Here is a 130,144-nt window from a genome sequence, read left to right on the forward strand (position 1 = left end):
ATTCAGAAAAAAAAACAGTTTTCAATCAACGTGGATTTTTTTAAAAAAATATTTTTCAATCGTCATGGATTTTTTAATATTTATTTTTCAATCAACGTGGATTTTTAAAAAATAATTTTCAATCGTCTTGGATTTAGAAAAAACAGTTTTCAATCAACTGGATTTTTTAAAAAAATATAGTTTTAATCAACGTGAATTTTTTAAATTTATTTTTCAATATTCGTGGATTTTTTAAAAAATATTTTTTTATATTCGGGATTTTAAAAATATATTTTTCAATATTCATGGATTTTTTAAAAATATATTTTTCAATATTCATCGATTTTTTAAAAAATATTTTTTAAATTCGGGATTTTAAAAATATATTTTTCAACTTTCGTGGCTTTTTAAAAAATATTTTTCAATGATCGTAGATTTTTAAAAAAATATTTTTCTATAATCGTAGATTTTTTAAAAAATATTTTTCAATTATCGTAGATTTTTTAAAAAACATTTTTCAATAATCGTGGATTTTTTAAAAAATATTTTTCAATATTTGGGATATTAAAAAATATTTTTCAATGTTCGTGGATTTTTTAAAAAATATTTTTCCATAATCGTGGATTAAAAAAAATATTTTTCAATAATCGTGGATTTTTTAAAAAATATTTTTCCATAATCGTGGTTTAAAAAAAATATTTTTCAATAATCGTGGATTTTTTAAAAAATATTTTTCCATAATCGTGGATTAAAAAAAATATTTTTCAATAATCGTGGATTTTTTAAAAAATATTCTTTCAAGCAACGTGGATATTTTAAAAAAATTTTATGCAACGTGAATTTTTTAAAAACTATTTTTAAGCAACATGGATTTTTTAATATATATTTTTGCCATCAACGTGGATTTTTAATATATATTTTTGCCATCAATGTGGATTTTTAATATATATTTTTGCCATCAATGTGGATTTTTAATATATATTTTTGCCATCAATGTGGATTTTTAATATATATGTATATATTTGCCATCTTGTATTTAGAAAAAACAGTTTTCAATCAACTAGATTTTTTAAAATAATATTGCTTTAATCAACGTGGATTTTTAAAACTTATTTTTCAATAATCGTGGATTTTTTTAAAAAATAGTTTTTTAATCAGATTTTCAAAAAATATTTTTCAATAATCTTGGAATTTTTAAAAAAAATATTTTTTTAATCAACGTGGATTTTCAACAAATATTTTTCAATAATCTTGGAATTTTAAAAAAAATATTTTTCAATAATCGTGAATTTTTTAAAAAAATATTTCTCAATATTCGTCGATTTTTTAAAAAATATTTTTCAATAATCGTGGATTTTTGCAAAATTTTTTCAATAATCGTGGATTGCTTTAAAAAAATATTTTTCAATAATCGTGGATTTTTTTAAAAATATTTTTCAATAATGGTGGATTTTTTAAGGAATATTTTTCAATAATCGTGAATTTTTTAACAAATAATTTTCAATATTAGTGGATTTTTTTAAAAAATATTTTTAAATAATCATTATTTTTTCAAGCAACGTGGATTTTTTAAAAAATACTTTTCATTGAACGTTGATTTTTAAAACAATATTTTTTTCAAAGTGAATTTTTTTAAAAATAGATTTATAAGCCACGTGGATTTTTTAATCAACGTGGATTTTTTAAAAAATTATTTTTTAATCAACGTGGATTTTTTAAAAAAATATTTTTCAATTTTCCATATACGTCATCTTAGAGAAGACCAGGCAAGTCTTCTTATATAGATGTCCTGTAATAGAATACCAGTAGGTCAACTCATAGAAAATAAGTGGTCCTTCATATAGAACACCAATAGGTTTTCTCATAGATTACCAGTAGGTTTTCTATTAGAAGTCCTACTGCTCCTCATAGAAGATAAGAAGGTCTTCTAAAAAACAGCGTTTCTCGTAGAAGAATAAAAGTCTTCTTTCTACCAGTCGGTAGACCAGAAGGTCTCCTAGACCAGGTATGTGTAGTTACGGAAGACAAGGTAGGTCTTCTTATAGACGATCAGGTAGTTCTTTTTTCAAGAACAGCAAGAACCCGCAAGTGTACTCTCTAAAGAGGATACGGGAGTAACGAACTCGCGGACCCTACTTTTGGGTTAAAAAAATTCAATAAAAATGATTTTTTAAAAATATGTTTTCAGTAATTGTAATTTTTCTTAAATATTGTTTATTTAATAAAAATGTTCTCAATAATCGTCGATTTTTTAAAAATATTTATTCAATAATCGTGGATTTTTTAAAAATATTTTTCAAGGATTCTTAGAAACCGTGGATTTTTTGTGTAAATATTTTTCAACGATCTTCAAAGAGCGTGGATTTTTTTAAATGTTTTTCAACGATCTTCAAATAAATTGGAATTTAAAGAATATTTTCAAGGATCATCAACAATCGTGGATTTAAAAAAATATTTTACAATTATTTTATTTCTATTGACCTCTGCATTCCATGTTTGGCTCACAAGAAATTTATTTTACCTTAGCTAATGTAGGTTGTCAGCATCGGCACAACCAAAAATAAAACGTCATTGTAACGTCTATGACCATAAAAACTTTGGTAAAGAAAGAAAACATTGTCGAAATAACCAAGAAACAACAATATTTACGTAGATATATAAACAAACTAGCAGACCCCGGTCCGCGTTGCTGGCCCGTCGTAATGAGTTTTAATGACACCTTTTTATCGACTTTATGCTTGAAAATTCAAAAATAGGTATTTTCTACCTCACTTCTTCGGTCTATTGTCTATTGTTACGGACTTTGTCGGATTTTTTCGCCAATTTATGCTTTTTAGGATTTTTTATCGTCCATGTCCCTGTCTTTATCCTAAATCGATCTAATTTTAAAGGTTAAAAAGTGGTTAAATCGAATTCTTCCGCTTATTGAGACTTTTCATGGCTGATGGACCTCACCATTCAAGTAAATTTGTAAATATATAGTTTTTCTTGATTGGGGGGCGCAAACACCGTTGTCTCGAAAACTAATTTGCAACCCGATGCACTCATAAGTTTAGCAAATATAGCGATTATAAAATAATAGGCCCCGAAATTCGTCTACAAATATATAACATTTTGGACCACGGGACATTCCTGAACATTTTCTGAAATTAGGTTCAGTAGTTTTGGAAAAATAATGTTTTGAAAAGAGTGGGCGTGTTCATCAGTTTTCAAGATATAACATATTAAAAAAAGTAGGCCTAGTCCGGTATCTTGGCTCCAAATATGTACCTAGGGTGCACACAACTTCATTGCCTACCAAAATGTATGCTGAAACCGATATAATCATACATTTATTTGGCTTATATATAGCGTTTAACAAAAAGGCATGGGGAAGGTACCCCACCTCTTCCGAAATTCATAATATATATATAACAACGGCAAACATTGAGCTTTTGTCGCAAATTTTATGGAAATCCCTTCAGTAGTATTGGAGTTATGACATATTAATAAAAACAGGCGTGGTCGGACCTGTAGGCCCTAAAGAAGTACCTAGATTGTAGATTAATCCGTAAATGTTTAATCCGATACATGCATAATTTTCGCAAATATAACGTTTTTTAAAAATATCGCATAGGGAGGTACCCCGCTCCCTCTGGAATTCAATAAAATATGTAACCTGTTTTCGGGGGGCGTGGTAAACTTTTCTTTCCAAAAAACCTAAGTTGGGTTATGACAGCATTTGATTTTTATTCATAAAGGTAAGGCGCTTTTTTTTCAAATATGCCCCCTTCAAAATTCAAGAAAATATGCCCGTACATTCCCTGACATTTTCAGGAAAATCGGTTCAGTAGTTTTGTAGATGTAACATATTTTAAAAAGTGGGTGTGGTCAAGTCATTGGATCCTAAAAAAGTGGGTAAGGTCTTCCGAAATAGATACATTCGTACTTATTGTAAATATAAAATTTTTAAAAAAGTAGGGTATATATTTTTATCGGGGACCAACCCTGTACATTCGCTGAAAGTTTCAGGAAAATCGATTCAGTAGTTTCGTAGATATAACATATTTAAAAAAGTGGGCGTTGTCCAGTCTTAATGCCCCAAATAAGCACGTAAGGTCGGAAACACAATCGCCATTGACTCGGAAATTAATTTTCAAAGCGATACATTTGTAATTGTTGCAAATATTGCATTTTTACAAAAATAGGGCATAGGGGAGGTACCCTGCCCGATGCGAAATTCAACCAAATGTGTAGCCTATTTCAACAGGGGGCCATCACTCTACGTTCCCTGAAAATTTCAGGAAAATCTGTTGAGTAGTTTCGTAGATATAACATATTTATAAAAGTGGGCGGAAAAGTGGGCGTGGCCAATTTTTCTTTGCATAAAAACCTAAACTGGACTATGACTAACATTTCCACAAAAAATTATCCAAATCGCTCCAGCCGTTTTCAACTGATTCAATTACCAACAAACGACAATTGAGTTTTATATATAAAGATAAACCAAAGACCCACACACATACTGACACACTTCAATGCAAAATGAAAAGAATAATAAGAATTACAATGAGAACACGAAGAACAACACCAACAACAATGGCTGACACTTATGGTCTATTAAAGATGAATGGCTAAGTGTATGTGTGGTGTAAATAAGCAGCAGCAACAACAACAAAGCAAACGGCAAGGCAACAACAGCAACCAGTACAAACAAAATATTATATGCATACGCACATACATACATATGTATTTGTATTTGCATATGAGTGTTAATAGAGTGATTTTTAAGAGTGTTACAGGACACTTTGCCTTAAGTTAATATTTGTAGGTCTGAGAACTGGAATAGCCAACAATATCCAAACAACAAGTAGTGGTCGAAAGTGCGAGTGAACAGGGGGCGAGGGTAGAAAAAGGACTCAAGTTGAGATTGAGCCTTGTTAATGTAAATTAGGTTACTGGAAACACGTGATGAGGCCTAGGAAGTATCTACTCTATAGTAGACATCCTCGAACTTAATCTTGTCTATGGTAGATGACTCAGAACGTCATCTACTCTTTAGAAGATGACACCGATTATCATCTACTCTATGGTAGATGACTCCAAACGTCATCTACTGTATAGTAGATGACTCCGAACGTCATCTACTCTATAGTAGATGACTCCGAACGTCATCTACTCTATAGTAGATGACTCCGAACGTCATCTACGCTATAGTAGATGACTCCGAACGTCATCTACTCTATAGCAGATGACACCGAACGTCATCTACTCTATAGCAGATGACTCCGAACGTCATCTACTCTATAGCAGATGACTCCGAACGTCATCTACTCTATAGCAGATGACTCCGAACGTCATCCACTCTATAGTAGATGACTCCGAACGTCATCCACTCTATAGTAGATGACTCCGAACGTCATCTACTCTTTAGTATATGACTCCAAAAGTCATCTACTCTATAGTAGATGACTCCGAACGTCATCTGTTCTATAGTAAATGACCCCGAACGTCATCTACTCTATAGTAGACCACTCCGAACGTCATCTTCTCTATGGTAGATGACTACGAACGTCATTTACTCTACAGTAGATGACTCCGAACGTCATCTACTCTACAGTAGATGACTCCGAACGTCATTTACTCTATAGTAGATGACTCCGAACGTCATCTACTCCATGGTAGATTCCTCCGAACGTCATATACCCGAAGGTAGATGACTCCGAACGTCATCTACTCTATGGTAGGCGGCTCCGAACGTCATCTACTACATGGTAGATGACTCCGAACGTCATATCGTCACCATAAATGCCGGAAGACGTAACCGACATGGAAATCAAAATTCGTTTTTTGATGGAATCTGATATATTAAGCTAAAATACATGCTCTGGCAAAATTTCAAGCTTCTACGTTTAAAACTAACGATCCTATTCAAGAAATGCCAATAGACGTAACAGCATACTATAATTTTCATAGAACACAAAAGGCGTAACCCACATTATTTCAAAACTAAACAGCAGTATAAACAATGTATTCATTGATTTTTGCAGCAATTTAATGCCAGAGGGAGGGCTTATTGAGTTAATGTATAATATCCACGGGGGCGGATCCGGTTAACCGGTTATTTGACCCGAAAGTCCAGGTTCAAAACCGGGTTAGACCCGGTTCTATTGAACCGGGTACTACAAAATGGGTAACGTATGAAAGCTTATGGAAATACCTATCACATGGAAATACCTCGGCTTATTTCTCCATATGAGTAATTTGACTCTTAGGTGACGATATCTCATGAATGGTAGCTTTTTTCAAAAATCACAAAGACCATTCTTTTAGTTAATTTTTTAAGCAATAACATTGACTTTAGACGGGTTTTGCTGGTCTTACAGAAAAAATCCATAATTGAAATAATTGAAGATGATGACAGAAGACCTATGCCCTGTTTTAAATAAACATCTAAAACGCACATATGGAAAACAGTATGTTAACCGGACAAAAGGAAGTATTTATTAGGAAGGCAATGCTCGTCTCGATATTGTTCATTTTTCCAAGAGAAAGAACGAACGGAGATATTCAAAATTTGAGGCATTGATACGAAAACGTGTAAATGCTCAAAATTCACGTCGTTCTAGTAAAAATATGTAATCTTTAAAGACGGATACAATTAGGCTGTAAGTTTGCAAAAGATGGTCTTGTCAACCAACCCATGGTTTAATAGAGATCAACTGATTGTAGTTATCAAATAGGTCCAGAGAAAAACGCAAATTTTCTGTATTGGTTTACTTATACAGAAAGACAGGAGATCCTACAGTCACTGCGAGCATTGGCTTTTGATCCTAGCAGTATAATCTTTTTTAAAACTGATATCAAATACGACTGCCAGATTCTACCATAGAGAAGTTCCTGAAATTTTGAGGCTGTGGATTCTCCTCAGATGTACACACACAGGCTAAAAGTTTCAAAAAAGAAATTTCAACACCTGCAAGACTTAAAATGCTTAATTCCAAGTGATTGTCATTACTTTTATGACAACATTCCTTATGACAATTAAAAGTTACATTTAAACTGTTACAGATCACTTAATTTATATGAACTATATTTTGTCCATAAATTGACTTAAATACAACAATAAATATAATATTCCAGATTTAATATCGTCTAATACAATTGAAATTATAAGTAATTATAGTGATGGTTGGAATAGACAGTTCACCTAATTGTGGTCCATTGAAATATTAACGTCAAGACTGGGAATTGAACCCAACACCGTCAGATTGCTAGTTTAAAGTTCGCTTAGCCGCGTAGGCCAATAAAATAATTCTAATTTAATAATAATTTTTCATTTATACTACTTTCTTCAAATGTATACTCAATAAATTGTGGGTTACGTCGTTTGGCATTTCAAAAAAATACAATACCAAAAGACCTAACCCACACAGCTTCTAACATTCTGGAAAAAAATTTAATTTTTTTCCAAAAATATATTTCTTTCCTGTGTTAAAACACGATACTAAAAATTTTCGATATTTTATAAACCCGTTTTCATTTTATAACGTTTTTTGCTTCTCCTGTAAAGTTTTATTTTTGTGGGTTACGTCTTCCGGCATTTATGGTGACGATATACTCTATGGTAGATGACTCCGAACGTCATATACTCTATGGTAGATGACTCCGAACGTCATATACTCTATGGTAGACGACTCCGAACGTCATATACTCTACAGTAGATGACTCCGAACGTCATCTATTCTATAGTAGATGATTCGAAACGTCATTAACTCTATAGTAGATGACTCCGAAAGTCATCTATTCTATAGTAGATGAGTCAAAACGTCATTTACTCTATGGTAGATAACTCCGGACGTCATATACTCTATGGTAGATGACACCGAACGTCATATACTCTATGGTAGATAACTCCGAACGTCATCTACTCTCCGAAAGTCATATACTCTATGGAAGATAACTCCGAACGTCATATACTCTACGGAAGATGGCTCCGAACGGCATCTATTCTATAGAATATGAGTCAAAACGTCATTTACTCTATGGTAGATGACTCCGAACGTCGTCTACTCTATAGTAGATGACACCGAACGTCGTCTACTCTATAGCAGATGACTCCGAACGTCATCTACCCTATAGTAGATGACACCGAACGTCGTCTACTCTGTAGCAGATGACTCCGAACGTCATATACTCTATGGTAGATAACTCCGAACGTCATCTACTCTGTAGCAGATGACTCCGAACGTCATATACTCTATGGTATATAACTCCGAACGTCATCTACTCTCCGAAAGTCATATACTCTATGGAAGATAACTCCTAAAGTCATATACTCTACGGAAGATGGCTCCGAACGGCATCTATTCTATAGTAATTGTAATTGTTCCACAAACATCCCAGGCGGGACAGGGGAGACTTCTCTCACATCAAAGAGTGCACCCCGATTCATATTAGCTCAATGATATGGGACCTACTGTTTATCGCCGAGTCCGAACGGCGTGTCTAAGACACCACTTGTAGAGAAGTTGTACAAAGCTGAAATACTCAGAAAATGTCGCCAACATTACTGAGGGGTATTTTGCCACCGTTGAAAAGTGTTCGATGTTGACTGGCCGGGGAATCGAACCCACGACCTTTAGCGTGCAAGGCGGGTGTGCATACCATTGCACCACGGTGGCACCCATCTATTCTATTCTATAGTAGATGAGTCAAAACGTCATTTACTCTATGGTAGATGACTCCGAACGTCATCTACTCTATGGTAGATTTCTCCGAACGTCATCTACTCTATAGTAGATGACTCCGAACGCCATCTGTTCTATAGTAGATGACTCTGAACATCATCTACTACATAGTGGATGACTCCGAACGTCATCTGTTCTATAGTAGATGACTCCCAACGTCGTCTACTCTATAGTAGATGACTCCGAACGTCGTCTACTCTATAGTAGATGACACCGAACGTCGTCTACTCTATAGCAGATGACTCCGAACGTCATCTACCCTACAGTAGATGACTCCGAACGTCATCTACTCTATAGTAGATGACTCCGAACGTCATCTACTCTATAGTAGATAACTCCGAACGTCATCTACTCTATAGTGAATGACCCCGAATGTCATCTATAATATAGAAGATGGCTCCGAATGCCAGCTACTCTGTTATATAGATTCCGAATGTCAACTGTTCTCTAGTAGATGATTCCGAATGTCATCTACTCTATTGTCTATGACTTCAAATGTCATCTACTCTATTGTAGATGAACCCGAATGTCATCTACTCTATGTTAGATGGCTCTGAACGTCATCTACTCTATAGTAGATGAATCCGAACGTCATCTACACTATAGTAGAGGACTTTGAACGTCATATAAGCTATAGTAGATGGCTCCGAACGTCATCTACTCTGTGGTAGATGACTCCGAACGTCATATACTCTAAGGTAGATAACTCCGGACGTCATATACTTTAGGTAGATGACTCCGAACGCCATCTACTCTATGGTAGATGACTCCGAACGTCATTTACTCTATGGTAGATGACTCCGAACGCCATCTACTCTATGGTAGATGACTCCGAACGTCATCTACTCTATGGTAGATGACTCCGAACGTCATCTACTCTATGGTAGATGACCCCGAACGTCATCTACTCTATGGTAGATGACTCCGAACGTCATCTACTCTATGGTAGATGACTCCGAACGTCATCTACTCTATGGTAGATGACTCCGAACGTCATCTACTCTATAGTAGATGACTACAACTTCATCTACGCTATAGCAGATGACTCCGAACGTCATATGTTATATAGTCGATGATTCTAAACATAATCTACGCCATAGTAGATGACTCCGAAAGTCATCTGTTCTAAAGCAGATGATTCTAAACATCATCTACTCCATAGTAGATGACTCCGAACGCCATCTGTTCTATAGTAGATGACGCTTAACGTCATCTACTAGATAGTGGATGACTCCGAACGTCATCTGTTCTATAGTATATAACTCCCAACGTCATCTACTTCATAGCAGATGACTAGTAGATGACGCTGAACGTCATCTACTATATGGTAGATGACTCCGAACGTCATCTACTCTATGGTAGATGACTCAGAACGTCACTTACTCTATGGTAGATGACTCCTAACGTCATCTACTTCATAGTAGATGACTCCGAACGTCATCAGTTCCATAGTAGATGACTCCGAACGTCATCAGTTCCATAGTAGATGACTCCGAACGTCATCAGTTCCATAGTAGATGACTCTTAACGTCATCTACTACATAGTAGATGACTCCAAAGGTCATCTGTTCTATAGTAGATGACTCCGAACATCATATGTCATATAGTAGATGATTTTAAACATCATCTACTCCATAGTAGATGACTCTGAACGCCATCTGTTCTATAGTAAATGACTCCGAATGTCATCTACTCGATAGTAGATGACTCCGAATATCATCTATTCGGTAGTAAATGAATCCAAATGCCATCTACTCTACTGTAAATGGCTCTAAATAACATCCACACTACGGTAGGTGACTCCGAAGGCCATCTACTCCATAGTAGATGAATCCGAGCGTCATCTACTCTGTAGTGGATGACTCCGAATATCAATGCATAGTAAATGGCACCGAATGCAGTAGATGACTCCGAATGTCATCAGAGCGTCACCTACACAACGGTAAATGACGCCGAACGACATCTATTCCACGGTAGGTGACTCCGAATATCATCTTTCTCTATAGTAGGTGATTGCAAATGTCATCTGCTCATTGGTAGATGACTTCGAATGTCATCTTCTCTATAGGCCTTGAGTTAGGTCACATAAAATTCGTTAAATTCGCCCTTTTACACTCCCATTCTTTTGTTTATTCTGGAAATTCGAAAAAAACTTTTTCTGTGCAAACTTTCATTCATGCTTATCTTATTTTCTTCACTTTTGTTTGATTCCCTTTCGTTTGCTCTCTCTCTGTTTTGGTTTCTTTTGTTCTATCAGAAATGATGAGATTTTGTTTTCTTTTGTTGCCATTCACTACACTTCACTTTTGTCCACAAGTCATTTGTCCATCCAACTTACGTACATTGGCTTTGAAGGACCATTTCGGTCCATTGTTATGACCTTTTATAGGGATTTTTATTGCTTGGAACAGTAGTAACAACAACAACCAACATACAATATCCTCAGTAAAGAAAAAGAAAATCTCAAGTGTCAGTAACATCGAAAATCAAAATGCGTTTATTTTATGAGCGTTAATGGTAATTGGTTTGTTGGCAACACCGAAATGTTATGAGCCGTGGTGATGGATATATTTTCAGACGCCATGAAATGTAAGGCAAATATTTTCTGCCGTTTTGAGATTTATATATACAAGGCAGAAAATAAAACATAAAGAGGGAAAGGGACGAAAAAATGATATTATGTCCGAACTATCCTTAGGTCAAGATTTGAAAAAGAAATAAATTAGTTTTTTCACTACACTTCATTTTCGATCTTAAGATAATTTAAAAGTGATGATATCTACCGTCACTATACCTTAGAACACCTTTGAAGAGACTGGTTAGTCCGATTATATATGTTTAGCTCATTGGTATGAGACCAGGCCCACACTTTGAAAGAGCATGACCTACAGTATTGCTACCTTCATCTCCACTCCACCACAAAATGCTTAGTAGTTTTACAGACAAACACTTACAACCATATTTTTTGTAAAAATTTCAAGGTTAATCTTAACACTTGCCCCGCAATCTAAACACTGGGCAAAAAAAGTTTCAAAAATAATAAAAACAAACTACTTGATTTTTTGATGGCATTTAAACATCCGATTCATCCGATGTGCTAATCATTATCGAAGTCATTTAACACTTAACAAGGTTTTCTTTTAACGAGGTTTGCCTTTTAAATTGGAACTAATAAAAAAACAAGCAGCAGCCAGAAAATAATCATCATAATTCTCGACAACAACAAAAGCAATGACACAAAACGCTAAGTTTTGTAATGGAACTAACTTTGCGCGTAGCAATTTGCCACTGCTGCTGCTACTGCTGCTGGAACAAGGTGTGAAAATTAGGTTAATTATAAACTTTAAGAGCTAATAATTTGTTTATAAAATGTTTACTATTGTTGTTGTTTCATTTTGAGCCATGAAATTAAAAAGACAAACAACAACAACTAAAACTAAAACATTCTACTAAGACAGGTAAACGTCGTAACTGTCAAACAACAAATCCCAAAGAAACTTTAAATGTTTATTAACACCGCCAGCGGAAAAAAGTTCCGAAAAAAACTGTCCAAAACAGTGGCAGAATGAATGAGTGAGTGGCTCACAGCAGTACTAAATGAATGCATAAATAGTTTTTGAAATATCTCTCAATGTCTTCTTAGCCAAGTTATTTAAGGTAAATGGTGGAGAAAAATTTTGTCTTATTTAATTGAAAGACGTTTTCTTCGTAACAACTGGTAATGGATAGCCAGCAGCCCTGTTGCATAGCCTCTCTCTCTCTTGGGCTTCCCTTGCCTCACTTACTGTTTGTTGGCCATCATACACCTGCCCATTCAGTGAATATTCATTGACTTTTGTTTTGGTTTTAAGTCGGTGAATGGCGGCTCGGTTGGTTGACTGTCTGTCTGTTTGTCTGGTAGGCATAAACTACAAACATTCTTTTTTTTCTGTCTGGGAATACTTCGTCTTCTTTGTGTGCCACAGTAGCAGCGACGTACATACTTGTTTACTGCAGCGCATTGCCTACCTACATTAATGGTTCTTGCTTTCAAAATCCATGAACGTGAACAGAAAATTTTCATTTTCATTTAAACGTCTTTTTTTGGGTATTTGTTGCTGTTGTTTTTGTACATTTTATGATGACCATTTACGTTTTAACTACCGTTAATTTGACTTTCATTTCATATATAAATTTTTTTAAAGGAATATGTTTTACGATTTTGTATTAAAGACCAAAGAGAAGAGCAGAACATACGTCATAGGTCATTAAAATACACTTACGATTTAATTTGTGGACTTCTCTTGCAGTACTAACCTGAAAATAAAAAAAAAAAAACTTGTAAGTAAATGGACTGAATGAGGTTCATTAATAAATAAATCAGATCCCACTCCCGTATGACTTCTAATAGAGTCCAGAGGGGTAATTTTCTTAAACAAATTTCAAAAATATGTTAAAATCCATGTATATTGAAAAATATTTTTTTCAATCCAAGTCGATTTTTTAAAGATTATTTTTTTAAACAATCTGGAATTTTTAAAGAATATTTTTTCCAACAAAGTGGATTTTTTAGAAATATTTTTTTAAAGAATATTTTTTCAAACAACATGGAATTAAAAAAAAACAAACAATGTAGATTTTTTTTAAAGAATATTTATTCAAACAAAGTGGATTTTTAAAGAATATTTCTTTAAAGAATGTTGACTTTTTAAGAAATGTATTTTCAATAGAGATTCATTTTTCTATAAGCGTGGATTTTTTAAAGAATATTTTTTCCATAAACGAGGATTTTAAAAGAATATTTTTTCCCTAAGCGTTGATTTTTTAAGAACATTTTAGTATATTTTTCCTTAAATCGAATTTTTAAATAATATTTTTTCCACAAACGTGGATTTTTTAAAGAATATATTTTTCCACAACGTGGATTTTTTAAAGAATATATTTTTACACTAACGTGGATTTTTTAACGAATATTATAGACACAAGCGTGGTTTTTTTAAAAAATAATTTTTCCACAAACGTTGATTTTTTTAAAAATAATTTTTCCATAAACGTTGATTTTTTAAAAATAATTTTTCCATAAACGTTGATTTTTTAAAAATACCATTTCCACAAACTGGGATTTTTTAAAAAATATTTTTTCAAAGAAAGTACTTTTTTAAAAAATATTTTTTCAAAGAAAGTACTTTTTTAAAAAATATTTTTTCTACAAATGTGGATTTTTTTGAAAATATTCTTTCAACAAACGTGGATTTTTATAAAAATATATTTTCCACAAACTTGGATTTTTTAAAAATAATTTTTCCACAAACGTTGATTTCTTAAAAATATTATTTCCACAAACCACAAACTTTTTTAAAAAATATTTTTTCTACAAATGTGGATTTTTTTGAAAATATTTTTTCAACAAACTTGGATTTTTTTAAAATATATTTTCCACAAAATTGGATTTAAAAAAATACTTTTTGCACAAGCGATCATTTAAAAAAATATTTTTTCCACAAACGTAAGTTTTTTATAGAATATTTCTTTCACAAACATGATTTTTTTAAAAAATTTTTATTTCCACAAACGTGTTTTTTTTTTAAATACTTTCAGAAACGCGTAGTTTTTTAAAAAATTTATTTTCACACACGTGGAGTTTTTTAAAATATATATTTTTAAAAATATTTTTTTCAGAAAAGCGGAGCTTTTTAAAAAATATTTTTTCCACAAACGTGGATTTTTTAAAATATATATTTTAAAAAAATATTTTTTCCACAAACGTGGATGTGTTAGAAATATTTTTTCCACAAACGTGAATTTAGTTTTAAAAAATATTTTTCCACAAACGAAGAGTTTTTTAAAATATATTTTTCCCACAAACATGAATTTAGTTTTAAAAAATATTTTTTTCCACAAACGAGGAGTTTTTTAAAATATATTTTTTCTGAAACACGGAGTTTTTTTAAAAATATTTTTTTCACAAACGTGGAGTTTTCTAAACAATTCATTAATTATGATTGAAAAAATTCACAAAATTCGATTTAAAAAAATCACAAACGTCGATTTTTTTAATAATATCGACGATTTAAAAAAAATATTTTTTCCACAAACGCAGTTTTTTTTTTAAATATCGTTTTCACAAACGTCGATTTAAAAAAAAAATATTTTTCAAGCAACCAAAGACCAATAAACGTGGATTTTTAAAGAATATTTTTCAAGCAACCGAAGACCAATAAACGTGGATTTTTTTAAAAATATTTTTCAAACAACAAAAAATCAATAAACGTGGATTTTGAAAGAATATTTTTCAAGCAACCAAAAACCAGTAAATGTGGATTTTTTAGGATTATTTGTCAAACAACCAAACACCAATAAACGTGGTTTTTTTAAGAATATTTTTCAAACAACCAAACAAAAATAAACGTGGATTTCTAAGAATATTTTTCAAACAACCAAACACGAATAAACTTGGATTTGTTAAAAATATTTTTCAAATAACCAAACACCATAAACCTGGATTTTTTAAGAATATTTTTCCAACAACCAAACCACAATATACGTGGATTTTTCAAGAATATTTTTCAAATAACCAAACAACAATAATCTTGAATTTTTGAAGAATATTTTTCAGACAACTAAACACCAATAAACGTGGAGTTTTTAAGAATATTTTTCAAACAACCAAACAACAATAAACGCGGATTTCGTAAGAATATTTTTCAAACAAACAACACACATATAAACTTGGATTTTTCAAGAATAATTTTCAAATAACCAAACAACAATAAAAGTGAATTTTTGAGGAATATTTTTCAAACAACCAAACACGAATAAACTTGGATTTTTTAAGAATATTTTTCAAACACCAAACACCAATAAACATGGATTTTTTAAGAATATTTTTCAAACAACCAACACCAATAAAAGTGGATTTTTTAAGAAACATTTTCAAACAACCAACACCAATAACGGTGGATTTTTTTTATCAGAGTCTCGCATTTTTTATTTAAATGTGAAATATTAGATCTGGTATAATCTTGGCCTAAAAGACCTTCGAATAATTTGTTTCTAAAATTCCCACTGATCCCAATCTCCCTCAATAGTTTATGCGTATATTATTATTGTTGTGATTTGCTAGTGTCACATATGTACATACATACATACATCTAACCAGCTAGGTCATTAGTTAGTTGGGTTGATAGGAAGAGAAGGGAACTAAAGCATTGGCATTTGTATAGATTTTATTTTGTTGTTGCTGTTTTTATAGCCAAGTTTACTTTTACTATTAGTTAACAATAGTTTAACAAATAAAAATTGATTATGTTTACCGTAGAAATTATACTTTGACCATTCAAATCTCTGGGCTGAACGTTGTACCCGCTTATAACACAAACATTACATCTGTGTGTGTGTGTGCGCTCGCTTAGCCGGATGATGTTGCTATCGGATTTATTTTCAGTATCCAAGATTTGATGATAAACCGCACAAGCATTTACATTACAATTTTGCAATAGCAGAAAGAAACGAAGAAAAAACAAAACGAACAAAATCCCAAGATAATCTTCTGTTTCTCTGCTTTAAGAGATTCATTCAATGCCGAATGGATAAGCGGCTGAATTAAGGTGGACTCTTTTATTTCGTACTATGTCAACAATAATGAATCTTTAATTGTTTTGAGTCGGTATAAAAATACTACTAAAAAAATGAGTTGTCATAAAATTGTGTGATATTTTTGTGCTTTAATGTCGGATAGATTGAAGGTTAACAATGTAGGCGTAAAATTAATTGTTCGTAGAGGCGAGAAAAAAAAAACAACAAATCATTTTTGCAATAGAAACAGTTTTATACCTTCAGCATTTAGGCTTACGATATACGCTTTAATACGATCAAAAATGTGCCTCGTTTGACGAAATCCATTTCAGTAAATTCGCAGTCAAATGAGTTCTGTTAGTCCGTCTGCCTGGCTGGTCTTTGGGTACCTCCTCCCAAAAGTCCAAAATTTCACTTAAGAAAAGTTGTTCGAGGATTGTTTAAATCCTCATTGAACGTGGGCCATGTGATTCTGATTACAACGCTTTCAATTTTTTTGTGGGCAAGTCCATGATTTTTTAAAAAATATTTTTTCAAAAAACAAGAATTTTTTGGAAAAGATTATTTTAAGAAACTTGGATTTTTTAGAAAATATTTTTGCAATAAAGTGGATTTTTTTAGAAAAAGAAAAATTCAAAAAACGTTTATTTTTTAGAAAATATTTTTTCAATAAACGCAGATTTTTTAGAAAATATTATTTCAATAAACGTGGATCTTTTAGCAAATATTTTTTTCAATAAACGAGGATTTTGTAGAAAATACGTTTTCAATAAACGTTGATTTTTTAGAGAATATTTTTCAATAAACGTGGATTTTTAGCAAATATTTTTTCAATAAACGTGGATTTGTTAGCAAATATTTTTTTTTTTAAAAAGTGTTTTTTTTATATAATATTTTTTCAATAAACGTGGATTTTTTTAGATAATATATTTATCAATAAACGTGGATTTTTTAGAAAATATTTTTTCAATAAACGTGGATTTTTTAGATAATATTTTTATCAATAAACGTGGATTTTTTAGAAAATATTTTTTCAATAAACGTGGACTTTTTAGAAAAATTTTTTTCAATAAACGTGGTTTTTTATCAAAAAAATAACAACAACAATATGAGATTATGCTTACATACAGATAGTAAGTAAAACACACATCTCAACAAAACTGCCAAAGTGAATATAAAAATAGACACAAAGCACCGTGGACGATTGGTTGTTGATATTTTTCGACAACTATCAAAATAGTTATGTGCATTCTCTGCCATGTGCGGCAACGAGAGTTTTTAGCTGTTTCGGTTGAATTCGCATTTAAACGAATTCATCAGTCACACTTATTCTTGAGCTCGAGTCGTCATAAAATTGGGAGGGGTTCTTTGTTTCAATACAAACAACTAAGAGAACTGATGAGTCCAAGTGGCGTTGGACGAAACTAGTCTTCTCTGTCATCCACAAAAGTAATCAATTTTAACTACATCCCACTTAAAACTTGTTGTTTTTAAAATTGAAAGCAACAAATATGAGATTAAGCTTGACTTACATACAAATAGTAAGAAATATTTTTTCAATAAACTTGGATTTTTAGAAAAAAATTATTTCAATAAACGTTAATTTTTTTGGAGACAATTTTTCAATCAACGTGGATTTTTTTGAAAATATTTTTTCAATATGCGTGGATTTTTTAGGAAATATTTTTTCAATAAACGTGGATTTTTTGGAAAATATTTTTTCAATAAACGTTAATGTTTTTGGAAACAACTTTTCAATCAACGTAGATTTTTTTTTAAATATTTATTCAATGTACGTGGATTTTTTAGAATATATTTTTTCAATAAAAGTGGATTTTTTAGGAAATATTTTTTCAATAAACGTGGATTTTTTAGAAAATATTTTTTCAATAAACGTGGATTTTTCGGAAAATATTTTTTCAATTAACTTGGATATTTTAGAAAATAGTTCTTCAATAAACGTGGATTTTTAAAAAATATTTCTTCAATAAACGAGGATTTTTTTAGAAAATATTTTTTATTTTTTCTTTAAAAAATCCACGTTTGTGGAAAAAATATTCTTTAAAAAATCCACGTTTGTGGAAAAAATATTCTTTAAAAAATCCACGTTTGTGGAAAAAATATTCTTTAAAAAATCCACGTTTGTGGAAAAAATATTCTTTAAAAAATCCACGTTTGTGGAAAAAATATTCTTTAAAAAATCCACGTTTGTGGAAAAAATATTCTTTAAAAAATCCACGTTTGTGGAAAAAATATTCTTTAAAAAACAAATATTCTTTAAAAATATTCTATAAAAATCAGGTTTGTGTGAAAAAATATTGTTTAAAAAATTTACCGTTATGTGAATTTGTAAAAAATATTTTTTAAAAAATCCACGTCTGTGGGAAAAATATTTTAAAAAAATCCAAGCTTGTGGAAAAAATATTTTGAAAAAAACCACGTTTGTAAAGGGTTGGTGAAAATGACATGTCAAAGCATTGGTGTAAATGACATGCTTTGGATCCAAAAATGAATAGCATCTATTGGGGTCCACGCTCATATAAAATTCATCGATGAAGATGCTAAAAAGATGACATGCCAGATCACTTTCACCCATGATTGAATGACATCTTTGGCATCGAACATTTTGCTGGGTTATTCAATCCACGTGTTTGGAAAATATATTTTTATTAAAAAAACTCCGCGTTTTAAAAAAACTCCGCGTTTGTGAAAAAAATGTTTAAAAAATCCAAGTTTGTGAAAAAAATGTTAAAAAATCCACGTTGGTGGAAAAATATTTTTTAAAAAAATCTACGTTTGTGGAAAAATTATTTTTTTTTAAATTCATCGTTCGTGGAAACAATATTTGTTTACAATATCCACGTTTGTGGAAACAATATTTGTTTACAATATCCACGTTTGTGGAAAAAATATTTTTTTAGAAGTCCACGTTTGTGAAATAAATATTTTTAAAAAATCCACGTTTGTGGAAGAAAATTTTCTAAAAACTCCAAGTTTGTGAAGAATATTCTTTAAAAACTCCCCGTTTGTGTGGAAAATATTCTATAACAAATTCACGTTTGCGTGAAAAATATTCCTTAAAAAATCCACGTTTGTGTTAAAAATATTAATTAAAAAATTCACGTTTTAGCGAAAAATATTCTTTCAAAAATCCACGTTTGTATGAAAAATATTCTTTAAAAAATCCACGTTCGTGTTAAAAAATATTCTGTGAAAAACAAATTTGTTTAAAAAATAAAAGTTTGTGGAAAAATATTTGCGTTTAAATCCACGTTTGTAAAATAATATTCTTTAAAAATTCCCATTTGTGCATTTTTTACTTCTTTACAGCCCTCATATGTATTAAATTAAGCGGAAATAAACTGCAAAAAAACTAATTTGCATTTGTTAGACAAATTTCAAAATAACAACAATTACAATTAGGAAGCAATTTCCTTAATTATGCATGCAATTATGTTCTAGAATTTATTTCGATTTCCGACAACGTTATAAAAAACTTGTCAGCTTATAAACACCTATGACACCACTTAACATTTGCTTGTGTAAACTTTAGAATAAAAAACCTCATACTTTCTAGCCTTCTTGAGAACAGATTTACAAAATCGAAATCGAATCAAAATGTATGTAAAAAAACTATATAAAAAACCTCAAAAACTACATTAAAAGGTTATTCGTCTGTCCTACCCCTCCGCCCGCAAACCACCATGAATAAGTCTACTGGAAGCTAGAGTTCCAATGTCAGCCTGACTGACTTTTTGTATTTCATTGTCATATCGGCATGCAAAAAGTTTTGAATTGCATCTGTAAAACTGGAGCAGAAGCAGCATCTGCTGATGTTGTTGGGTTTGTTGCAAAACAAAACTGGTTTTGTCACCACCAGCCACTAAATATTCTAGAGGTAATGGCCATTGTTGTTGTGCCTGCAAAGAATTCCACTGCTGACAAAAGTGGTTAGCAATGATGGAAAATTACCAAATTGAAAGTGAAACAGGCAGCAGTAAGATAGGCGGACAGACAGATAAGTGATAAGGTAGGCTGGATGATTATTAATCAAAGTGCTGCATTTAATGGAGTGCACGCACACATAAACACAAATTAAAAACTCTGTAAAAAGTTTATTCAACTTCCCCAATCTCTCAAAAGTGATCTGTAATTAAAGTAAACTCCTTAATTAGGGAACTTGTTGAGTGGAAGTTGTTGCAATTTGCAACAGCATAAAGGATGTGGATGTGAGTCAAAAGTAAACCAAACAAAACAAGATGTATTGAGCTGAATTTTATATTCTTTATCCAAGTCAAAACTCGTACTCAATAGCTAAAAGTTTAAATTTGTAAAGTAGCGGAACCCCATTGATTTATATTTGTTCTCGGACATCTTTCTCAATTCCTATCAATTTCATAAGTTCGTGAATTTTACACACTCATATTTCCTCTCTACCAATATTGGTTTCACTTCCCCTTTAATTTCGTTGGCCATCTTCATTCATTCATTTATGGATATGTTTGCGGGAGAATAATAAATCTTCTTTTTGTCGTTATGTGTTACGCCGTTCCCACTAAAAGAGCTTTGGGTATTGGAGACATTACTTTTGTGGTCACAAATTTTCACATGAAATCTAGCCAACTATCCAATCCAAGCGGCAAAGCCAAATGGCCGGCAAGCGAGAGCAACTAACCGACCAACAAAGCAATGACTTCAACTGGCAATTATCACGTGTCGTGTTAAATGTGTCGTAATCGCTGTGTGTGTGTCTGTTTTTTGTTTCTGTTTATTTACGGCAACATTTTTCACACCCGCATTACGGGAATACATTGCATATGGAGGAGGAAAATAAATGTCGCTGAGAAAGTGTTGGCATGGCCATTGCATGCAATGTTGAAGTGTTCAAGTTGTAAATTGTGGGTACGCAAAGAGAAGAACCGGGTTATTAACACATCATAAAAAGTTGTGACACACATTTCCATATTTAAGGGGTTTTTATGGGGTGAAGGGTTGCTGTTCACTTAAAAAAATATTGCTTAAAAAAATCCTCGATTATTAGACAAATAAATATGACTTAAAAATTCACGATTATAAGACAAATAAATATTACTTAAAAAATCCACGACTTTAACATGGTAAAGCCCAGGATTTATCTTGGTTCCGCTTTCATCTCAAGTGGACACTGACCTCCCCGTGGTGTCACCTGGGGAGCTGCCTTTAACACCCGTTAAAGGTAGTGAGATAATATGTGCCGCGCGTTCACCCATATATAATATAATTGTTCCACAAACATCCAATAAGGGACAAGGGAGACTTCTCTCATATCTCATATCACCCCGATTCATATTAGCTCAATGATATGGGACCTACAGTTTATCGCCGAGTCCGAACTGTGTGTCTAAGACACCACTTTTGTAGAGAAGTTTTAAATGACTGAAATACTCAGGAAATGTCGCCAACATTACTGAGGGGTATTTTTCCATCATTGAAAAGTGTTTTGATGTTGCCTGGCCAAGAATCGAACCCACGTCCTTATGAGTGCAAGGCGGGTGTGCATACCATTGCACCACGGTGGCACCCGTTCACCCATAAGAACGTTAAAAACTTTGGTTTGGGCGTCGGGTTATTAACCCTCCCCTAGAAAAAGCAGCCTACTATGAAAAAACGAAAGAAAAGAAAAATAAACCCCCCTAAAGTTGACGAACCCCGCAAACGTTTTAATGACCATGATCTGCGAACCTGCACCTGGAATGTTCGCACACTTTATAGAGAAGGTGCAGTTTACGCATTGGCAGATGTACATGAAAAGTACAAGGCCGACATTACTGCCATACAGGAAATACGATGGATTGGAAAGGCGTCGCAACAACACCTAAAGGTGACGCACTGTATTATAGCTGCCATGACACAAAGCATGAGTTTGGTTGCGGATTTGTAGTTGGTCGGAGGTTAAAACATCTGGTCTCCAGCTTCACCCCAGTGAATGAAAAACTTGCTACAATTCGATTAAAAGCTAAATTCTTCAACATCAGCTTTATTTGCGCTCATGCTCCCACTGAAGACAAGGACGAACAGACCAAAGATATATTTTACGAGCGCTTAGAAGAAACTTATGACCGTTGCCCTGCGCATGACATTAAAATGATTCTAGGCGATTTTAATGCCAAAATTGGAAAGGAGAATATCTTTGGCCCAACAGTCGGAAAATGCAGTCTCCACAGTGAAATATCTGACAATGGTATGAGGCTGATAGACCTGGCAGCTGCAAAAAACATTGTAGTTAGCAGTACCACATTTAAGCATCTCGATATTCATAAGGGCATCTGGCTGTCTCCAGATCAAAGAACAAATAATCCAATTGATCATGTTGTAATAGACGGAAGACATTCTTCGAGCGTGTTGGATGCACGATCGTTCCGAGGAGCAAGCATAGATTCGGACCACTACCTTGTTGCAGCAAAGGTACGTATCCGTCTAAACGTTGCAAATAAAGCACGAACAGATACAACGCGGAATTTGGACATCGGTAAGCAGCAAACACAACATATAGCCACAGCATATTCCACTCAATTAGCCCAATTGGTTAATGAAAGCACTACTCGTCCCGGCAAAATATTGCCCACTCCATGCAAACAGCCGCAAAATCCATATTTGGATACCAGAGACCTCCACCAAGGAATCCATGGTATGACCAGGAGTGTCGTGCTGCTACCAAAGAGAAAAATGCGGCATATAGGGCTACTTTACAATCCGTAGCAACGCGTAGCACGCGAGAGAGATACAGGGAGAAAAGGAGAGAGGAGAAACGTCTTTTCCGCAGGAAAAAGAGAGAAATGGAAAGACAGAATGAAGTCCGAAAGTTCTACCAAAGAGTGAAACATCAAACTGAAGGCTTTGGTACAGGCACTTCCTCCTGTAGAGACCAGCAAGGTGATTTGGTAACTGATACAGATAGTGTGCTCAGGATATGGAAAGAACATTTCTCCAAACTGTTGGTATCCGATAGCAGCGAAGATGGTGAAGCTACCACAGATCCAATCCCAGAAGATAGTATTGAATGTATACCGCCCGGCCAAGATGAGGTAAAAACAGCAATCAACCGGCTGAAGAATAATAAAGCAGCAGGAGCCGATGGCTTACCAGCCGAGCTGTATAAAACCGGAGGCGACACGCTGTTAAGGTGTATTCATCAGCTAGTTAGCACCATTTGGCTGGAAGAACGAGTACCCGACGATTGGAACCTGAGTATCCTGTGCCCAGTCCATAAGAAGGGAGATAAGACCGTATGCTCTACCTATAGGGGCATAAGTCTACTCCCTATTGCCTACAAGATCGTGTCAGGGATATTGTGCGAACGACTAAAGTCTATGGTCAACGAGATAACTGGACCATACCAATGCGGCTTTAGACCTGGCAAGTCCATCATTGACCAGATATTTACCCTGCGGCAAATCCTGGAGAAGGCCCAAGAGATGCAGATCGACACCTACCACCTTTTTGTCGATTATAAAGCAGCCTTCGACAGCCCGCTGCGTTCAAAGGTATTCCAAGCCATGTCTGAATTTGGTATCCCCACAAAGCTCATCCGGCTTTGTAAAATGACTTTAACTGACACCAAGTCCTCAGTTAAAATAGAAGAGTTAAATACCAAAAGTGGTTTCAGAGAAGTAGACAGCCTTTCGTGTGATCTCTTCAAAATCCTGCTGGAAAAGGTTATACGAGAGGCAAACGTCAAAAGAAGTGGCACAATCTACACCAATTGTCACATGTTACTTGCTTATGCTGATGATATAGACATCATGGGAAGATCAGTAAACGAAGTAACTGATACCTTTATAAAGGTCGAAGGAGAATCTGCTAAAGTGGGTCTGGCGATAAACGGTAAGAAGACAAAGTTAATGGTGTCGACGCGCAATGCGTCCATTGAGCTCGGACCAACTGTGGAAGTTGTAAAAGACTTTGAGGTAGTAAAAGACTTCGTCTACCTCGGCACCGCCGCAAACACAACCAACAACATCAGTTGTGAAATACGTAGAAGAATAGTGTTGGCCAACAGATGCTACTTCTGGCAGAGTAAGCAGTTTAGGAATAAGGCCACATCACGTCAAACAAAAACAACCCTTTAGAAAACACTGATGCTACCCATGCTGATGTATGGTTCAGAAGCATGGGTATTTGCGAAAGCAGACAAAGCGGTGCTTGGTGTGTTTGAGAGAAAAATTCTTCGGAAGATCTATGGCCCAATCTGCGTTGACGGTGAATATCGACGTCGTATAGATAAACGTATTGAGATGCTACGATTGCGTTGGCTAGGCCATATCATAAGAATGAGCGATGATGAACCCGCTAAAAATGCGTATAAATCCGGGCCGCATGGCGGTGCACGCAGAATGGGAGGCCTAAGAATAGATGACGCAAACAAGTGGATGAAGAGATGACAAGGCGCGGTATTCCAGAAAGCGAAGCACTAAACTGAGAGAGTTGGAGATATTTTCTTAGTTCGGCTTATGGAACAAATGTTCTGTAATGGGCCAGCTAAGTAAATAAGTATTAGACAAATATTGCTTAAAAAATCCACGATTATTGGACAAATATTACTTAAAAAATCCACGACAATTAAAAAAAATATTACTTAAAAATCTACGATTATTGAAAAAATATTCCTCAAAAATCCACGATTATTAGAAAAATATTCCTTAAGAAATCCACGATTATTAGAACAATATTGCTTAAAAAATCCACGATTATTAGAAATAATAAAACATATTTAGCCCACGATTAGAAAAATATTGCTTAAAAGATAAATGATTATTAAACAAGTAAAAACGTATCAGTCAGCTTTGCTGACAGATATATACCCTCAGCCTGTGTATATTAAAACAAATTTTTCCCCAAAAACGTATGTATTTAGGGGGTTTTAACAATTTTGGATGTATGAACCGACAAAAATGTTGATTAGGATTAAAGATCAAAAGTTTTGCGGAGGAGATACTGAAAGGAATGGATCGACATTGACCATTATGGAAGTGGATCTCCAGCCATTACATATGGTGCCATGGGGGATTTTACACCCTTCGGGCTGTTTGCTCAAGAAGTATTGACTTGCCCCTGAGAAAAATTTTACCATCGTAACTGAGGCAGCGAATGCAAGTTGCTTCAACAAAAATCAAAGTGATTCGATTGCAGGTCTTCAAGTGAACTTATCCGAAATTTTGTGTGGGAGGTACCGGATGGAGTGGACAAATATAGTCCATATTTGAACCTGATCTATATCTGGTAGATATATTAAGATGTGTAAAGTATGGACCAATTCGGCCACTCCCTTCAAAAGTTTCCGTACGAACAATTTTTCCGAACATTTTTGAACTTTTGTGGGGGAGGTACCTGAAGGAATGGACCGATATGGCTTATCATCGAACTTAAACTATGTTTGGACAAAATATTACTAAGGCCAAATTTTGGACCGAATCGGCAGATCCGTTCGAGAGTTATCTTGCGCTCCAACCACCAAGTGTGTGCCCCTGATGAAACTTGAACCGTCGTATGGGGGGCAGTGAATACAAGTTTCTAAAACAAAAATCAAAGCGATTCGAGAGCAGGTCCTAAACTGAACTTATCCCAAATTTTGTGTGGGAGGTACACGAAAGAGTGCACCGATTGAGTCCATATTGGAACCTCATCTAAGTCTGGTAGAAATTTCACGATGTGCCAAGTATGAACCCAATCGGTTACTGCCTTCAAGAATTATCGTACGTACAAATTTTCCGAACATTTTCGAACTTTTGTGGGGAGGTACCGGAAGGAGTGGACCGATATAACCCATCTTCGAACTTAAACTAAGTTTGGACAAAATATTACGAAAGCCAAATTTTGAATCGATCGATTGATCCGTTCGAGAGTTATCGTGCGCTTCAGCCAGACAGACAGACAGACGGACGGACATTGCTCAATCGACTCCAAATTGTCTGAAACACATTTCGTCCAAACATACTTGGGGTCTAAAACCATTATTTTGATGAGGCACATTTTGCCCGTATGAAAGTGTAAATACCCTCGTTAGCATAAATGCTGAGGGTATAACAAATATTTCTTAAGAGTCCACGATTATTAGAAAAATGTTTCTTAAAAAATCCACGATTATTGAAAACAGGTTCGCTAAAAACTTCACGATTATTAGAAAAATATTCTTAGTACAACTAAGAATACTCTTATAAGACAAATTGGTCTTTTCATGGAAGACCCCTTGATCCTCTCACAGAAGACCCCTTGATCATTTCATAGAAAACACCTTGGTCTTCTCACGAGATACCCCCCATTCTGCTTTTTGAAGAACACTTTGTCTGCTTCTCATCTAACACTCTTCATTTTTATCACAAATGAAAAATCCATATCACGGTGTATTAGCACCAATCAAAAAGCAACAACATCAACAACAATAGATTTAACTAATAGAGGGCGTTTCAATTATTCGGAATTATTTCCATACCATGAAACAAAACAACAACAACAACAACAACAAAAACCTATGGCCAAAACTGTAACCAACCATGAAACCAATAAAGCCATAGTTACAAATTGGCCTACCGTACCGAAAACCATTTCAATTGGCCACATTGTATTGAGGGTCAATAAATGAAAATGGTGCTGATGGCTAGCGTGGGTGCCCCTAACATGCTTAAATGCAGACATATTGCAAAAGAGTTGCATTGACTTGCTGAAAGTGGGGCCATAGCATTGCACCCACCGACTGACACCGACTGACTGACTGAGTGCAGCAGGTAAGAAAAACAATGGCCAGCCAATAAGCCATTTCTCAATGGGGGACTAAATGCTGGTGGTGTATTGTAAGGCTTATGGCTAATATTGGCTGGTGGTTGTTACAAAAAACAAACAAACAACAACAAAATTTACAATAACAAAAATATTGGCAACAAATATTGAATTAAGGTAAACAAGAAATAAACACTTAGACCCATCACCTGTATGGGGGAGATGACAACAATTTGATTAGCTAACTGGTTGAATGGCTAGCTGGTTAGTCAGTTAATCAAACTGACTGACTGACCGACCACATCAACCTCAACCAGTAAACGAAAATGTCAACAACGCCAACCAAAACGTCTGTCACAACAAATGCAAAATGCATAATTTTGAAATAAATATTGGCTTTATGGTGATTTTTGCTAATTACGTGGCAACGGAATGCCTTTACAATCATTTTCACTGTCTGCCAGACTGGCTAAACCAACATCTCTTGTTTGTTGTTGTTGTTGCCCGTTTGGTTATAAGGAAATTAACAAAATTGTTATATAATAGGCATATTTACGCAGAAGCACCTTCATTTTCGGCGCTCACCCAATTGGCAAATGCGTTCAAACACCACCTGCACCTGGACGAAAAAAAGAGCTCAAGAGCAATTTTGAAAACATGTTTCAGGGTTAAGTGCCCATGAAATCATTGCAAATCATCATTTTGAGCCAAGTTGTGGTTGTTTTGTGTAAATGAAAGAAAAAAACAAGTAACGCAATTAATTGACCATTTAAAAGTCAATTACAGCTATTTCAAGTGCAACGAATTAAATGAAGTCATGGTTTGGCTAGAGATTTTCACAAAATCTGCGGTGGGATTTTTAAATAAAAAAGTGTAGTACGAAAAACTTTTATTAGAAAATCAATAGCTTTCACACGAGAAGAACTGGTCTTCCAAGACTAAGTGGTAACCTATATACCCACATATAACTTCAGCTTCGTGGGACCTAGAATAAAATTGAAATGTAACTTATTTTCGAAATAAATAAATAAAAAATATGATGTCCAGTTGGCCTTCTGCGAGAAGACCTACTGTGGATAGACTGACCAGAAAACTAATCTTGTTCGAGAAGTGGTCGTCTATGAGAAGATGACCAATTGATAATCTGTAGGATGAAGACAAAGTACAAGTGTTGGGTATGTTGGGTTGGGTTTGTATCAGAAGGTCTTCTATAATAAGACAGACTGGTCTACTATGAGAAGACTGACTTCTATGAGAAGAAGGCCAAGTAGTCGTCCATGGGAAGAAAAAGTCTTCTACAAGATGACAACCAAGTAGTATTCTGTAAGAACACCGAGCGATCTTCTTAAGGAAGTCGCAGCTGTCCACTATAAGAACACCAAGCGGTCTTCTAAAAGAAGTCCAAGCGGTCTACTACAAGATGACCAAGTGGTCTTCCACAAAATGGCCAACAGGTCTTCTATGAGAAAACTAACTGGAGATCAATTTGTATCCTACGAGCAGCCCAAATAATTTTCTATGAGAAGAACAACTTCTCTTCTATGAGAAGTCCAACTGAACTATTTTGGAAAGACTGACTGGTCTTCCATTATTCTTAGTTGGGTTTGTATGAGAAGGTCTTCTATGATAAGACAGACTGGTGTACTATGAGAAGACTGACTTCTATGAGAAGAAGACCAAGTAGTCGTCCATGGGAAGAAAAAGTCTTTTACAAGATTACAACCAAGTAGTATTCTATAAGAACACCGAGCGATCTTCTTAAGGAAGTCCCAGCTGTCTACTATAAGAAGAGCAAGTGGTCTCCTTTAAGATAGCCAATTGCACATGGTGAGAACGAGAAGACTAACATGCCACTAATGAAAAGACCAAATGCTATTCAATGAGAAGTCTAACTGGTCTCTTATAAGAAGACCAAATTTACTGGTCTTATATGAGAAGTTCAACTCGTCTTTTATGAGAGGACAAAAAGGTCCTCAATGTAGCGACCAAATGGTCTTCAATGACCCTTGGGTTTGTATGAAAAAGTCTTCTATAATAAGACAGACTTGTATACTATGAAAAGACTGACTTCTATGAGAAGAAGGCCAAGTTGTCGTCCATGGGAAAAAAAGTCCTCTACAAGATGACAACCAAGTAGTATTCTGTAAGAACACCGAGCGATCTTCTTAAGGAAGTCCCAGCTGTCTACTATAAGAACACCAAGCGGTCTCCTACAAGATAGCCAATTGTCCATCGTGAGTACGAGAAGACTAAGATGCCTCTAATGAAAAGACCAAATGGTATTCGATGAGAGGACTAACTGGTCTTCTATGAGAAGACCAACTGATCTTCTATAAGAATATCAAATTGTCTTCAATGAGAAGACCAGCAGGTCTTCTATTAGCTTAGACTAACTGGCCTTTTATAAGAAGACCAAATTTACTGGTCTTATATGAGAAGTTCAACTCGTCTCCTATGAGAAGACCAAAAGGTCCTCAATGTAACAACCTAATGGTTTTCTATGAGAAGGCCAAATGGTCTTCTATGAGAAGACCAACTGGTCCTCTATGAGAAGACCAACTGGTCTTCTATGAGAAGACCAATTTTAGCTTATGAGAAAACCATACACTCTTCTTTGAGAAGACCAACTGCTCTTCTGTTAGAATACCAACTGCCTTTCTCTGAGAAGACCAACTGTTCATCTTTAGGAAAACCAACTGCTCTTCGTTGGGAAGATCAGGTGGTCTTTCCTGAAAAGACCAAGGGTACTTCTCTGAGAAGACCAACTCCTCTTCTCTGGGAAGACCAACTGCTCTTCTCTGAGAAGACCAACTGCTCTTCTCTGAGAAGACCAACTGCTCTTCTCTGAGAAGACCAACTGCTATTCTCTGAGAAGACAAACTGCTCTACTCTGAGAGGACCAACTGCTCTTCTCTGAGAATACCAACTGCTCTTCTCTGAGAAGACCAATTGCTCTTATCTGAGAAGACCAACTGGTCTTCTATGAGAAGACCAACTGGTCTTCTATGAGAAGACCATCTGCTCTTCTTTGAGAAGGCCATCTTCTCTTCTTTGAGGAGACCAACTCTTCTTCTTTGAGAAGACCAACTGCTCTTATTGAGAAGACCAACTGTTACCTTATGAGAAAACCATCCATTCTTCTTTGAGAGGACCAACTCCTCTTCTGTTAGAATACCAACTGCTTTTCTGTGAGAAGACCAACTGCTTTTCTCTGAGAAGGCCAACTGTTCATCTTTAGGAAAACCAACTGCTCTTCGTTGGGAAGATCAGGTGGTCTTTCCTGAAAAGACCAAATGTACTTTTCTGAGAAGACCGACTCCTCTTCTCTGAGAACATTGTTCCACAACATCCCATACGGGACAAGGGAGACTTCTCTCATATCAATGAGTGCACCCCGATTCATATTTAGCTCAATGATATGGGACCTACTGTTTATCGCCGAGTCCAAACGGCGTGTCTTAAGACACCACTTGTGGAGAAGTTTTTTAAGGCTGAAATACTCAGGAAATATCGCCAACATTACTGAGGGGTATTTTCTCTGAGAAGACCATCTAATTTTCTTTGAGAAAACCAACTCCTCTTTTCTGGAAAGACCAACTCCTCTTCACTGAGAAGACCAACTGCTCTTCTCTGAGTAGACCAATGCTCTTCTCTGAGAAGACCAACTGCTCTTCTCTGAGACCAACAGCTCTTCTCTGAGAAGACCAACTGCTCTTCTCTGAGAAGACCAACAGCTCTTTTCTTATAAGACCAACTGGTCTTCTCTGAGAAGGCCAACTGCTCTTTTCTGAGAAGACCAACTGCTCCTTTCTGAGAAGACCAATTGCTGTTCTTCTTCGAGAAGTGTAATTGATCTTCTCTGAGAAGGTCAACTGCTCTTCTATAAGAAAATTTCCTTATTTTCTTCCCTGAGAAGACCGACTCCTCTTCTCTGAGAAGACCATCTAATTTTCTTTGAGAAAACCAACTCCTTTTTTCTGGAAAGACCAACTCCTCTTCACTGAGAAGACCAACTGCTCTTCTCTGAGAAGACCAACAGCTCTTTTCTTATAAGACCAACTGGTCTTCTCTGAGAAGACCAACTGCTCTTTTCTGAGAAGACCAATTGCTGTTCTTCTTCGAGAAGTGCAACTGATCTTCTCTGAGAAGGCCAACTGCTCTTCTATAAGAAAATCGCCTTATTTTCTTCCCTGAGAAGACCAAAGGATCTTCTCTGAGAAGACCAAAGGCTCTTCTCTGAGAAGACCAAAGGCTCTTCTCTGAGAAGACCAACAGCTCTTCTCTGAGAAGACCAACAGCTCTTCTCTGAGAAGACAAACTACTCTTCTACGAGAAGAACAACAACTCTTCTCTGAGAAGACCATCTCCTCTTCTTCTTTGAGAATACCAGCTGTTCTTCCCTGAGAAGCCCGACTGCTCTCCTAAGAGAAGGCCATATACTCATCTGTGAGGAGACCACACACTCCGCTCTGAGAATACCAACTGTGCTTCTATTATAAACCCAACTGTTCTTTGGGAATAACAACTGTTCTTTTCTGATCTCTGAGAAAACTCACTGCTCTTCATTGATTTGTTTACTTTGATTACTTTTCAAAATTATCTACACATTTTTTTCCAATAAACAGTTTTCCCATTTAAAAGTAATAAAAACATAAATCCCATACACCCTCACTCCGTCGTCTTTAACATGACATTAACCCTCCTCCCACCACCACAATTTAATAATATTTGAATTTGAAAAATGTGTCTACAATGTCACATTGATAGCCAATGATTGATTGATTGATAGTCAGATAGAGAGTTCAGAGATAGATGGATTGATTGAATGACTGAGTGAATGAATGAAATGATTTCTATAAAACGGCAAAAACATGGGAAATGGGGTGAGGAGAAAACTGGAGATTCATTAAAAAACGATAAAATTCTATGGGCAAAAACATAAAAATAAATTCAAATAAAGTGGAAGATGAAGCAGAAAAAAATTATAATAGTATAATTGGCATAGAAATGTTGCAGCTATTCAAATTGTTGATGAATATCTTTCGGATGTTAAGCTTTTAGAGAGAGAGAGAGAGAGAGAGAGAGAGAGAGAGAGTGAGAGAGGGGAAAAAATATATAAAAATGCTGCCAATTTGTTATTTAATTAGATTTTGGTGGGAGTGAGACAATGGCGAGACATTTTTTTCTGTTACGAATAAATTTACAATTGTAGTGTTTTTTCTTTTATTTTTCAATTGATATAATCAATCATAGCTGCTTATGATAAGTTTATTTGTGAAGGTTTACTGCAAATTGAGTTCATTTGGAGGGATTTAAATGTTTTTACATTGAATATAGTATTTAAAAAAAAATCAAATTACCTTTTTATATGCAATTTAGGGAATTTTTTGCAGGGTACTAAATCCAATCTGAAAGAATAAAATAAAAAGAATTTTTATAATATTAAAATATAAAATGAAGCATAAAACTAAAAAAGCACAATAAAATATAAAAGAATACAAATATAATTTTAATGCTAAAAATAATAAAACTAATAATAATAATAATAATAATAATAATAATAATAATAATAATAATAATAATAATAATAATAATAATAATAATAAAATAAAACATAAGAGATTAAAAAAAAATAAAAAAAAAATAAAATTTAACAATAAAAATAATAATAATAGCAATGACAATAATAATAACTATAGTAATAATAATGATAATAATATAAACTTATTTTTTTTTTTATTAAAAAAAAACAATGAAAAAAATATGAGTTGCCGACAGAGATATACCCTCAGCCTATGTGAATTGAAACTTTCATCTACGGACAAATCGAATGTATTTAGGGTTTTTTCAGAATTTTGGACATTTGAACTTGCCGATAGAAATGTGGTTTAAGACTAAAATTCAAAAGTGTTGCGGAGGAGGTACATGTACCCTAAGGAGAGGACCCATATAGGCCATATTAGAAGTTAAACTAAATTTGAACAAAATATTCGAAATTTTGGACCCAATTGGTAGCCCCGTTCATACCATTTTAGCGAAATTTTTTAAATACTGGGGGAAGTACCGGAAGTTGTGGACCGGTATTGCCCATCTTTGATGTGAAACAAAGTTTGAACAAAATATGACGAAGGCCAAATTTTGGACCAAATCGGTTGATCAGTTCATCAGTTCGAGGGTTACCGTGCTCTACATCCACTTCATATGGTGCCATAGGGGTTCTTTACACCTCTCGGTCTGTTTTCTCTAGAAGTATGGACTTGCCCCTGAGAAAGCTTTTACCATCGTAATGGAGGTAGCGAATACAAGTTGCTTCAACAAACATCGAAAAGATTCGAGAGCAGGTCTCAAGGTAAACTTATCCGTAATTTTGTGGGGGAGATACCCGAAGGAGTAGACAAATATAGTCCATATTCGAAACTGATCTATATCTTGTAGATATATTAGGATGTGTAAGGTATGAACTAAATCGGTCATTCCCTTCAAGAATTATCGTGCGCACAATTTTTCAGAATATTTTTGAACTTTTGTGGGGGAGGTACCTGAAGAAGTGGACCGATATGGCTTATCTTCGAACTTAAACTAAGTTTGGACAACAAATTATGAAGTCCAAATATTTGGACTTGCCCCTGATGAAACTCGTACCGTCGCATGGGGGCCAGTGCATACAATTTGTTACAACAAAAATCAAAGCGATTCGAGAGCAGATCCTAAACTGAACTTTTCCAAAATTCTGTGTGGGAGGTACCCGAAGGAGTGGACCGATTGAGTCCATAATAAAAGTTCATCTAAGTCTGATGGCAATTTCACGATGTGCAAAGTATGGACAAAATCGGTTACTTTCTTCAGGAGTTACCGTGCGCACAAATTTTCCCAACATTTTGTAACTTTTTGGAACTAGCCGTGTCCGTCTGTTGTAATAACATTACCGTCCGCAATAATTGAGATAGATAGCTAAACTTTTGCACCCGAGTATCTCTTTTCCATAGGCAGGTCAAGTTCGAAAATGGGCTATATAGGTCCGCGTTTTGGTATAGCCCCAATATAAAGTTACCACCCAATTGAAGGTATTTTGAGGATTTTATCTACATTTTTTGACCAAAATATCTGAGTTTTGACATTTCAGGTTCTTAACTAAACTAGAAACTTCTCCACAAAAAAGTTTCAAGATAGGTTCACCTTTTGGTATAGCCCCCATATAACGGTACCTCCAGATTTAAGGTATTTTGTGGATTTTGGCTACATTTTCCTCCCAAATTGCCTTCAATTTGCTACTTGGATTTTCAAGACATCAAAACAATTCCTCACCAAAAATTGTGAAGATAGGTCCACGTTTTAGTACCTCCCGATTTAAGGTATTTTGAGGCTTTTAGCTACATTTTCTGACCAAATCACCTGAAATTTGACATTTAAGGTTCACAATGACCAAAAAACTTATCCACTAAAAATTGCCAATATAGGTCCACGTTTTGGCACAGAGATACAATTCCACAAATTGGAAATGGGCGATAGCTGAGCATTTTTTTCTATATTTCTAGCTCAAAATATCTTCTTTAATATAAATGACTTTTGTTGAATCGCCCCACACCAAAGCTGGGATATTCGTCATTACAATTAAAATCTAAAAAAATGGAAAAATTATATGGATTAGCGACAACGGGGATGGTTTGACCACCTACTCCCACCTTCCTTGTGGCATTGTAAAGGTGTGATTTTGCCTCTATTCGAAATGGAGATATTCGCATAAGAGTGAAAAGTTGACTATTTCCTCACGGAAGTTTTGTGCCCATTCCGACTTCTGATTAATATCTGACCATCTCCAACATCAAAAGGCTTCTTCCTATCTGGTATTCCCATCTCCACCAATTTTGTGACGATCCAATCCCAATTGCAACATATCCAATTGCGTCATAATTTTATTCTTCGATGATCAAAAAGACTACTAAAAACTTTCGAGCTAGAGGTGTGTGTAGGGCCATATTGACATATTTCAGGGTCCATTGTATTGACTTAAAAAATGTAATGTTGCGGTAATGATGCTGTTGGGAGCGAGGTACCAATGTCAGTCACTCCCTTCGTTAGTCATTGCGCCCAACAGTCTTTTTGGTTGGTCAAAGTGGGATTTCTTATAGCATTTGGATCAATAATTAGAACCACAAGGAGTACCTTAGGTGAAAATTTCAAAATAAACTACACATAAGCGAAAAATTTGAACTATTGTGAAGGAGTTACTGGAAGGAGTAGTCCATAGAGTCCATCTTGGAACTTCATGTATGTTTGGAAGAAATTTTATGAGTTGCCAAGTTTCGGTAAAACGGCGGGATTTTTTTGAGCTGTTACGCCATTAGCTCAGGAACAACCTACTGCATACAAAATTCAAAGCAATACGAAAAATGTCATAAAACTGCGCATTTGCAAACATTTTAAACTTTATGTTGGAGGAAGCGGAATATGTGGATTGATGGCTATTCCTTTCGAGAGTTATTGTGAGCATAATTTTATCTATAATGTGAACTTTTGTGGAGGAGGTACCCTAAGGAGAGTACTGATATGGCAGATCAACGAACTTGATTTAAGTTCGAAAACAAAAACCAGTAAAAAAATCATTCCGCTTTGCCGACAGAGATATGCCCTAAGCCTGTGTGAATTGAAACTGTCATCTATGGACAATATCGAATACCAGCTAAGCCACCAAAATCCTTTTCCCCAATAAATAAGTAGTTAGAGGGTTTTCCGATTTTGTGGCCCTTTTTGAACTTGCCTGAAGGAATGGATCGACATAGTCCATTTTGGAAGTAGATCTTATTTTAGGAGTCATTTCATTTCGATAGATATCGCGTCCACCAGTCATTTCAGTTGGTCACCGTATAACTTAGAGCTTTTGGGCTTTTATCTCAGGAACCATGGTCTTGCCCACGAAAAACATAACAACGCTTTCAATAGGCCCACAAGGAGTAGCATCGATAAAAATTTCTAAAAGTTCCTCGAACAGAACTCAAACTGCACTAAATCGAAAATGTTGAACATTTGTGGGGGAGGAATGGATCATTTTTGAAGTTAAACTAAAGTTGAACAAAATATTGGGAGTTCCAAAATTTGGACCAAATCGGTTGGTCTGTTCAAGAGATATCACGTGTACCATTTTAGTGATTTTTTAACTTTTGGGGGGAGCTACAGGTTTGAGTGGACCAAAATGACCGAACTTTAAATTTGGAAAAATATATAACAAAGAGCTAATTTTCGACTGAATCGGATGATTGCGCGCTCCAGCTACTACACTACGAACGTTTTTTTTTTTTTTGCTGCTTTCGGGCCATTTTCTCAGGAAGTATAGACTTGCCCCTAAAAGAACTTGTACCATCGTAATGGGAACAACGAATACAAGTTGTTGCAAAAAATAAAAGCGATTCGAAAGCAGCTGCACTTTTCCGAAATGTATTCGTCCATATTCGAATCGGATCTATAGGCCTAGGTACATATGAAAGGAATAAAAAAGAAAACCGCAACCTACTTCGAAAATTGACTTGGCCTTCTTTATTCTTTTATCAGAAGCAAGCACGGCAAGGAGGCGAGGCTTGTTATGTATCTAGGCCTTAAGCCTCGTAGAAATATTACGATGTGCAAAGTATGGACCTAATCGGTCTCGAGAGTTATCATGCTCACCACTTTAGGGGAAAGTTTTGAACTTTGATAGGGGAGATACATGAAGGAGTGGAACGATATGGCCCATCTTCGAACTTAAACTAAGTTTGGACAAAAATCCGTTCGAGAGTTACCGTGCGCTCCAGCCAGACTGACGGACGGACATTGCCACATCGACTCCAAATTGTCTGCAACGGATTTCGGCTCAACATACATGGGGTCTTAAACCATTATTTTGATGAGGCACATACATGAAGGAGTGGAACGATATGGCCCATCTTCGAACTTAAACTAAGTTTGGACAAAAATCCGTTCGAGAGTTACCGTGCGCTCCAGCCAGACTGACGGACGGACATTGCCACATCGACTCCAAATTGTCTGCAACGGATTTCGGCTCAACATACATGGGGTCTTAAACCATTATTTTGATGAGGCACATTTTTGTCGAACATATGTACGAGGGCGGTTCGGAAACTTCTTAGCCTATCAATGAAAGAGAATAGTTAGTTTTTCAAAAATATTTTTATTTTTCAATATAATCTCCTGAAACTTCAATACACTTAGTCCAATGCTTTTCTAGCAATTCTATCCCTTGATTAAAATAGTTATCCTCAAGGTCTTCAAAATAGTGGTTTACAACTGTAATTGCATCTTCATTTGAGGTAAAACGCTTGCCAGCAAGGAATTTTTTTAGATTTGGGAACAAGTAAAAGTCACTGGGAGCTAAATCAGGAGAATAAGGTGGGTGGTCAAGCAACTCGTACTTTAATTCGTTGATTTTAGCCATTGTTAAAATACTCTTGTGCGCTGGTGCGTTGTCTTGATGAAAAATGATTTTTTTGTGTTGTAAGCCAGGACGTTTTTCTCGAATTTGTACATTTAATTGTTAAAAAAGGTTGCAATAGTACTCTGAATTTATTGTTTTACCCTTTTGCAGATAGTCAATCAATAAAATACCTTTGAAGTCCCAAAAAACCGTTGCCATAACCTTACCAGCCGATTGAATTGTTTTTGCCTTCTTTGGGGCACTTCCTCCAGCTTCAGTCCATTGTTTGGATTGTTCTTTTGTCTCTGGAGTATAGTGGTGGATCCATGTCTCATCAACAGTTATGAAACGACGATTAAAATCCATTTTATTTCGCTTAAAACGATCCAAACAAGCTTGAGAAATGTTCATTCTTATGCGTTTTTGATCGACTGTTAACAAATGCGGCACCCATCTTGCAGAAAGCTTTTTCATCTGTAGTTCTTCATGCAAAATTAAATGGACTCGATCATTTGAGATGCCCATGATTTTAGCAATTTCACGCACTTTTATTCGTCGATCATTTAATACCATATCATGCACTTTGGCTACAATTTCTGTTGTTGTTGCTGTTTTTGGACGTGGTTCATCTTCAATGCTTGTACGACTACGTTTAAATTCAGCAACCCAATTTTTTACTGTTGCATATGAAGGAGCACTTTCACCTAACACATTCACCATATCATTATGAATTTCTTGTTCCGATAAACCTTTTTTATGTAAATATTTAATGACAGCACGCATTTCTAATTTTTCCATTGTAAAAAAATTGGGGATGCGTCTTTTTTGAACACCTGTTTCTATATGAAGGAGTTGCCAGATCGAAACAAAATTTAACATGTGTTCATAACAGAGATGGAAGTTTCCAAAACACTTAACTTTTTTCTGTTTATACCGCGCTTTTTGTGCTAGGCTAAGAAGTTTCCGAACTGCCCTCGTAATGTATATACCCTCGTTAGCATAAAAGCTGAGGATATAAATATTACGAGATGCCATGTTTGGCCCAATCTTGGAAGACAAATTGGTCGATTTATAGAAGACACTCCGTCATCCTATAGAACACTACATGATCTGCATATATAAGATCACCTAGCCTTTTTTTCTACGAGAGAAAATCCACTTGTTCCCCTAATAGAAGTCCATTTGGTCTTTTCATGAAGTCCATCTGGTCCTCTAATAGACGACAAGGCCACTGTTTCCTCAAATAGAAAATTACCTGGTCCTTGTACTACGGCCGCCTGGTCTTCCCATAGCCGGTCAGTTGGTCTTCACATTGAAAGCCAGTTGGTTACCTCACTGAAGACCAGTTTGTCTTTCTCATGGAAGAACAGATGGTATTTTTATAAAAGAAACTCTATGTGTCTTCTCATAGAGGAGCGGTTAGTCATCTCATAGAAGAGCAGTCACTCTTCTCATAGAAGAGCAGTCACTCTTCTCATAGAAGAGCAGTTGCTCTTCTTTTAGAAGAGCAGTTGCTCTTCTCATAGAAGAGCAGTTGCTCTTTTCATAAAAAACAGTTGGTCTTCACATAGAAGAGCAGTTGCTCTTCTCATAGAAGAGCAAGCAGTCACTCTTCTCATAGAAGAACAGTTGCTCTTTTCATAGAAGAGCAGTTGCTTTTGTCATAGAAGAGCAGTTGCTCCTCTCATAGAAGAGCAGTTGATCTTCTCATAGAAGAGCAGTTGCTCTTCTCATAAAAAAACAGTTGGTCTTCGCATAGAAGAGCAATTGATCTTGTCAGAGAAGAGCAGTTGCACTTCTCATAGAAGAGCAGTCGCTCTTTTCATAGAAGAGCAACTGCTCTTCTATAAAAAGAGAAGGCAACTTCTCTTAGAAGAGCAGTTTCTCTTCTTATAGAAGCACAGTTGCTCTTCTCATAGAAGAACAGCAGTTGCTCTTCTTATAGAAGCACAGTTGATCTTCTCATATAAGAGCAGTTGCTCTTTTTTATAGAAGGGCGGTTGCTCTTTTTATAGAAGAGCAGTTGCTCTTCTATGAGAAGAGCAGTTGCACTTCTCATGGAAGACCAGTATGTCTTCCCATAGAACACCAGGTGGTCTTTTCATAGAACACCATTTGTCCTTCAGTTGGTCATCGTATAGAAGACGATTTGGTATTTTCATATAAGACCTATTGTCCTTCTCATAAAAGACTAGTTGGTCTTCTCATAGAACACCAGTTGATCTTATGATAGAAGACCAGTAGTCATTCTCAGAACAGATCTCACAAAAGGCCAATTAATTTTTTCATAGAAGGCCACTTTTATTGGAGGCCACTTATTCCGCTTGTACAACAAAATGCATCTTATGAAATTTGCGAAGTCTGGCAAAAGGCTTAAATACATATTAGAAGCTTCACTTTCACATGTAGATATAGTATGGCCTATGTTATGTGGTTAATCAGCGGTCTGCATATCAAATTCAAGTTCAAATAATTAAATCACCATTGTCGTTGTGTGTTCAATTATTTGTTCTAAGGTTACAATGTTTCAATATTGTTTTTTTTTCTTATAAACATCCATTTCAAATGTAAACATTTTTAAATGCAATATTTTATGAGAATTGATTAATTTTTAATACAAATTCAATACGTAATACAGCACCTGACGAACTCAACAAGCATCAGAATTTTCATAACAAACATATTTTATGAAAACCTAATAATCTTGGAATTGTTTTAAAAATATTGTAGTTTCACATTGTAGCAGTTGTGGTGGCCAGTTTACCACATGTAACAGAATCTGCAAGTGCATATGTATTGAATTTCAATAAAACATGAATTAAAAACCATTTTGACCTTAAGACGACATACACACACATACATATGTACATGCTTATGTGTTTTGATATAAACTGAATGGGTGTCTAAAATTGTTAATTTGATTTCACTTTTAATATAAGTACAAATATGTATGTATGTAAGTGTGTGTCTATGTTTTATAGAGAAATCAACAAAATATCGAAAAAAGAACTCTGTTTATATGCGACTGGCTCAAAAATGTTGCTGGCAAATTTAATTACGCGTAAATGAGCCAATGTTGTAACTGGTAGTTTGTTTGTTAGATTTTTTTGTTGTTGTTTTACTTAACAGAAACCTGATACTTTACTTTGCAAGTTTAAGATGGGAGACATGGAGAATTTAATGGCCAATGACTAGTAGATTTTATGTGCTTATTGTTTTTTAGTGTCGTTTTCTTAGCACATTGTTGTTAAATTCAATATTAGTTCCTCAATAATCGTTGTAATGTTATATAAGCAAAAATAATTTCATATTTTATTAAAACGTAGTAAGTGACTTTTTGTACTTAGTCATCGTAATGCCTAACATTTTATTTATGTTTTTATATTTAATTCTTTTAGAATAAACAAATTTTGAAAATTTGTTTAGTTCAAGACAATATAATCAGATTCTTCCTGAAGTTTGTATTTTCAGACCTTAAGGTGTCTAAAAGGTTTTTTCCTATCTTTTTGCCTTAAATTGTTTTTGCTACACAGAAACTGTTTTCTCTCAAATATAAAAAGTACCAATTTGTTGCAATACTTCCAGTTTTATCTCAAAAAATGTATTATATATATAGTTAAAATTGTATACTGATAGATGAAATTTTAATAAAAAAAAAAAAAAAAAAAAAAAAACCTTAAGGTCCATAAGCTCTTAAAAATCAAAGAGCCATCAACTCAAATAGATGGTAATGACAAACTTTGCACATTAAAGTATATCCAAACCTGCATTAAATTCGAAGGTGAGCCGTATCCGTAATTGCCTACTGCTAACCTTTATCAGTCTTATGGTTAATGAGTACACTTTAATACTTAGTCATATTTGTCTGTCAGGGTGGATGATTAACACGACAACAATAGAATAGAGAAGCCGATTTAGTCCAAACAGTGCAGGTATATCGTAATATTTCTTCCAAGCAGGGTTCAAGTCCGAAGATGAACAATATCAGTCCACTCCCTCGGGTACTTCCCCCAAAAAAATTAACAATATTTGATTTAGTGCAATTTAAGGTCTGTTCAATAATCGTTCTGAAATTTTTAAAGATTGCATTGTGGTCCTTGCTACACACTTTCTGACAGCCAAGCAAGTATAAAACAAGTGAAAAAGCCTTTGTTAATTGAAACTTTCATCTATTGACAATATTGAATTGAATCGACCTCCAGTCATTTCAGTTGGTCATCGTAACTTAGAGGTTATGGAAAAACATGTCAGGAAGCATGGACATGCCCACGAAAAACATAATATCGCTGTAAACAGTACCACAAGGAGTAACATCGGTATACATTTCCAAAGGATCTTTGAGCAGTCCCTAAACAGCACATAAACAAAAATGTTGAACTTTTGCGGAGGAGGTACCCTATGGAGTGGACCGATATTGTCCATGTTCCAACTGTATCTAAGATTCACAGAAATGTTACGATGTGCCATGATGTGAGGGCAGCGAATACAAGTTCTTACAAGAAAAATCAAAGGGATACGCGAAGAGGTCTTTAACTGCTCTTTTCCGAAATTTTGTTTGGGAGGTACATGAAGGAGTGGACAAAAATATTTTAAAACAAGTGAGAAAAGGCTATAGTCGGTACTGGGCCGACGATGTGATACGCTACACCACTACCACTGTGCATAATCTTTTCACTCGAAAACATTTCTTTTAGGGAGATACGAAAGTTTTCACCTATCTGGCGTTTATACCAAATGACTTAAGGCGGACTGGACCAAAATAATATTTAATTGCATGTTTGACTGCTTTCGACATCACCAACATCAAAAGGCTTCTATCTCTCCGAGAAAACTTCGTGATGATCCGATCCATCGGTGTCCAAAATAAATGAGAGAAAATTGATGGGAGAGTAATGTACCTTTGTTAAACAATGGCTGACATGCTCTCATTTGAATTCGTTGACATCCCTAATCCGATCAAAATTCCGACCTGTAGTGTGATTGCAGAAAAAGTGGAAAAAAGGGATGCATTACCGACTATTGCGATATCTCTATTATTTGACCACCTACGCTAACCTACTTTGCATAATTTTAAAGATGGGATTTTCTACTTTCTTAGTCAGGCTTTGCTTTTAGAAGGTCCCCAACCATAGGTGTGATATCCGTCATTATTATTAAAATCGCAAAAATGAAAAGTTGGGTTCTATTAGCAACTATTGCGAAATCTTCGTTGTGTGACCGTCTACGACAACCTACGTTACATCGCTTCATAGGTGATATTTTCCACTTTCATTGCCAAGTTTTGCTTTTTATATACCCCTTATAGACGCTGAGATATTTGCTTTGGAATAAAATGTAGACTTTTTCTCCAAATAACTTTTTTGCTCATTCCGACCCCTAAATTTTATCCGACTATCACCAAAATCAATAGGCTTGTGAGGTCCCCATTAACCCTCGTGACGTGAGTGGAAAAATGGGATGTATTACCGACTATTGCAATATCTCCGTTATTCGGTCACCTACGCCGACCTAGTTTGCATCATTGTAAAGATGGGATCTTATACTTTCATAGTAAGGCTTTGCTTTTGAAAAGTCCCTAACCATAGCTGTGATATTCGTCATTATAACTAAAATCGCAAGAATGAAAATTAGGGTTTTATTTGCGAATATTGTAATATCTCCGTTGTTTGATCACCTACGAGAACTTACTTTACATCATTAGAAAGGTGATATTTTCTACTTTTATTGTCAGGTCTTGCTTTTGGTATACCCCATATAGAAGCTGAGATATTCGCTTTGGAAAAAACGTTGTCTTTTTAACCACATAAGTTTTTTGCCCATTCCGACCCCTGAATATTATCCGACCATCACCAAAATCAATAGGCTTCTTCCCCTCTGGGACCCTCATCAACACCCAAAATTTCGTGACGATCCGATCAAAATTGCGACCTGTAGCGTGATTACAAGGTTTAGATGGACAGACGGACAGACGGACGTACTGACGGACGGACACACATAGCGAGATCGACTCAGCTCGTCGAGACATTTATTTTGGTATATGTATATAAGTAGGGTCTACGACCATTATTTCGATGCGTTACAAACTTTTCGGGCAAAACCAACTTATAATACCCTCCCCACTTAGTGGTGTAGGGTATAAAAAATACACGAATTTTTAAAATATATTCTTTAAAAAATCCAAGATTTTTGGAAAGAAAATATTTAAAAAATCCACGTTGTTTGAAAATAAATATTCTTTAAAAAATCAATGTTTTTTGAAAATATATATATTTTGTAAAAAATCCATGCTTTTTGAAAAAACAATCCTTACAAAATCCAAGATTTTTAACAAAATCTTTTTAAAAATTCCAAGATTTTTGAAAAAAATATTTAAAAAAAAAACGGGTTTTAAAAAAAAAAAATTAAAAAAACGATTTTTTTTAAAAAAAAATCTTTTTAAAAAAAATCTTTTTAAAAAACAATTTTTTAAAGAATATTTTTTTCAAAAAGAGTAATTTTTTAAAGAACATTTTTTCAAAAATCGTGATTTAGAAAAATATTGAATTTTCAAATATTATTTTTTGGAAAAATCGTGAATTTTTTAAAGATTTTTTTTCACAAATATTGTATTTTTTTTAATCGTGCTTTTTAAAGAATATTTTTTAGAAAATCGTGGATTTTTTAAAAAATATTTTATTTCAAGAATCGTTGAGTTTTTAAAAATACTTCATTTAACAAATGGTAAATTATTTTTTTTAAATCATAGAGTTTTTAAAAATTAATTGTTTTTGAAAAAATTGTGGATCTTTTATATCCTTTTTTTAAATCGTGGATTTTTAAATGCATTTTTTTATTTTTATCAAAAGAAAGAATCTAGGATTTTTTAGGTTTTTTTTTTTTTTGTTTTTTTTTTTTTTTTTTGAAAACCGTTGATTTTTGTTAAAGAAATTTTTCAAAAAACGTGGATTTTTTAAATTAAGTTTTATCAAAAATTGCTGGGTTTTTTTATAATAATTGTTCCACAAACATCCCAGATGGGACAAGGGAGACTTCTCTCATATCAGTGAGTGCACGCCGATTCATATTGGCTCAACGATATGGGACCTACTTTTTATTGCCGAGTCCGAACGGCGTGTCTTACGACACCACTTGTAGAGAAGTTTTTCATGGCTTAAATACTCAGGAAATGTCGCCAGCATTACTGAGGGGGAATTTTGCCACCGTTGAAATTTTGATGTTGCTTGGCCTGGGATTCGAACCGCAGACCTTCTGAGTGCAAGGCGGACGTGCTAACCATTGCACCACGGTGGCCCCCACTGGGTTTTTTTACAATATTTTTTTCAAAAATCATGGATTTTTTAACATTTTTTTTAAAATACCAAAATCTTATATGCTTAAAAGATTTTTTTCAAAAATCCTAAATTTTTTAAAGATTTGTTTTCCAAAATCCCAAATTTTTTAAAGATTTTTTTTCAAAATCCTAAATTTTTTAAAGAATATTTTTTTAATAAATATGGTTTTTTTAATATTTGTTTCTTTTCAAATTTGTTAAATAATACATTTGCAACAACTGTGGATTTTTTTTAAAAATATATTTTTTTCAAATAGTTTAAATAATATTATTTTTAATAAAGGACATTTTCTTAAGCATTGTGGATTTTTAACTTTTCTAATAATTTTTCAAAAATCGTGAATTTTTACAGAATATTTTTCAAAAATAGTGCATTTTTAAAGAATATTTTTAGGGAATTTTGTGAAAATATTTTATTTTTTTTTTTAATTAAAAAAAGTTACACATTTGGTTTTTATTTTTTTTTATAAATTGTACCTTTTTAAAACCCCCTTTTTCATTTCATATTACCAGGATTTTTAAAAATCCACGATTTTAAAAAAATCTTCTTTAACAAGTAAAAAAGTATCAGTCGGCATTGCCGACAGAGATATACCCTCAGCCTGTATATATTGAAACAATTTTTTCCCAAAAAACGTATGTATTTAGGGGGTTTTTAAAAATGTTGGGAATTTCAACCAACAAAAAAATGTTCATTAGGATTAGAGATCAAAAGTTTTGCGGAGGAGATACTAAAAGGAATGGATCTACATTAACCATTTTGGAAGTGGATCTCCAGCCACTACATATGGTGCTATAGGGCATTTTTACACCCTTCGGGATGTTTGTCCAAGAAGTATGGACTTGCCCTGAAAAAACGTTTACCATCGTAATTGTTTAGGTGATAGCTCAGAAAGGCCGCAGAGAATAATTGTTGTTTGTGGAGATGAGCAATGGTGATACAAACCCGAGTGTTACCGATAAATAAAAGGAGATGAAATAAAACACAAAGGTTTTTAGTTGGTATAATAATAATGGTGTGTAGGGTGATTTATTAGGCGAAAAGTGCTGATGACTTTACCTGGTGTGGGTGAGACGCGTTACAATTCGCGTGTATAAACAAGGATGTTTAGGTGAGAAACCGACTTATAAAAATGTACATACGTCTGTACAGGTGAAGAGATGACTTATAAGTGTTGTGTGTATAAAAACCGAGAGTGAATCAAGGCTGTGGCAATAACTGCTTATTGGAAAGTTCTCACTACGATCCGAACTGAGCGAATACAGTTCCAGGGAGAAATTGCAGAGAAATTCCACTACCAAGAGAGTACTCTCTACGATCCGCGCTGAGCGAACATAGTCTCTGAGAAGATTTGTAGGGCAATGATTGGAAATATCACCCTACGGTCCGCCGTAAGCGAACATAGTTTCTCAGAGGGTTTGTAGAGAACACTTAAGGAAGGGAGGCCTCTCTGCGATCCGAACAAGGCGAATAAAGGCTCCCTGGAGATTTGTAGTGAAAATACCAATAGAGTGTTTCTAACTTAAACATTAGCCGCCAGCCTTGAAACACATAGGGGTGTTTCAACATAAAATGGGTGAACTTAAAGTAACTTACAACAAGGAATCCAAGTATGTAAATTCAGTTAGGTGAGCTTTTCCGATTTCAAATTATCGATTATTTTTTTTTTAATTCTGGACTGTAATAAAGCGATAGCCCTTACGTAGCTAATAAAAATGGCGAAGGTGAAAATAAATCTTATGTTAGCGAGGAGAAACTGATAGGAAAGACGGAGTGAAACCGATAGGAAATACATCCTGGTGAGAATAATAAAGTATTCACGGTGTTTGGTTGTCTGGTGGTGCAGTCGTTTGAACGTAATTAATTCGAATGATGGGGAGAAGAGGACATTGGACCAGTTAGGATCCATCCGAATACCGTATTTTGTGCAAAAAGTGAACCGAGTATATTTGGGTGAATTCCGTCTAAAAGGATTTTTGGGTATAAATCAGCTCCAATCAATAGTTCTACGGGTCTACTATCAAAAACGTGTGGATCAGCTAACCGAATGTTTGGTAAACGATGTGTTATATCGGGATCTATTGAGAAAGATGGAAGATCATCCGATATCCGAGGGAGAATCAATGCTTCTGTTTGAAGTACTAACGAAGAATTGATTCTTGAACTGATTTTCAGAGAACAACTCTTCTGAGTATTAGCTGATACCGTTCCCGTTACTCCTGAAATACGAGCTAGAGCAGAGCAAGTAGGCAAATGTAACCGATTTTTAATGGTTTCAGAAATGAAAGAACCCTCAGATGCTGGATCAATCAGAGCTCTAACTGGATACTCTTTACCGTTATGGATTAGATTCACTATAGCAGTTCCCAGAAGAACACTACGATTCTGTGATGTATGGAAAACTTGTTGATTTGCTATAGTTGGATTGGCACCGGTGGAGGTGGAAGCTATATTGTCATTGTGGTGAAGTACAGAATGGCGAGAAGAAGAAGGTGTAGAATTCGATGAAGGAGTTGAGGGAGGTGAATTATTAGAACGGTGGAGGAGGGTGTGATGTCTTCCACGACACATATTGCAATTATGGGCGCTAGTACAAATTTTAATTGTATGACCCCGTGAAAGACAATTCCAACAACTGCCTTGTTTCTTCACCGTTGAAGATTTTTGGTCAAAAGGCAATTGTTTAAACTTTGGACAAGATCGCAAAGAATGAACTTCCGTAGGACATAGAAGACAAGTTATCGTGGCTGGTGATTTGAATTTTGTATAAACCGAATTGTTGGTGATTGGTGATTTAAATTCTTTGGAAGAAGACTTTTTATTGGTTTCAGGGCCTTTGATATCACGCAAACAGTCAAGAGTCTGAATTCTTTCAGAAATAAATGAATCCAAGTCTTCCCAAGAAGACAAAGCCGATTTGTCTCTAACACTCTGTTCCCATAGAGTGACAGTTATTCGCGGTAAACGCTGAATACAAATGAAGACTATGATAGGATCCCAATGTACTGTGGTGATATCATATACGGCCATAGCAGATAAACAACTATTTATTCCGCGCTGAAGGGTTTTTAATCCAGAACTACTTTCACGATCGATGTATGGAAGATCAAAAAGAAGTTTTAAGTGACTATTGACAATAACCCGTTTATTGTCAAACCGATTTTTGAGAGCTGTCCATGCTAAGACGAAGCTACGGTGAGTTAATGGGAACTTGGAAACAATTTCTTTAGCCTCGCCGTCTGTCTTTCTAATTAAATGACAGAGTCTCTCAATGTCACTAAGACGAGAATTATTTACATATATCGCGGTGAAAAGGTCTCGGAAAGTTGACCACGACAAAAAATCACCATGAAAGGTTTCTATATCGCAGGGAGGGAGTACTAGATTATGTACACTGTCCGGATTAGGTGAAAAGAAGGATTCTCGAGTTTGAAAACTGTTTTGAACTAATGAAGGGGCTGGATTATCCACCTGAGTACCGATTTCACGCGACGCCTGTGTCGAAGTGCTGAAGTTATTTGTTTTGTCGCCCTGAAATTCTTCTGCCGAGAGGTCCGAACCGTTTAATGAGATTTGAGGGGAGGATTGGTGAATTTTTGCTAATTTGCGGTTCATCGTCGATCTACATGATATATACGTCTGATGACACACTTCGTACTTACTATCTATGGAATCGATAATATGTTTTCCTGAGTCTACCGACGACATTAAATAATCGAGACAAGTATCGAACATTGTTTGGACTTTGGACCATAGCTTGTCAATTTCTGCGCTACGGAACTCCAATTCATACTCGTCTAACTGATCATCCCGCATTGATGTAAAGTGGCTATCGAATTTTATCAAAGCATCCGATGCTCTGATAAAGAGATCCAGAGGTGTGACAGGCATTATTGAGAATTTCTTGCTTTTTGCTCCGGAAAGTTATACAAATTACCTTGAATTTATTGGAATAATTCACAAAAGAACCAAAAATGTACAAAGAGTTGCAAAAATTCAATAGAATTTATTATTTTTGCACGAGGTGTAGGGTGAATCAATGACTAAAAGCCTAAAAACAAATTTATTTAGGTGAAAAGGAAACACAAATAAACCAAATGTCCGAAAATTTAAACAAATTCCCGAGAATCCGTTCAAGAAATTGCAAAAAAAGACAATAGTTTTCCAAAAAACTGCAACAAATCAATTGAATTTATTGTTTTAGCAGCGAGGTGTAGGGTGAATCAATGACTGAATGTCCAAAATCAATTAATTTTTGTGAAATGGGAAAACACAAATGGCCAAAATATCGAAAACCAAATAATTTGGGAATTTTCCTTGTGAAAAATGAAAATTTTAAATTCCAAAGGGACCGAATGTAGGGTGCACTATTTCAGAACAACCAAAAAAGCAAAAAACCGCAACCGAAAATTCAAATATGTTAATAAAAAAGGTGATTTTAGTATAAAAATATAAATTTATATTGAATATTTGAATAAATATATATGTTATATTTACTAAAAATATAAATATATAATGCCGATTGTAGGGTGTACGATGTCCAAAAAACCGTTTATACCGAATACCGATTATTTTTCGAAAATATGCAAATATTTATTTTTCCGAAAAAATATTAAAAAATAATTTATATAAAAAATAATTTTTTCACCTGCGACCCACTGTAACCGTAGTAATAACGAATGTGTACAACAAAACGAAATAAAACACAACTAGCGTCGCAGTAGACGTTTGCTGGTATGTACTAGTAGGTAAGCAGGTAGAGAGACCACAACGTATTGAATTGTTGTTGGTAGGTTTTTTCGTTTTATTAGGTGACGCTAAAAGAAATGCAAAAAGGCGGGTAATTTGTAATACGTTTGTTGTTGCAATTCTCACTAAAGGGCTCTCCCTTTGGAATAATTATTGACGTAGGGATAGTGAGAAAAAACCGAAATAAATAAAACAACAACACGTATTGGCGATCACTACAATTGTTGGTGAATAATTAAAAAACAGTATGCCGTATATTAGATTTATTAAATTCACAAAATAAAAGATATTTTGCTAATATTTCAAAGGGAATGCAACCGTCTTTTGGTGAGAATTTTTATGTAATGAATTAGTGTGTGGACTGTATTAAGATTTTAACTGTATTTGTTTGAAATCACCGACCGATAGGGTGAATTAAAGTCGATCAGTAACCGAAATATTTTTATGCGAAAAGAGATAAAAATTTAACACTCGCGATTTGCTCACTTATGGAAAACACTGAATTTACATACCTGGTATGTTTTTTGGTGGAATATGTGTTGTTGGTGATAATGTATGATGGTTTGATGATGAGGATGGTGGTGAGGGGTGATTGGGGAATCTCTTGTGTGCTGCAGTAGAGAACAAAAATCTGCGAATAGCACTAACAACACCGTGTAAATTATCCACTAATCCGTCTCGATTGGATGAAATGTGGGTGGACAACAACAAAATCCAAAGGAACTTATCCGGCTCGACTGGACCAAATGTTTAGGTGATAGCTCAGAAAGGCCGCAGAGAATAATTGTTGTTTGTGGAGATGAGCAATGGTGATACAAACCCGAGTGTTACCGATAAATAAAAGGAGATGAAATAAAACACAAAGGTTTTTAGTTGGTATAATAATAATGGTGTGTAGGGTGATTTATTAGGCGAAAAGTGCTGATGACTTTACCTGGTGTGGGTGAGACGCGTTACAATTCGCGTGTATAAACAAGGATGTTTAGGTGAGAAACCGACTTATAAAAATGTACATACGTCTGTACAGGTGAAGAGATGACTTATAAGTGTTGTGTGTATAAAAACCGAGAGTGAATCAAGGCTGTGGCAATAACTGCTTATTGGAAAGTTCTCACTACGATCCGAACTGAGCGAATACAGTTCCAGGGAGAAATTGCAGAGAAATTCCACTACCAAGAGAGTACTCTCTACGATCCGCGCTGAGCGAACATAGTCTCTGAGAAGATTTGTAGGGCAATGATTGGAAATATCACCCTACGGTCCGCCGTAAGCGAACATAGTTTCTCAGAGGGTTTGTAGAGAACACTTAAGGAAGGGAGGCCTCTCTGCGATCCGAACAAGGCGAATAAAGGCTCCCTGGAGATTTGTAGTGAAAATACCAATAGAGTGTTTCTAACTTAAACAGTAATTGAGGCAGCGAATGCAAGTTGCTTCAACAAAAATCAAAGTGATTCGATAGCAGGTCGTAAAGTGAACTTATTCGAAATTTTGTGTGGGAGGTACCGGATGGAGTGGACAAATATAGTACATATTTGAACCTGATCTATATCTAGTAGATATATTAGGATGTGTAAAGTATGGACCAATTCGGCCACTCCCTTCAAGAGTTACCGTATGAATAAATTTTCCGAACATTTTTGAACTTTTGTGGGGGAGGTACCTGAAGGAGTGGACCGATATGGTTTGTCTTCGAACTTAAACTATGTTTGGGCAAAATATTACGAAGACCAAATTTTGGACCGAATTGGCAGATACGTTCGAGATTTATCTTGAGCTAAAACCACCACACATGGTTACATGGGGTTTTTTGCAACTTTCAGGCTATTTTCTCAGGATGTATGGACTTGCCCCTAATGAAACTTGTACCGTCGTATGGAGGGCAGTGAATACAAGTTGCTAAAACAAAAATTAGAGCGATTCGAGAGATGGCCCTAAACTGAACTTTTCCGAAATTTTGTGTGGGAGGTACCCGAGGGAGTGGGCCGATATAGCCCATCTTCGAACTTAAACTAAGTTTGGCCAAAATATTACGAAAGCCAAAATTTGAACCGAATCGGTTTATCCGTTCGAGAGTTATCGTGCGCTCCAGCCAGACAGACAGACAGACAGACGGACGGACATTGCTCAATCGACTCCAAATTGTCTGAAACACATTTCGTCCAAACATACTTGGGGTCTAAAGCCATTATTTCGATGAGGCACATTTTGCCCGTATGAAAGTGTATATACCCTCGTTAGCATAAATGCTATCATAGCGTATACGTTGCATCCTTGCAAACTCCTATTTCTTAATTCAGGCATTTGTTAGAGAAGTTTTTATAAAGCTAAATATTATTTTGTATCATGGTTATGATCAAGTTTGTATAGTTATTATATTATCTTTCCAATATAAGGAAATCTTCTAATATTTACTGCCTCTTAAATAAAAAAACCTTCACAACCGACATACCTTGCAATTTAAGGTTACTGTAATTCCACATTTAGCAGTGAAAATGTTAGCAATTTTTTTTTGATGGCATTGTGTCTGAAGTTGCTACAACTTAAACCTGCTCGCAAATATTTATGCTAACAGAATCAGCGATCAATCTACTAAACGATTGACTCTCCGACTTGCTAGCTGGCTAAAAACACGACCTGTACTTGTTTGTACAGTTCAAATTACTACAAATCGTAAATTGTCCGACTTATGCTAACTAATAAAATCTAGTGGCAGAAATCCACTATATTTGTGACTAAACTAGTCACAGGGGCCGACTAAAATGTTTGTATGGTTGTTCAACAATTTGTGGTCGGAGGGGTGATGGGCTCGGTTGCATATTGTAATGTTATAAAGTCAAAATAATTACAAGGAAAACCACTGCAGAAGTGCAATAAGCAAGCAGTAACAAGCTGCATTGTTGTTGCCATCAATATTGTTACTTTTGTTGCTGTTATTGTTTTTATTCTCATCGCTACATCGAAATCGAAAGACAAGGTCAATGCATGATAGACTGGTGGCGGCATATTATGCGAGGTAGGCATTCAGCAGCAGCTTGTTTTGCTTGTAAATTCGTGTTTAGTTACAGTTGAAGGTGGTTATAAAGAACGCCAGTTATTTTTACACCTTCAAAGAGGAAGTTTTAACGGGAAATTTTGTAATATATATTTTTTGGTAATATTGTAATATATTTATTATAGCCATATCCAACTGTATGCCTTCTTCTTATGTTTTATTTTGTAATTTTATACACAGAATTCTGTAAATTATATTTACAAAAATTTCTGTATTTTTTGCTTATGAGGATCTCTCCGTAGTGGTCTTAACCATGTCCGATTAAAAAACTTGATTTGTTTCTTTACGGCAAACAAAATCACGTTTGATTTTATTTAAGTTTCTTGCTTTTGGCAAATTCTTATTTTTGGCGGATTTTTTGAAAACACTTGGCATTTGTTTGACAAGAGGGTCAGAAGGAGGTTTTATGTTGCGCAATGAAGGCCTTGAAATGACTTCTTTTTATTTTCAGAATTAAATGTTGATTAAAAACGTTCGCTGTTAGTTGTCAATGTTCAAACTGGTCTTATTGAATATGTGCGAAAATTGAATAAGAAGGCGGCGTGCTGTCCAAATTTTCCATGGATGTTCTTAAGTTCATTACTCCTGTTAGGTTGTTTTTATACAGTCACATGATGAGTGTATTTAGATGTCGGCAAAGAATATTTTTCTAGGATTAGTTGTCCAAGATTATTTTAAAACTTTTCTTTAAGGTAATACATTTTACACACCATAACAAATCAACGAATTAAAAAAAAAATATTTAACAAATTCACGATTTAAAAAAAAATCTTTAAAAAATTCCAACATTTTTAAAGAATCCACGATTTTTAAATACAAATACATTTTTGAAAAATCTTCTTAAAAATACATGCGATTAAAAAAAAAATCATTTTAAAAAAATATTATTTAAAAAATCCACGATTTTTGAAAAAATATTATTTAAAAAATCCACGATTTTTGAAAAAATATTATTTAAAAAATCCACGATTTTTGAAAAAATATTATTTAAAAAATCCACGATTTTTGAAAAAATATTATTTAAAAAATCCACGATTTTTGAAAAAATATTATTTAAAAAATCCACGATTTTTGAAAAAATATTATTTAAAAAATCCACGATTTTTGAAAAAATATTATTTAAAAAATCCACGATTTTTGAAAAAATATTATTTAAAAAATCCACGATTTTTGAAAAAATATTATTTAAAAAATCGACGATTTTTGAAAAAATATTATTTAAAAAATCGAAGATTTTTGAAAAAATATTATTTAAAAAATCGAAGATTTTTGAAAAAATATTATTTAAAAAATCCACGATTTTTGAAAAAATATTATTTAAAAAATCCACGATTTTTGAAAAAATATTATTTAAAAAATCCACGATTTTTGAAAAAATATTATTTAAAAAATCCACGATTTTTGAAAAAATATTATTTAAAAAATCGACGATTTTTGAAAAAATATTATTTAAAAAATCCACGATTTTTGAAAAAATATTATTTAAAAAATCCACGATTTTTGAAAAAATATTATTTAAAAAATCCACGATTTTTGAAAAAATATTATTTAAAAAATCCACGATTTTTGAAAAAAATATTATTTAAAAAATCCACGATTTTTGAAAAAATATTATTTAAAAAATCCACGATTTTTGAAAAATATTATTTAAAAAATCCACGATTTTTGAAAAAATGTTAATTAAAAAAGACACAGAAAAATATTAAAAAAAAAAAAATTTGAAAAAATATTTACAAAATCCGCGAATTTTGAAAGAAAAAAATATTTTAATTTATTTAAATGTTTATTATAATAACAAATTATAATAATTTTATAATTACAAAGCAATAGCGTTTGAAAAAATAATATTTTAAAAAAAATCCACGATTTTTGAAAAAATAATATTTTAAAAAAAATCCACGATTTTTGAAAAAATAATATTTAAAAAAATCCACGATTTTTGAAAAAATAATATTTAAAAAATTCCACGATTTTTGAAAAAAAAATATTATTTAAAAAATTCCACGATTTTTGAAAAAAAAAAAATATTATTTAAAAAACTCCACGATTTTTGAAAAAATATTATTTAAAAAATTCCACGATTTTTGAAAAAACATTATTTAGAGAATTCCACGATTTTGAAAAAAATATTATTTAAAAAATCCTACGATTTTTGAAAAAATATTATTTAAAAAATTCCACGATTTTTGGAAAAATATTATTTAAAAAATCCACGATTTAAAAAAAAAATATTTAAAAAAAATCCACGATAATTGAAAAATATTCTTTAAAAAAATCCGCGTCAAAAAAAATATTCTTTAAAAACTACATGATTTTTGAAAAACAAAAAAATATTCTTTAAAATTAAAAATAATATAAAAAATATTGTTTAAAAATAAATATTGACTAAAACGTATTTCTATATTTTTTTTTTCATTACTCTCTTATGTCATGTTGTTGCATCAACATTCTTGTACTTTATATCTAAATATTATCATCTCTGATGAGCGTTAAAATTTGCCTTATTTATTTCCTCTTCAATTTATCAAATTAAATACTAATCCCTTTTAATTAGATGCAATATTTGACAAATATTTCTCCGTATGAACATTATCAAGTGATATATTGTTAAAACAAGATAAACATCCAATTAACATAATTATATAATTGTTGTTATACAATATTTTACTGTTATAAATATACATATCTGAATATAGGTTTTCAATTTTCCAAATTCAAATTCAATCAATGAAAATGAATCATTTTCTAACTAAAAACATACAAATACAAAATATCAATTTACACAAAAGCAGCAGCAGCAACAACAACAGAAACGTCGAACATGGAGAAGATGGAAACGAAGCTTTTAAATATTATTTATTTTTAATTTAATTTCAAATAAAATAAAATTATCGAATATTTATGCAAACTGTAAATTAATTATTGTAGTGATGGCGCTGACGATGATGATGATGAGGCTGCTGAGGGTGTCAGACGAGCATTTCCATAGAAAATGTTTAGCAAATGAATGAACAAGTGAATGCTCATCTATCACTTTGAGTGCGTGCGTGTGTTTGTGTTTCTATGCGTTTGATATGCATCAAATACCGGTAACTATTTACATATTTATTTTCAATTGATGTTGCTAATTCAATTTTAATTTATTACATTCTATTGAAATGTTTTTACACTCGAGAGAAAAAATCAGACAGAAATTGGGATGAGAAATTATATAAAATTAGGAAGCCCTAAACATTAAACCTTTTAAAAATTTATTCAAAATTATAAGAATTTTGTTCAAAATAAATACAGCACTATATAAATTTGTTTGTCTCTAAATGGAGGAGGGTATTTGTATTCCATAAGACCGATATGCAATATAAAGAAAATTATATTAAAAATTATTATTTTTCCTAAATTGTATATAATTTTTTCTTCGGCTTCTTCCAATTTGTGACACTTATTTTAATTTCATAGAAAAATTCAATTTTTAACATTGCCAGAGTAAATAGCGTTTTTGAATGCACACATAAACATGGTGGCCAACACGCCATCTCTACCAATACTATTAACAGCATTACCAAACACAGTAAACATCAAGAACAACAACGACAACAACCACCAACAATAATGAGCAGCAACTCAAAACTAAACAAAAATCTATGTCAAATGCATACAAATTAATTTTAGCGATTTTAATGCACGATTGAATTTATTTACACATCGCTGGATGGATGGACGGACGAACGGACAGTCGAACAAATTTGTATCTCCTCACTCTCTCTTTTTTTGGATTAGACACATTAGAATTATATATTTAATGATATATAAATAAAAATATGTATGTTAAAAATCACACCAGAAACACCCAACTGCTGCTCAATACATTCAAAATAATATCATAAAAATGAATTAGTTTAATTTGAATTTTAGAAAAAAAGAAATTTACAGGACAATTGTCGTGGATTTCTTAAAAAAAATTTTTATTAGTCATAGATTTTTCAGAAAATATTTTCTCAATCAATGTGGATTTTTTAAAATATATTTTCTCAACCATAGCGGATTTTTCAAAAAATATTATTTTCAATAATCGTGGATTTTTTCAAAAATATTTTTCGATAATCGTGCTTTTTTCAAATTAGTTTTTCACTAATCGTGGATCTTTTAATTAAAAAAAATATTTTTTCAATCCACGTGGACTTTTTAAAACATTTTTTACTAATCGTGGATTTTATTAAAAACATTTTTGATTAATTGTGGATTTTTTAAAAATATTTTTTTAATCAACGTGGATTTTTTAAAAAACATTCCACTATCAACCTGGATTTTTTAAAAAACATTTTTTCCATCAACGTGGATTTTAAAAAAAAAAATATTTTTCAATCAATGTTGATTTTCTTAAAAAAATATTTTTCCATCAACGTGGATTTTAAAAAAAAAAAATATTTTTTTCAATAATCGTGGATTTTTTAAAAAATATTTTTTCAATCCTCATGGATTTTTTAAAAAAAATATTTGTTTAATAAACGTGGATTTTTTTAAAAATATTTTTTCAATAAAGAAATTTAATTGAAAAAATATTTTTAAAAAAATCCACGTTTATTAAACAAATATTTTTTTTAAAAAATCCATGAGGATTGAAAAAATATTTTTTAAAAAATCCACGATTATTGAAAAAAATATTTTTTTTTTTTAAAATCCACGTTGATGGAAAAATATTTTTTTAAGAAAATCAACATTGATTGAAAAATATTTTTTTTTTTAAAATCCACGTTGATGGAAAAAATGTTTTTTAAAAAATCCATATTATTTTTAAAAAAATCCACGTTTATTAAACAAATATTTTTTTTAAAAAATCCATGAGGATTGAAAAAATATTTTTTAAAAAATCCACGATTATTGAAAAAAATATTTTTTTTTTTTAAAATCCACGTTGATGGAAAAATATTTTTTTAAGAAAATCAACATTGATTGAAAAATATTTTTTTTTTTAAAATCCACGTTGATGGAAAAAATGTTTTTTAAAAAATCCAGGTTGATAGTGGAATGTTTTTTAAAAAATCCACGTTGATTAAAAAAATATTTTTAAAAAATCCACAATTAATCAAAAATGTTTTTAATAAAATCCACGATTAGTAAAAAATGTTTTAAAAAGTCCACGTGGATTGAAAAAATATTTTTTTTAATTAAAAGATCCACGATTAGTGAAAAACTAATTTGAAAAAAGCACGATTATCGAAAAATATTTTTGAAAAAATCCACGATTATTGAAAATAATATTTTTTGAAAAATCCGCTATGGTTGAGAAAATATATTTTAAAAAATCCACATTGATTGAGAAAATATTTTCTGAAAAATCTATGACTAATAAAAATTTTTTTTAAGAAATCCACGACAATTGTCCTGTAAATTTCTTTTTGTTGAAAAATATTTTTTTAATAATCGTGGATTTTTTTAAAAATAATTTTTCAATCAACGTGGATTTTTTAAAAATTATTCCACCATCATTAAAAAAAAACATCATCAATCAACGTTGATTTCTTTAAAATTTTTTTTTTTCAATAATCGTTAAAGAATATCGTGGATTTTTTAAAAAATATTTGTTCAATAATCGTGGATTTTTTAAAAAATATTTGTTCAATAATCGTGGATTTTTTAAAAAATATTTTTTCAATAATCGTGGATTTTTTAAAAAATATTTTTTCAATAATCTTGGATTTTTTAAAAAATATTTTTTCAATAATCGTGGATTTTTTAAAAAATATTTTTTCAATAATCGTGGATTTTTTAAAAAATATTTTTTCAATAATCGTGGATTTTTTAAAAAATATTTTTTCAATAATCGTGGATTTTTTAAAAAATATTTTTTCAATAATCGTGGATTTTTTAAAAAATATTTTTTCAATAATCGTGGATTTTTTAAAAAATATTTTTTCAATAATCGTGGATTTTTTAAGAAATATTTTTTCAATAATCGTGGATTTTTTAAAAAATATTTTTTCAATAATCGTGGATTTTTTAAAAAAATATTTTTTCAATAATCGTCGATTTTTTAAAAAATATTTTTTCAATAATCGTGGATTTTTTAAAAAATATTTTTTCAATAATCGTGGATTTTTTAAAAAATATTTTTTCAATAATCGTGGATTTTTTAAAAAATATTTTTTCAATAATCGTGGATTTTTTAAAAAATATTTTTTCAATAATCGTGGATTTTTTAAAAAATATTTTTTCAATAATCGTGGATTTTTTAAAAAATATTTTTTCAATAATCGTGGATTTTTTAAAAAATATTTTTTCAATAATCGTGGATTTTTTAAAAAATATTTTTTCAATAATCGTGGATTTTTTAAAAAATATTTTTTCAATAATCGTGGATTTTTTAAAAAATATTTTTTCAATAATCGTGGATTTTTTAAAAAATATTTTTTCAATAATCGTGGATTTTTTAAAAAATATTTTTTCACTAATCGTGGATTTTTTAAAAAATATTTTTTCAATAATCGTGGATTTTTTAAAAAATATTTTTTCAATAATCGTGGATTTTTTAAAAAATATTTTTTCAATAATCGTGGATTTTTTAAAAAATATTTTTTCAATAATCGTGGATTTTTTAAAAAATATTTTTTCAATAATCGTGGATTTTTTAAAAAATATTTTTTCAATAATCGTGGATTTTTTAAAAAATATTTTTTCAATAATCGTGGATTTTTTAAAAAATATTTTTTCAATAATCGTGGATTTTTTAAAAAATATTTTTTCAATAATCGTGGATTTTTTAAAAAATATTTTTTCAATAATCGTGGATTTTTTAAAAAATATTTTTTCAATAATCGTGGATTTTTTAAAAAATATTTTTTCAATAATCGTGGATTTTTTAAAAAATATTTTTTCAATAATCGTGGATTTTTTAAAAAATATTTTTTCAATAATCGTGGATTTTTTAAAAAATATTTTTTCAATAATCGTGGATTTTTTAAAAAATATTTTTTCAATAATCGTGGATTTTTTAAAAAATATTTTTTCAATAATCGTGGATTTTTTAAAAAATATTTTTTCAATAATCGTGGATTTTTTAAAAAATATTTTTTCAATAATAGTGGATTTTTTAAAAAAATATTTTTTCAATAATCGTGGATTTTTTAAAAAATATTTTTTCAATAATCGTGGATTTTTTAAAAAATATTTTTTCAATAATCGTGGATTTTTTAAAAAATATTTTTTCAATAATCGTGGATTTTTTAAAAAATATTTTTTCAATAATCGTGGATTTTTTAAAAAATATTTTTTCAATAATCGTGGATTTTTTAAAAAATATTTTTTCAATAATCGTGGATTTTTTAAAAAATATTTTTTCAATAATCGTGGATTTTTTAAAAAATATTTTTCAATAATCGTGGATTTTTTAAAAAATATTTTTTTAATAATCGTGGATTTTTTAAAAAATATTTTTTCAATAATCGTGGATTTTTTAAAAAATATTTTTTCAATAATCGTGGATTTTTTAAAAAATATTTTTTCAATAATCGTGGATTTTTTAAAAAATATTTTTTCAATAATCGTGGATTTTTTAAAAAATATTTTTTCAATAATCGTGGATTTTTTAAAAAATATTTTTTCAATAATCGTGGATTTTTTAAAAAATATTTTTTCAATAATCGTGGATTTTTTAAAAAATATTTTTTCAATAATCGTGGATTTTTTAAAAAATATTTTTTCAATAATCGTGGATTTTTTAAAAAATATTTTTTCAATAATCGTGGATTTTTTAAAAAATATTTTTTTCAATAATCGTGGATTTTTCAAAAATATTTTTCGATAATCGTGCTTGTTTGAAACTAGTCTTTCACTGAACGTGGATATTTTAATTAAAAAAAATATTTTTTTCAATCCACGTGGAATTTTTAAAAATATTTTTTTCAAAAACCGTGGATTTTTCAAAAACATTTTTTGAATAATTATGGATTTTTTAAAAATACTTTTTCAATCAACGTGGATTTTTTAAAAAATATTTTTCCAACAAAGTGGATTTTTTTAAACAAATTATTTTTCAATTAACGTTGATTTTTTTTAAATACTTTTTTTCAATAATCGTAGAGCTTTTAAAGAATATTATTTCAATAATCGTGGATTTTTTAAAAAATATTTTTTCAATAATCGTGGATTTTTTAAAAAATATTTTTTCAATAATCGTGGATTTTTTTAAAAACTATTTTTTCAATAATCGTGGATTTTTTAAAAAATATTTTTTCAATAAACGTGGATTTTTTAAAAAATATTTTTTCAATAATCGTGGATTTTTCAAAAAATATTTTTTCAATAATCGTGGATTTTTTAAAAAATATTTTTTCAATAATCGTGGATTTTTTAAAAAATATTTTTTCAATAATCGTGGATTTTTTAAAAAATATTTTTTTCAAAAATCGTAGATTTTTTAAAAAATATTTTTTTCAAAAATCGTAGATTCTTTAAAAAATATTTTTTTCAAAAATCGTGGATATTTTGAAAAATATCTTTTCAATAATCGTGGATTTTTTAAAAGATATTTTTTCAATAATCGTGGATTTTTTTTAAAAATATTTTTTCAATAATCGTGGATTTTTTAAAAAATATTTTTTCAATAATCGCGGATTTTTTAAAAAATATATTTCCAAATTCTTGGGTTCTTAAAAAAAATATTTTTTAAATAATCTTTGATTTGTAAAAAAATAGTTTTCAATAATCGTGGATTTTTTAAAATAATTTTTCAATAAAAAATATTTTTCAATAAAAATATTTTTTTCAATCAACTTTGATATTTTTTTTTAATTATTTTTTTCAATAATAGTAGTGTTGTAGTGGATTTTTTAAAAAATATTTTTTCAATAATAATTGTGTAGTAGTGGATTTTTTAAAAACATAGTTTTTAATAAACGTGGGTTTTTTCTAAATATTTTTTAATAAACGTGTTTTTTTTTAAATATTTTTTCAATAATCGTGGATTTGCTGAAAAATATTTTTTTAACTAGTGGATCTTTTTTAAAATTATTCTTTCAAAATCTTGGTATAAAAAAAATAATTCAATAATCGTGCATTCTAAAAAAAATCAATAATCTTGGATTTTTTAAAAAATATTATTTCAATAATCATGGATTTTTTAAAAATTATTTTTTTAATAAACATGGATTTTTTTAAAAATATTTTTTAATTAATCTTGGATTTGTAAAAAAATATCTTTTCAATAATCGAGGATTTTTTTAAAAAATTTTCGAATAATCCTGGATTTTTTTAAAAAATATTTTTTCAATAATCCTAGAGTGTTTAAAAAATATTTGGATTTTTTGGACAAATATTTTTTCAAAAATAGTGGATTTGTAAAAAAATATTTTTTTGTTTAATCTTGGATTTGTAAAAAATGTGTTTTCAATAATCCTGGATTTTTTAAACAATATTTTTTTTTTAATAATCTTGATTTTTTTTGAAAAATATTTGTTCAATAATCGTGGATTTTTTAAAAAATAATTTTTTAATAATAGTTTTTTTTTTCTAAAATAATTTTTTCAATAATCGTGGATTTAAAAAAATCAATAATCGTGCATTGGTAAAAAAATCAATAATGTAGGATATTTTAAAAAATATTTTTCAATAATCACGAATTTTTTAAAAAAATATTATTTCAATAATCACGAATTTTTTAAAAAAATATTATTTCAATAATCGTGAATTTTTTTCAACAATATTTTTACAATAATCTTGAATTTCTTTTAAATATTTTTTTAATAATCGTGGATTTTTTAAAAAATATTTTTCAATAATCGTGGATTTTTTCAGAAATATTTTTCAAAAATCGTGGATTTTTTAAAAAATATTTTTCAATAATCGTGGATTTTTTTCAGAAATATTTTTCAATAATCGTGGATTTTTTAAAAAATATTTTTCAATAATCGTGGATTTTATTCAAAAATATTTTTCAATAATCGTGGATTTTATTCAAAAATATTTTTCAATAATCGTGGATTTTATTCAAAAATATTTTTCAATAATCGTGGATTTTATTCAAAAATATTTTCAATAGTCATGAATTTGTACATCCCCTACAAAAAAACAAAATTTCCCATACTTGTAGTTTAAGTCCTTTCGATTTTGATTTCGTGAGCAACTTCATGTTTCCACGAGCTGTAAGAATCCTATCGGGTCGACCTAAAATGGCTGGCTGGCATGAAAAGTATCGAAGAGAATGTCTCAAAAAATTCCGAACCAATTTTCACAAATTGTTGTAGGATTCGCTTTTTAGTCACAACAATGAACTGCTAATTTTTTTTCGTCCATTGGACCTTAATTGCGGCCTTTAGAGACTTTTGGTGACAATGTTTTGGATCAAATGAAAACATAAGATGTAAGAACTCAAAAAAAAATTTTGGTCACTTTATCTTTCGGAGCATTTTTATACCCTCAGCAATTATGCTAGCTAACGAGGGTATATAAACTTTCATTCGGGCAAAATGTGCCTCATCTAAATAATTGTTTAAGACCCCTAGTATGTTTGGACGAAATCCGTTTCAGACAATTTGGAGTCGATTGAGCAATGTCCGCCCGTCTGACTGTCTGTTTATTTCCATTCAACAAAGACTAAAAGGCAAAGGGCAACCTAGTTCGAATTTGCCTCTGCCATTCTTTATTCTTTTACTTCAGCAAGAATTCCAAGCAGATTATTTTCCAATGCCTTTATACTCACGGGGTTGTCGATAACCTCCAATTAAATAGCTTCACATACCTGAAAATATAAAGAAGAAATATATTTTAATAAATTTATTTTAAAACCATGAGCGTAAAAGATTGGAAAGCATAATTACGCTCTTGTCTCACGATGACTTATATATTTCTTACTTTAGAATCTTATATGAGCATGCCAGAATGGAAAGGAAGAGGAGACTCATATCCAAAAGAAAGAGTCCATCTCAAAATCTTTTTTTAAAAATACAGAATCTTATCCCAACTCTACTAAGTCAGGACTTCAAGGCCGCAGCATAGTGCTGAATATATGTTCTCAATATTTCAGACTTGTAAAAATTTCTTAACGTTAGATCAGAAGCAATTCCCGTGTTAGATAATAAAAATAATAAAATTCTAGGATGTCTAAGGTCATACTAACTTATCCAATTTGTTTGCAATTAGTTTTCCTTTACCTTATATTGCCTATTAAAGTATTTATAAAGAGTTTCAAAATTACTTCACTTCAATCACTTATGACTTAAATATGCAATTTCATTCCTTAATGTTAAATCTACTCCAAACATGGAAAAAAACTTAATAATCCGACATTTTATTAACTGCCTATCTGTCTTTGTGGTCTGTATATTTGTGGTTTTCTTGATCTCATTTTGTGTTGTGTTCTAAGTTTTTACTTGTCTCTCACTCACTGTTGGATTACAAACAAACTCATTTAAGCTGTTTGTTTTTCGGATAATTCAGATTTCAAATTTCACAGCCATTCAATTAAACATAAATTTCAACTAATTACACATGTTTTGGGGCCAAGGATTCCTCCTCCACCTTCTTCTTCTGCTTCTCCTCCATTTGCTTGTAATGCGAACTAAAGTGTTTGTTTTTGTATGCGATGAGATTAATGACAGGCACATAGTGAAGTTATTTAGCTGTAGTAATAGCCATCTATAGATGAATGTATGTATGTTTGTGTGTGTGTTTGTTCATGTATTGTATTCATGTATCAATGTGTTACTGAGAATTTTATGCAAATCGATATATACGACAAAGTGTTCGCTGATGAGTAAAAGCCCGCACACATACACAAACACACACATGCAAATGCATACACCATTCATTCATCGGCTAGCCTAGTCACAAGAAGGAAGTAATTTTGCTAATTAGTTTTGAAGCAACAACGACAACAAAAAAAAAACAAGCGACATATTCAAATTACAGAGAAAATTACAAATAGTTTTACACACAAAAACACGCGCACATCCACACACACATTCGGAGACACAACATAGGAAAATTAATTAACATTAGATGTATTTTATTTAGACAATATTTTGGAAAATCTGCAAATATTAGTCGGAATTCGATTTTTTGTTTAAATTCGAATCCGAACGAAGTCCTCGGAATGGTCGATTTATAAGGCCTTTTAGGCGGCGAGCGTAGAAAGAAGTTCAAGTTTATTAAAAAATATTTTTCCAATCACCGTGAATTTAAACAAAAAAATAAATAAACGTTAATTTTTTAAAAAATGTTGTTTCAATCAACGTAGGTTTTTTAAAAAATATCAATCAACGTGGATTTTTTAAAAATATTGTTTCAATCAACATGCATTTTTCAAAGGATATTCTTGCAATCTACGTGGATTTTTTTTAAAAAAAATATTATTTCAATCAACGTGAATTAAAAAAAATATATTTTTTTTCAAGCAACGTGGATTTTTTAAGCATTGTTTTTCAATTAACTTGGATATTAAAACAATTTTTTTCAATCAACGTGGATTTTTTAAACAATATTTTTTTAATAAACGTGGATTTTTTAAACAATATTTTTCAAGCAACGTGGATTTTTTTAAAAAATGCTTTTCAATCAACGTAGATTTTTTAAACAATGTTTTTTCAATCAACGTGGATTTTTCAAACAATGTTTTTTAAATCAACGTGGATTTTTTAAACAATGTTTTTTCAATCAACGTGGATTTTTTTCAGTCAACGTTAATTTTTTAAAAAACGTTTTTTCAATCAACGAAAATCAATCAACGTGGATTTTTTAAAAATATTGTTTCAATCAACATGCATTTTTAAAAGGATATTCTTGCAATCTACGTGGATTTTTTTTAAAAAAAATATTATTTCAATCAACGTGAATTAAAAAAAAATATATATTTTTTTTCAATCAACGTGGATTTTTTAAACAATATTTTTTTAATAAACGTGGATTTTTTAAACAATATTTTTCAAGCAACGTGGATTTTTTAAACAATGCTTTTCAATCAACGTAGATTTTTTAAACAATGTTTTTTCAATCAACGTGGATTTTTCAAACAATGTTTTTTCAATCAACGTGGATTTTTTAAACAATGTTTTTTCAATCAACGTGGATTTTTCATACAATGTTTTTTAAATCAACGTGGATTTTTTAAACAATGTTTTTTCAATCAACGTGGATTTTTTAAACAATGTTTTTTCAATCAACGTGGATTTTTTTCAGTCAACGTGGATTTTTTAAACAATTTTTTTCAGTCAACGTGGATTTTTTAAACAATTTTTTTTCAATCAACGTGGATTTTTTAAACAATAATTTTTCAATCAACGTGGATTTTTAAACAATAATTTTTCAATCAACGTGGATTTTTTAAACAATATTTTTTCAATCAACGTGAATTTTTGTAAACATTAATTTTTCAATCAACGTGAATTTTTGTAAACATTAATTTTTCAATCAACGTGGATTTTTTAAAAAATATTTTTTCAATAATCGTAGATTTTTTAAACAATATTTTTCAATAATCGTGGATTTTTTAAAAAATATTTTTTTAATAATCGTAGATTTTTTAAACAATATTTTTCAATAATAATCTTGGATTTTTTAAACAATGGTTTTCAATAATCGTGAATTGTTTAACAATATTTTTCAATAATCGTGATTTTTTTAAATAATGTGTTTTCAATAATATTGGATTTTTTTCAATAATCGTAGATATTTTAAAAAATTTTTTAAATAATTGCGAATTTTTTTAAATATTTTTCAAAAATCTAGTATTTTATTACACATTTTTCCAATAATCGTGGGCTTTAAACAATATTTTCTAATAATCGTGGATTTTTAAAAAATATTTTAAACATTATTTTTTTTTTTAAATATGGTTTCAATAATCATTAATTGTTTAAACAATATTTTTCAATAATCGTGGATTTAAAAAAAATATTTTGTCAATAATAGTGGATTTTTAAAAAAATACGTTTTCAATAATCGTGGATTTTTCAAGCAATATTTTTCAATAATCGTGAATTTTTTAACAATATTTTTTTAAAAATCGTGGTTTTTTTAAAATAAAAATGTTTTCAATAATATTGATTTTTTTTTTCAATAATCGTGGATTTTTAATTTCGTTGATTTCTTTAAATATTTTTCCAATAATCGTGGATTTTTTAAAAATATTATAAACATTTTTTTTTAAATATGTTTTCAATAATAGTGGATATTTAAAAAAATTTTTTCGTGGATTTTTCAAACAATATTTTTCAATAATCGTGAATTTTTTAACAATATTTTTTTAAAAATCGTGATTTTTTAAAAAAAAAAAATGTTTTCAATAATATTGAATTTTTTTTTTTCAATAATCGTGGATTTTTAATTTCGTTGATTTCTTTAAATATTTTTTCAATAATCGTGGATTTTTTTAAACAATATTTTCAATAATCGTGATTTTTTTAAAAAAAAATATTTTTCGAATAATCGTGGTTTTTTAATTAATATTATTCAATAATCATGGGTATTTTAAACAAAATTTTTTAATAATCGTGGATGTTTTAACAATATTTTTCAATAATCGTGGATATTTTTTAATATTTTATTTTCAAAAATTGTAGATTTTTTCAAATATGTTTTTTTAATAATCGGGGAATTTTTAAATATTTTTTCAATAATCGTGGATTTTTTAAAAAATATTTTCAATATTCGTGGATTTTTTAACAATATATTTCAAGAATTGCTGTCAATAATAGTGAATTTTTGAAAAAATACGTCTTCAATAATCGTGGATTTTTTAACAATATTTTTTAATAATCGTGAATTTTTAAGAAATATGTTTTCAATAATATTGGATTTTTTTCAATAATCATGGATTTAAATTTTGTAGAATTATTTAAATATTTTTTCAATAATCGTTGATTTCTTTAAATATTTTTCCAATAATCGTGGATTTTTAAAAAATATTATAAACATTATGTTTTTAAATATGTTTTCAATAATCGAGGATTTTGAAAAAATATATTCATTTTCAATAATAGTGGATTTTTGAAAAAATATTTTTTCAGTAATCTTGAATTTTTTAAACAATATTTTTCAATAATCGTGGATTTTTTAACAATATTTTTTCAATAATTGTAGATTTTTTTAATATTTTTTTTTTCAATAATTATAGATTTTTTTTAAATATTGTTTTCGAAAATTGTAGATTTTTTTAAATATTTTTTAATAATCGGGGATTTTTTAAAGATATTTTCAATAATCGTGGATTTTCAAACAAATATTTTTTTCAATAATCGTGGATTTTTAAAAAATATATTTTCAATAATCGTGGATTTTTAAAAAATATTTTTTCAATAATCGTGGATTTAAAAAAAAAATATTTTTTCAATAATCGTGGATTTAAAAAAAAATATTTTGTCAATAATAGTGGATTTTTGAAAAAATGCGTTTTCAATAATCGTGGATTTTTCCAACAATATTTTTCAATAATCGTGCATTTTTAACAATATTTTTTTAAAAATCGTGATTTTTTTAAGAAATATGTTTTCAATAATATTGGATTTTTTTTCAATAATCGTGGATTTTTAATTTTTTTTAAATAATTGTGGAATTATTTAAATATTTTTTCAATAATCGTTGATTTCTTTAAATAATTTTCCAATAATCGTGGATTTTTTAAAAATATTATAAACATTATTTTTTTTAAATATATTTTCAATAATAGTGGATTTTTAAAAAAGTATACATATATATTTTCAATAATAGTGGATTTTTGAAAAAATATTTTTTCAATAATCGTGGATTTTTTTAAACAATATTTTCAATAATCGTGATTTTTTTAAAAAAATATTTTTCGAATAATCGTGGTTTTTAATTAATATTATTCAATAATCATGGGTATTTTAAACAAAATTTTTCAATAATCGTGGATGTTTTAACAATATTTTTCAATAATCGTGGATATTTTTTAATATTTTATTTTCAAAAATTTTAGATTTTTTCAAATATGTTTTTTTAATAATCGGGGAATTTTTAAATATTTGTTCAATAATCGTGGATGTTTTAAAAAATATTTTCAATATTCGTGGATTTTTTAACAATATATTTCGAGAATTGCTGTCAATAATAGTGGATATATTTCAAGAATTGCTGTCAATAATAGTGGATTTTTGAAAAAATACGTCTTCAATAATCGTGGATTTTTTAACAATATTTTTTAATAATCGTGAATTTTTAAGAAATATGTTTTCAATAATATTGGATTTTTTCAATAATCATGGATTTAAATTTTGTGGAATTATTTAAATATTTTTTCAATAATCGTTGATTTCTTTAAATATTTTTCCAATAATCGTGGATTTTTAAAAAATATTATAAACATTATGTTTTTAAATATGTTTTCAATAATCGAGGATTTTGAAAAAATATATTCATTTTCAATAATAGTGGATTTTTGAAAAAATATTTTTTCAGTAATCTTGAATTTTTTAAACAATATTTTTCAATAATCGTGGATTTTTTAACAATATTTTTCAATAATCGTGGATTTTTTAACAATATTTTTCAATAATCATGGATTTTTTAACAATATTTTTCAATAATCATGGATTTTTTAACAACATTTTTCAACAATCATGGATTTTTTAAAATATTTTTTCAATAATTGCAGATTTTTTTCAATTTTTTTTTTTTAAATATCTTTTTACAATCGAGGGTTTTTAAAATATTTGTTCAATAATCGTGGATTTTTAAAAAATATTTTTTACTAATCGTGGATTTTTAAAAAATATTTTTTACTAATAGTGGATTTTTAAAAAATATTTTTTCAATAATCGTGGATTTTTTAAACAATTTTTTCAATACTCGTCGATTTTTTTAACAATATATTTAAAAATTGTGGATTTTTTTTAAATATTTTTTTCAATAATTGTGGATTTTTTTAAATGTTTATTTTTCAATAATTGAAGATTTTTAAAAAATATTTTTTAATGATAGTGGATTTTTAATAAAATTTTTTTCAATAATCTTGGATTTTTTAAAAAAATATTTTTTTAATAACCCTGGATTTCTTTAAAAATAGTTTTTCAAAAATCTTGGATATTAAAAAAATATTTTTTCAAGTAGCTGCGGATTTTTGTCTGAAAATATTTTTTTCAACCAACGTGTTTTTTTATTTTTTTTTTAAATAATTTTTCAACCTACTTGTATTTTTTTTGAAAAATTTTTTTTAGTCTACATTGATTTAAAAAAAAAATTCAATATTCGTAGATTTTTAAAAAAATATATTTTTTAACATTCGTAAATGTTTTTAAATAAAAATAAAAAAAATATTTTTGCAATATTCGTAGATTTTTAAAAATAATATTTAAAAAAGTATTGTTTTAAACAACAAATTGTTGAATTTTGGAATGAAAAATTACTTATCATATAAAACCACTCGTATACACCGTGTATGTATCAATAAGTTCTATTATGTATGTGTGTGTGGGTGTATGCGGCGACTGTCTGTCCCTCTTCCATAAAATCATGTCATTTGGTGTTAATTTACATATTACATTTCCCTTTTGGCTGGAGTCAAATTTCAAACATGTCTCACTAATTTGCATTTATTGGAAGGCAGCAGCAAAATGCAGAAAACAATGGCAACAACAAAAAAAGACCAATAAGGGAGAGATGGAATAGCAGTAGGTGCGGCAAGGCAAAAGGGCAGGAGGCTTATTAAAAACAAAAGAATCGAGAATCTTAAGATGTCAATTAACATTCAGCTAACAGAAACGGCAAACGTTGCAAAAATTTCTACACATTTTAATGGGATGTGTGAGGAAAAAGATTGGCCAAGGAGGTGAGGATACTTCGCCAAGTACCAATTGAAAATGCATACTTACATATTTGCAAGTGACAGCTAATCAGGGTATGCTTTTTTACAACACGCAAAACAATGCATAGACAGGGGGAGAAAATTCAAACTAATTTGAGAGGAATTTTAAATAGTTACAATGCACCAAAAGAAGAAAACACACACACACAACACCAACATCAAGTAAAATGACACCTATATAATAATATTATTATAGATGATAAATATTCGTACATATTTGGAAAAAATACTAACGAGAAACAGACAGACAGACAGTCGGACAGACAAACAAATAGAGTCTATTTAATGATAATGTCACTAAATAAATAAATATAAATTCAATGGAACATTTACATTTACAACTAAATTAAAATAAATAATTTTATGCACAACGGATGTTGTTGTTACGTACGTAGATACGTACGATTGTTTATGTGTTTGTTTGTCTATTTGTAGAACATGGGAGACAACAATGGGGATGGTAATGGATAATATATAAATATAGATAAACATCAATACAAATATTTTATTTTAATAACTATATATGTATATGCATTTGTATGTATGTAGGCGTGTATACATATGTTTACATTATATTTATTCATTTTTATTAAATTGTAAAAAAAATTGTATTCTTCAAATTAAGTATCACAAACAAATTGAAAAATAGAATAATTGCAAATGATATAACTACGTGTATGTATATGGACGTGTTATATAAACTATTGGCAATAGTTGTGTCATATGCAAAACGCACTTACATGTGTATATGGCAATGCAAAATCCATATATTTATATAATTTCTCAATTAGCAATGCAACACAACTTTTTTTGTGAATTTTAAAATTCAGATGTAACAGAAGAACAAACAAGTGACTAGGTTAAAAACTAGCGGGGACAAAAATTTTTTTCTAAAAAAAAAAACCTTTTTATATTGTAAAAAAAAATATTTTTCAATCAACATGGATTTTTACGAATATTTTTTCAATCAACGTTGACCAACGTTTATGGAAAAAATATTTTCTAAAAAATCCAAGGTTATTGTAAAACTATTTTCAATATTTTCCAATCAATAATACTTGCCAAAACTAGAGTGGACTAAAAAAATACAAAATATTTTCTAAAAACCCTTTATATTGAAAAAATAATTTTTCAATCAACATAGATATTTTAAGGATAATTTTCAATCAACGTTTACTAAAAAATATTTCACATCTTTGTGTTTATTTCAGCTTTAGTCCATATTTTGTTGTATTCAAGTATTTGAATAACAACAAAATGTTTTACAGTGGATATGAAATTGATTAGTTGCGGGCGGAGGGTCGGGAATACTATAGTTTCAGTTGTCACCAAACAACTTCATCAGTTCCCTTTTCCGCCGACTCTGTATCGATAAACAGGTCAATAAGCCCATCCAGCAAATTAAACAAAATGAGAAATTTGCTATATGGCCCTAAAACTGATTACCCTACAATTTGAGTCGAACTAAAGAATTTTATATCCACCACTGTTTTTATGTCGTCTTTGCATTGCAAAGAATACGAACATAGTGTGTTGCTTCAATAAGCGGGGGTAAAACAACGAGAAAGTTGTTGTTTTTGCATTACGCATTGATCAACAAGGCCGTGCTGATGCCTATTATTGTTGTTGGCGTTTTTTATTGTTGGACTGCAGAATTTTACATCTTTGTGTTTATTTCAGCTTTAGTCCATATTTTGTTGTATTCCTTTGTATTCCTAAAAAATCCAAGGATATTGAAAAAATATTTTCTAAAATATCCAAGTTTATTGATTGATATCCAAGTTTATTGAAAAAATATTTTCTAAAAATCCAAAATATTTTCTAAAAACCCTTTATATTGAAAAAATAATTATTCAATCAACATGGATTTTTGAAGGACACTTTTTCATTCAGCGATAAAAAAATATTAGTGAAAAAAATTTCTAAAAAATCCAAGGATATTGAACAAATATTTTGTAAAAAAATCCAAGGTTATTGAAAAAATATTTTCTAAAAAATCCACGTTGATTGACAAAATAGGTTTTAAAAAATCCACCCTAATTGAACAAATATTTTCCAAAAATCCACGATTATTGAAAACATATTTTCTAAAAAGTCCACTTTGATTGAAAAAATATTCTTTAAAAAGTCCACGTTGATTGAAACAATAATCTTGAAAAGGTCCACGTTGATTGAAAAAATATTCTTTAAAAAGTCCACGTTGATTGAAAAAAATATTCTTCAAAAAGTCCACGTTGATTGAAAAAATAAAAAATCCAAGTTTATTGAAAAAATATTTTATAAAAAATCCAAGGTTATTAAACAAATATTTTCTAAAAATCCAAGGCTATTCAAAAACTATTTTCTAAAAAATCAAGGTTTATTGAACAAATATTTTCTAAAAATCCTTGCTTAATGAAAAAATATTTTCTAAAAAAATCCAAGGTTATTGAAAAAATATTTTCTAAAAAATCCAAGGTTATTGAAAAATATTTTCTAAAAAAAATCCAAGGTTATTGAAAAAATATTTTCTAAAAAATCCAAGTTTATTGAAAATTTTTTTTAATAAATTCAAGGCTATTCAAAAAATATTCTCAAAAAAATCCAAGGTTATTAAAACAATTTTTTCTAAAAAATCCACGTTTATTGACGTCAATCAACCTTGATCAACGTTTACTAAAAAAATATTTCCTAAAAAGTCCAAGGTTATTGAAATAATATTTCAAAAAAATCCAATGATATTGAAAAAATGTTTTCTAAAAAAATCCAAGGTTATTGAAAAAATATTTTCTAAAAAATCCAAGGTTATTGAAAAAATGTTTTCTAAAAAATCCAAGGTTATTGAAAAAATGTTTTCAAAAAAATCCACGTTTATTGAAAAAAGTATTTTCTAAAATATCCACGTTTATTGAAAAATATTTTCTAAAAAACCAACGTTTATTGAAAAAAATTTCCAAAAAATTCACGTTTATTAAAAAATGTTTTGTAAAAAAACCACGTATATTGGGAAAAATATTTTCTACATATCTACGATTATTGAAAAAATATTTTTTAAAAAATCCACGATTGTTGAAAAAATATTTTTTAAAAAATCCACGATTATTGAAAATTTTTTTTTAAAAAATTCACGTTTATTGAAGAAATATTTTTTAAAAAATCCACGTTTATTGAAAAAATATTTTCTAAGAAATCGTCGTTTATTGAAAACATATTTTCTAAAAAATCCACGTTTATTGAAAAAATATTTTTTAAAAAATCCACGTTTATTGAAAAAATATTTTTTAAAAAATCCACGTTTATTGAAAAAATATTTTTTAAAAAATCCACGTTTATTGAAAAAATATTTTTTTAAAAAATCCACGTTTATTGAAAAAATATTTTTTAAAAAATCCACGTTTATTGAAAAAATATTTTTTTAAAAAATCCACGTTTATTGAAAAAATATTTTTTAAAAAATCCACGTTTATTGAAAAAATATTTTTTAAAAAATCCACGTTTATTGAAATAATATTTTTTAAAAAATCCACGTTTATTGAAAAAATATTTTTTAAAAAATCCACGTTTATTGAAAAAATATTTTTTAAAAAATCCACGTTTATTGAAAAAATATTTTTTAAAAAATCCACGTTTATTGAAAAAATATTTTTTAAAAAATCCACGTTTATTGAAAAAATATTTTTTAAAAAATCCACGTTTATTGAAAAAATATTTTTTAAAAAATCCACGTTTATTGAAAAAATATTTTTTAAAAAATCCACGTTTATTGAAAAAATATTTTTTAAAAAATCCACGTTTATTGAAAAAATATTTTTTAAAAAATCCACGTTTATTGAAAAAAAATTTTTTTAAAAAATCCACGTTTATTGAAAAAAAATTTTTTAAAAAATCCACGTTTATTGAAAAAAAATTTTTTAAAAAATCCACGTTTATTGAAAAAATATTTTTTAAAAAATCCACGTTTATTGAAAAAATATTTTTTAAAAAATCCACGTTTATTGAAAAAATATTTTTTAAAAAATCCACGTCTATTGAAAAAATATTTTTTAAAAAATCCACGTTTATTGAAAAAATATTTTTTAAAAAAATCCACGTTTATTGAAAAAATATTTTTTAAAAAATCCACGTTTATTGAAAAATATTTTCCAAAAAATTGACGTTTATTAAAAAATAATTTTCCAAAAAATCCACGTTTATTAAAAAAATATTTCTAAAAAATACGCGTTGATTGAAATAATGCTCTTCGAAAAATCCACGTTGATTGAACAAATTTTTTTTTTAAATCCACATTTATTGAAAAAATTATTTTTCAATCAACATGGATTTTTAAGGATACTTTTCCATTCAACGTTTATTGAAAAAATATTTTCTAAAAAATCCAAGGTTATTGAAAAAATATTTTCTAAAAAAACCCAAAGTTATTGGAAAAATATTTTCTAAAAAATCCAAGTTTATTGCAAAAATTTGTTTTAATAAATCCAAAAAATATTTTCTAAAAAATCCAAGGATATTCAAAAAATATTTCTTAAAAAATCCAAGGTTATTAAAAAAATATCTTCTAAAAAATCCACGTATATTGACGTCAATCAACGTTGATCAACGTTTACTAAAAAAAAAATATTTCCTAAAAAATCAACGTTTATTGAAAAAAATATTTTCTAAAATATCCATGTTTATTGAAAAGTATTCTCATAAATATCCACTTTTATTGAAAAAATATTTTCTAAAAAATCCACAATATTTTCTAAAAACCCTTATTTTCTAAAAAAATCCAAGGTTATTGAGAAAATATTTTCTAAAAAATCCAAGGTTATTGAAAAAATATTTTCTAAAAAATCCAAGGATTTTGAAAAAATATTTTCGAAAAAAAATCCAAGGTTATTGAAAAAATATTTTCTAAAAAGTCCAATGTTATTGAAACAAATGTTTTCTAAAAAATCCAATGTTATTGAAAAACAAGTAAGAACGGTTAAGTTCGGCCGGGCCGAACTTCTTATACCCTCCACCACAAGTTGTATTGAAGTAAAATGGAATAATTAGTTTCCTTTCGTGTATGAAGAAGACTTAATACTAAATTTCCGCAATTTCGGTAAAACAATGTGAGGCACCATTCTATGGGGCTATTTCAAAACGTCGATCTATACCGACTAATTTCTGACCGAAAGTTTTTAGGCTCAAAGAAGACTAAATACCAAATTTCGTATATTTCGGTAAAAGAATGTGGCTAAAACTTAAAAAACACCGAAAATCAAGAAGTACGCTTCTATGGGGATATACATAGGAAAACGTGGACCTATACTGTTAACACTCTTCTGGAATATTTTATAACTCTTGGAAGACGAAATAACGAATTTCAGCCATTTCGGTTGGATATTGACGTCACAATCTTCAGTATTACGAAAATCGGGAGGTACCGTTTTTTGAGGGCTATACCGAAACGTGGACCTATACCGACGAATTTTAGTCAGAAATGGGGCAATATGAAAGCGTGGACCTGTACAGACATATTTCTGGCGAACAGTTTTGTATCACGTTGAAGACTAAATACCAAATTTCAGCCATTTTGGTGGAATATTGAAGACACAACCTTCAAAACACGAAAAATCGGGAGGTACCTTTCCATGGTGCCTACATGATGGCGTGGAGCTACACCGCCAAATTTAAGGTGGAAGTTTGAGTACCCCCAACGAAGTCTAAATATAAAATTTCAGCCATTTCGGTGGAATATTGAGGCCACAACGTTCAAAATACCGAAAATCGGGAGGAACCGTTCTATGGGGGCTATATGAAGGTGTGGACCGATACCGACAAAATTCTGGAGGAAAGTTTTATACCCCTAAAGAAGACTACGTACCAAATTTCAGCCATTTTGGTAGGATAATGAAGCTAAAACCTTAAAAATACCGAAAAATACCTCCCACGAAAATTGGGAGGTATATCAAAACGTGGACCGATATATCCCATTTTCAATACCAACCATCCTGCAAGTAATAAAAACTTCTGTACCAAATTTTGACTTTGATTTCAACAGACAGACAGACGGACGGACATGGTCAAATCGACATAGAATTTTATGCTGATCAATAATAAATATATATACTTTATAGGGTCTCCGACGAATATTTTGATGTGTTACAAACGGAATGACAAATTTAATTATACCCTCTATATGGTGGAGGGTATAAAAATGTTTTTTTAAAAAATCCAATGTTATTGAAATAATGTTTGGTAAAAAATCCACGTTTATTGAAAAAAATATTTTCTAAATATCCACGCTTATTGAAAATATATTTCCTAAAAAATCCACGTTTATTGAAAAAATACTTTCTAAAAAAATGCATGTTTATTTAAAAAATAATGTCTAAAAAATCTACGTTTATATAAAAATTATTTTCTAAAAAATCCACGTTGTTTGAAATAAAATTCAAAAAAATCCACATTGATTGAAAAAATATTTCTTAAAACATCCACCCACGTTGACTGAAAAAAAACATCCACGTATATTAAAAAACACGTTTATTGAAAAAATAATATTTTTTTAAAAATCCAGGCTGATAAAAAATGTTTTTAAAAAATCCACGTTGATTGAAAAAAAATTATTTAAAAAATCCAAGTTGATTAAAAAAAAAATTATTTAAAAAATCGATTGAAAAAAATTGATTTAAAAAATCCACGTTCATTAAAACAAAATTATTTAAAAAGTCCATGTTGATTGAAAAAATATTTTTTAAAAAATCCACGTTTATTGCAAAAGATGTCTTAAAAAGTCCACGTTGATTGAAAAAATATTTTCTACAACATTCACGTTTATTAAAAAAATATTTTCTAAAAAACTACGTTTATTGAAGAAAGTTGTTCTAAAATAATTTTTTCCAGAATTTTTAAAAAATCCACATTGATTCAAAATACATTTTTTTTAAAAAGCCCACATTGATTTTATAATATATTCCATAAAAATCCACTTTGATTTTAAAATATATTCCTTAAAAAGTCCACGTTGATTGAACAAATATTTTCTAAAAAATCCACGTTGATTGAACAAATATTTTCTAAAAAAATCCACGTTGATTGAAAAAATATTAAAAAAAATCCACCTTGACCAAAAAAATATTTTTACAAAATCAAAGTTGATTGAAGTAAAATTTTTAAAAAATCCATGTTTATTAAAAAAAAATATTTTTAAAAAAAATCGACGCTGATCGAAAAAATATTTTTAAAAAATCCAAGTTGATTGATTTTTTTTTTATTATTCACGTTGATTGAAAAAAAAATATTTTTTAAAAAATCCACGTTGTTTGAAAAAAGTATTTTTAAAATTATCCACGTTGATTGAAAAAAAAATATTTTTTAAAAAATCCACGTTGTTTGAAAAAAGTATTTTTAAAATTATCCACGTTGATTGAAAAAAAAATATTATTAAAAAATCCACGTTGATTGAAAAAAAAAATAGTTTTTAAAAAATCCACGTTGATTGAAAAAAAATATTATTTAAAAAGTCCACGTTGATTGAAAAAATTCACGTTGATTGGAAAAATATTTTTTAAAATATCCACGTTGATGAAAAAATATATATTTTTTGTAAATCCACGTTAATTGAAAATTATTTTTTTTTTAATCCACGTTGATTGAAAAAATATATTTTTTAAACCATCAAAGGATATGGAAAAATTTGTTTTAAAACATCAACATTGATGAAAAAAATGTTGTTTTAAAAAATCCATGTTGATGAAATTTTTTTTTTTTAAATCCACGTCCAATGAAAAATTATAATTTGTTTTTAAATCCACGTTGATAGAAAAAATTCTGCTTTAAAAATCCACCTTGATTGAAAAAATATTTTTTTAAAAAATCCACGTTGATTAAAAAAATTTTTGAAAAATCCATTATTTTTGAATTATTTTTTAAATCCTGTCCTTTATTTCAAAATACTTGTAATATATATTGGACCAAATCAAAACCTCCAATAATAATTTCTAGCATTTCATAAGCATGACTACTAAATAAATGATATCCTCCTCATACCAAATTAAAGTTGTAGTTGTTGTAGTGGGGGGATTTTTGTTCTAACATTCCCAAAAAGTAATATTAATAGAATTTCCATTTACACAGCAACTCCTTTCTTGTGGTTTGGTTTGATATTCAGGCGTATCTGGGCCTATTTGATGGTGGTTATTTCGGATTATTAATTTATTCAATATGAAAGTTTCTCTATATACATATGTATGTATGTGTGTGTTATGGCCTTACCAACAGCTTTTATCCATGTAGTTTTGGGGCTTTCTGAAGGATTAATTCGAAATCAATTGAAAAGTCATATTTTAGCCACATGAGGTTCTGTTCTGTCTCTCTCTCTGTGTCCAAAGGGCTTTTATTGAAATTAATAATCACAAATAAAAGCATAATGTGTCTGTGTGTATGTGTCAACAATACATACATTCATACTTGTGATTGTTTGGCTATTTGTTATAAATAAACTCAATTCGTTCGATATGAAACATCGTAGAATTGTTATGTTCGAAACGTGGCTAATGTGTTGTTGCTGTTGCGGCTGTAACAAATTTTATTTGGGGATTTATTGTGACATCTGATGAAAGGCTGGGATTTTTTTGAGGATAACTAAACATAATATTTGGGGGAGGGAGAGGGCAGTTTGGAAGGGACAATAATTGTAATAGAGAATTGAATTTATATTAAGAGTAATACGATTAAATTGGGCACAAAAACATATTTTTGTCGTCTTCTATGTGGTCATAAAATTAAATGGAATTCAATTTATATTTTTGTTGTTAATGGTTTAAGAGCAATAAGGGGGATGAAAATGTATAACTGATTGGGTTGGTACTTCTTTGGAAATCTAAAAAATATTTTTTTTCAGACAATGTGGATTTTTTTAAAACAAACTCTTTTCAATTAACATGGATTTTTTTAAATTATTTTTTTTAATCAACTTGGATTTTTTTAATTTATTTTTTCAATCAACGTGGATTTTTTAAAAAATATTTTTTAAATTAACGCGGATTTTTTAAAGAATATTTTTTTAATTAACGTGGATTTTTTAAAAAATATTTTTTCAATTAACGTGGATTTTTTAAAAAATATTTTTTCAATTAACGTGGATTTTTTAAAAAATATTTTTTTAACGTGGATTTTTTAAAAAAAATTTTTTAGCGTTGATTTTTTAAAAAAATATTTTTTCAATTAACGTGGATTTTTTAAAAATATTTTTCAATTAACGTGGATTTTTTTAAAAATATTTTTTTTTCAATTAACGTGGATTTTTTAAAAAATATTTTTTTCTATTAACGTGGATTTTTTAAAAAATATTTTTTTCTATTAACGTGGATTTTTTAAAAAATATTTTTTTCAGTTAACAAGGATTTTCTAAAAAATATTTTTTTCAGTTAACAAGGATTTTTTAAAAAATATTTTTTTTAATTAACGTGAATTTTTTAAATTTTTTTTTTCAATTAACGTGGATTTTTAAAAAAAATATTTTTATAATTAACGTGGATTTTTTAAAAAAAAATTTTTCAATTAACGTGGATTTTTTAAAAAATATTTTTTCAATTAACGTAGATTTTTCAAAAATATTTTTTCAATTAACGCGGATTTTTTCAAAAATATTTTTTCAATTAACGTGGATTTTTTAAAAAATATTTTTTCAATTAACGTGGATTTTTTCAAAAATATCTTTTCAATTAACGCGGATTTTTTAAAAAATATTGTTTCAATTAACGTGGCTTTTTTAAAAAAATAGTTTTTTAGTTAACTTAAATAGTTTTTTTTTAAATAGTTTTTTAGTAAACGTGGATTTTTTAAAAAATATTTTTTCAATTAACGTGGATTCTACAAAAAAATAGTTTTTTCAATTAAGATATGAAATTTATTTATTTTTTTCTATTTAGCCAAGAATTTCAAAATCCTTTCAAAAAACCTGTAAAATTTATCTCGAACTCCTAAACAATTTTTTGAACTTGCACATACATACATATATCAATGGCTACACTCATCCTCCAATCGAAGGAAGAAAAACAATGTGTGACAATTTTTCGTTTAGCAAATTCCACACTTTCAGCAACAAATCACGGTTTTTATTTATGTCAATTTTCCAATTTTTTGCACTGCATTGCTTCTTCCTTTTCCGTTTTGGCACAAATCTTTACACGCCACACATCTTTTCATATTTCTGCCAACTGTTTTCGCATTTTTTGTTATGACCACAGCAGGCTTTTTTATCGCTGACAAAACACATGGCCCCCGCTTGGTGTTGGTGATGTCAATAACAAGTCCACAGGATAACTTACTAAAAACAAAAAGATTCGGGGGAAATGGTTGTCCGCAAAATATCAAAATCAACATAAATACAGTCAACGCCCCCCTCCACAGGCACCCACAAACACTTCACATATATTATGTTGAAATATACCTCCTCATCATAATATACAATGTGAATATGATTTATGGCCACACTATAAAACTTAACAAGGCAAATCGCTTATTCTTCTTCTTCCACTTACAACCCTCATCAAAAACAAAAGGAATCAAACCAACCATCATTGGAATGAATATCCATGAAAAACGCCGCCTCAACAACATTCCGAACATAATCAAAATCCTTAACATATAGGATTTATTTCATATTTTTGTAGGCATAAAGCTTACGTATTTGCCCTCGAAACACAAATCGAAATTTATTGAATATTATTATTTATAAGAGGATGGTTGTAATTTTCTTATGGTTGGCTTTTTGTTTGGAAGGGGTGAAATGCCTTTGTAGTGGCTGCTGTTTTTAGAGGGCAAATGTCTTGAGGTTTTGTATGGTCATGCTGGTGGCATTGTAGTGACGACTCTAGTTAGAAATGGCATTCCGTTTTATCCACACAATACTCTCAATTGATCCGATATCAAAGAGTGCACCGCAGGCACACAGTGATGACTGCATAATTGTTGAAAGAGTGAAGAGAAGAATGTGCTTAGTGATGGATATCTGCATCAAGAATGTGAAATTTGTAGGATATAGTACCAGAATGAATAGAATGTGCTTAAAAATCTAAAATATAATTTAATATATTTCGGAAGATTAGGTAAATTATGTAGGTTTTTCAAAAATGTATTCGAATTATATATGCTATTTTAGAAAAAGTGTCTAGGAACTTGGATAAACTATCTAAGCCATTTATTTCAGCAATGCAGGTAAAGTAAATAGGAACGTGGATAACGTATCTAGGAAAGTGGATAAACATGGATAAACTAAATAGACTTTGTTAGGAATATGGATAAATTATCTATGCTATTTTATTTATCTGTGAAATTTATGAAGGAGGATAAAGTATCCATATAATATCTGAAACTTGGATAAAATAACTAGGCTATTTTAGAAACATGAATAAAGTATCTAAGGTATTTTAGAAACGTGGATACATTATTTAGACTATTTTAAGAGCATGGATGAAGTATCTATACTATTTCAGAAACGTGGATAAAGTATCTTAGGTATTTGAGGAACGTGGACAAAGTATCTACACTATTTAACGAGCGTGGGCAAAAGAATGTATGCTATTTTAGAAGCGTGGATAAAGTATCTAAACTATTTCAGAAACGTGGATAAACGATATACGCTAATTTAGGAGCATGGATAAAGTATCTAAACTATTTCAGAAACTCGGATAAACGATCTACGCTAATCTAGGAGCATGGATAAAGTATCTAAGCTATTTCAGAAACGTGGATAAACTATCTACGCTAATTTAGGAGCGTGGATAAAGTATCTACGCAATTTCTGGAACGTGGATAAAGTTTCTATTCTATTCCAGAAGCGTGGATAATGTATCTATACAATTTCTGGAACGTGGAAAAAGTATCTATTTTCTTTTAAAAGCGTGGATAAAATATCTATAGAATTTCTGGAACGTGGATAATGTATCTATATTAGAAGCATGGTCAAAGTATTTTAGAAGCGTAAATAAAGTATCTAACCTATTTCAGGAACGTGTATAAAGTATCTTTTATATTTTAGAAATGGGGGTAAAGTATCTAGACTATTTAGGAACGTGAATAAAGTATATAAGGTATTTCAGGAACGTAGATAAATTATCAAGACTATTTTAGGAACGTGGATAAAGTATCTAGACTAGTTAAAGGGCGTGGATAAAGTATTTAGACTCTTAAAAGGAAGTGGATAAAGTATCTAGACTATTTAAAGGGCGTCGATAAAGTATCTAGACTTTTTAAAGGACGTGGATAAAATATCTACACTATTTAAAGGGCGTGGATAAAGTATCTAGACTTTTTAAAGGACGTGGATAAAGTTCCTAGACTATTTAAAGGACGTGGATAGAGTATCTAGACTATTTAAAGGACGTGGATAAAGTATCTAGACTATTTAAAGGACGTGGATACAGTATCTAGACTATTTAAAGGGCGTGTATAAAGTATCTAGACCATTTAAAGGGCGTGGACAAAGTATCTAGACTATTTAAAGGACGTGGATAAAGTATCTAGAATATTTAAAGGACGTGGATAAAGTATCTAGAATATTTAAAGGACATTGATAAAGTCTTTAGACTATTTAAAGGAAGTGGATAAAGTATCTAGACTATTTAATGGACGCGGATAAAGAATCTAGACTATTAAAAGGACGTGGATAAAGTATCCAGACTATTTAAATGACGTGGGTAAAGCATCTAGACTATTTAAAGCACGTGAATAAAGCATCAAGACTCCCTTGTCCCGTATGGGATGTTGTGGAATAATGTTTTGTTTTGATAAAGAATCGAGACTATTTAAAGCACGTGAATAAAGTATCAAGACTATTTAAAAGACGTGGATAAAGTATCTAGACTATTTAAAGGGCGTGGATAAAGTATCTAGACAATTTAAAGGACTATTTAAATGACGTTGATAAAGTATCTAGACTTTTTAAAGGACGTGGATAAAGTATCTAGACCATTTAAAGGACGTGGATAGAGTATCTATACTATTTAAAGGACGTGGATAAGGTATCTAGACTATTTAAATGGCGTGGATAAAGTATCTAGACTATTTAAAGGACGTGGATAAAGTATCTAGACTTGTTGAAGAACGTGGATAAAGTATCTATACTATTTAAAGGACGTGGATAAGGTATCTAGACTATTTAAATGGCGTGGATAAAGTATCTAGACTATTTAAAGGACGTGGATAAAGTATCTAGAATATTTAAAGGACGGGGATAAAGTATTTACACTATTTAAAGGACGTGGATAAAGTATCTAGACTACTTAAAGGACGTGGATAAAGTATCTAGACTATTTAAAGAACGTAGATAAAGTATCTAGACCATTTAAATGACGTGGATAAAGTATCTAGTCTATTTAAAACACGTGGATAAAGTATCTAGACTATTTAAAGGACGTGGATAAAGTATATAGACTATTTAAAGCACTTGGATAAAGTTTCAAGACAATTTAAAGGACGTGGACAAAATATCTAGACTATTCAAAGAACGTGGATAAAATATCTAGACTATTTAAAGGACGTGGATAAAATATCTACACAATTTAAAGGACGTGGATAAAATATTTAGACTATTTAAAGGACGTGGATAAAATTTCTAGACTATTTAAAGGATGGGGATAGAGTATCTAGACTATTTAAAGGACGTGGATAAAGTATCTAGACTATTTAAAGGACGTGGATAAAGTATCTAGACTATTTTAGGGATGGGGATAGAGTATCTAGACTATTTAAAGGTCGTGAATAAAGTATTTAGACTACTTAAAGGACGTGGATAAAGTATCTAGACTATTTAAAGGATGGGGATAAAGTATCTAGACTACTTAAAGGACGTAGATAAAGTATCTAGACTATTTAAAGGATGTGGATAAAGTATCTAGACTATTTAAAGGACGTGGATAAAGTATCTAGACTATTTAGAGGACGTAGATAAAGTGTCTAGACTATTTAAATGGGGTGGATAAAGTATCTAGACTATTTAAAACACGCGGATAAAGTATCTAGACTATTTAAAGGACGTGGATAAAGTATCTAGACTATTTAAAGGACGTGGATAAGGTACCTAGACTATTTAAAGGACGTAGATAAAGTATCTAGACTATTTAAAGACGTGAATAAAGTATTTAGACTATTTAAGGACGTGGATAAAGTATCTAGACTATTTAAAGGATAAGGATAAAGTATCTAGACCATTTAAAGGGTGTGGATAAAGTATCTAGACTATTTAAAGGGTGTGGATAAAGTATCTAGTCTATTTATAGGATGGGGATAAAGTATCTAGACTATTTATAGGACGTGGATAAACTATCTAGACTATTTAAAGGACGTGGATAAAGTATCTAGACTATTTAGAGGACGTAGATAAAGTGTCTAGACTATTTAAATGGGGTGGATAAAGTATCTAGACTATTTAAAACACGCGGATAAAGTATCTAGACTATTTAAAGGACGTGGATAAAGTATCTAGACTATTTAAAGGACGTGGATAAGGTACCTAGACTATTTAAAGGACGTAGATAAAGTATCTAGCCTATTTAAAGACGTGAATAAAGTATTTAGACTATTTAAGGACGTGGATAAAGTATCTAGACTATTTAAAGGATAAGGATAAAGTATCTAGACCATTTAAAGGGTGTGGATAAAGTATCTAGACTATTTAAAGGGTGTGGATAAAGTATCTAGTCTATTTATAGGATGGGGATAAAGTATCTAGACTATTTATAGGACGTGGATAAACTATCTAGATATCTAGATATTTTAGGGATGGGGATAGAGTATCTAGACTATTTAAAGGTCGTGAATAAAGTATTTAGACTACTTAAAGGACGTGGATAAAGTATCTAGACTATTTAAAGGATGGGGATAAAGTATCTAGACTACTTAAAGGACGTAGATAAAGTATCTAGACTATTTAAAGGATGTGGATAAAGTATCTAGACTATTTAAAGGACGTGGATAAAGTATCTAGACTATTTAGAGGACGTAGATAAAGTGTCTAGACTATTTAAATGGCGTGGATAAAGTATCTAGACTATTTAAAACACGCGGATAAAGTATCTAGACTATTTAAAGGACGTGGATAAAGTATCTAGACTATTTAAAGGACGTGGATAAGGTATCTAGATTATTTAAAGGACGTAGATAAAGTATCTAGACTATTTAAAGACGTGGATAAAGTATTTAGACTATTTAAAGGACGTGGATAAAGTATCTAGACTATTTAAAGGATAAGGATAAAGTATCTAGACCATTTAAAGGGTGTGGATAAAGTATCTAGACTATTTAAAGGGTGTGGATAAAGTATCTAGTCTATTTATAGGATGGGGATAAAGTATCTAGACTATTTATAGGACATGGATAAAGTATCTAGACGATTTAAAGGAAGTGGATAAAGAATTTAGACTATTTAAATGACATGGATAAAGTATCTAGACTATTTAAAGGACGTGGATAAAGAATTTAGACTATTTAAATGACATGGATAAAGTATCTAGACTATTTAAAGGGCGTGGATAAAATATCTAGACTATCTAAATGACGTGGATAAAGTTTCAAGACAATTTAAAGAACGTGGATAAAGTACCTAGACTATTTAAAGGACGAGGATAAAATATCTAGACTATTTAAAGGACGTGGATAAAGTATCTATACTATTTATAGGACATGGATAAAGTATCTAGACGATTTAAAGGAAGTGGATAAAGAATTTAGACTATTTAAATGACATGGATAAAGTATCTAGACTATTTAAAGGACGTGGATAAAGTATCAGGACTATTTAAAGGACGTGGATAACGAAAAGGACTTTATAAAGGAAGTGGATAATATTTCTATGCTATTTTAGAAACGTGGATAAAGTATGTAAGTTATGCCTGGAACTGTGCTACTTTAGAAATGTGAATAAAGTATCGAAGCTATTTCAGGAACGTGGATAAAGTATCTAGGCTATTTAAAGGAGAGGGATAATGTATCTAGGCTATTTAAAGGACGTGGATAATGTATATGGGATATTTAAAGGACGTGGATAAAGTATCTAGACTATTTAAAGGACGTGGATAAAGTATCTAGACTATTTAAAGGACGTGGATAAATACCTACACTATTTAAAGGACGTGAATAAAGTATCTAGACTATTTAAAGGACGCGGATAAGGTACATAGACTATTTAAAGGAAGTGGATAAAGTATCTAGAATATTTAAAGGACGTGAATAAAATATCTTGACTATTTAAAGGTCGCGGATAAAGTACCTAGACTATTTAATGGACGTGGATAAAGTATCTAGACTATCTGAAGGGCGTGGATAAAGTATCTAGACTATTTAAAGGACGAGGATAAATACCTACACTATTTAAAGGACGTGAATAAAGTATCTAGACTATTTAAAGGGCGTGGATAAAGTACATAGACTATTTAAAGGACGTGGATAAAGTATCTAGAATATTTAAAGGACGTGAATAAAATATCTTGACTATTTAAAGGTCGCGGATGAAGTACCTAGACTATTTAATGGACGTGGATAAAGTATCTAGACTATCTAAAGGATGGGGATTAAGCATTTAGACTATTTAAAAGATGGGGATAAAGTATCTAGACTATTTAAAGGACGTGGATAAAGTGTCTAGACTATTTGAAGGAATTGGATAACGTATTTAGACTATTTGAAGGATGGGGATAAAGTATCTAGACTATTTAAAGGATGAGGATAAAGTATCTAGACTTTTTAAAGGACGTGGACAAAGTATTTAGACTATTTAAAGGACGTGGATAAAGTATCTAGACTATTTAAAGGATGGGGATAAAGTATCTAGACTATTTAAAGGATGGGGATAAAGTAACTATACTATTTAAAGGGTGTGGATAAAGAATCTTGACTATTTAAAGAACGTGGATAAAGTATCTAGGTCTTTTGGATCATTTTAATATCGTTAATAAATGATAAAATAACGCAGATACACTCTCTAGACCATTGGGTTAACATGGATAATTTGCTCTGTCATTGAGATAACGTGAATATTGTTTGCATAACATTTTGCTAGCGAGGATAACGAATCTGGTCGTTTCGATAATGAGGATGAGGCATGTAAATTACTAAAGTATTACGGATAAAATATATAGACGTTTTGGATAACGTGGATTGGGTCCTATGCCATTTCGATGAGGCATCCGTTCGTTTCGATATCGCGGATAAAGTATTTCAACTATTAAAATGGCACAGATGAAATATTTGAACTTTTAAATTAACGCAGATAAAATATCTATGTATACCATATGGATAACGTGGTGCTATTAAGATAACGTGGATAAAGTGCCTGCTCGTTTTGATAACGCAGATAATGTATTTGAATCATTTAAATAACGCCGATAAAGTATTTAGACGATTTGGATTATGCGGATAAGGTAGCGGTGGAATTTCGACTATGTGGATAAGACTTCTGGAGCTTTCATTAAAGTGAATAGAGCATATGTATTATTAAAGTATTTGGATAACGTGGATAAGGTCCCGATAACATTTAGATAACGTATAAAACGGATCTGAATCATTAAATAAATTCGCATAAAATATCTAGACTACTTGGATAAAGTGAATTAGGACGTTATGTAATCGAGATAACGTGAATAAAGTATATCTGTTATTCCCATATCGTGGATAAGGTATTTAATCTTTAAATTAATGCGGATAATGCATTTTGACCTTTTGGATAATGTGGATAAGGGACCTATAATATGTATATAACTAGGATAATAAATTTGGGTCACTTGGATAACATTGAAAAACTATCTAAGTTACTTCAATAAGACGGAAAAGTTGCTAAGTCCAGTTGGAAAACATGGTAAATATTTGCCGGTTATATAAATTGCTCCAATAAGGTATTACCACCATTTGGATAAAATGGATAACCTCTCTGGGCTATTTAAAAAACGTAGATAATGTATCTATGGTAGTCAGATAACTCGGATAAGGTATATAGACTACTTGGATAATAGGTATAAAGTATTTCGGTTATCTTAATAAAGTGGGTAAGATACCTATGCCGTTTAACTAAGCTGAGTACCTTATTTAATATTTAGATGAAGTGGAATAAATACCTGGTCTATAGGTCATTCAAACCTGTGATAAAATATCCATATAAGGCGCACATCATGTCGCTATGCCTTACAATTTCTCCTTACCCACAAACATCAATCTTTAGAGTCAACTGCATAATATTTATATCCTTTTTATGGGCAGATTGTTAATGCTGGTTAAGCACAAAAAATTACATAAAGGATTTGTTTTTAAGGAATTAATATTGTTTTCATCTTCTTATAGAAAAATAGACCAAGGCACCCACACACACACATGAAACCACACATACATATGTATTTCACAAAATAATAGATGGTGCATACCAGTCAAATAATTGATTAAGAAGTATAGAAGGCAGTAGGAAAAAAAGCATTTTCTTTGGGGTTATGATTTGGCAAGGCTTTTTATCGGATATAAATCATTGTATTGCCCACTCCCCCACTACCACACACACACACACTTTCTACCCTTTTGAAGTAGTATTCACTTATGACACACTGACTAATGTGGGAATATTTAATGTATTGGTAAAGGGGGGCTAACCAGCCCTGTATGCATCGTGCATACATAAATGTTGGGGTGTGTGTGTATGTTCAGCGATTATAGTTCTATGTATGATTATTATGATGATGATGACGGGGTTGTGAGTATGATTTTATTGATTTCGATTTCAAGTTAAATTTTATGCGCTTCATTTAGCCTTGAGCGCTGAAAGGCTGTTGTTGTTAAAATCATAAATGTGTGTGTGTTTGTGTGTGTGTGCACAGCCAACAATGATGATAAATGTGAGTATGAATTACTCATACGCCTTGATGATTTCAATTATGGCTGCTCTATTGGTTTTGTTTCGTGAATATCCTTTTATATGCCTTCACATGCACACACACACACCAACACACACACATTTTTATTTTCCCTAGACACAAACGCCTAGTTTCTGCTGAGCTTTGTAATCCAGATTGAGTTTTTAGATATATCCACCACAAACAGGCTTAGATTGTTAAATCACAAACATACTCACTCACAAATACATACATATCAATGCCTTAATATAGTGTGTATGTATGTGAAAATCCTTTGTGTTGCAAACATCTCACAGTCTTGTTTTAATCATCTCCCTAGTTTCTTATCTATTGGCCATGTTTGGTCGAATGCGATATTGTTGTTTGTGTGGAAGTGTGTGTGTGATGTGTCTGTGAGATTTTCTGCCGAAAAGGCTTATCGATTTTTTTATTTGGAATTAAATGTATATCGTAATATGTTTATTAGATAGGAGAGATGGAATATAAATATTTTTATTTGAAAATTTTGCCTATTACGGCGAAGATCATTTTAATATTAATTTTAATTAATTTCTCATTGATGTCGAGCTTAATGAACGAATATTGTGCGAAATGAAAAGTTCGATGACGAAGAAACCACTCCACAGCTGATATGTTTGATGAGCTGCTCCAACAGCGAAACCAAGTCACATAAAGGTGGTTGTGTGGGTTCGAATCTTCGGCTTTACTTTTTCACTTGCATAAAATACTCAATCATTAGGTTCGACTCCAACGATAAAATACGTACACTATTTGAATATCACGGATAAAGTATCTAAGATTTTTGGATAAGATACCTATGCCATTTAGAGAATTTGGATAAAACATCTGGCCGTTTGTATAACGCGGATAATATACCTAGGGCAAATGGATAACGAGAATAAGGCACCTATGTGATTTTGTTAACATAGATAATGCATCTTGGTCATTTTGATATCGTTAATAAAATATTCGAACCATTAGGGTAACACGGATAAAGTATCTAAGCCATTTAGATAACGTGAATAAGGTTTCTATGCCATTGAGATAACGAGGATAAGGAATCTGGATGTTGCGTTAACCCGGATAAGACATGTGAATCATTAAAGAAACGCAGGTAAAGTATGTTGACCTCTTGGATAACGTGGATAATGTACCTATGGCATTTAGATAACATGGATAAGGTTCCTATGTCATTTAGATAAAATTGATAAGGTGTTTAAATCACTAAAATAACGCGGATAATGTATCTAAACCATATGGATAACGTAGAAAAGCTTTCTATGACATAGTGATAACGTGGATATAGCTGATAAGGCATATGCATAACTAAAGTAATGCGGATAAAGTTTATAGACCATTTGGATAACATGAATAAGGCATCGGGTCGTTTTAATAATGTGAATAATACATATGCATCATTAAAGTAATGCGGATAAAGTATCTCAATTTAGATGACGTATGTGTCATTTAGATGACGTAGAGAAGCCGTGGTATTTTTGATAACGTTGAAAACATATTTGAATCATTAAATTAACGCGAATAAAGTATCTAGACTGTTTGGATAACGTGGGAGTCTCTAGGTGCATGGATAAAGCATACATGGATAACAGGGATAAAGAATTTAGATTATTCAATTTAAATTATTCAATTATTCATGGATAAAGTATATAAAGTACTTGGATAACGTGGATGAAACATCCAGTGTACTTGGATAACGTGGATAAAAAATAATTAGTACTCGGATAACTGTAAAACTATCCAGAGTACTTAAATAACGTGGATAAAGTATTTAGAGAATTGAATAACATGAATAAAGTAACTAGAGTTCTTGGATAACTTGGATAAAGCATCCAGAGTACTAGCATAGCATGGATAAAGCATCTAGAGTACTTGGATAACGTGGATAAAGTATCTAAAGTAATAGGATAAAATTGATAAACTATCTAGAGTACTTGGATAACGTGGATAAATCATCCAGAGTACTTGGATAAGGTGGATAACGTATCTAGAGAATTGAATAACATGGATAAAGTATCTAGGGCATTCGGACAATGTGGATAAAGCATCCAGAGTACTTGCATAGCATGGATAAATCATCCAGAGTACTTGGATAACGTGGATAAAGTATTTAGAGTACTTGAATAACGTAGATAAATTGTCCAGAGTACTTATATAGCATGGATAAAGCATCCAGAGTACTTGGATAACGAGAATAAAGTACCTAGAGTACTTGAATAAAGCATCCAGAGTACTTTCAAAGCGTGGATAAAGCATCCAGAGTTATTGTATATGGTGTATAAAGCATCCAGTGGTTATATTACCTAGAGTACTTGGATAACGTGGATAAAGTATCCAGAGTACTTGGATAAAGTTGATAAAGTATCAATTGTACTTGGATTGCGTGGATAAATTATCCATTGTACTTGGATTGCGTGGATAAAGCATCCAAAGTATTTAGATAACGCGGATAAAGTATCCAGACTTCTTGGATAACGTGGATAAACTATCCAAAATTCTTGGCTAACGTGGATAAACTATATTGGGTATTTGGATAACGTGGATAAACTATCTAGAGTAATTGGATAAAGTGGATAAAGTGGATAAAGCATCCAGGGTGCTTGGATAACATGCATAAAGTATCTTGAGTACTTGGATAGCGTATATAAAGCATACAGAGTATTTGGATAACGCGGATAAAGTATCTAGAGTTCTTGGATAACGTGGATAAAGCATCTAGGGTACTTGGATAACATGGCTAAACTATCTAGAGTACTTGGATAACGTGGATAAACTATCTGGTGTACTTTAATATCGTGGATAAAGCATCCAGAGCTATTGTATAGCGTAAATAAAATATGTAGAGTGCTTCGATAACGTGGATAAACATCCAGAATACTTGGATAACGTGGATAAGGTATCCAGAATACTCGGATAACGTGGACAAAACATCCAGAGTTATTGTATGGGGTGTATAAAGCATCCAGAGTACATGGATAACGTGGATATAGTATCTAGAGTACTTGGATAACGTTGATAAACTATCTAGAGTAATTGGATAAAGTGGATAAAGCATCCAGGGTACTTGGATAACGTGGATAAAGTATCTTGAGTACTTGGATAGCGTATATAAAGCATCCAGGATACTTGGATAACGTGGATAAAGTATCTTGAGGATTTGGATAGCGTAGATAACGCATCCGGAGTATTTGGATAACGCGGACAAGGAATCTAGAGTTCTTTCCATTGTACTTGGATTGCGTGGATAAAGCATCCAAAGTATTTAGATAACGCGGATAAAGTATCCAGACTTCTTGGATAACGTGGATAAACTATCCAAAATTCTTGGCTAACGTGGATAAACTATATTGGGTATTTGGATAACGTGGATAAACTATCTAGAGTAATTGGATAAAGTGGATAAAGTGGATAAAGCATCCAGGGTGCTTGGATAACATGCATAAAGTATCTTGAGTACTTGGATAGCGTAGATAAAGCATACAGAGTATTTGGATAACGCGGATAAAGTATCTAGAGTTCTTGGATAACGTGCATAAAGCATCTAGGGTACTTGGATAACATGGCTAAACTATCTAGAGTACTTGGATAACGTGGATAAACTATCTAGAGTACTTGGATAACGTGGATAAACTATCTGGTGTACTTTAATATCGTGGATAAAGCATCCAGAGCTATTGTATAGCGTAAATAAAATATGTAGAGTGCTTCGATAACGTGGATAAACATCCAGAATACTTGGATAACGTGGATAAGGTATCCAGAATACTCGGATAACGTGGACAAAACATCCAGAGTTATTGTATGGGGTGTATAAAGCATCCAGAGTACATGGATAACGTGGATATAGTATCTAGAGTACTTGGATAACGTTGATAAACTATCTAGAGTAATTGGATAAAGTGGATAAAGCATCCAGGGTACTTGGATAACGTGGATAAAGTATCTTGAGTACTTGGATAGCGTATATAAAGCATCCAGGATACTTGGATAACGTGGATAAAGTATCTTGAGGATTTGGATAGCGTTGATAACGCATCCGGAGTATTTGGATAACGCGGATAAGGTATCTAGAGTTCTTGGATAACGTGGATAAAGTATCTAGGGTACTTGGATAACGTGGATAAAATATCTAGAATACTTGCATAACGTGGATAAAGTATCCAGAGTACTTGGATAACGCGGATAAAGCATTCGGAGTTATTTGTAGCATGAATAAAGCATCCAGAGTTATTGTATAGCGTGGATAAAGCAGTAGTACTTGCATAACATGAAGTAGAGTACTTGAATAACATGGCTAAACTATCTAGAGTACTTGGATAACGTGGATAAACTATCTACAGTACTTGGATAACGTGGATAAAGCATCCAGAGCTATTGTATAGCGTAAATAAAATATGTAGAGTGCTTGGATAACGTGGATAAACATCCAGAATACTTGTATAACGTGGATAAAGTTATCAGAGTACTCGGATAACGTGAATAAAACATCCGGAGTTATTGTATAGGGTGTATAAAGTATCCAGAGTACATGGATAATGTGGATATAGCATCTAGAGTACTTTGATAACGTGGATAAACTATCTAGAGTAATTGGATAAAGTGGATAAAGCATCCAGGGTACTTGGATAACGTGAGTAAAATATCTTGAGTACTTGGATAGCTTGGATAAAGCATCCAGGGTACTTGGATAGTGTGGATAAAATATCTTGAGTACTTGGATAGCGTAGATAAAGCATCCAGAGTATTTGGATAATGCGGATAAGATATATAGAGTTCTTGGATAACGTGGATAAAATATCTAGGTTACTTGGATAACGTGGATAAAGTATCTTGAGTACTTGGATAACGTGGATAAACTATCTAGTGTACTTTAATATCGTGGATTAAGCATCCAGAGTTATAAATAAAGTATGTATAGTGCTTGGATAACGGGGGTAAAACATCCAGAGTACTTGGATAACGTGGATAAAGTATCCAGAGTACTTGGATAACGTGGATAAAATATCCAAAATTCTTGGATTACGGGGATAAACTATCTAGAGTACTTTAATGTCGTGGATAAAGCATCTAGGGTTATTGTATAGCGGATAAAGTATACAGAGTTCTTGGATAACGTGGATAAACTATCCAAAATTCTTGGATAACGGGGATAACTATATAGGGTACTTGGATAACGTGGATAAAACATCCAGAGTACCTAGAAAAAGTGGATAAAGTATCCAGAGTTATTGTATAGCGTGGATAAAGCAGTAGTACTTGCATAACAGAAGTAGAGTACTTGAGTAACATGGATAAACTATCTAGAGTACTTGGATAACGCGGATAAACTATCTAGAGTACTTGGATAACATGGATAAACTAGTTGGATAACGTGAGTAAAGAATCTTGAGTACTTGGATAGCTTGGATAAAGCATCCAGGGTACTTGGATAACGTGAGTAAAGTATCTTGAGTACTCGGATAGCGTAGATAAAGCATCCAGAGTATTTGGATAACGCGGATAAGGTATCTAGAGTTCTTGGATAACGTGGATAAACAATCTAGGGTACTTGGATAACGCGGATAAAATATCTAGAGTACTTGGATAACGTGGATAAACTATCTAGAGTACTTTAGTATCGTGGATAAAGCATCCAGAGTTATTGTATAGCGTAAATAAAGTATGCGGAGTGCTTGGATAATGTGGACAACTATCCAAAGAACTTGGATAACGTGGATAAAGTATCCATAGTACTTGGATAAAGTGGATAAATCATTCGGAATTATGTGTAGCATGAATAAAGCATCCAGAGTCATTGTATAGCTTGGATAAAGCATGTGTAGTACTTGGTTCTAAGAGTACTTTATCCGCGTTGATAAAGCATCCAGAGTACTCGTATTGCTTGGATAAAGCATGAAGTAGAGTACTTGAAAAACATGGATAAAATATCTAGAGTATTTAAATAACGTGGATAAACTATCTAGAGTACTTGCATAGCATGGATAAAGCATCCATGGTATTTGGATAACGTGGATAAAGTATCTAAAGTAATTCGATAAAGTGGATAAAGTATCTAGAGTACTTGGATAACGTGGATAAAGTATCTAGAGAATTGAATAAAACGGATAAAGTAACTAGAGAACTTGGACAACGTGGGTAAAGCATCCAGAGTACTTGCATATCGTGGATAAGGCATCCAGAGTACTTGGATAACGTGGATAGAGTATTTAGAGTACTTGAATAACGTTGATAAACTATCTAGAGTACTTGGATAACGTCGATAAATTGTCCAGAGTACTTGGATAACGTGAATAAAGTATCTAGAGTACTTGAATAAAGCACCCAGAGTACTTGCATAGCGTGGATAAAGTATTCAGGGTTGAATACTGGGATAAAGTGGATAAAGCATTCAGGGTTGAATACTGGAATAACGTGGATAAAGCATCCAGAGTACTTGGATAAGGTTGATAAAGTATCCATTGTACTTGGATTGCGTGGATAAAGTATCCAGGTTACTTGGATAAGGCGGATAAAGTATCCAGAGTTCTTGGATAACATGGATAAACTACCCAAAATTCTTGGATAACGTAAATAAACTATCTAGGGTACTAACGTGGTTAAACTATCTAGAGTACTTTAATATCGTAGATAAAGCATCCAGAGTATCTAGAGTACTTGGAAAATGTGGATAAAGTATCTTGAGTACTTGGATAGCGTGGATAAAGCATTCAGGGTACTTGGATAACGTGGATAAAGTATTTGGAGTATTTGGATAGTGTGGATAAAGCATCCAGAGTATTTGGATAACGCGGATAAAGTATCCAGAGTTCTTGGATAACGTGGATAAACTATCTAGGGTACTTGGATAACGTGGATAAAATTTCTAGTTTCTGGATAAACTATCTAGAGTACTTTAATATCGTGGATAAACTATGAAGAGTTATTATATAGCGTAAATAAAGTATGTGGAGTGCTTGGATAATGTGGAAAAACCATACAAAGTGCTTGGATAACGTGGATAAAGTATCCAGAGTACTTGGATAACGTGGATAAAGCATTCGGAGTTATTTGTAGCATGAATAAAGCATCCAGAGTCATTGTATAGCGTGGATAAAGCATGTGGAGTACTTGGTACTTAGAGTACTTTATCCACGTTGATAAAGCATCCAGAGTACACGTACAGCGTGGATAAAGCAATAGTACTTGCAAGGCATGAAGTAGAGTACTTGAAAAACATGGATAAATTATCTAGAGTTCTTGGATAACGTGGAATTGAAATATTTCTATATTTTTATAGGATTTACATTTCCCATCCTTCTTAAATCTTTGATAATAAAGTTTTCTTTTGAATAACGACCCACCTCAATGTCACAACTAAAATAAATATTTTATTTGGCTTTGCGGCACTGCGTACAACAAGTCGTCTAACCAATGTTAATAAATATTGTTTGACTACTGAAATGTAAAAAAAACCGATACAAATATAACAAATTTAATTTATAAAATTTAATATAATCAAAATAAAAAATAAAGAAAAAAACAATATATAGAATAAACAATAATTGCCTGCAGACTATTGCAAAATCAATGATTGGCTAGAGCAACAGTGTGGAAAAACGAAGGCAAAAAAAAACTCTTTTGGAGAATTTATTTAAAATAGATGTTAAATGGAAGTTTATGGAACAAAATTAAATTGATGTGTGTTTTTGTGTAAATTTTGTGTTGTTTTTTTTTAATATGCTCATGCATAATTTTGTTTGTTTAGAGTTATCATCTCTTTCACAATATTGGCCTTTCTCCTCTTCTTCATATCTGTTTTTTGTTTTTGCCATAAATAAACGATTAAACACTAACCATGCCAACGGCAAAAATTTCTAGTTAATTTATTATAATTTTTTCGGTGTTGAAATGTATCCCCAAACGGTTTTTTTTGTGAAAATAGTTCGTTTAAAACTATGTAAAAAAACAATAACAACAATAAACTAAATTAGTTTAAAATAAATTCCACATCACGGTGTTATGTCACAGCTATGTGGCTATTTTGTTAATATGTCAAAATTTTGCTGACATTTGTTTTGACCTTGTCACAATTCTTTTACATTTTTGATTGACCGATGGCCAAAATATGTCACTGGAAGTGAGAAGTTATGAAAAAGTTGTATCAAAGATAGGAACCTACATTTCAGTCCCGTAGATCATTTGCAGAGTTTTCTCTAAAATATTAAAATAAATCAATATTTTGTGTGTCTCTCAAAGCATTTTCCAAGGAACTTTTCCATTCGTTAATAATTTCAAATGTGACATGGTAAAACCAAATAAGTTCGAAAATATATCTCAAAATCAAAAAAATGTCTGAAATCAGCAGACACTTCACGTGTTTTTATCAATTTTTATTTTACAAAAATAATTTTGTTTATTTATTTTTATCTGTTTTTGTTTTTATTTTAATTTGTTCAAATCTTGGAAAGTTGGCAAAAAAAATTCAATCAACCAGTTGTCTTGGTGTATGCATAAATTTGAATTTCAATGGTTATGCTGCGGCTTTTGTCCGTCTTTTAATGATTTCTTTGTTTTTTTTTTTCTTTGTATTCGTTTATCAGATAACACCGGCAATAAGCAGCGACGCACCATCGCCAGATGTTTAAAATTTAGTAATAATTTAAATGACTGTTATAGAAATGTACGTTTATATAATTATGTTGCCACTGCCTAGTAAAAGAAGAAGAAATAAAAACTATTTTTAACAAGCTAAGAATTAAATGTGTGAATGACAAAAACAAAAATGTGTGAATGAAAATCATCCATTTTTATGTTACCAATTTCTAAATTTTGTATGCAAATACTACTCACGGTGCGGCTAAACTAACATTAAATGGATAGTTTTTGCGGATTCTAAAGGTACAATGTTCGCAGATGAAAAAAATCAGAAACTAGTAAAGAAGTGAGACAAATGACTCGTCTTTGGAAATAAAAAGCTTCAATTTAAAAAAAAATCACAAATGCAAATTTGCATTGGTGTACGTACAAATAGGGGCTCCAAATGACGAAAATTGTCTAGCAACAACAACATATAAAATGCCTGATGATGTTAACTAGGGATAGGGAAAGCAATAATCGATTTTTCGATTTTAGTGTAAAACTAAAAGTGCGATTTTTCGGTCTGGCGATAATTTCAGTTGTCTTAAAACTCGACTTTTTCATAACTGCATAAAATCGAATATTCGTAAATTTCCGAGTTTTCTGCTGAAATGATAAAACCGCCAAAAGTGAAAAACCGCCAAGTCAACAATCACAAGATAATCGATTATGCGATTTTCCCTCCAGACAAAAGTCGACTACGACTTTTAGACTTTTAACTGCAAAAAGACTTTTAATCGATTAATTGAAAGTTGACTTACGTATCCCTAATGTTAACTTAACGAGTTAACGAAACGATAGTCGCATAGTGGTTTATGTGTATTGCTTCGCTAGATATCATTTTTCAATATAATCTCCTTAGGTCATATAGCTCGATTAATTAAATTAATTAAAAAATCTCACAAATAATGGTCTTCGCACTAAAAAGGCAAAAATTTAAAAATTAAAAAAAAATATAAAAATATTGTCCAAGGTATTTTTAAGTAAATCGGTCACATTTTTAGAGTTTATTATGTTTTCGGGATTTTGTTTCGAAACTGCCAGCCCTATCGAAATGGGACTAAAGAAAATGCACGGTGCTCTTGAAACAATTTTAAATGGAAGGTGCTTACACCTCGGAAGTTTTTGCGGATTCTGAAACTACAATGTTTATAGATGAGAAAAATCCAAAAACAAAAAAAATCGCCGGAGCGCTTTTTAAATAAATCGCGATTTAAGTTGACATTTTTAAGGGTTGTTTAGGTTTTCACGATTTTGCTTAGAAACCGCAAGTCCTATCAAAATGGGACTTAAGAAAATATTGTAGCTATGAAAATTCTCTAAAAGATTGACCTCTATGGTATTCTCGTCAGTTTTACCGTTTTTGAGATATAGAAGTTCAAATTGGGACAATTCAAATTCAATTCAATTCTGTATCGCCCCCTTATAAAACAATGTCATGAAGGGTGCGCCTTAACTAACTTTTGATGAAAACCGCTTACACAGGGGAATTTTGTGTGAATTCTGAAACAGCAATGTTCACAGATGAGAAATAAAATAAATAAATCGCGGTCAAAATTCACATTTTTAGGTGTATTTTAGGTTTTCACGATTTTGCTTGAGAACCGCAAGTCCAATCGAAATGGAGCTAAAGAAAATGTTGTAGCTGTGAAAATTTTCTACGGGATTGACGTTTATCATTTGTTCCCAGCCTGTACCATTTTTGAGATAAAGAAGCTCAGTTTAAATTTTTGTTTTTTTTTTGTTAGGGTTTCGCGATTTTGCTTGAATACGGTAAGTTTTATTGATATGGGACCTGAGAAAATCTTAAAGCTGTGAAAATTCTCTACAAGACTGGCTTAAGTAACTTATCCTAAGTTGTACCATTTTTTTAGATATATAAGTTTAAGTTGGGAATTTGCAGTCATGACATTGTATTATAAGGGGGCGATACAGAATTGAATTGAATTTGAATTGTCCCAATTTGAACTTCTATATCTCAAAAACGGTAAAACCGGCGAGAATACCTTAGAGGTCAATCTTGTAGAGAATTTTCATAGCTACAATATTTTGTTAAGACCCATTTTGATAGGACTTGCGGTTTCTAAGCAAAATCGTGAAAACCTAAACAACCCTTAAAAATGTCAACTTAAATCGCGATTTATTTAAAAAGCTCTCCGGCGATTTTTTTTTGTTTTTAGATTTTTCTCATCTATAAACATTGTAGTTTCAGAATCCGCAAAAACTTCCGAGGTGTAAGCACCTTCCATTTAAAATTGTTTCAAGAGCACTGTGAATTTTGTACCAGTGAAAATTCTCTTCAAACTTCAATTTACCTGAAATCGCACGGTACCCGTTATTGAGTTGTTTAATTACAACGTGCAGCAGTGTAATTTTATTTCGATTTTTATACCCTCAGCATTTATGCTAACGAGGGTATATACACTTTCATACGGGCAAAATGTGCCTCATCGAAATAATGGTTTTAGACCCCAAGTATGTTTGGACGAAATTTGTTTCAGACAATTTGGAGTCGATTGAGCAATGTCCGTCCGTCTGTCTGTCTGTCGGGCTGGCTGGAGCGCACGATAACTCTCGAACGGATGAACCGATTCGGTTTAAATTTTGGCTTTCGTAATATTTTGCCCAAACTTAGTTTAAGTTCGAAGATGGGCTATGACGGTCCACTCCTTCCGGTACCTCCCACACAAAAGTTACAAAATGTTCGGAAAATTTGTGCGCACGATAACTCTTGAAGGGAGTAACTGATTTGGTCCATACTTTGCACATCCTGAAATGTGTACCAGACTTAAATAAGGTTTCAATATGGACTCAATCGGTCAACTCCTTCGGGTACCTCCCCCACAAAAATTCGGAAAAGTTCAGTTTAGAACCTGCTCTCGAATCGCTTTGATTTTTGTTGTAACATCTTGTATTTACTGTCCCCCATACGACGATACAAATTTCATCATGGGCAAGTTCATACTTCCTGAGAAAATGTCCAAAAAGGTGCAAAAAACCCTATGACACCGTGTGTAGTGGTTGGAGCGCAAGATAAACCTCGAACGGATCCGCCAATTCGGTCCAAAATTTGGCCTTCGTAATATTTTGTCCAAACATAGTTTAAGTTCGAAGATAAACAATATGGGTCCACTCCTTCAGGTACCTCCCTCACAAAAGTTCAAAAATGTTCGGAAAAACTGTGCGCTCGATAACACCATATGGGTCCACTCCTTCAGGTACCTCCCTCACAAAAGTTCAAAAATGTTCGGACAATTTGTGCGCTCGATAACACTTGAAGGGAGTGACCGATGTAATCCATACTCTGCAAATCCTAATATATCTACCAGGTATAGACCAGGTTCGAATATGGACTATATTTGTCTACTCCTTCTGGCAACTCCCACACAAAATTTCCGATTAGTTCACTTTAAGACTTGCTCTCGAATCACTTTGATTTATATTGCGACGGTAAAAGTTTTTCAGGGCAAGTCCATATTTCTTGGGAAAACAGCCCGAAAGGTGTAAAAACCCCCTATGTCACCATATGTAGCGGCCACGATAACTCTCGCACTGTTCTACCGATTTGGTCCAACATTTGGTCTTCGTCATTTTTTTTATCGAAACTTAGATTCATGGGGCAATACCGGTCCACAACTTCCGGTACTTCTTCACAATATTTAAAAAATTTCACTAAAATGTGTAAATAAAGTGTGGTCCAAACATTGGATCTCCTAACATTTTGTTAACATTTAGTTTAACTTCTAAAATGGCCCATATCGGTCCTCCCTAAGGGGACCTCCCCCACAAAAGTTAAACATTTGTGTCTTTGTTCAGTTAATTCCTAATCCACATCTTTGTCGGCAAGTTCAAATGTTCAAAAAGGGCCACAAAGTTCTGAAGAGACCCTAAATACATTCGATATGTCCGTAGAGAAAGTTTCACTTCACATTGGCTGAGGTATATCTCTGTCGGCAAAGCCGACTCACACTTTTTTACTTGTTTCAATATAATCTCCTTAGGTCATATATGTAGATCGATTAATTAAATTAAAAAATCTCACAAATGCCATTATTTCGTCCTAAAAAGGCAAAAATTTAAAAATTAAAAAAAGCATAAAAATATTGCCGAAGGTATTTTAAATAAATCGCGGTTATAGGTCACATTTTTAGAGTTTTTTTATGTTTTCGGGATTTTGTTTCGAAACTGCCAGCCCTATCAAAATGGGACTAAAGAAAATATTGTAGCAGTGAAAATTCTCTTCAAACTTCTACCTGAACAGTGAATGTTGGAAAATTCCTGTTGGCGTGATAGTATTCGGTTAGTAGATCAAAACATCGAAAGGGTTTTGGGTTCTAAAACAAACCAAAAGCAATGGGTCGCTATACTTAGCAAAATTAAAGATAAAGGTTTGAACATTTGTAGAGACCATTGGAATACAAATGGGTCATTTATGTCCATTTTTATACCATCCACCATAATATGGTGATCAGAGTAAAATTCTAAGTCGATATAACCATGTCAGATGTTAGTTCGTCCGTCCGGCTCTTGAAATCAAGACAATTCTCGCAATTTTTAAGATAGAGCTTTGTAATTTAGTTTAGAAGTTTCTATTCTCCTAGGATGTTTGGTATTGCAAATGGGCTATATCAGTCTACGTTTTGGTATAGAGCCCATAGAACGGTACCACCCGATTTTCGGTATTTTTAAAGTTTTAGCCTCATTACACTGTGCTACAGTGAAAATTTACAGGGGTTCTGATGAATAAATTCGGTATTGTGGGAGTCCATGGAAGACGAAAATACATTTGGTTTCTTTGGGTCACTTCGTTTTTTGATTTTATAAAGGTAAATGTAGTAAAAAATGGGATTTCTTGGATTTTAAACTTTAAACGGACATAACTTATTTTTTCCACAATGGAAATTTACAGCTTATTTTTTATTTACAAGTTGAACAATTTTTAAAAATCGGGTAACAAATGGTTAAGTTTTCGTGATTTAAGTGTGTCAAAAACGCATTAAAAAAAGGAAAATGCTTTTCCTGGTGCTCTACGCTGCGTAGAAGACACCAAACTGCGTAATTATTTACTTTTATCAAGAAGGAAATTTAGTTAGTTTTACAAAATGGGGAAAACCAATAATGGCATTTTTTGTGTTTTAACTTTTTGGGTTTTCCTTTATAAAAGTTGGTACCTTGGTGCGTATGATTGTAGTTTGAATTTGTCTAGTTAACAGTTACGCTCAAGGTACCAGTCTTTTATAAAGGAAAAACCAAAAAGTTAAAACACTAAAGATGGCATAACTCACGCATTTTTCAACAGATTTCATTGGTTTTCCCCATTTTGTAAAGCTAACTAAATTTCCTCCTTGATAAAAGTAAATAATTACGCATTTTGGTGTCTTCTACGCAGCCGAGAGCACGAGGAAAAGCATTTTCCTGTGTTTTATTGCGTTTTTGTCACACTAAAATCACTACAAAAAACACTACAAAAATTATGGCTTGTTTGAAAGCCATGATTTACAACTTTTAAACAAAAAATAAGCTGCAAATTTCCAATGTGAAAAAAATAAGTTATGTCCGTTTTAAGTTAAAAATCCAAGAAACTTCGTTTTTCACTACATTTTCGGTTATAAAATCAAAAAACGAAGTTACCCAAAGAAGCTAAATGTATTTCCGACTTCCATGGACTCGCACAATACCGAATTTGTCCACTCTTGTAGCACAGTGTTATCACTCCAAAATGGCTGAAATTTGGTACTGAGTCTTCGTTGGGGGTATAAAACTTTCCCCCGATATAGGACCACGCCTTCATATAGCCCCCATAGAACGGTACCACCCGATTTTCAGTATTTTGAAGATTTTAGCCTCATTATCACACCTAAATGGCTGAAAATTAGTAACTAGTCTTCGTTGGGGGTACAAAAAGTTCCGTCAGAAATTTGTCGGTATAAGTCCACGCCTTCCTACAGCCCCCATAGAATGGTACCTCCCGATTTTCGGTATTTTGAAGGTTGCGGCCTCAATATTCCACCGAAATGGCTGAAATTTAGTATTTGGTCTTCATTTGTGGTATTAAACGTTCCATATGAAATTTGTCGGTATATGTCTTACGCCTTAGTATAAACCCCACAGAACGGTGCCTCCATATTTCCGGTATTTTGAAGGTTGTTACCTCAATATTCCAGCGAAATGGCTGATATTCAGTCTTCGTAGAGGGTATTCAGCTTTCCCTTCTAAATTTTTCGGTATAGGTGCACGCCTTCATATAGCCCCAAAGAACGGTATCTCCTGATTTTCGGTATTTTGAAAGTTGTGGCCATAATAACCCACCGAAATGGCTGAAATTTCGTATTTAGTCTTCGTTGGGGTTATAAAACGTTCCACCTTAAATTTGTAGGAATAGATCCACGTCTTCATATTGCCCCTATAGAACGGTACCTCCCGATTTTTGGTATTTTGAAGGTTGTGGCTTCAATACTCCACCGAAATGACTGAAATTTAGTATTTAGTCTTCGTTGGTCGTATAAAACGTTCCCCCAGAAATTTGTCCGTACAGGTCCACGCCTTCACAAAGCACCCATAGAACGGTACCTTCAGATATTCAGTATTTTGAAGGTTGTGGCCTCAACATCCCACCGAAATGGCCTGAAATTTGGTATTTAGTCGACGTTAAATATATTGGTATAGCTACTAATAATAAGGTTTTTTCCTCTAAAATACTTTTTGTTTTTGGAAATTTCAAATGTAGCGTTCAGAGCCAAACTCATAACTTTCAAAGGCAGCGCTAAGCGTTTGTCATGAAAGCACAACTAAATGGGAAAATCCTCATTGTTGTTGTAAAAACCAAAACAAAAATGCATTTGAAAGAAGAAAAGTTCGAGGACAGCGAAGCCGCTCCACATCCGATATGTTTGAAGAGCCTTTACCGAAGGCGAAACATGCATGTCAAATAGTGGTGGGTGTGTGGGTTCGAATCGTCGGCTTTCCTTTTTCACTTGCATTATAGATCATAAAGCTCGATTAAAAAATTAATACTAAAAAAATGATCGCCTAAAAAAAGGCAAAATTTTCAAAAAAAAAAAAAAAAAAAATTAAAGTGATTCGAGAGCAGGTCTTAAAGTGAACTTATTCGAAATTTTGTGTGGGAAGTATCCGAAGGGGTGGACAAATATAATCCATATTCGAATATTGATCTATATTTGGTAGATATATTAGTATGTGTAAAGTATAGACCAATTCGGTCACTTCCTTCTAGAGTTATCGTCCACACAATGTTTCCGAACATTCTTGAACTTTTGTGGGGGAGGTACCTGAAGGAGTGGACCGATATAACCCATCTTCAAACTTCGACTAACTTTGGACATAATACTACAAAAGCCAAATTTTGGACCGAATCCGATGATCCGTTCGAGAGTTATCGTGTGCTCCAGCCAGACGGACAGACATGGCTAAATCAACTCCAAATTTTCTGAAACGGATTTCGTTCAAACATACTTGGGGTCTAAAACCATTATTTCGAGGAGGCACATTTTGCCCTATGAAATTGTATATACCTCGTTAGCATAAGCGCCGAGGATATAAAAATGTTAGTGGGTGTAGGTCCACATTATTTGTGTAAAAAATGGCGCGATTTTGTGCAAAAATATTTTCACAATTTTAGAAAATACAAGGTTTTTATTATTTTTTAAAATATGCAAATACTTTTAAAACAGAAAAGCGCCGTAGGCGAAAGTATTTTTTAAAAAATCGCGCGATTTTTTACAAAAACATTTTCATAAATTTACTAAATTCAAAGTTTTTCTAAAAAATTGCAAATACTTTTATAAAACTGAAAAGCGCAACATGTGAAAATATTTTTGTAGAAAATCGCGCGATTTGTTTTCAAAAATATTATTGCCAGCGGCGCTTTTCGATTTTATAAAATTATTTGCGATTTTTTAGAAAAACTTTGTATTTTCTAAAATTGTGAAAATATTTTTGTAAAAATAGCTCGATTTCGGTTTTATAAAATTATTGGCAAATTTTCAGAAAAACTTTGTATTTTCTAAAATTTTGAAAATATTTTTGTAAAAAATCGCGCCAATTATGTCAAAAATATTTTCAGCTGCTGAACTTTTCGGTTTTATAAAAGTATTTGCAATTTTTTAGAAAAACCTTGTATTTAGTAAAACTGTGAATATATTTTTGTACAAAACCGCGCGATTTTGTCAAAAATATTTTCGCCTGAGGCGCTTTTCAGTTTTTTTTAAAAGTAGTTTAAGTTTTTAGAAAAAGTTTGTACATAGTAAAACTGTGAAAATATTTTTATAAAAAAATTGCGCGATTTTTCGCCTACGGCGCTTTTCGAATTTATAAAATTATTTGCAATTTTTTAGAAAAACTTTGTATTTAGTAAAGCTCTGAATATATTTTTGTACATAATCGCGCGATTTTTTCAAAAATATTTTCTCATACGGCGCTTTTCGGTTTTATAAAATTATTTGCAATTTTTTAGAAAAAACTTTGTATTTTCTAACATTGTGAAAATATTTTTGTACAAAATCGCGCGATTTTTCAAAAATATTATCGATTGCGGCGCTTTTCGGTTTTATAAAAGTATTAGCAATTCTTTAGAAAAAATGTGTATTTAGTAAAAAAAAAAAATTAGTAAAACAAAAAAATATTTTTGTAAAAAATCGCGCGATTTTGTCAAAAATATTTTCACCTGAGGCGCTTTTCGTTTTTTTTATAGTTGCAATTTTTAGAAAAAGTGTGTATATAGTTTGTATATAAAATTGTGAAAATATTTTTGTAAAAAATCGAGCGATTTTATCAAAAATATGTTCGCCTTTGGCGCTTTTCTGATTTATAAAAGTATTTGCAATTTTTTAGAAAAACTTTGTATTTAGTAAAACTGTGAAAATATTTTCGTAAAAAAATCGCGCGATTTTTTCAAAAATATTATCGCCAGCGTCGCTTTTCTATTTTATAAAAGTATTTGCAATTTTTTAGAACAAATTGTATATTATAAAATTGTGAAAAAATTTTTGTAAAAGATCACACGATTTTTTCAAAAATATTTTCGCCTACGGCGCTTTTCAGTTTTATAAAATTATTTGCAATTTTTTAGAAAAACTTTGTATTTTCTAACATATTATATTTTTGTACAAAATCGCGCGATTTTTCAAAAATATTTTGGCCGGTTTTAAAAAATATTTGCATATTTTTACAAAAACTTTGTGCTTTCTAAAAATGTTTAATATATATTTTTCCTCAGCTACTCTCCAAATCAATTCAAACTGACTTAGAAAGGAGAGTAGAAGTGGTTTCAATATGTTAAAATTATAAAAAAAAGTATAGTCACCAATTAGTTAATTATTACACGCTTCTGTATAAATATCATTGAATATCCTTTTTGCAAATACATATGACTACGAATGAGGATCAATTGAAAATTTATTCCAAGTTGACCTTAACCATATTTTAAATTTTTTATACTCTAATCTGCAAAATTTAGATTCTAAGTGGGTAGGATGGCTTCTTCAATACACATTAAATTATATGGCCAATATTTTTGTATCGATGTATGTGGGTGGCTATAAGTTAAAAATCATCTCTTTTGCCACTTCAAAACAATGATAAACCAAAAAAATATCTTCCCCTGTACCATGTTCGCACAAATATGGAACAGTTCAGGGCCAAGGTATTGAAATCCGTTTAAGGTAACACATACTTATGAGCTAATTGGTACGGGGCTACAAAGGCGATAAGGGGGACCAATACCAATACAAAATTTCCGAATTCCAAGTTCATTTAAGTTTTGAATTATTATTATTTTTTTACAAATATTTTGTTAAAATATCAAAAAAATTACCTTCAATTTTTGTTTCCTCGTTTTTTGTGAATGAAGCACCAAAAATGTTAATCCTTTGCAATTGGGTATTGAAATGTTGTTGTTGTCACAATTGTCACACAGAATTTGCTTGAATTTGTTTGTTTTGTTATTCGTTTTAGTTTAGTCGTAAGAATTTATACATTTAATTGATATTTATTTCAACACTATTTGTTGTTATTTTGGTATTTGAATTACACTATAATTGGATTATATTTGAATTCATTAAATGTGGACCACAATCTAAAATCTGTGCTGAGTCGTTAGGGTTTTTTTGTTTTGTTAAATAATTTTTTTTTTCTTGTGATTGATTGATTTCGTTCGAACTATTAATGCGATGGCCAAACTCTGAAACTGATGCCAAACTCTTGTCTTGATGATGTTGAAAATTGTTGTTGAATGAATCGATGGATGGATGGTATTAACAAATTGAGCAAATAGTCAACGGCGTCAACGGGAAAAAAGAAACAACTCGAAGTTTTATTTTTTTTTCGTCTTCTTCTTCCTTCTCTGTTATTGAATTACCAAATTTTCACAATAGGTTATGATAATGCCCGTTACGAAAACTAGCGTAGCAAAGACTCAAAACGCACACAACAAATATCTCTGAGGGAATTCTGGGTAACTTCGTTTCTATCGAACATTTATTTTCCCCGAAAATTCTTTTCGATTTTTTTTCCGATTTTATTTAATTTTCAAAATACCATACATGACATTAAAAATTTTCGTTTTCGTTTTTTTTTTTAATTTTTTTCTTTCAGTTATACCGAGTTTCTGTTTTGGTTAACGGACGTTCAGAACCTTCCTGTTGGGCTGTTGAAAGCAGACTCAACTCATAATGATCGTGCAAAAACATTGTAAGAGCGTAGGTTTTGAACAAACAACCAACATACGCACACACACATTCTCATAGATCGCGGCATAGTTGTAGTGTTTTTGTTAACGTCCAAGCTGCTACAACATTACGGGGCCAGCCGCGGCCAACAAGCTTTGATTAACCTGTTGTCGTCGTTGTCTGCCTTTGGCAGTGGCAACACACATTTAACGGTTACAGCGCAGCTGTTCTCACACTTACACACCTTCACACTTGGGATGGGATGATGTTTGGGCCACATCACTTGCTGCGACGCAGTTGCTGCCGCCTTCGCTGCTAACCATTCGCTCACACGCACACACTCAAACATTTGATATGCGCACGTGCGCTGGCTTAGTTTTTGTTCGTAGCCAAGTTTAAAACATCAAGCCATCCACATCGCACCACCATCACCACTGTTCGATCGATACCCAAAAAAAGTGTCAATGGTAGTTTTGTTGTATTAATGAAATTGTGTTTACCTTTTGTGTCCGTCCACAAACAAAAACAATAAATGCGACCAACCTGCAACGAGGTAGACAAAATCAATGCAAGAAACAAAAAACAACAAAAACTACAACTGATTAAATGGGGTCACATCAAGTTCAAGTTCATTTACAATGGGAATGGTGTTACATGTTACGAAGAAAAAGAAGAAGAGAAGAAATGCATTTTAAAGCAGCAAAGAAATTAAGAAATCGAACAGAACAAGTAAAACCGGTTCTAATCAGTTTGGGGCTAAGTGGTAAAACCTCCCACAAGTCAATGTTGACGTTAACGTCAATTATGAAAAGGTTGTTAGAGGTTAAGGAGGGTCAACTTTTTAGTGCTCATTGTTGACATTTCGTATGTGCCTTATAACGGGTTACAAGTCAATTCCACCAAATTTTCTTGACCGCTACTAACATAATACTCCTACACAGCAATTAACCCTTTTTATACCCTCAGCTTTTATGCTATTGAGGCTATATACACTTTCATACGGGCAAAATGTGCCTCATCGAAATAATGGTTTTAGACCCCAAGTATGTTTAGACGAAATGTGTTTCAGACAATTTGGAGTTGATTTAGCCATGTCCGTCCGTCTGTCTGTCTGCTGGCTGTAGCGCACGACAACTCTCGAACAGATCAACCGATTCGGTCCAAAATCTGGCCTTCATAATATTTTGTCCAAACTTACATAGTTTAAGTTCGAAGATGGGTTATATCGGTCCACTCCTTCCGGTACCTCCACCACAAAAGTTCGGAAATGTTCGGAAAATTTCTGCGCACCATAACTCTTGAAGGAAGTAACCGATTTGCTCCATACTTTACACATCTTAATATATGTACCAGATATAGATCAGGTTCGAATATGGACTATATTTGTCCAGTTCATCCGGTACCTCCCACACAAAATTTCTGATAAGTCCACTTTAAGACCTGCTATCGAGTGACTTTGATTTTTGTTGAAGCAACTTACATTCGCTGCCTCAATTACGATGGTAAAAGTTTTTTTCAGGGACAAGTCCATACTTCTTGAGAAAACAGCCCGAAGGGTGTAAAAAACCCCTGTGGCACCCCCATGGTATATGTCGGTTCATTCCTTCAAGTATCTTCTCCGCAAAACTTTTGAACTTTAATCGTAATCAACATTTTTGTCGGTTCATACGCCCAAAATTTTGAAACCCCCTAAATACATGAGTTTTTTTGGGAAAAAAGTGTTTCAATTTACACAGGCTGAGGGTATATCTCTGTCGGCAAAGCAGACTGATCCTTTTTTACTTGTTGTTGTAGCAGTTTGTATTAGTTCCCCCATTACGACGGTTCAAGTATTTTCAGGGACAAGTTCATAGTTCCTGAGAAAATGGCCCGAAAGTAGTGGCTGAAGCGCACGGTAACTTTCGAAAGGATCAGCCGATTCGGTCAAAAGTTTGGCCTTAGTAATATTTTGTCCATACTTAGTTTAAGTTCGAAGGTGAGCCATATCGGGTACCTCCCCCACAAAAGTTTAAAAAATGTCACAAAAATGGTACGCGCTATATCTCTTGAACGGACAAGCCGATTTGGTCCTAATATTTTGTCCAAATGTAGTTTAACTTCGAAAATGTTCCATATCGGTCTTCTCTTTAGGGTACCTCCCCCACAAAAGTTTAACATTTTTGTTTAAGTGCAGTTTAAAGTCTGTTCGAAGATCCTGTGGAAATTCATACCGATGCTACTCTTTGTTGTCCTGGTTAGAGAAATATTATGTTTTTCGTGGGAAAGTACATGCTTCCTGGAAAGTCCAAAAGCTTTAAGTTATACGGTGACCAACTGAAATGGCTGGAGTGCGCGCCATCTATCGAAAAGAAATAACTCCCAAAGTAAAACCCACTTCCAAATTGCAATATGTCGATCCATAGCTTCAGGTACCTCCTCTGCAACACTTTTGAGTTTCAATCCAAATCCATTTTTTGTCGGCAAGTTCATATGTCCAAAAGGGCCACAAAATTTGAAAACCTCTTAAATACATAATTATTGGGGAGAAGGAGTTTGGCTGCGTAGCTTGTATTCGATGCTATACACGGTGCTCTTGAAGAAAATTTAAATGGAAGGTGCTTGCACCTGGGAAGTTTTTGCAGATTATGAAACTACAATGTTCCTAGATGAGAAAAATAAGAAAACAATCGCCGGAGCGCTTTTTAAATAAATCGCGATTCAAGTTGAAATTTTAAGGGGCTGTTTAGGTTTTTGCAATTTTGCTTAGATACCGCAAGTCCTATCAAAATGGGAATAAAGAAAAAGTTATAGCTATGAAAATTTTCTACAAGATTGATCTTTATGGTATTCTCGTCGGTTTTACCGTTATCGAGATATAGAAGTTCAAATTGGGACAATTAAAATTCAATTCAATTCTGTATCGCCCCCTTATAAAACAATGTCATGACTGCAAATTCCCAACTTAAATTTAAATATCTAAAAAATGGTACAACGTAGGAAAAGTCACATAAGGCAGTCTTGAAGAGAATTTCCACAGCTTTAAGATTTTCTCAGGTCCCATATCGATAAGACACATTCAAGCAAAATCGCGAAACTCTAACAAAACAAGTAAAAAAGTATCAGTCGGCTTTGCCGACAGAGATATATCCTCAGCCTATGCGAATTGAAACGTTCATCTATGGACAGATCGAATGTCTTTAGGGTATTTTCTGAATTTTGTGGCCCTTTGTGCACATTTGAACTTGCCTACAAAAATGTAGATTAGGATTATAGTCCAAAACTGTTGCGCTGGAGGTACTTAAAGGAATGGACCAACATAGTCCATTATGGAGGTGGATCTTATTTTGGGAATCATATCTTTTCGATAGTGAGTCATCGTATTACTTTTGGACCAGTATACTTGTCCACGGAAAACATAATATCGCTATAAACAGGACTACAACGAACAGCATTGGTATACATTTCCAAAGGATCTTTGAACAGATCCTTATCTGCCTTTAGACGCATATGTTGAACTTTTGTGGGGGAGGCACCCTAAGGAGAAACCCGATATAAGCCATTTTAGAAGTTAAACTAAATTTGGACAAAATATAAGGAGATCCAATTTTGGACCAACTTGGTTACCCCATTCAAGTAACAGCCACTACGTATGGTGCCATGGACTGTTTTCTCAAGATGAATGGACTTGGCCTTGAAAAAAATTTTACCGTTGTAATTGAGGCCGCGAATGTATGTTGCTTCAACAAAAATTAAAGTGATTCGAGAGCAGGTCTTAAAGTGAACTTATCCTCAATTTTGTGTGGGAGGTACCCGAAGGAGTGGACAAATATAGTCAATATTCGGCCTGATCCATATCCGGTAGATATATTAAGATGTGTACAGTATATACCAAATCTGTCACTCCCTTCAAGAGTTATGGTGCGCACAACTTTTCCGAACATTTTTGAACTTTTGTGGGGGAGGTACCTGAAGGATTGAGCCAATATGGCTTATCTTCGAACTTAAGATTGGACAAAATATTATGAAGGCAAAATTTTGGATCGAATCGGCAGATCCGTTCGAGAGTTATCTTGCGCTCCAACCACTACACACGGTGTCATAGGGGTTTTTTGAAACTTTCACGCTATTTTCTCAGGAAGTATGGCTTTGACCCTGATGAAACTTGTGCCACCGTATCTGGGGCCGTGAATAGAAGTTGCTACAACAAAAATCAAAACGATTCGAGAGCAGGTCCTAAACTGAACTTTTCCGAAATTTTGTGTGGGAGATACCCGAAGGAGTGGACCGATTGAGTCCAAATTGTCTGAAACACATTTCGTCCAAACATACATGGGGTCTAAAACCATTATTTCGATGAGGAACATTTTGCCCATATGAAAGTGTATACCCTCGTTAGCATAAATGCTGAGGGTATAAAAACCTAAAAATGTAACCTGAGCTTATTTATCTAAAAAATGGTACAACCTGGGAACAAAGCATAAAGGTCATTCCTCTAGAGAATTTTCACAGCTACAACATTTTTTTTAGCACCATTTCGATTTTTTTCTTTTTTTTTGGATTTTTCTCATCTATGAACATTGCTGTTTCAGAATTCACAAAAACTTTCCCTGTGTAAGCGGCTTTCATTAAAAGTTAGTTAAGGCGCACCCTTTATGACATTGTTTTATAAGTGGGCAGTGCATTGTCCCAATTTGAACTTCTATATTTCAATAATGGTAAAACCTACGAATATACCATAAAATCAATCTTGTAGAGAATTTTGATAGCTACAACATTTTCATTAGTCTCATTCTGATAGGACTTGCGGTTTCCAAGAAAAATTGTGAAAACATAAACAACTTGAATCGCGATTTTTATAAAAAGTGCTCCGGCGATTTTTTTTTTTTTTTTTTTTGATTTTTCTCATCTATGAACATTGTAGTTTTAGAATCTGCGAAAACTTCCCAGGTGCAAGCACCTTCCATTTAAATTTGTTTCAAAAGCACCGTGTATATTGTACATATGTAGATGAAAGTATCAATTCACACAGGCTGAGGGTATTTTTCTGTCGGTAAATCCTGATACTTTTTTACTTGTTTAGATAGAAGTTTGAAATTTGGAATAGAGTATATAATATTAGTCCTTGGACGTTAAGAATTGAAAATAACCTTATCAGACCACGTTCGGTATAGTCCCCATACAACAGATCCGCCGATATTTAGAAGTTTTTAACCAAATTCTCCAACAGAATTGAAGCAATAACTAAAACATCTTTCTAATGAATATTACCCATATACATACCCAGCAAAATAAAGTGGAAGTAGTGCAATGTAGACTAGTTCTTTCACGGCATGTTTTTATGCAGTTCAAACGGTGTCGTGAAAAAGGCACTCCATTCCTCACATTTTAACCGCATTTGGATGCAATCCAAAGAATCACATCCATTTGTCACATTTTAACAACATCCGGAGTCAGTTCAACGGAGTCGTGAAAAAGGCACTCCAATTCCTCACAATTTAACAGCACCCGCATGCAGTGCAAACGGAGTCGTGAAAAAGGCACTCCGTTCACTACGTTTTATTAGCAGTTGTTAGAAATCCCTACATGTACATAAATCAGTTTGTACATCTCTACAGATGTTAACATTTCCAAACATTTGTTAATACAAACTAAATAATATTTAATTTGTGAAAATTTTTCCGGTAACTCACGAGAAGAAAATTTCCCAATGGAGTGCTGTTGGAGTACATGTCGAAATCTTAACAGGTGATGGGAAGACAATATCAAACCCATTAAGCATATGAAGCAAAAGCACTTAAGCTTGGATTAAATGAAGAGCGGAGGAAACACACATGTTTGCGATTGAATTCAATAGAGAATTTTCAAAATTTATGTTAATTTAATAAAGTTATTAATATTTTTGTTTTACACAAATAATAAATACATTTTATTTTGTTATTCAAAACACGTGCTCTGGACTGCCTCCTATTCTACCCCAAAGGGTCAGTTAAAATGCAATGCCAAAGGGTGAGTTAAAATGCAGTGCCAAAGGTTCAGTTAAAATGCAATGCCAAAGGGTCAGTTAAAATGCGGTGCAATGGAGTGCCTCTTTCCGGTGTCACTCCCTTGTAAAAATCATGAGTGAAAATGCATAATTTGATGCTCTTCCAAATCACTTGTAACGGGTGTTTTTTTACAGGTTTGTTTTTCGAATAGAGATAAAACTGGCATTTTGTGGTCAAATCTGGCAACTCTAATGTCATTTATGTTCAGTTTGGTTTTGCCATTTCATCATGAACAGGTTGACAAAAGAACAACGCTTGCAAATCGTGCAAATTTATTTCGAAAATAATGGTTCAGTTCGCGAAGTTTACCGCAAGCTCCGTCCATTTTATGGTCGACATAATGGTCCATCGGAGAAATTAATTCGGTTAACCATGGATCGTTTTCGCACTACGTTTACTCTATATGATAATACGCATCCGCAGAGACGTCGAACAGTGCGCACCGAAGAAACAATTGCCGCTGTAGAGCAAAGTGTTGAAGAGGACCCGAATGAATCGATTCGCCACCGTGCACAGCAATTGGAGCTTTGTCCATATCATTTAACTGCCTCTTTGGAGGCAAACTTTTCGCTGGGTATGTATGTAGGTTTACGTTTTGGTGTATCCCAGAAATTTCAACCACATTAGTTACTATTTGGCATTTTGGGTTCTAATTCCCCCAGAGAGTTGCCAATATAGATCCACGTTTTCATGCAGAAAATTGCCAAAATACATCAACGTTTCAATACAGGGATTGTATTCGCGAGTATGTCGAATACAGTGTTTTAATGTGGTGGAGAATATAAACAGTTCGGCCCGAACATGACGCATTTTCATCTTCTTAAAAGTAAATATTCAGATATCACACTCTAACTTCAGTCGCATTAAACAAGTTTTGTATTAGTTTTGCCTTATTATGTTTTCAGTATTTTTACCACGAGGACTGATTCTGATAAGAAGATCTATCTCAATACCCTTTTACTGCTATTTAATTGAAATAAATACATCCAAAAAGAAGAAAAACTCGAATCCGCGAGTGCGAATATCTCCAATCAAAAATTGTCTACAGTTCCTTTTTTCAAAACAGGTTATATATCCAGCTATTGTAAGAAAATAATACGGTTCATAGACTGCGATTTCTATTCGCAGTACTGTTTGAGACTACGAAACACATATTTGGGCTTTACAAACACATGGTCGAAAAAATATCTCGGAAAAAATCTCGTCAAAATTTTAGCTAAGTCCTGACAAAATAGGTTAAGTCGAAAAAACTCCATCTGATACCCCAATGGTTTTTGTTCCGGCTTATTTATATCTTATTCGTACGAAAAGATGTTTATGGGTTCGATGACATTAACAACTTTTCAAGGATTATGCCCAAAGATTAATCACTTCTGTCGACATAGCGGAGTGAAACTTAAGTTACTTACTTAGAAAACTTATGTTTTCTGGAAAACAAGTAAACAAGTATCAGACGGGTTTGCCGACAGAGATATACACTCAGCCTGTGTGAGTTGATACTTGTTTCTATAGACAGATCGAATACGAGCTACATAACCAAAATGTTGTTCCTAAAAATTGTGTACTCAGAGAGTTTCAGAATTTCGTGGCCTTTTTAGACTTATAAACTTTCCGACAAACATATCATAAATCCGTTCGAGAGTTATCATGCTCTCGAGCCAGACAGACGGTCGAACTGGGCTGAATCGATTCCAAATTGGTTGAAGCGGATTTGGTCAAAACATACTAGTCTTTAACGGAGTTGCCCTGATAGAAGTAAAAATCAGGGCATAGAACCAAAATCTTTGCACTTTTCTTTGAAAATAGTTTTTAAAAACATTGTTAACAATGACTTGGCCATGTTTGCTTTTATAAAAATAAAAATTTCAACACCCTTTGTTGTCATTTAAGCCCAATCAATACTACTCCCTTCGACGAGTTTCAGTCCCAATTTACATTGGGCAAGTTTACTTGCGGCAAGTCCCTGTTTGTAGGAGAGACACGTAAGGGGAAGGGAAATAGAAAAAAATGCTCGTACCGGCAATTTTTAGGCAATTCCTTTTATATTTTTCGTATTTGACATTATTTTCATTGCTTTGAAAACAAAACATTCCGGAACAGAATTGCCTTTTATAAACGCAAGAGGCAAGTTTAAAAAGGATCGAGAAAAATTGCCGCAAGTAAACGCGCCTAATGTAAATCGGGACTCATAGAATCACTCACATTATTTTTTTGATGCGGGTTATTTCGAATTTTTGCATTCTTAGTTCTGATGAAAATCAGTATATCTGGCGTAAAATCGATATATTATTGTGGAAGAAGGCAACACACACCTGCATTTAAATAAATGAACTGTCGCTATCAAAACTCTTCGTTAGGAGTATAATTTTTGGGCTTGAATGGCAAAAAAAGGGGTGTTGAAATTGTTGTTTTTGTTAAAGCAAACATGGTCAAAATATTGTTAACAATATTTCTGAAAACTATTGTCAAAGAAAAGTGCATTTTTGTTCTATGCCCTGATTTTTACTTCTATCAGGGCAACGCCGTTAACGACTAGTATAATATAGGGCAAGCCTGGCTAATACAGGACCTTTCATATATCATTAGATTGTTTGTACGTACTCTGGACATAACCCTTAATAATTTTTCATAGTCGTTTTTTGGAAAATAACTTCAAAAACTAGAATTTTCTAGCTAAATTGCCTACAAAGGGACATGCCAAAATTACGTAAGGAACATGATTCTTTCTGTCGGAATCAATGACAAATCTACTGAAAACTATAGGGAACTAATTATTCCACCGTTCTGATTACCAAAATCTGTAAGCGACTTGATTCCGAAACAGTGAATTCTTATATTTACAATAATGTACGAATTTTTCCATTTCGACCGAAAATGTCCACAAAATTTTAAAGAAAATTGTCTCGAAACGTTGCATTTTCATACGATCTCGACTGTACGGCGATGGTTCAACACATTAGGTCATATTTATACCCTACTCTACTGTGTGCAGAGGGTATAATAAGTTAGATTTGGCCCAAAAGTTTGTAACATATGAAAATAATGGAGCTAGACCCACCCACGATTTAGCCCTGTCTGTTCCTCTGGTGTCCATCTAAACCGTGTAATCACTTTAGAGGTCGCGGTTTTAGTAATATCGATTCAAAATTTTTAAAATAACACCAATTCAGATTTCCTACAAAAAACATCTTTACAAAGGAGGCCATATTATGGTTATGGTCTCAGACTCTTGCAGAATTCCACGATATGACTTTACACCTCGAATGTAGGGCAGGTACGTAGTAGAGCTGGCAAACTATCGATAGTCTGACTATCGTTTTGATTAATGTCGTAAAACAAAGGTTACGGTTCTTAACACAAGTCTCTTTTTTTCCATAGACGGGCTAAATTCGAAGATGGGTCATATTGCCAAAGTTTTGATATAGTCCCATATAACGGTACCTCCCGATTTCAGGTATCTTGAGGATTTAAGCTACATTGTTTTGACTAAGCTATACATAAAATTGTGCAACAAAGTTCAAATTTGTTCAAAATGATGGGAAAAACTGAGTAGATTATGAAAGAAGAGCTAAAAATATGAGACACGTGTATCGGCGTTTTTAAAATTTACATCGGAAAATGACAATAGTAGGCGGGGCAAATTCTGCCCATTTCTAGTTTTTTCGAAATATTCGAGTTAAGATATCTTGGAATCCTTGCATTTTAGGTATATAGTGTCTTTGGAAACTTTACTGAGGAGGATATGGGGAATATTTGTTAATAATTTTGGTTCATGCGGTTCATCAAAGGGCTCTTTTTTGTCCTTTTTTCGAAAACCATCCAAAGAATTCTTTAAAATGTGATCATATCAAATCGAAATATTTTACAAAACCGTTTGTCATACAATTTTATTATACGTCTCAGAATACATCAAATTATGAATGAAAATCATCGATTTCTTTTTATTTTCCGTTCGCATATTTTGTTTTTGTTCATTTTCTTTTGTTTTCAATACATACATACATATACATATTATTTCACGCACTTTTACAAAAATGTCAAAAAATTTTTAACCCTACAGTCTGTGAAAAAATTATGAACAGCTGGAAGACAGCCGACAAATGTATGTATGTGTTAGTAAATCAGAGTTATATTTGAAGACAAACTGACTGGTGTAAACGCCGAACGAATTCAAATTCGTTCGAACTGCTGCCATACTTCTGTTTTTACAGTGTTTTATTTAACTTGCTTTGGTCCGTTTAGTTCAAATCTGGTAGCTCATTTTTAACACTGTTGCAGTTGACCAATCGAACTGAAACTTTGTACAATTTTCAGATTTAGATGACAATACATGGATATGGAATCAAAACCAATATTGGTCCATTTTATAGTGTTTTAACGGTGTTTTATTTAAATTGCATTTCAAATCTAGTAACTCAATTTTGACACAGTTGCAGCTGACCAATCGGACTAAAACTTTGCACACTTTTCAGAATTGGATGACAATACATTAATATGAAATTAAAACAAAGATTGGTCCATTTCACAGCGTTTTAACGTGTTTTATTTAAATTGCATTTCAAATCTGGTAACTCAATTTTGACACGGTTGCAATTGACCCATCGGACTAAAACTTTGCACACTTTTCAGAATTGGATGACAATACATTAATATGAAATTAAAACAAAGATTGGTCCATTTCACAGCGTTTTAACGTGTTTTATTTAAATTGCATTTCAAATCTGATAACTCAATTTTGACACAGTTGCAGTCGACCAATCGGACTAAAACTTTGCACACTTTTCAAATTTGGATGATAATACATGAATATGGGCCCAATTTCTCCTACAGCCCCCATATAGCGGTACCACCCGATTTCAGTTATTTTGAGGATTTTATCTTCATTTTTGCCCGAATTAGCTGTCATTTGGCATTTTTGATTTCCAATGATACACACATTTCCCCACCAAAAATTGTGAACATAGGTCCAGGTTTTGGTATAGCCCCCTTATAGCGGTACCATCCGATTTCAATTATTATGAGGATTTTATCTTTATTTTGAGGCCGAATTGGATGTAACTTGGCATTTGGAGTTCCCAATGGAACAGAAACTTCTCCACCAAAAATTGTTGACATAGGTTCAGGTTTTGGTATAGCCCCCATATAGTGGTACCACCCGACTTCAAGTGTTTTCTAAATGAAACACTGAAACTTAATTTTTTTAATTTATATTTTATTTGAAAAATATTTGATTCATTTTTGTTTCCAATCAAACAAATAACAGGAGCTTGGCAGTAATTCGAACCAATTTGAATTCAAATCGTCTTAGAGAAACATGCCACTAATTTGAAAATTGTATTAAAAATAAATTTATATCAAACGCTTTATTCACTTCAGGTTATCATATAATTATAATCTTTATAATTACAAATTAGGGTTTAAGGTTATAGCAACCCTTCTGTTACCATAAGCATTAATAATATTGTTTACAAATACGAACACTTATGTAATAAATTAATATATACGGTTACAACCTTAGAAGGTTCTAAAACTATTCCACAATCATTACACAACACTGATCTCATTATAAATATCGATTAAAGTTGTATGTTTTGTTTAAACTTTAAACATCAATAAGATCAACATTGAAATAATCAAAGTTTCCGGTATGAAGTGAATATCTAAAACCTATTGTAAATTCAGAAGGCATTTTGTTGTTGTAATAAAACTATAGTTATTATTAATACGTTTTATAATTTTCCATAAATTTGAACTTTAATATTATCATTAGATTATGTCCGATTAAGACTCATACATACATATGTGTTTGAACGTTTAAGTCGTAGTTATGAAACAAACTACTTACGTGGTTAGATGTTCTGTTTCGTTTAATAGGTGAAATTAAGTCTAATAACTAATAATCGTTATTATAATTACGACAAATTAAATATGCAGCGGTAACATGTCGTAAGTTAAAATCCAGAATTATACCTTCTCAAGCTAGGTCAACATTAGCGTTTATAATTACGAACGTTGCTCTATTATGTTTTTGTTGGTTTTAGCTACATTTTTTTGATCGAACCATCGAAATGTGTCAACATAGATCCATATTTAGCAATAGTCACCACTTTATTTTATTTTATTTTATTTAGCGTATGGATTTTTCGAAGATAGGTACAGAGTTTAGTACAAATTATATACACGGTGCGCCTTAACTAATTTTAAATGGAAGGTGGGAAGTTTTTGCAAACTCTGAAACTACAATGCTCATAGATGAGAAATATCAAGAAACAAAAAAAAATCGCCGGAGGGATTTTCAAATAAATCGCGATTTAAGTTCACATTTTTAGGGGTTCTTTAGGTTTTCACGATTTTGCTTGAAAACCGCGAGTCCTATTTAAATGGGCCTATAGAAAATGTTGTAGCTGTGAAAATTCTCCACAAGTTTGAGCTTTATGATATTTTGGTAGCTTTTACCGTTTTGAGATATAGGAGTTCAAATTGAGACAATGCACTGACTATATCGTCTCCTTATAAAACAATGTCATTACTGAAATTTCCCAAATTAAACTTATATATCTTGAAAATGGTACAACCTAGGAAAAAATAAATCACCCAATCTTGTAGAGAATTTTCACAGCTTCAACATTTTCTTTAGACCCATTTTGATATGACTTTCGGTTCCCAAGCAAAATCTTGAAGACTTAAGATAAAAACCTAAAAATTTGAACTAAACCTCTATATCTCAAAAATGGTAAAACCTACGAAAAAAACCTGAAGGCCAGTCTTGTAGAAAATTTTTCCAGCTACAACATTATATTTAGACTCATTTCGATACGACTTGCGGTTTCCAAGCAAAATCGTGAAAACCTAAAAAAACCCTACAATTGTGAATTTTGATCGCGATTTATTTAAAAATCTCTCCGCAAAATTTTCTGTTTATTTTATTTTTCTTATCTATGAACATTGCTGTTTCAGAATCCGCGAAATCTTCCTATGTGTAAGCGGTTTTCATCAAAAGTTAGTTAAGGCGCACTGAGCATGATATTGTTTTATAAGGAGGCGATACAGTCAGTGCATTGTCTCAATTTGAACTTCTATATCTCAAAAACGGTAAAAACTACCAAAATATCATAAAAGTCAATCTTGTGTAGAATTTTCACAGCTACAACATTTTCTTTAGGCATTTACATTTCTTTACATTTACATAGGACTCGCCGTTTCCAAGCAAAATCGTGAAAAGCTAAAGAACCCCTAAAAATGTGAACTTAAATCGCTATTTATTTGAAAATCCCTCCCCCTCCGGCGATTTTTTTTTTTTTGTTTCTTGATATTTCTCATCTATGAGCATTGAGTTTCAGAATCTGCAAAAACTTCCCAGGTGTAAGCACCTTCCATTTAAACTTGGCTAAGGCACACCGTGTATATTATTTATATTTTTAGTAGGTATATATATATTTAAAGATTTAATAAATTGAGCCAGGATATTGCTTCTGGTGTAAGGGATTGGATTTCCTCAATGCGTCCTGGGAATGAAAGGATAGGGCAGGTGTGGATAATGTGTTCTTTAGTCTGGGAAGGGGCACCACATTTACAGCTGGAGTCATCGGAAAGGCCAACCTTGTTAGAGACTCTTATGTTCTGGCTGTGGAAGTTCGTAAACGGTTTATGTTGCACCATGTTTTTCTGGGAAGGTTGAATTCTGTTGTCCGGTTATCAGGATTAAATAGAGGAATGCTGCGGCCGCAATCATTCCACCGCATCGACCATTCTTGTTGTATATTATAATTCTCGATATGGAGTTGCTTAGCTAACAGCAATGGTGGTTTTCTTGACTTGAGTATCTATGCGTAGTTTATCGATAAGTCTTGATTAAGAGGGATACTGGGGTTTGCCACGATTTTTTTATACTCTTGGAGCAGAGATTGTCTTCTTCTTAAAAGAGGGGGGTTGGATATTAGCTAACATTGGTAACCAATCTGTCGGTGTGGCCTTTAATGTTCCTGTTATGATTCTTATGGAGGTGTTCAATTGTGTGTCGATGCGTCTTACGTGAGGGCTATTCAGCCAGATCGGAGAACCATATTCGGCAGTCGGATACACCAGGGCTAGAGCATACATACGAAGGCAGCTGGCGGATGCTCCCCAAGTTGTTCCAGCGAGTTTCTGGATTAAATTGTTTCTTGTGTTCAGTTTTTGGAAACAGCAGACTTCTGTTTTTGAGAGGCTAGGTTTTAGTCTCCATTTGTGGCAGTAGGATGATATTAAAGATAAATCTGATTCCAGAACGTTCTCTTAAGATTTCGAAGTTCGTGTTTTGGGTTGCGATTGCCATATTGTCTGCATAATTGAATTTACGGGAAGCTGTTTCCGGAAGATCATGGATGTAAAGATTAAACAGGGTTGGGGCAAGGACCGAACCCTGGGGAAGGCCGTTATTGAGTTTTTTTGTTTTGCTGGAGCTGTTGTTTAAGTGGACGGTAAAAAGTCTGTCGCTGAGCATAACCTGTATAATGTGGATGAATTTGTCAATTTAGGAGACTCCAAGATTTGCGACTGGAGTGCTTGAAGTTCATACTGTTGACGGTGTTGACCCACACCGATTTTCTAGCTTCGTCAAAGCTTTTTATTAATTCATGCAACTTCTGGGCTTTGTGTGGAACGGAACTCTTCCAGAAGACGTTCACTTTCATCGTTGCAGCAAGGGATGAAATCTTTTCGGTAACCAAGGGAGATACACTTTTTTGCTGTTGCGATGATAAGTCCGGTGAGTCGATCGAAATTCATTGCAGTTGGAGGGATGAATCTGATGTCGCGATCTAGTTTCGACCAGTCGGTTTTCCTAAAGTTCAATCTTGGCTTTGGGTTGGACCATATGTCTGGTATTGTAACACCGATATTTATTATAGCTGGCCGGTGTTGACTTTGTGGGAAGTTGGTGAGTATATGTCTTGATGCATGGAGCGGTGTGCCGTTAACGCAGGATACAAAACATAAGTCAGGATTGTAATCGCGGTTCCATCTCGCCGAGTGAAAACTACCGCGATCTTTTGCGTCGAATAGCAGGTGCAAATCGTTCATTTCGGCCAATTGGGATAGTTGTTCAGCATTTTCGTCTTCGTTGACGTATCTCCAAAGGCTATGGTGGCTGTTAAAATCTCCACAATATATAGCTGGGTGGGGATAATTGGGAAGTACATTTTCAGGCCAAAATATAGCAGGAGGTTTGTATATATTAGTGATATGCAGACCTTGAATTCGTGTTGTGATTAGGGTTATATCACCTTCATCTGTACATTGGATAACCTCGGCGTCGCTAATGTTGTTATGGATTTACGTCGCGATACCGTATTTTGGGTGGTTGATGGCTGCTAAAAGTTTATAGCCGGGGATGTGGCCTCTGTTATCTAATATTTGCTGGGATGATGTGTGGGTTTCCTGTATTAGGACAACGTAAACTTTTTCATCTGCCAGTATGCGGGACAGATAGTCTGACTTAGCATTGCTGATGCCTTCAATGTTTATTTGGCATACTCGGATGGTCCTACTGCTTTATTTGTTTTTGCCATTTATTCAATATGTGTGCTTAGGTGGTTTCTGGTTTCTTCTAATCTTCTTTTTTGTTGCTCATGTATATATAATTTTCTTGGCTAGCTATCAATACGATATCAGGCATATGTTCAACTGAGAATCGGATAGTTTTTTTATTCATCAATTTGTTGGGTGTTATTCGACATTTCTTGTAAACTCTATGTATTTTTATACCCTACACCACACAGTGGTAAGGGGTATTATGTCTTTGTATGTAACATACAAAAGGAAACGAAATAGACCCATAGTTCCTTTTGGGGATATACATATAATCACTTTCTGAGTCGATTTATGCATGTCCGTCCGTCTGTCCATGTACTTTTGTTCGCAACGTACAGGTCGCATTTTTTGTCCGATTCAGCTGAAAATTGGGGAATACAACTTTTTTAGCCATAGGAAGAACGCTATTGCCTTTTGGTGAAAATCGGTTCAGATTTGGATATAGCTCCCATATATATTTTCGCCCGATTTCACGTATTTGCTGCACCAAACACGCTATATACGTCCAATTTTGATGAAATTTTGAATGTGTGACTGAATTCGGTCTACAAATAAATGTGCCAAATTATATCGAAATCGGTTCGGATTTGAATATAGCTCCCATATATATTTTCGACCGATTTCACGTATTTTCTGTACGACACAAGCTATATATGTCCGATTTCAATGAAATTTGGAATGTGTGACTGAATTCAGTCTAGAAATAAATGTGCCAAATTATATCGAAATCGGTTTAGATTTGGATATAGCTCCCGTATTTTCTTCTCCAAACACGCTATATAAGTCCGATTTCAATGATATATGGAATGTGTGACTGAATTCGGTCTGGAAATAAATGTTCCAAATTATATCAAAATCGGTTAAGATCTGGATATAGCTCCGGTTTATATTTTACATATTCACAGTGGTTTAGGGTATCATATAGTCGGCCCCGCCCGACTTTGATCCTTTCCTCACTGGTTTCTTCTTAAGCCAGGAGGTCCTTTTCGGTTGATATTGAATAAAACTTGATTCTTTGGCTTCCGATTCGCTGTAGTTCATTTAGCGTTACCCATGATGCGCCACGAGGATGCGAACTACGCACGATGGTCGAAAGCACTGATCTAGCGGCGCGAAATTAATAACTTGTGCAAACGTATTGAGATACGTCACTGAAATTTGGCACAAACTCAGCTTGTACCTGTTGGTAATAATGGGCCAAATATGAACAATATTGGCTGATGTTTTGGTATAGCCTCCATATGACGGTACCTTAAGATTGTTGGTATTTTGCGGATTTAAGCCACAATTTCGTAGCAAATTAGCTGTAATTTGGTACTTAGGGTTCCTAGTGGTCAAAAAATAATGCTCCCAAAAATTATGGACATAGGTGCACGTTTTGATATAGCCCCCATGTATACGTACCTCCCAATTTAAGGTATTTTGAATATCATGACCACATTTTTAAACCAACTTGGCTGTAATTTTGCATTCCGTGTTCTCACTGCGTATAAAATCTTCTTACAAAACATTTTCAACACAGATTTATGTTTCGATGTAGCCCTTTTATGGTACCCCGATTCGTTGAATTTTTACTTGTTATCCCATATTTAATAACATATTTAGCTATAATATGGTATTATAGTGTCACCGGGGGGTAGAAATCCTCCTTGCAAACATTTCTCAAGATAGGTCCATATTTTGATTTAGCTCCCATACAAATGCACAGCTAAATTTGTATGAATTTCATGCAAAATCCCTTTTTTAAAAGTGCAGTCATCAAAAGATTTGCAAATATTTGCAGCCCAAATGTGGTTATTCCGTATCCAGAGAGTCCAATTTCTTTCCCCAAAAAATAATCGAACCTAAGTTCAGCTAAGTTTACAAGATGCACTCTATAGAACAAGCGCGTACAACCCATAAAAACACAAAAAAAATTGAATTTTTTGAAAATTTATTGCTATATAACTAAGTACCTACAGACCGCAAACTAATTTTTATAATTTAAATCTCACCCTCTGCTATTAATTGAATATAAATCTTGTCCAGTTTCATTACGAATGCATTTAACATTTAAACAAATATGAAGTTAATTTTTTTGCAACAATTTTTTAAAATCTGATGCAACAAAAACTCTTACATTTGATAGTGAATAACAAAATCTTTGTCTGCGATGTGTCTGTAATGGAAACAATGGAAAATATGTCGCAATTTTATAGTTCGATTTTTTGACTTTTGCGCCGCTAGATCAGTGGTTTCGACCAGTGTGCTACGGTTGCATCCCAATTCGACATTTGAGGTCTACACCAAAAATTGTCAACATATGTCCATGTTGTGGTATATGGTATATCCCCGTATAACGATACCTCCGAGATATGAAGTACATTTTTGAGGATTTTAGCAACACTTTTGTCAGAACTACTTGTTATTTGTCATTTGAGGTTCCTTGTGGTCACAAATTTTCTCCAACCAAAATTGTGAACATGCATTGGTATAGCCCCCATATAGCGGTACTACCCGATTTTCGAAATTTTGGGGTTTTAGCTATATACAAATAATTTTTGTACATACTTTCGGCTTTTGTCGTGGCGCTGGAAAATTTGATAATTAAAATAAGTCTTCCACTAGAATTTGCAGCAGCCTAAGTAAATCAATATTTTATTACCATTATGACTTCTTATCATAAGTTGTAAATTATGATTCCATATTTCGTGAACACATCAAATAGAAGATAGCGTTTAAGATCCCGCATGCAGCGGTAGGTGCTATCACTAGTGTCGTGTGTGCATTACGTGTTGCATTACATTATGACTCTTTTTATGACACACGATGTTGGAAAATTCTTCATTGATCAACGGGTTTTTTGCTTTGGTCAATAATGAAGAGTTTAGAGAATCTGTCATATAATATATATCGTTCAATAATTGATGACTGGCTACGATAATCAACAGTATTTAAAACCTTGGGTGGGGTAGCCTGGTTCTCTGAAAAATCTAAAACAAAGTAGTATGGTCCCTTTTATTTTCTTTCTTTGACATTCAAGTTTATATCCTGTAATATCTTGCATAAATATGCACCAGTTGTAGAGAAGTTTTAAATAAAAATAATGAGAAAGTCGCCTAAATAACGCTGGAGGAATATAAGACGTAAATTTGGTAACTACGGAACTGGTTCCGCTCTGAAGATGGTCACAAACCATACTATTTCCTTAATTTGAATTTGTTTGCCTTATGTGTAAGGTTATTATATAGTAAAGGTCCATAATTAATGATTAAGACGTACAAATTATATGTTTTTTATATGTTTTTATATGTTTTTGTTATTACTCGGTAAAACGGACACCGCCGAAACATGTGGTGTCCGGATTATCGAGATTATACTGTATATATATATACTTAGCTGGCCCATTACAGAGCATTTGTTCCATAGACCGAACTGAGAAAAGATCTCCAATTCTCTCTGTTTCGTGCTTCGCTTTTTGGAATACCGCGCCTTGTCATCTCTTCATCCACTTGTTGCGCCATCTATTCTTTGGCCTGCCAATTCTGCGTGAACCGCCATGTGTCTCGAATTTATACGCCTTTTTAGCGTGTTCATCATCGCTCATTCTTATTATATGGCCTAGCTAACGCAATCGCTGCATCTTGATACGTTTAACTATATTGATGTCGTTTTATAGCAGATACAGCTCGTGGTTCATACGACGTCGATATTCACCGTCAACGCAGGTCGTTCCGTAGATCTTTGGAATAATTTTTCTCTCAACACGCCAAGCACTGCCTTATCTGCTTGCGCAAGTACCGAGGCTTCGGAAACATACATCAGCACGGGTAGTATCAGTGTTTTGTAATGTGTTATTTTATTTTGACGAGTTGTGGCTTTGTTTTAAAATGCTTACTTAACCCAAAGTAGCATCTGTTAGCCAGTACAATTCTTCTTTTTTATTTCACAACCGATGTCGTTTGTTGTGTTTACGGCGGTGCCTCAAAATTATAGGAACCAACTTCAACAGTTGGTCCGATCTCAATGGGCGCATTGCGCGTCGACACCATCAGCTTGGTCTTCTCGCCGTTCACCGCCAGACCCGCTTTAGCAGATTCTCCTTCGACCTTCATAAAGGTATCGGTTACTTCTTTTACTGATCGTCCCATGATGTCTATATCATCAGCATAAGCAAGTAACATGTGGCTATTGGTGGTAGATTGTGCCACATGTCTCCTTGTCTGAAACCTCTTTTGGTACAAAACTCTTCGGAGAGGTTCTTTCTTTGCCGGATGAGCTTTGCATGGATACCAAAATCAGACATGGTTTGGAATACCTTTGAACCTAGCGGACTGTCGAAGGCTTCTTTATAATCAACAAAAAGGTGATAGGTGTCGATCTGCATCTCTTGGGTCTTCTCCAGGATTTGCCGCAGGGTAAATATCTGGTCAATGGTGGACTTGCCAGGTCTAAAGCCGCATTGGTATGGCCCAATTATCTCGTTGACCATAGGCTTTAGTCGTTCGCACAATATCCCTGACACGATCTTGTAGGCAATCGGGAGTAGACTTATGCCCCTATAGTTAGAGCATACAGTCTTATCTCCTTTCTTATGGACGGGACACAGGATGCTCAGGTTCCAATCGCCGGGTACGCGTTCTTCCTGCCAGATGGAACAAACTAGCAGATGCATACACCTTATCAGCGTGTCGCCTCTGGTTTTAAACAGCTCGGCTGGTAGGCCATCAGCTCCTGCTGCCTTATTATTCTTCAGCCGGTTTATTGCTGTCTTTACCTCATTTTGGCCGGGTGGTATACATTCAATACCATCTTCTGGGATTGGATCTGTGGTATCTTCGTCGACTTCGCTACTATTGGATACCAACAGTTTGGAAAAATGCTCTTTCCATATCCTTAGCACAGATAGTGTGCCAGTTACCAGATTACCTTTCTGGTCTCTACAGGAGGATGTGCCTGTACCAAAGCCATCAGACTCTTTCGGACTTCAATCTGGTTCCTGTACACCTCGATTTTTTCACACTCGCGCTTTTCCATCTCTCTCTCTCTTTCCTGCGGAAAAGACGTTTCTCCCTTCTCCTTTTCTCCCTGTATCTCTCTCGTGCGCTACGCGTTGCTACGGATTGTAAAGTAGCCCTATATGCCGCATTTTTCTCTTCGGTGGCAGCACGACACTCCTGATCATACCATGGATTCCTTGGTGGAGGCTGTTTGCATGGAGTGGGCAATGTTTTGCCATTGCGCTGAAATGTTATCGGGATGAGGAGTGCTTTGATGAAGCAATTGGGCTAGTTGTGTGGAATATGCTGTGGCTATCTGTTGTGATTGCAGCTTACCGATGTCTAACTTTCTTGTTGTGTCTCTTCGTACTTTGTTTGCTACGTTTAAGCGGGTGCGTACCTTTGCTGCAACAAGGTAGTGGTCCGAATCAATATTTGCGCCTCGGAACGATCGTACATCCAACACGCTCGATGAATGTCTTCCATCTATCACAACGTGATCAATTTGATTTCTTGTTTTCTGATCTGGAGACAGCCAGGTGACCTTATGAATATCGAGATGATTAAATCCGGTACTGCTAACTACCATGTTTTTTGCAGGTGTAAAGTGTATCAGCCTCATACCATTGTCAGATGTTTCACTGTGGAGACTGAATTTCCAACTGTTGGGCCAACGATATTCTCCTTTCCAATTTTGGCATTAAAATCGCCTAGAATGATTCAATCCCATAGTCGTTGTTTTAATATTTTATTAAAACAACTTTAATTTATTAGTGGGAAACAATTGTTTGTTGAAAAACAAGAAACAAGGGAACTGATGAAGATCTGTGGCCAGATCTGAAACTATAGTCTTCTCTGCCTTACCCCTTGGTAAACATCGCCAATTTTTCCCACTAATAAATTAAAGTTGTTTTCATAAAATATTATAACAACGACTATGCGATTAAGCCTGACTATTTTGAAAAACAAAATAAAAGTCGTCATCCCAAATAAAAAACGCCAACCGTCCTATTTTATTTTATTTTATTTTACTTTATTTTATTTTATTTAT

General features: G+C 32.2%; 1 long non-coding RNA gene across 1 annotated transcript; it reads right to left on the reverse strand.

The window, feature by feature from the left end:
• Nucleotides 1-12,964: 12,964 nt before the first annotated feature.
• On the reverse strand, nucleotides 12,965-108,639 carry LOC141390663 (uncharacterized). The gene is made up of 3 exons (XR_012409436.1): nucleotides 107,669-108,639; nucleotides 32,375-32,422; nucleotides 12,965-12,999 (listed from the first exon to the last, which is right to left on the reverse strand). It is a non-coding gene; the product is annotated as an uncharacterized lncRNA (long non-coding RNA).
• Nucleotides 108,640-130,144: the final 21,505 nt, after the last annotated feature.

This window comes from Musca autumnalis, unplaced genomic scaffold, assembly GCF_047663935.1.
Source record: "Musca autumnalis isolate F117 unplaced genomic scaffold, ASM4766393v1 scaffold_1, whole genome shotgun sequence".
In the NCBI taxonomy this organism is placed as follows: Eukaryota; Metazoa; Arthropoda; class Insecta; order Diptera; family Muscidae; genus Musca; species Musca autumnalis.